At 38.6% G+C, this 144179-nt stretch overlaps 2 protein-coding genes across 2 annotated transcripts; one reads left to right on the forward strand and one right to left on the reverse strand.

Annotated features, from left to right (window-relative positions):
• Positions 1–13959: 13959 nt before the first annotated feature.
• On the reverse strand, positions 13960–19823 carry LOC147629794 (uncharacterized). Its single transcript, XM_086810993.1, has 4 exons — positions 19429–19823; positions 16741–16906; positions 16099–16349; positions 13960–14170 (listed from the first exon to the last, which is right to left on the reverse strand). The coding sequence occupies exons 1-4, from the start codon at positions 19821–19823 to the stop codon at positions 13960–13962; spliced, it is 1023 nt and encodes a 340-aa protein (XP_086667119.1).
• A 12856-nt stretch (positions 19824–32679) lies between these two features.
• LOC147629795 (MADS-box protein SOC1-like) lies at positions 32680–103791 on the forward strand. Its single transcript, XM_086811320.1, has 8 exons — positions 32680–33304; positions 54578–54659; positions 102008–102069; positions 102238–102337; positions 102702–102743; positions 102846–102887; positions 103054–103244; positions 103394–103791. The coding sequence occupies exons 1-7, from the start codon at positions 32874–32876 to the stop codon at positions 103222–103224; spliced, it is 930 nt and encodes a 309-aa protein (XP_086667446.1). The 5' UTR covers positions 32680–32873; the 3' UTR covers positions 103225–103244; positions 103394–103791.
• The last annotated feature ends 40388 nt before the right edge of the window (positions 103792–144179 follow it).

Raw genomic sequence — 144179 nt, forward strand, 5'->3', positions numbered from 1 at the left:
GTACATATATTTTAAAAAACAAAAATTGGTTTTATCTTTGATTGTGTTCGAAGCTTGCTTCACACTTTAAAGATAGTCTTAGGAATAGGATTTATCTTTTATTCTGTTCGAAGCTTTCTTCAAACGTAGAAGATAAAAGTTTAGGTTTAGGATGTATCTTTTATTGTGTTGAGCTTGCTTCACACTTAAAAGATAATGTGAAATATAAGTAGCAGGTTTTATCCTTTACAGTGTTTAAAGCTTGCTTCACACTTTAAAGAGATTTTTAGAGTTTACAATTTATCTTTTTTTGTGTTCAAAGCTTGCTTCACACTCTAAAGATAAATATCGATAAGTACGTTTTATTCTATTCTTTGCATGATGAAGTGAGATGCTTCAATATTGTATGCCCATAAACACAAGAGTCATTAATTAGGAGCATGGGAATTATTATCACGAGGGGCCCACGGTAACCTAGAGTAGCCCATGTCTTATCATCACCCTCTTTGGAGGTACCTCCAGTTTTAGTGACGGTGAGAATACGGAAAGACTTTGGGCCTATGGGTAGACCAGCACGTCGTCTCAAGTGCATTGTTAACCCTTCCTCCGAGCACTATTACATTCATGGACATGTATATGTGTTGCGACCTCTTTCAATTTGTTCAATTAGGGTATTGCTCATATCTAATATTATTTTGCACATGTTTTCTATATCAATCAGCTAAAATGGTGTGTGGTCCTCTAGAATGGGATTATGTTGATGAGGTAAGATAAGGAAAAACATCATCTCATATGTGGTGTAAAAGTTGTGGTCATGCATTTCATGGTAGCGCTACTAGAATCAAAGAACATTTGTTTGGCATTGGTAATAATGTTGAACATTGCATAGTACCTCTTGTTGACTTACATGCTAAACTACATAAGTATGTAGCAAAGCTTAAGGTCAAAGGGGATGTAAATACAAAAAGGAAATTAGGCTTTACAGTACCACCAATGGAAACGGTCGAAGAAGATAATACACATGTCTACAAGTGAATATATGCCATCTTGTGTCTGATGCATGAATCAATGCTACTCAATCCAATACTTGTCCATCCATAAGTACTCCGTATATGCATCATGTCCATCTACCAGTACTTCGTCTACATACATGACACAAGGTTCTAGCAAGAAGAGTCGTAAAGAGTAGACACCTTTGCAGGCAGCATTTGATAAGCAAGGGATGCTTAAATTACATTTGAAATGGACACAAGCATTTTTTGCATGTGGGATTTCATTCAATGTAATCCGAAATCCTATCTTTCAAGATGCATTGATGAGTACAACAAAGTCGTTTAATTGCCTGATTACAATAAAATACGGACAAAGTATCTTGACAAGATCAAACATATGATTGACTTGAATTGAAATGTACAATGTTTTATTTTGTGCCTACATTTGGTTGTATAATTCCAACTGATGGGTGGACTAGATGTCAAAAGAAGCCCTTGATTAATATTGTTTGCATATGTCCTAGAGGTTCTATGTTTCTAGAGGCTATAGACACCTCGTTTTGGGAGAAGACCTCTTTTTGTACATACAAAAAATCTATGATCGGGCAAATGCAAGAGTGGGTGGGCCGAAAAATGTAAAAACAATAGTCACAAACAATGCATCAAATTACAGGAGTGTAGGCGAGGCCATATCAGTAAAGTATCCTGAGATAATATAGGTTCGATGTGCTGCTCATACTATAAACTTGTTAAAGGATATTGGAAAACTGCCATTCATTCAACCCACTTTATTAGATGCAAACCATGAGGTGAATTTTATCAAAGTGCACCAATTTTCACCTACTTTGTTTCATTCAAAGTCACCTAATAAGGGGCTACAAATCTTTTGTTCCACTAGATTTGCTACAACAACATATTATGTATTGCAAAGGTTGTTAGTGGTTTGCCTAGCATTGAATGAGACAGTGTGGTAGATAGGAGGTGGGATCTTTCGATAGCCAAGAATTCAAAACACGCTGATGCTGCAACTAGGTGCCAAAATTTAATATGTGCTCTCTAACATTTTGGCGACATGTTGATAAAATTGTCAACATTACTAAGCCTCTTGTAGAACTTCTCAAGATTGTGGATACTAAGAAGTTTGTCTCATTGGTAAAGCGTACGGCTTAATGTCTGAAGCTATACAGCATATAAAAGAATTTAACCAATTCACTGTTAGGGAGAAGGCACAAATGGCAGCCCATGCTAATGAAAGATGGCTTCAATTGCATACACCTTTGCACATGGGGCTGCTTTTGCCTTGGAGCCTTGCTTTCAAACTTATTCTCAGTTAGCGAACAATGAAGTGAGTGGTAATTTTAAAACAGTATGTGGTCATCTGTTTGCCGGGTGATGATGGGAAAGAAGCCTTCCACCAACGTGTGAAGTTTGCTAATAGAATTTGTAGCTTTGGGGATCTGTGGCACTTGGATGCAAATAAGAAATTGAGTGCTCCAATGTGGTGGAAAGAGTATGGCAGTGAAATATTCGAGCTGCAGCATGTAGCCACACGTGTGTTTTTAGTTGCAGCTTTGTTAGGAAGTTGTGGAAAGAAATTGGTCAGCATTCGATTTCATTCATACCAAACAACGAAATCAATTAAAGGCATCGCGCACAGCCAACTTAGTATACGTATTTTTTATATAAGAATGTTACATATGCCTTAGAATATAGCTACTCGCTGCACAATCTTGTATGCCATTACCTTTGACTACTAAAGCAGTTGCAGAAGAGAGATGTAGTGAGATGAGGATGAATGGGAAGAAGTACGATCAGATGCCACTAAATCCATTATACGACCTGGCCATCTCTAACAAGTGGTAGTAGCAACCAACAAGGGTGATAACAAAAAGACAACCCTATTAAGTATGTCATCGCTTCTTATAGAGCAAAAGTCGCCATCTAGATAAGGTTCTTTTTTTTTAATTATTTTTTAAAAATTGAGAAAAAAAGAAAAGAAAAGAGTTAAAAACATAAAATAAAAAAACAAAAGAGGATATGAAAAAAAAGGGGACACTAAAAGCTTTCAAAGTGGTGCAACTTTTGATAGTTAAACTTTTGAGAAAGTTTTAGGAAAGCTTAATTATTGAAATGCTTTTTGCCTGTTCACCTGGGCATTCGCTTTTATGTTTTTAATGTAAACAAGATCTAGACACTGGCCCTCGAAAATTATCTCGTGTATGTATATATACATACATACATACATACATACATACATACATACAAGGAAGCTTAATTATTGAAATGCTTTTTGCATGTTCACCTGGGCATTCGCTTTTATGTTTTTAATGTAAATGAGATATACACACTGGCTAAGACCCTTGTAAATTATCTTGTGTATGTATACATACATACATACATATATACATACATACATACATACATACATACATATATACATACATACACACATATATATACTTATATGTATATATATACATACATATATATATATATACATATGTATATATATATATATAGAGAGAGAAGTCCTTTTCTATATATATATATATATATATATATATACATATATATATACTTATATATATATACATACATACATACATATATATATATATATATATATATATATATATATATATATATGTATATATATATATAGAGAGAGAGAGAAGTCCTTTTCTATCCTTAGGGCTCATGAAAAATTATAAGATCTTACAAGATTTTGTTTTTGTAGATTTGGCAATTGGAATCTTTTTTATCACAACAAGAAACCTTGGGATCAAATAACACATGAGTAATAATCATCTTAAAAGTTTTGGTCACATAGTTAGCCAAGACATGATGGTGGCACCCATAATACAAAACCCACTTTCACGACGATGGCTTAGAAAGACCAAGTATTCTCTAATGGAAAATTGGAGAAGAGTATGGATCTTTTAATACTTTGGATTTCTATTATGATGTTTCTCTTCACATGGAAGTTTGTTCAATACAAGAACAAGGCAGCCTATGTAGTGATGGGGGATTGTTTATGCTTTGCAAAAGGAGCTGCAGAAACCTTAAATCTCAACATGGCTCTCATTCTCTTACCAGTGTGTAGAAACACAACAACTTGGTTACAAAACACGAGGCTAAAGGCAATCATTCCATTTGATGAACAACCTAAATTTTCACAAGACAAGTAAGTTTAATTTATTGTATAATTTAATGCATTTTTATCAACATACATTTACCCATTATATGCTAACCCTTCGTATAGCTTTAGTTAATAGAGGTTTTTGAAATTGACTATGATCATTTGAAATATTGAACTTGCATTCAATTTCAAAAAAAGGGATTTATTTAGATGGCATAATGTTTCTCCAAATATTTCCCTTAACTTGTTTGAAATTTTGTGCAGTAGGTGATTGCCCTAGGAATAATGGGAGGTGTACTCATACATGCTAGTGTCCATCTTACTTGTGACTTTCCAAGGGTATCCCATGTTACTTATGAGAAGTATAGGTTGATCCAACATGATTTCAAAGATATTGAAAGACCAAACCATGGATACCTTTTGTCTGACATAGAAGGGATAACAGGGATCATAATGGTTGTGCTGATGGTGATTGCATTCACTCTAGAAACCCATTGGTTTTGACAAAGCCTAGTAAAGCTTCCTAAGCCTTTTGATAGAGTGGCAAGGTTCAATGCATTTTGGTACCCACATCACTTTTTCACCATCGTGTACGCATGTCTCTTCATTCATGGAATTTGCACCTTTCTAACCCATGAATGGTATGAGAAGACGATAAATATACTGATGGGCTCATATATTAAAGGGTAGATGCACATTTCATTATAAATATTTATTTTCTAATAACCTCTTTCATTTTCTAATAACCTCTTTCATTTTTAAAATTTTCTCCCCACATTATCATGAATTGAAATGAATAAATTTGAGATCTATCAATTTGAAAATAGAAGTGGCCTAATTCTCATATGGGTTTCATGTGCATGATTTAGACATGGATGTATATGTCTATTCTGATCCTCATGTATATTGGAGAGCAAGGTTTATGTTTTATGCAATTTTGCTACAAGGGTGTAAGAATAATAAAGGTAAATGCAGTGATGATTGAATTAACATTACATTTACATAAATAAAATATATGCATAACTTTATTCCAAGCTGTTGTAAATAAATAATTGATTATCTAGATGAAAACATTAACCAATTTTCTTTTATTATTCCTTGTAGGTGGCCATGTATCCTAAAAATGTTCTAACATTGCAGATGGAGAAGCCTCAAACATTTAAGTACAAGAGTGGCCAATACTTATTTCTCAATTGTTCCAATGTGTCCCCCTTTGAGTGGTAGGGGATTGGAAAAAACTCTTTATATATTGCAAGTGATTTATATGGCCATGTAAGCATGAAAAATAATAGTAACTATACTAATGCTATAATAGTATTATTACGCTATTCTTATGCACAAGTTTGCAATTACACTAATTAACTAATAAAATTTAACCATAGCTTTGGATTCACTCATAACTCATAATTGTACTGATTTTATTTTATCCCCTATTTATGCATTAAAAAAACATCTTTCAGGCCCCCTTTTTCAATCACCTCTATAGCAATCGATGACTATATGAGCGTACACATACGTATCCTAGGCGATTGGACCTAAGAGCTTAAGAGAGTATGTTCAAAAGTACTAGTTCCCAATGGATTACCATGCATTGTTTTTAGGCTTTCAATGTTTGGGCAATATTCACCCAAATTTAGAGACAATTCTTGTAAGCCTTAAATAATCAACATTGTGTTTTTTTAATAATAATTAAATTAGGCAATTGCAAAGCTCATGTAAGGGAAACTAAAACTTTTAGCACACACCTACTTGCATAAGCCAAAAGCCACTGGCAACCCATGATGGCATGTACTTGGGCCACCACTTGGGGTCTATCACCATAGGATGGAACACAACACCCACTAGAGATATCCATAAGAGCCGAATAGTGAAACAACATAGCTCAAACAAACCTGTCACATTGAAGGTTTCAAAATTTTCTTTTTTGTGCCTTTGTAAAAGGTATAACATAGGGACATTCTAATTTTTTCTTAAGATTTTTTTTGTCATTGACAATTTCTTTTGTGTACATGTAGAACTTCATTATTAAAACATCAATACACATTGTATATTCTCCCACTAGTCTATGCATTTGGAATGATCTTACTTTATTACATGATAAAGTATTGAATATCCTAAACTAGTCTAAACTATATCCCCACCCCCAACCCCCCTTATTACATGATAAAGTATTAAGTATCCTATTCTTATAAGCCTTAAATAATCTACTTTTATGTTCTTATTTATTATTAAATTAGACAACCATAGTAGTCAACAAAGCCACAATTAGTGCACATCTCCACACAAGGTTTAACACAATTTTGAGCACATGAGGTTGAACAAATATAGGTTTGGTTAAGGTATGATATTCATGGGTATAAATGGTGCTGTATCTCAACAGATGCTCTAGGTCTTAGATTGGTCTAATTTAAGGGTGTAGAATCCCTAAAGGTCCCAAACATTTTTCTTGGAATAGATGGAGCATAAGCTAGGTTTCTCCAAAAGTCTAAGGGCTCATCCTTTGACTCACAAGTGTGCGGATGCCCCAAAAAGCACTTGAATGTTAGTAAGTCCTCAAATCATGGCTTGAAAGACAAATGCTTCCACACGTGAGTAATCATCTGTCACATTTTAGGGGTTAGAAGTAAGAGGATCAAGTCTATCCACTCTCCCATGGGTCAGCGATGATTGGAAACCTCCCCATTGACACACCGATTGAGATCCTCTCTCTTTCTCAGGCATTAGAATGAATTGTTGGTGTCTCCTTCGTGAGGAGTTTTGGGTGATAAATGTTTCTGAACATGTCAGTGACACCATAAAACCATCTTGATTTTTTTAGTGAAGCTTCTAACCTTGAGGTTAAAAGGCTCAACCACATTTTTTGGATCAATTGCCATCAGCACATATTATAATTCATACACGATTGAATTTATTATCTATTTAAGGATGCCAATAAACCATCAACCACCATCAGTGGAAATATAGGTCTTGTGGGATGTCTTTAAGCATGTGGAAGGGTGGGTGAATGTCACCAAGGTCACCATTTTACCACTCAAGAAAGGGATTGATGTCATTGGAACTTGGGGGTTCTCTAGGCCCTGGCTAGTCATGTAAAGCTCCTATGTAGGTCTACCAATGGTGGATGGTCTAATAAATGCTCACTTTATGGATGACATGCTATCTAGGAAGCAAGGGAGATATCGGTAAAAAAATTGTTCAATTTTAGATCCGTTTTGGAAGTAGGAGCTCAAGAGGCAGCCTCTCGCTCTATCACTATCCTTGTACAAAGACCAACACCTTTCCGGAATGCAAATCACATATGACTGGGATTGTCCCTAACAAGTAAAATCTAGTGTTAACATAGAGGGTCCAGAGTGAATCATATCAAGCTAAGGAGTCAAGCAGTTAGCTTTGTCAATTTCAAGTCACACAACTGTTAGTTTCCTTTGATCTCTCAGTCAAGGTGTGGGGTCTAGATTTACCCCAAAAAAAATCAATTCTCTCTTCACCCCTTCAATTAAAAATCACTATTTTTCAAGTGTATTCCTAATATTTTTATGACTTTTCTTTTATTTGTTTTATTTGTGTGCACATGTGGCTAGTGTGAGTTGTGATCCAACCATGTTGTATTTTGTGTGTACTAGATTATAGGTGTTAGTAACCTCTACTACTACTGATTATCTCTAGTTATATAGAGTTTTAAATTAAGGCTCTAGAGATTAGTTGGCCTCTGGTTTGTTGATGGTATAGGATGCACAATGAAGGTCAGGGGGATGGGTTTCTATGACTCTTGAGCTTGTAGGTGTGAGGTGAGGTGAGAGAGGTGGGTCTTAAGTGTGAAATAAGGGGGTTAAAGCATGAATGTTAATTAGAATTTATTATGCAAGGGCTAAATTGAGATGTGAAATTAAATATGTTATAAGGATAGGGTCATGGCATGGAGAAGTCTAAAGCAAGTGGAAGAGTGTAAAGTGGAGGTTCTAATGAAAACTCACAACGCAACATAAAGAATTTGTTATGTAAGGGTTAAATTAAGGGGTAAAATTAAGTAGTTTATAAGGATAGGGTCATGGCATGGAGAAGTCTAGAGCAAGTAGAAGGGTGTAAAGTGGAGGTTCTAATAATGAAAACTCACAAGGCAACCAAAAGAATTTATTATGTAAGGGTTGAATAAAGGGGTAAAATTAAGTAGGTTATAAGGATAGGGTCATGGCATGGAGAAGTCTAAAGCAAGTGGAAGGAAGGTTCTAATGAAAACTCACAAGGCAACCAAAAGAATATGGCAATGAAGACATAATGGCTGCGTATGAGATAAGCCAGCTTGTTAGCAAATCATATAATGGAGTGGGCATGAAATGATCAAAAAGTTAGGATCACTTGGGTCATTTGGTGTGAAGATGATTGGATTGTGAGGTGGATTGCCTAGATCATGGCAATACCAGATATGTGAATCATGAGGCGGGACGTGAGGTGAGATTGCAAGGTGATCAAAGAGGTGATATCGTGAGGTGATTAGATACTATGAGATTGTGAGTCTAGAGACTTTGAGATTGTGAGGTGGACTCACATGGATCATAAGGTGGGATTGCCTCACAATCATCTAGATTGTGAGGTGGTATTGTTAGGTAGGATTGTGAGGTGGGATCATCAGGTAGAGTCATGAGGTGGGGTTGTGAGGTGGGAGGTGTGGGTCATAAGGTAATCAAAGAGGTGAGATCGTGAGGTGGAGTCATGAGTTGGGGTCGTGATGTGAGAGAGGCATGATATTATAAGATGATAATCTAGATTATGAGGTGGGATCATGAGGTGAGTTGTTGTGAAGTGAGTAAAGAGAATGCAAGTGAGAGGGAGGCAGCTTGAGTTCCTTGCAAGTGAGAGGGAGGCTTGAGTTCCTTGCAAGTCAACACACACATGTAAGAGAGAGGATAAAAGAGAGAGAGATGGATGTCTAATTTTTATTCTATCTTCTTCTCTTCTCGACAATCATTAACATAAAGAGATAAGAGTACATACTATAAGAGGGAAAGTACTCTCCTACTATAACATACAATGGTTAGTCCATAATGTGAACCCGACTAGATGAGCTTATGCCATAACTTTAGTACTCCAAAGCGATTGTCACATAACCTATCATCCACCATTCCTCGGGTAACATATCAACCATAATCTCTTCAACTGTTCCAGTAGCATACGTGTAGATGTTATCCCCTAGTTTAGGCAAGTTGTTAATGTCTACATGCATTACTAGTAGTTGATCTTGATATCTTAACGCTCCCCCTCGAGCTCAATTCCATACATTACACTCCAAGTAAACTCCTAAACCTATGGAGATTCTCTGTGCCAAGTGCCTTCGTGAAGATGTTCACGGTGGCTGATCCTCTATATTTACATATACCAAATCTACATCACCTGCTGCTAGAACCTTCTCCTTCACAAAGTGATAATTCACCTCAATGTGCTTCATTCTAGCATGGTATACTGGATTACTGGCTAGATGTATGCTACTCATGTTGTCACAATAAACGATAATGGTCCTATCCATGGGCTTATCCATATCACTAAAGTAGCTTTTGAAACTAAGCTCCCATAGCAACATCCCTATACTCTACCTTTATACTCGATAAGACAACTATTGATGTGGCTGTTTATTACTGCTCTGACTCACACAAGCGCACTCCTAAAAGAAAACTTAATGCTGCTAGTAGATAACATCTGTATACCCATGTATTTGTATCTATATGCCATCATTGTAGAAAATTACATAATCAACTATGAACTTCATGTACTTGATAATATACCTAGCTACATCTAAGTATGGCTTCATGGGAGCATTTATAAACTAACTCACAAGTCCAACAACATAGCTCAAATCTGGCCTAGTAATTGTCATGTAGACAAAGCTATACCTACTATGTGCCTCTATATAATGGGGTCCTGCAAAATCTCACCCGTGTATACAAAAAGCTTTGTATTCTAATCCAATGGCATTGAAATAGGCTTATAGCATGTTATGCCATAGTTAGACAACATGTCTAATCCTTGTCGGATGACCAATTGTGAATCTCCTTTAACCTCTACCTCTCTAAGTCCATCTTTTATGCAATCTTCTAATCCCCAAATTAATACATTGTATTCAGTCACATTATTTGATATAGTCTTTGGAAATTCCCTACCCTTGGCCCATACCTCTTTTCCTTCCAGATCAAATAAAACTATCCCCTCAGCCCCACATTGCCTGGAAGGGCTAAAGGCTCCATCAAAATGTATAGTGAAAGTAGTTGGTGGTGTCTCCAAATCTTCATATACTTCTTCCTTTGTACCTATTCCTTCTTCCTCTTCCTTCTTTGTAAGCAAATATGCAAGAGAGGCCCTAGTGGTGTTTTCTGTAATAAAAGTGAAAGAGAATTCTTGAAGCTCACAAATCCACTTTACAAACTTCCCTCATGTAGGATTGGGTTTGCGGACTAAGAATTGTAAAGAAGGTTGAGATGTGAGGAAGAAAAAAGGGAGAGGTAACAAGTATGACCTAAACTTCTTTACTGCAAAAACAAGAGACAAACCACCTTTCTCCATTTCACCATACCTCTCCTCGGCAGCATCACTGAGTTGTCAGCTTGCATAATACACTGGTTGCATATGCCCTTGCTCTCCCTTTTGCAAGAGTATAGCACCCACTGAATGTGATGAGACACTTGGGTTCACATAAAAGTCCTCCCTCCACCTAGGAGGCTGCACAATTGGACTTTGACTCATGCATTCCTTGAGCAAACAAGAAGATTGAATTTGATCGGGCCCCCATTGGAAAGAAACATTCTTCTTTGTCAATAGATTTATAGGATACATCTTCTCAGAGAACATGTCAAACAAAGCATTATATACTTGACCTTATACATGCACTTGCATCGAATTACCTTCTTCTCCTTAGGCAAAGGCACTAACTTCCATTTTGCATTTGCATCAAATTACCTTCTTCTCCTTAGGCAAAGGCACTAACTTCCATTTTGCATTTGCATCGAATGCTTCCATCTCCTCATTTATAGCATCTTTCTATTTTTTATTTCCAAGTACCTACTCAAAACAAGCGGGCTCCAACTCCTATATTTCTTTCAACATGTAAGCATAATGATGGCTATATGTCCATCATATCATAACCTATCAATAGGGTATCTAACCCTCATAGACCTGCGTATACCTGGATCACTGCCAAGTGTCCTCAAAACAACCCTGGTTCTCCTTGCACCAAGAGCAACCACTAATAAAATGCTAATCTTCTCATCAAGACTCTGCTCATATAGCCACTAGATTCACCATTCACATATGAGTAACTAGTGATAGATCAAGCACAAAAGGTTGATCTATCTTTTTCTTTCCTTTGCACAATACATGTGTACCTATATATGTCCTCAACTTACTTGACCATGGACTAACACTAGATCCACTGTTAGTAGGTCCACTAAGTACCTCTGATTATTGCTCTACATGTGAAGTAGCATCATTATTTCTTATATCTACATCCTTTGTTTCCTTTATTGGTGCATATACTAGCTACTCGTCTCATCAAATAAAACATCTCTGCTTACTCACATCTCACAAGTGGTAGGGTTATAACATCTATATCCTTTCTTCTTTAAAGCATAGCCCATGAAGATGCATTTCTCCAACTTTGGATCCAGCTTTGTTCTCACTCCATCAGGAACATGTACATATGTAATACTAGCTACTCGTCTCATCAAATAAAACATCTCTGCTTACTCACATCTCACAAGTGGTAGGGTTATAACATCTATATCCTTTCTTCTCTAAAGCATAGCCCATGAAGATGCATTTCTCTAACTTTGGATCCAGCTTTGTTCTCACTCCATCAGGAACATGTACATATGTAATCTCGGGGGGTGCACCTCAAAATATGTAAGTCTACCATGTGCGATCATTAGGTGGGGTTTTTTTAATCCAAAATATTGGGTAAATTTACAGAAATACAATTACAAGTGGGGTATTTTAATTGTACTTTGGAAAAAAAATCGTAAGTTTATAAAGAAAAAGGGGTAGTTTTATTAGCTCAAAATTCACAGATAAGGGGATTTTTAAATACCGCTTGAACGCACGTCGTAGGAGGGGCTTCCATATAGTGGACCCCCCGAGTATGTAATATACCCAAACACTTTCAAGTGAGACACATTTAGTTTTATGCATGTAAACTTATGTTTAGGCATCATACCATGAATAGCTGCACTGGGCTTCAAAAAATAATCTGGCATATGCTTTTCAAACATCAAGGCTTTTAGAAGATGGTTCACCCATGGCCATACCCACACTCATTAAAGCAAATTTATTTTGTGCATAAGGAACCTTGACATAAGTCATGGGATATTAGATGTATTTGACACATTTATTGTATTTGGAACATATATATTTAGAGCATTAGGAGTCATTGGATATGTCTAAGGTCATTTTGAGTGAGTAAATAGTGACAGAATCTACTAGAGGAACTCATGGAGATCAAGTGGGCATGTGGAGAAGATTCTCTAGGATAGAATGTAGGAGAGAATAGTTGACCACCCATGTGATGTAGTGCCATCACTGCTTATGTACTTAAGCTTGTAATCTTGGCCTATTTAAGAGGCTTCTCTCATTGATGGAAATTGACGAGTTTATGCTATTATCTTGCTCTTTATCAACCATGTGATTAAGTGCATTATTATCTCTAATCTATCCTTTACTTACTAATCATGTACTAATTATATTGCTCAATTATTCACGATACACCTTGAGTGCCTCTAATCTCTCCACAACACCATATAAATATTACATGGTATCAGAGCCTTCCATTGTTGTTTTATCCCTTGAATAATAGTTGTCACCTAGTCTACTACCATTCCTGTTTATTGTTATTAAGTAGAGTCTGCCACCTAGTCTACTGCCACTCCTGTTTATTGCTATTACGTAGAATGTGCCACCTAGTCTATGGCCGCTCCTATCTATTGATATTGCATAGAGTCTGCCACCTAGTTGTCTGGGAAATATCTAGACGAGCAAGGCAAAGAGGAAAAAACCTGACAACCCCTTAGATATCCAACAAAGAATAGAGCTACACTCCCCCAACACCCCAAAGGAGAAGGCACTAGTAGATAGGAGAGTGTGCTTTGGATCTTTCTGACAAATACGGCATTGCAATGATGGAGTGTTGATGATGTATGCACACACAAATGTTAAACAAGCTTTGTGCTAAATGACAAAAGAGCAGAATGGCACCACGACACAACCAAGCGAAGCAAAATGTAGTGTGAAATATGCTTTGTTTATTGAATTTCACGTGCACGGTGCTTGATTTACAAGACGAATTATGTAGCTCTTTATGATGAGAAAAAGAGAGAGAAGAAATCTTATCTAGCAACTTCTTGCTTGATGTTGACGAAGCTTTTGCGCTTGCCGCGATGATGCCCTCCACGAGAAACAATGCCCTCACAGCCCTCAAGGATTGAATTTTACAGTGCTTTCAATTTTTGAATACAAACAACTCACGAAGCTTGCTAACACGTGACTATGTGAGTGTGTGAGTGCGAAGCTATGCTATTGTTTGCCGCCGAGAATTGCACCCATTTATTTGTTACAAAAATCTTCTCTTCTTCCGCTTCCTTCTTCACATGCAAGGAAAAGAGATAATGTGATTATGCTTTTTCTTTTTCTTTTTTTCTTTTTTTTAACCACTTTTTGCCCTTAGCCAAGTGAAAGTGGCGATCAGCTTCTTTTTAATGATACTCTTTTTTTCAAGAAAAGCTTAGAAAAATGTATAATATGATGGTTATTTTCCTGTGTTGAAGCCGTTTCCCAGCGATGCAGTTCGTTTCCCTGTGGTGAAACCGGGATGAATCACTTCTCCTTCACAATCTCGCTTCTGGACGCCAGGATGAGCACGTCTCTTTCTCTTTTTACGTGTGTTGAAGGAGCGTGCGAGTTCGCCTCCTTCTCTTTCACGATCTCTGCACGACGGGTTGCAGTGGCGACTTCGTCTCCTTCACCTTCACAATTTCGGTGCGACAGCTGGCAGCGGCGGTTAGCAAAGCTTTGTATCACCTCTTTTCTTGCTCACAACACAAAGGCCGGCAACCAAAAATGGCTACGCTCCCTCTCTCTTCAAGCGATCGCGTGGGCTAGCGCTTGGTGATGCTTCGCTTCAGACTTGCATGGCGGCACTTAGTTTCCAATGCTGCTCGTCAATTTTTCCAACAAGCTAAGGTTTAAAGCCTTTAAAAAAACACATAATATCGAGTAACTCATCTATGTTCATCTCCATGATTTCTTCAATATAGGTTCACATCATCTTGCAGCATGTGGGTGGATCTATGTGGTCGAACGCGTTCTGGTTGAGTATCAAGTGTAGAATCAATATCTATTCTGATATCTCTACCAGCAATCAAGGATGCAATATGTTTGTATGGATTGTCTTCTCCTCTGGATGAATGCTAGAACTCGCCATATGAATGTAGGCTAGTTTGAATATATGCTTGTGTGCCAAAACCAAGTAAGGGTACGAGGTGAAGGAAGGACGGAAAAAAATGCAAGCCACGCATATGCTCATGCATCAAAACATAGTGGAAGGGCGAAAAAAAATACAACAGTGGCGTCCTGCGGGGGAATCTCTGGTTAGACTAGTGCCTTCTCCATTGGGCTATAGGATCATGAGCAAATGGATAGGATCTATAGTGAGAAAGGTAACATCTGACAAGTGAATCAATCGATGGGTCATGGATAGAATGAGAGAAGCAAAAGTGGAAGGATGAGATGACTTGAAAACTCTTAGAGGACTACCCAACTCCTCAACTCCCAAACACTTAAGGTCTTGCACTATTTCCCAAGGATCAATGTCAAAGGAAGGGGTGTCTACCAAGGCACGATCGAAATTTTGGGTAAAGGAACCAGAAAGGGCCATCAAAGCTAAGGAATCTGCAACACGATTTTCATGACGAGGCAAAAAGTTCAAGGAAGAAGAGGTGAAATGGGTGAAGAGGTCATGGGCTAAAAGACTATAGTAGTGCATCAAAGGCTAGAGGGTGCGGGCTTGGCCATGAAACTGGTGGACCACGAGTTGTGAATCTCCATAGATATGAACATGAGATGCTCCCAAAAGAAGTAGTGCTCTCAAACCAATCAAAAGTGCTTGATATTCAGCAATGTTGTTGCTCAAATGATCTCCCAAAAGAACTCCCAAAAGAATAGCATTCCCTTCAGGTGGATATATGACAATGCCGCAACTACCAAGTTTGTCCTTGCCCCTACATGCTCCATCAAAGTATAGACTCCAAAAAGATGTGGAAGATTCAACATCATTTGCAACTCATAACGGAAAAGTCAATGCAATCACATCCAATAGGGCTTAATTTTATCAAAATTGGTTTTGGTAGAGAACCATGTCCCATCCATTTCTGCAAGCTGGACTTTATTGCGAGGATAAACCTCAACAATGCGATAAGGACCCGACCAACCATAAATGGCTCAACTTCCCAAGGAAAAGCTCATGATGTGCATCATAGAGAAGAACCAATTGCCCTTTCTATCACATTGCTTGGTTTGACATTTCTTAGCAACCTCTTGATATAGATAGGCTCTCAATCTCCACTCATCTAGATGCTCCAAAGTGCCCAATCTCTCTTGCAAACTCTCCTCCAAAGGTGGTGTGTGCTCATGCAAAAACCTCAAACTCACCAACTCATGCTCAATAGGTAACACACATTCTTGCCCATAAACTAAAGAGAAAGGAGTGAACCCCGTGGCTTCCTTGAAAGTAGTGTTATAGGCCCAAACAGCTGCTGGCAACTTCTCATCCCAATCCCTTTTATTATGAGTGTCCACAATTTTTCTAAGGATAGTGACCAAAGTTTTGTTTGTGCTCTCAACTTGCCATTAGTAGAAGGTTTGTAGGGGGTGGTTTTATCATGATGGATATTGAAATAAGAAGTGAGTTCCTCAATGACATCATTAAGAAAATGGGTCCCCCTATTAGAAACTAACTCAGCAGGTGCCCCAAAACGACAAATGATATGCTCAGTAAAAAATGTAGCAGTAGTGCGTGCATCATCTTTCCTCACAGCTCTAGCCTCACTCCACTTAGTTAAGTAATCCGTAGCAACAATGATATAAGATTTCCCATGCTTGGAAGTAGGTGTAATAGGGCCCACATAGTCAATCCCCCACTTCTCGAAAGGAAGGGCAGCTAGAATAGGATTATTAGGGTGTAAACGATTCTCAAGGCGGGTGGCTCTCTGGCAAACATCACATCTTTTACACCACTCAAATGAATCTTTAAAAATAGATGGCCACCAATACCCAGCCCTCAAAATTTTCAATGCAGTGAGTTTCCCAGCGAAATGACCTCCACATGCACTATTATGACACTCTTTCAAAATGTGTGGAATTTCCTCTCGTGCAACACATCGGCGATAAATGCCCTCAAACCCCTTGTGGTACAAAGACCTATCAATGATAGGGAATTTTTGAGCATGCGTAACTAATCTCTTCTTCGCGGGCTCATGTCTCAGAAGGAAACTCAAGTGTGGACAAATAATGAGCAATTTGGTCATACCACTCATGTGCATACTCAATGTGAAACAACTCAGGTGCAGGTGCAATAGGCTCATCTTTGCATGGGATTACATCAGCTAAGCAATCCACTAACTTTTGCAATGCAGGAGGTTTAGATTTAAGCTCATAGTCAAAGGCCTGTAACTCAACAATCCATCGTATAATATGCTCAGGGGGCTCTAACTTATTCAATAAAAGGTGCAATGAATCTTTCGAGACATAGATGATGGTGTGCTGGGTAGCCATATATGTGCGAAACTTCCTAGCACTCTGAGCAATAGCTAGACAAGCTCTCTCAACCCATGTGTAGCGCGTTTCAGGATCTTTAAGCTTGCGGCTATAATATGCAATGGGGTGCATTTTTTAATCATAAAGTTGTGCAATGCAAGCGGATATTACCAAATGAGAACAAGAAGAAAATAAATGATAAGGCTTGGAAGCATCAGGTGGTTAGAGGATAGGGGTGGTAGTGAATGCATTTTTAAGAGAAGAGACAGAATTTCGTTGAGGTTCCCCCCAAATGAACTTTTACTCAACTCACAAAAGTGTATTCAGTGGTAAAATAAGATGTGCCATATCTTTAATGAAGCGGCTATAGTGTTTAGCGGCTTCAAGAAAACCACTTAGACGCACGGTAGTCGATGGCGAAAATGCAAGGATAGCCTCGACTTTTTGGGGATCCATAGAAATGCCATGCTTGCTAATGAGGTGACCCAACAAAATGCCATAAGTGACCCCAAACACACATTCAAAGCTATTGATTTTTCACGGCATTTGTGAAAGACGTACCTAAGGGCTGCAACAAGTTTATCATGCATGGTCCCAATCCCCAAATCATCCATGAAGATCTTTAAGAAATCAGTCAAATCATCATGAAAGGGCTCATGCTTATAGCGCTCATATGAAGCACCCGCATTGCAAAGCCCAAACGGCATGACATGATATGCATATATGCCAAATATAGTGGTAAAAGTGGTTTTGAGCTTATCGTGTTATCGACAAGAAAAATCAAACCAGCTTCTAAAAACTTTTTAATTTTCGCCCTCTCTATAATGCTCAGGCAATCTGCACTGACGTTGGCGCACAGGTGTAGTGTCGGGTTTAAGAGGAATGTGGTGCACAACAAGCTCGGGTGGAAAACCTCTCAACTCGGTGTAATCCCATGCAAAGATGTAAAGATGTCGTGATACTCCCGACATAAAGCAATAATCTCCTCCCTCAACGGTGGATATAAAGAAGTTCCCAAAAGCACACCTTTCTCATCCCCTTTTATAGGAACTCTCACCACAGTATCCTCCTCTTTGGCCAAAGGTGGAGTCTCCTCATCATCATCAAGGATAATCTCAACAGAATCAGGGTAAATACAATAGGAACTCGGTGTACATGAAGAAGTAGAACTCCGGTCATCATCCCCATCACTCTCAACATCAGTACTCACAATAGAAGACGGGTAAGCAGGAAGAACCGCTCAGGAAGATCCTCTACCAAGAAGCAACCGCCCTCTAGGGATGTCAATAACACAATCAGTCTTCCATACCCAAGGTCGCCCTAAAAGAAGCTGGTATTGGCCAAGTCCTGGACTAAGCCGCAAAACATAACAATCAATCTCCATCATATGCCCAGCGACAGTGACTGGCAAACCCTGGATGAAACCCTTAGCTCTCACTGGTCGATGATCACCCATACACAAACTAGCAGCAGGAACTCCATTGAAAGATAACCCCAGCTTGGAAAAGGTAGAATAACTCAAAACATTGACGCTTGATCCTCCATCAACAATAGCATGTGGAATCACTAGCTGGTGGATCATGCACTCCACTCGAGGACACTCACCCTCAGCAAGAAGGGAATCCACTTTCTGAACAACATGAAGATTAGGACGTACTCCCTAGGAAGAATTCCCTAGGAGGAACTCAAAGCTCTGCAGTACCTCCTCAAAAGGGCTCGGCTCTAGAAGGAGAAGTGAGAAGGTATTGTGGAAGGGACGGTGAGCTCTACTCGATTAAGAGCAGAAACAAGGTCAAAAGAAAGAATGGGGGAAATAACTTACTTGGAGTAGGGCGTGGACGAGTGTGGTGAGGTCGAGGTAAAGGGTCGACAATAGGAACAGCGACATGGGTGGGTGGGTGTGTAGCAACAATAGGTTCGGGGTCTCCCTCCTCATCAACAACCTTCCCTTTCCCCTTGCGGGTGATGGCTCACACGAGTGATGAATCTAACTCAATCATATTAATCGAAGGGTTCTTAGTGGTGGTAGGTGGTGCTCTAGACAAAGCAACTGCTGGAGAACTAGGAGACCCCCTCTGAAGAAGTGTCCAACTAGGGCCGGGGGGTTTCTCAGCACCAATACGATGATTAATGGGGCCGGGGGGTGGCAAAGTGGTGCTCCTATTCATCAAATGGTGCATCTTAATGTAACACATATCCTCTGTGTGCCCCCTACCCAAACATTTCTCATAAGTGCAAACAACAGTGGGGCAATCTTTGGAAAGATGGCCGGATACATGACAAGCTCGACATACTATGTTGGTGGGATTAGGCTCAGGGCGACGTGCAGACAACAAGTTTTGTTGGCGCTTTAGAAAATTCACATCAAGAGTCACATCCTTCACATTTTCATTAAGTTGGTTCATGTAATTTGTCATCATGTTTTTCAAATCCCCAATACTAGACGCGGTGCTTTCATACCCATCCCTCCCTTTGTGATGTGGTGGTGGTGGAGTGATAGAAGTAGAATCAGGGTAAGTCACATACGGTGATGGAGCATGAGGGGCAGGAACATGATTTTGTGAAGAGGTTAGGAGAGCCACGATGCTAGAAGAAGGTGGAGGTGCTAAAGGTAAAAGAGGTGGTGAGGTCACTTGAAGGTGAGGTGGTACAACGGGTGGAAATTGGAATGGTTGAGTTGGTTGAAGTTGAGGCACATACGATGAGGCTGGCCAAGGTTGTTGTGGGGAGGGCAAAATGGGAGTATGTGGTGCTAGCCATGGATAATATGAGGGAGATGGAGTCGTGGCTTGTTGTGGCTCGTAAACACATCGATAAGAGCTCTCCACATTAATGGCAAAAGTGATGGCCGTATTCAAGTCATTTGGGACTTGAGATCTAACCAAAATTTGGATGCTAGGGTGTATGCCTCGTAGAAACGAGTCCATGATGGTGAGCGGGTCGATGTTAAAAACAAGAGTGTAATGATCAACAAAGTTCCTAAACCTCATGGCCGCTTGTTTCACGGTTTCATGCAGGTGATTTTGTATGAATGAGCGTAATTGCTCAAAAAATGTGAAGAAGTTTGGAGGTTTGCGAAATTCAGCCAAGAATTTTTGCTCAAAATCGGCAAAGTTTGGGATGGAGTTTGGTTGTTGCTTGGCAAACCAATTTTAGGCCTCACCTTTGAGTGTAGTGCTAAAGTAATTCATCACATGCCCTTCCTCGAAGATGTGTGAGGTCAAACAAGCAATTTTGAAATTGTTTAGATGAGCGGTGGGATCCTCCAACGGCGTCCCATAGAATGTGGGAAATGGGATGAGGGGTGCATCGGAACGGGCCAAATTTGGTGGCAAAACCAAAGGTGATTGAATGGCGAATGGAGGAGGAAGTGGTGGTTCAGCCATAATTGGAATTGGTATAGAAATTACGATTCCAGGTGAACTCCCCCCCGATGATGGAGAAGGAGGTGAACTTTGTAATAATGGAAAAGTGCTAGTGGGGCTAGAGTGAAGTAGGTGTTGCTTGGCTTTCTCCCTTTTATGGTATCTCTTAGCTTAGTCACTCTCTCTCAAGCTATCTTGCCAATCTTTGGCACTTTGCATAAGTCCCCTTTCCAAATAGGTTCGTGTCGCGGAACCAAGACCAAGTCAAGGTCCCATCGGGCGTGCCACTGTCTGGGAAATATCTGGACGAGCAAGGCAAAGAGGACAAAACCCGACAACCCCCCCAGATATCCAACAAAGAATGGAGCTACACTCCCCCAACACCCCAAAGGACTAGTAGATAGGAATGTGTGCTTTGGATCTTTCTGACAAATACAGCATTGCAAACAATGATGGAGTGTTGATGATGTATGCACACACAAATGTTAAACAAGCTTTGTGCTAAATGACAAAAGAGCGGAACGGCACCACGACACAACCAAGCGAAGCAAAATGTAGTGTGAAATATGCTTTGTTTATTGAATTTCACGTGCAGCACGGTGCTTGATTTACAAGACGAATTATGTAGCTCTTTATGATGAGAAAAAGAGAGAGAAGAAATCTTATTTAGCAACTTCTTGCTTGATGTTGACGAAGCTTTTGCGCTTGCCGCGGACGATGATACCCTCCACGAGAAACAATGCCCTCACGGCCCTCAAGGATTGAATTTTACAATGCTTTCAATTTTTGAATACAAACAACTCACGAGGCTTGCTAACCCGTGACTATGTGAGTGTGTGAGTGCGAAGCTATGCTATTGTTTGCCACCGAGAATCGCACCCATTTCTTTGTTACAAAAATCTTCTCTTCTTTCGCTTCCTTCTTCACATGCAAGGAAAAGAGACAATGTGATTATGCTTTTTCTTTTTTCTCTCTCTCTCTTTTTACCCCTTTTTCCCCTTAGCCAAGTGAAAGTGGCGATCAGCTTCTTTTTGATGATACTCTTTTTTTAAAGAAAAGCTTAGAAAAATGTATAATATGATGGTTATTTCCCTGTGTTGAAGCCGTTTCCCAGCGATGCAGATTGTTTCCCTGCGATGAAACCGGGATGAATCACTTCTCCTTTACAATCTCTCTTCTGGACGCCAGGATGAGTACGTCTCTTTCTCTTTTTACGTGTGTTGAAGGAGCGTGCGAGTTAGCCTCCTTCTCTTTCACGATCTCTGTGCGACGGGTTGCAGTGGCGACTTTGTCTCCTTCACCTTCACAGTTTCGGTGCGACAGCTGGCAGCGACGGTTAGCAAAGCTTTGTATCACCTCTTTTCTTGATCACAACACAAAGGCCGGCAACCGAAAATGGCTGCGCTCCCTCTCTCTTCAAGCGATCGCGTGGGCTGGCGCTTGGCGATGCTTCGCTTCAGGCTTGCATGGCGGCGCTTCGTTTCCAACACTGCTCATCAATTTTTCCAACAAGCTAAGGTTTAAAGCCTTTAAAAACACATAATATCGATTAACTCATCTATGTTCATCTCCATGATTTCTTCAATGTAGGTACACATCATCTTGCAGCATGTGGGTGGATCTATGTGGTCGAACCCATTACGGTTGAGTATCAAGTGTAGAATCAATATCTATTCTGATATCTCTACCAGTAATCAAGGATGCAATACATTTGTATGGAAATTCTCCCCACTATCAAACATGCTATTGACAAATCCTTCGCTTGTGGTGGGAAACTTGATGTTTGCATTGTGTGCACGGGCACATTGTCTTCTCCTCCGAGTGAATGCTAGAACTCGCCATATGAATGTAGGCTAGTTTGAATATATGCTTGTGTGCCAAAACCAAGTGAGGGTACGAGGTGAAGGTAGGGCAAAAAAATGCAAGCCACGCATATGCTCATGCATCAAAACATAGTGGAAGGGCAAGAAAAAATGCAACACTAGTCTCTGAGATCAAGCACATCAGTATCAACATTAACTTTAGTTAATGTCGAATAGCCTCAATGGGCTATGTTGGCTTCATGCAGACCTAAGCAATTAAAATCAGAATGCGGAATCATCTGACGAAATCTGAACACGAAATCAATAAAATTCAAATACGGAGTTAGCTTTCAGAGAATAAGCTACCTGCTAGTATTGGAGTCAGCCCTGCTAATGTTGTCACACCTGCAGTAATGCTTTGCTTTTGCCTCACCACCGTCTTTGCCCTAACGCTTTTGAAGGCTGTAATGCTATGCTACTGTTGTTGCTTCTATAAAAATTAAGTGTTTTAAGACACTACCCCTGTGCTTGAAAGCCAAGCGGTAAGACCACTGGCCTTCATCATCATGACAACACTTCAAAGGGATAAATTCAATGGCACAAGATTTCACACATAGTAGCTTAAGATAAAATTCACTTTAATGAAAAAGGGCTTATGGTCAATTGCAAATGGTAAAGAAAAGAATCCTTTCACTAGAGAACGAGAGGGAGCATGGTTGCTAAAGGACAAAAAAGCCATGGCTATTATAGCTTTAGAAATCAACGATAGCTATATACATCATATAGTTGATGCCAAGGATTCTACTGATGCATCGAATACTTAATAAAATATTTGGGACCAAAACGTACGAACTCTAAGATATGGTTAAAAATTAAATATTTCGAGTTAAGAATGAAGCATGTAGATATTTTTCCTACACACCTCAACAAAATGAAAATTTTGATGGCACAATTAGCGACCGACGACAGTTGAAGCTCCCGTGGAAGAAGAAGATGCTATTGCACTACTTCTCAAGAGCATGCCCAATGAGGAATATGGTCACCTTGTTTAAACCTTGAAAAATCTTCCAAAATCTACCTTGGAAGCCATTAGAGTTGCCTTATTTGAAGAATTCAAGAAAAAGTAAGAGAACCATAATCTTGAAGAAGTAGAGTACCCATCACAACAACGGCGCGGTGGAAAAAACACTAGTTGCACTCATTGTGGTAAAACCGGTCATGTAATGAAAGATTGCAGGCACAAAAATAAGCCCAAGCTGTAATGCAAATATTGTGGAAAACTAGGACACTTAGAAGATAGGTGACTTATCAAAGCCAAAGCTAATGAAGCCAACATTGTCTTTGGGTTGAAGGCTCACCTTAGAGTGTCTCCAAGATGGAGGTAAATTTTGTTGATGTAGAATGGGCCCTTTAAGGCTTGGCCACTTTGCTCTTATTTATTTATTAGCCATGATTGACCAATGGGGGGGGTTGGTGGAAGATGGTTCACCAATGGCTATACCCACACTCATCAAAGAAATTTTATTTAGTGCATTAGGAAGCTTGACATTAATGATGAGATATTGGTTGTATTTGACACATTTATTGTATTTGAAACATTTGATATGTTTAAGTTCATTTTGGGTGAGTAAACATGAAAGAATCTACTTGAGGATCTCATGGAACTCAAGTGGGCATGTGGAGGAGATACTTTAGGATAGAATGTAGGAGAGAATAGTTGACCAACCATGTGGCGTAGTCACATCATTTCTTATGTACTTATGCTTGTAATCTTGGCCTATTTAAGAGGCTTCTCTCATGAATGGAAACTGACGAGTTTATGCTATTATCTTTCTCTTTATCAACCATGTCATTGAGTTCATCATTACCACTAATCTCTCCTTTGCTTAATTACTAATCATGTTGCTTATAATTATTACGATCCACCTTAAGTACCTCTAATCTCTCCACAACACCATGTAAATATTACAAAGGCATGTGTCACTATTGCAATGTGCCTATTTTTCCTTTTTGCAACACCATTATGTTACGAAGTGTATGTGCATGTGAACTGACTCTTGATTCCTAGATTTCCCAAGAAATCACCGAACTCATTGGAGAAATACCCCCCCCCACCATGTGATCTCAGGTACTTTATTTATATGCCTTTTTCCTTTCAGATAGAGAAGGCTTTAAACCTCTAAAAGTGAGCAAACACCTTACTTTTTTCTTCATGAGAAATAAATCCACACTTTCCTAGTGTGATCAATGAGTGTAACGTAATACGTGTAACCTACAATGGTTGTAGTCTTGGTCGATCCCTCATAGCTTCGAATGTATAACATCCAATGAGAAATAAATCCACACTTTCCGAGTGTGATCAAGCAGAGAAGGATTTAAACCTCTAAAAGTGAGCAAAAACCTTACTTTTTTTCTTTATTGAGAAATAAATCCACACTTTCCTAGTGTGATCAATGAATGTAACATAATACATGTAACCTACAATGGTTGTAGTCTTGGTCAATCCTCCATATCTCCGAATGATTAACATTCAATGGGCTTACATTAATATGATTTTCACGCAAGAAAGCATGTTTGGCATGCTTACCAAGCTGGCATGTGTATACTATCAACCTTAAACTCTAGCAAACCTGTAACATCCAATGGGCTTACATTGACATGATTTTCATGCGAGAAAGTATGTTTGGCATGCTTACCAAGATGGCATGTGTATACCATCAACCTTAAACTTTGGCAAACCTGTAACAATCTTTTGGACCTATATAGACTTTAGTCACTATATATTCGCATGACCGATGTGCTTATTCCTTATGTTAATATCTATAAACAACACCTGTCATGTATGCAAACGTGGCTTCCTTCACTGCAAACGTGGATTCCTTCACTTAGGTATGTTTACATCCAAAGTAAATATCCTACCAATTATTATGTTACCCTTTGTAACCAAGGGGCACTGATTTTTGAAGTCTTCCAAAAAACATCCTTGTGAGGATTAAACCTTACTTGCAAACCCTACTCAACTATCTATGGAATAAAAACCAAGTTCTTTGTAATATTTGAAAAATGTACATTCACCAAGCACTTTAGTTTTTCACCTACATAGACAATAACACCTTACCAACATGCATAATGGGATGTGCAATATCATCACTTGTTTCTACATAACCTAGTTTTTTCATTTTTTACATGTCTCTAAACCACTCACCATGAATGGTCATGTGGTTAGAGACACCAGAACCCACATAGTAAACATCTGTAGATCCTAACACATCTCCTATTATGGAGCTATGCATATGTTGCATCAAAACAATTGCTTGCTTTTATTAGCACCACCCTGTTTATTTAATAATGAATAGTTGCCTTACTTTAGCTTTTCACTTTTAATATTATAAGTAATTGCTCACTTCTATTATCACCACCCTGTTTACTTGATAATGTATAGTTTACTTGCTCTAACTTTTCACTTTTAATATCATTCTTATTTTTATAGTAGTCCTTTGCCATGTGCCCTAGTTTGCCACAATAATAACACTCTATGCTGTTTGTACTACTATAATCTTTTTGCCATACACCTCGCCCCCTCTAGCTCCCCCTACCTCTAGAGTGGCCTCTTTTAGCGGTTTATATATTTGAATCCTATTGTTGTTGCTGCCCAAGATTTTTGTTTCATGAATGGCCTCCACCTTTGCCTCTAGATGATGATATCCCTCTGCCTTCACCCATATCTAAGTAGAAGGCCTGGTCATTTGAAGTTCTAGAGGATGAACCTCTTCTAATATTTATCTCATAGATGAGAAGAACAACGAATTCCTAAAAATTAGGAAAGTTCTCTTAAACTCCAATGGAGGTATGAAATTGGATATACTCCAATGGAGATATGAAATTGGATATACTGTTTGTCAAGACTATTCAAGGTCACAGACACCATATCATTATCATCTACTGGTTATCTAGTAGAAGCAAGGGCATCTATAAGCCCTTTAACCTTCATTAAGAATCATTTATACTCAGCTTTTGTGTGGTCATATTATACATCTCTTCTATTTTAGAAACATCTTCCAAGCTTGGGTGTTTGTGCTACACATCTGCATCAAGGTGTTCTAATCCTCGTTAGGCATTTTGACATCATGTATATGCATAATCATAGAATTTGTGCATCTTGTATATGCATAATCATAGAATTTATGCATCTTGTATATGTCCCAAACCTTCTTAGGCATTTGTGCATCTTGTATGTGTGCGCACAATCATAGAATGTGTCACACTGACATATAACTAATTCAACACCTTTCTGGCTTTTCCATGCCATGCTTTATATGCTTGCACTATTGAGGGGTAAAATTTTCTTCAACAATCTCTGGCTCCTTTTCACCACATGTGATGAACTCCTAATATCCTTTTCCCAAAAGGAACCCATTCATCTTGAACTTCAATGCTTGGAAGTTATTCTTGTCTAGCTTCTTACTCGTAATTTATGATAAACTATCAGACATATTTACTTGTAGAAACTTACTCAATAGTTCTTGCAAAAAAGCTTCTTCATCAGCAAATCTATAACTTTTACAACAATGTTATAAACCTATTATAAGGCTACTGTATATGATCCAATCATATACACATACATTTGCCAACACTTTCAACACTTAGATTCCATACACAAACTGTCAAACTGAAATTTTGCAACTTTTCATAAAATAGAAACTGGGCATATATAATCGAAATTGGCACTTCACAAAGTGCTTGCGGAAAACTTGTTAAGCCAAAACGAAGCCCAAAACATGCCCAAATCACACCGAAAGGAGGATGTCTCAATATAAGATAATGAATTCCTTGTCTTCTTGTAGCTCTCACACATGAGGCAAAAGTTAGACCCAAAAAGAGCCCTCTAAGAATAGCCATGTCATCACTTTACTAGAAGAAAGAGGGCCATGGTAAAACCTTATGAATCTTACATCAAAACCCCCACATGTGATATAGTGTTGGTTCTTGAAAAGTAGATTCTAAATCTACCACCTCCAACAAATTGCCTTAATCGTCGGAATCTACCTTTAAGTGGGAGTAAGGCATAGCTTGAGCATATGACAAATTGCCTTAATCATTGGAATCTACCTTTAAGTGGGTAAGGCATAACTTGAGCATATTAACTCTAAATTTGTCAAAGGTGGTAGATTTAGAATCTACTTTTTAAGGGCTTTCCAATAGTATGTCACATGTGGGGTTCTAACATAAGATGTATAAGGTTCATCATGGCCCCCTGTTTCCTAGCAAAATGATGATGACATGGATCTTCATAATAAAGGACCAGTTTTTAATCCATATTTTTCTTGATGGCTACCAAAGGTGTTTCTCCAAAATCGAAGAGAGAAAGAGATGAAAATACCCTTGCCCATGTACTATTGCCTTACTAACCTTGTTCTTATCTCTTACTTACCTCCTTAGCTCTCACACAAGCTGGAGCTCTAATACCATAAAGAGAATAACGCGGGGCAGAGGAAGAGCTTGAGTTCTTGCTAACATACACACACACAAGAGAGAGACCAAGACACAAGACAGAGAGATGGATGGCTGAATTTTCTTCTATCTTCTTCTCTTCTCTATAATCATTAACGCAAAGAGATAAGAGTACATACTATAAAAAATATTACTCACTTACTATCACACTAGTATGAACCTAACTATTTAAACTGGCGCTATAACTATGCCATAACTCTAGTACTCCACCATAGTGGCTATCATATGCTTGGTGGCATATCAACGATAATCTCACCAACCATGCTAGTGGCATAAGTGCGGATGCTATCACCCAAAAAGATCAATGTCTGTAGCATTAGTTAAGCTTGATATCTCAACAATGAGTCATGAAGTGGATCGTGAGGTGGGAATCATCTAGATCATAAGATGGGAGAAAGCGTGAATGGATCAAAGAGGTGGAGTTACCTGGGTTGTCTAGATCACGAGATGGGTCATGATGAAGAAGTGATTTCTTGAGCCGACCAGGTCATAAAAAGCGATCATCACGTGGTCCAACTAGGTTGGGTCTACTATGAGTAGATGGACCAGGAGATGGTTTTGAGGTGAGGCCGTGAAGACGTAGGACGACATGGTGTATGGTGTAGCCTTGGGATGAAAGACTCAGGCCAAGTCGAGAGGTGGATTGGAGATCAATCAAGTGATAAAGCTATGAGCTATATTGTATAGATAAGGTTCCATATATAGCAACTCGAACAGGTTAAAACAAGAGGCTTTATCTCAAGAGGCACCATTGTTGGAAGACACTGCTTGGTTTTGAACTCACATTGAATGTATGCCATGACTAGTGTTTGCAAGATATAGAGAGAATCAATGCAATTAAACCCTTAGTCGACTACTCTACATGCAAGCTACAAAGGAAGATTATCACTAATAATAGTTATTGATTAAGGAAATGAATCCTAACTTAACTTTAATTGAAGCTATCCGCTAACATCCTCCCTATGACCAATCATTCCTTTCTTTCTCTGTAAAGTTTGATTCAAAGATTACTCTCTCTCTTCCTCAATTTGATGCCAAGGTTTACTCCCTATCTTTCTTAGTTGAAAACCACCATCCCTCTCGGAATCAAAATCCACTAACTCTCTATCTCTCTTCCTCCTTCCTCCTTTCCTTATCCCTTTTTTGTGTGTTTTTAAATGGTTTAATGCACTACCTAATGTAGCAAATTTCCTAAGTCTGATGTAGAACCTAATGCACTACTACCTTAATAAAACTTAAAAAATAATGATTAAAATCCTATTAACACTCAAATCACTACTACCTTGATAAAACTTAAAAACTATTGATTAAAATCCTAGTAACACTCACACACAACAGTTAATGTATAAAATCTCTAGTGACATCATACACACACTAAATACGACAAGAAAAACCATTTCAACAACAACAAATTTAATAAAAAATCCTTTCTAATCCTCCTTTCAACCAAATTAAACCCTGCACTCCAGATCTTTCATCGAATGCAATAATATAAGTAAATCTTAACACCAAGTCTTTCACTGAATGGTAACAAGAAAAACAAGAGTTACACAAGAGTCTAATCAAATGCTAAAGGCAAAGAAACTGCACTCCCTGGAAGAGGCACCAATACAAAGCCCAAATACACCACACTCACTAGCACGCGAGACTAACCAAGTGAAATATACTTATCATTCTCTTGTTCGTGGTGTGGGAAACCCACCATCTTTGGAGAAGAGGCAACCACATTGATGCTAGCTAGTACTTGAGAAGAACCACCTCTTGCAATCATCGCAAGAGTTTTCTATGATGGTAAAGCTTAGGAGAATCAAGAGAGAAGAGACCATGCTAGCCTCTCAAGACACCAATCCTCTCATACATATCCACTCATATATGCAAGGCAAGAAGGCCATTGGATTTCACACTCTCAAACACAAGTAATATCATGCACAAAAAGAGGTAAGAGGGTAAGAGAACTTGGGCATAGCAAGAAAGTTAGATCACACTCTCATTCAACACTCAAGGGATTCTCCCTTTCTTATTATATTAGAGAAATTGACTTATATACAAGAGAGTTGTAAGCTCGGTCATCCACAACTAATAACTTACTCGGCACCTAACTTATTGCCCAGCCATATGTAGCCTAATCTAAGCATGTATTAGGTGGATGTCGGCTCTTTTACTTGTCGGTCATCCCTTAAATATATCATTAAGTATAATCACATGGGAGTTACAATGATTGGAAAGAGTTACTTGGCTTGGTCATCCCTTAAATACATCATTAAGTATAATCATGTGGGAGTTACAATGATTAGAAAGAGTTATTAATTTCCACAACACATCATTAAGGGAGGAAAAATATCTTTTAGGTGATTCCCATTATGTATACAACCATTAGTGACTCTCAAGTATTTTTGCTTACTCTTAGCTCATTGTAGATGGCTCATCTCCACTAATGGCCAATGCACCTATCCATTTTGATGGTGTAGACTGGTTCTTAATGCATGTAGGTGGTGCTCATTAACCTTGGGTTAATAAAGACACAAGGCTAAGGGGTTTTTTCCCATTTGGGGGAATAGGGTATAGGTAGAGGGTGGGATTAGCTCTATGTGTGTGTGGAGGCGTGAGGACCTTCTCTCTCTACACAGGTGATTTTCCTTTTGTAAATCCATGTAGGTGATGATCTAGGTGCCATTTTATTATAAATCATGATCCAAGAAACGTGATTGTGCAATTGCACTTCCCTAATGATTTAACATCTTCAATTGTGGATCTCACCTCTATGATCGTGGTTTGCCTGACCCCACCAATCTCACATCTTTGATCATTGATGATTCAACATCCTTAGTCAATTTTGGATCGTGGATTGGACTCTTGGATCATCAGTTCTTGGATCATTGGTGATTTAACATCCGTAAGTGTTGATTCTTTGATCATTGATGATTCAACATCCTTAGTCAATTTTGGATCATGGATTGGACTCCTGGATGATCCCACTTTTTAGACAAGTCAATATCCTTAATTTTTTTATCATGATGATGTATGGTATATGGACTTGGGAGCCTCTAACCACATGACCTATTATGGTGAGTGGTTTAGAGATGTGAAGAAATTGGAAAAACCAGCTTATGTAGAGACATGGGATGACATAGTTCATCTCATTGCTCATATTGGGAATGTGCCATTGTCTATACAGGATGGCAAGATGAAGTACTTGTCTAATGTACTTCACGTGTCCAACTCCACAAAGAACCTAGTTTTTGTTAGGGGAAGATGATTGTTTGAGAAGGGTTTGTAGTAGATATGCTTTAACCTTGATGGCTACTTTGTAGAGGACTTCAACTTTAAGGACTGGGTCCATGTATTAGCAACCTTGTACACTCTTCCAAAAAATCTTGGAATAAGATTTATACGACTGAGTAGTAATATGTAAATCGCCTCCATGTACATGCTTAGTGCAGCATCCCTTTTGGGAGCTAATGACAACTTTGAGTAGCTAGTAACTCATCTGGTGAAATAGTTCCCAACATACATAGGCAAGAAAATAGAGGATCCAAACAACGATGTTAAGAAGTTTGAGCATGCATGGATAGTCAACAGGGTCGGTGATCTGAGGCTAGATGAGCTAAAGAGAGACTAGTTTCACTGATGTACAGTTTATAGCCACCCTTTTGTGTATACATTGGTGATGTACCGATGTTCACACAATTTGATGAGGGGTTGAGGGATGAATTCCTAAAGAGAGGTTCTCGAAGGTCAAGACTTCAGGCCAGTTAACAGAAATTAGGACATAACTAAAGCAAGAAGACATGGATGTCAAGGCCTATGAAACCAAATTCAAATCCCTCGGGAATAGGTTGGATGAAGCCAATATGCCCTTTAAAGCATTGTCAATGGGGTAATGGCTCATAAAAGGGATGAATTCGAAGCTTAGACAGTAGTCAGTAGCCATTGTGAATGTGGAAGACCTAGGGTTTGATGAGTTGGCAGAGGTGCATCGAGCAGGTAAGATGGCAAAGCGCCTTATGGTATGTCAGAGACGGGTGAGACTATATAACCCGTTAGAGTGGTTAATAAAGGTAGACTAAGGTTTACACTAAAGTAAAACTTTTGTGTAATACATTGGTGAATAGGCATACATACAACACAAAGTTAGATTGTTTAATAATTGAATAAACCACATGGTGACATACTATGCAATGTGTTTCTTTCCTCTGTTCGAGGGAAAGCAACAAAAAGGAAAAGCTCTTTTTTTAAGAGGGAAAGAGCATGAATTTTTTTAACAAGTGTGCATGGTGTTCACTCTCTGCAACCTTGATTTGACAAATATTATATGTGGTGTGGGAGTCATTATCTAGAGGAAGGGGAAAGAAAAAAGAAAAAAGAAAATGAATGCAACTATGATATATTCAGGCACTATGACATATTCATTTATTAGTGCCCTCAAGCGGGCACTATGACATATTCATTTATTAGTGCCCTCAAGCGGGCCCTAATAAATGAATATCTCAAGGTTAAAACTAAGGTTTTAACCTTAGCAACCAAGCAGCCAGCTGCAGTTGTAATAACTGCTCACCTTCGTGCCTCCTCGCCCAAGCCATGTATCTCGCCTCTCCCTTACTAGTGCTTCAAGCGGCCTCCTACCCTACGTGCGCCCTCGAGAGAGAGAGATCCACACTTGTCCTTCCTACATGTGAGCAAGAGAAAAACTCTCTAGCGCTTCAAGCGACCTCCTATCCTACACACGACTCTGACAGATAGAGAGACCCACCCTTGTCCTTGCTACATGTGAGCACGAGGAAAAATCTCGAATCTAAGGCACTGGAAAACTCTCGAATCCTTGATGGGGCGCTTTTATTTTTTATTTTTAAACTTCCTAATTAAAGCTTAGTTTTATAATCACCTTAGACCTTAGACCTTAGACCTTAACTCTCTTACTAGTTAATTAATAGCAAGGAAGAATTTGGGACCCATATTAGGGTTTCTTTCGCCTTAAAAAAAGATCTTGATGTAAATTGGATTTTGCACTAATATATACATAATTATTGGTAAAAAAAATTTAGCTAGTGGTGCTTTGTGCTTAAGTTACAACTTGGTGCTTGATGCAAAGTATAGAGAAGAGTAGTTTCAGAGCCGAAACCGGGCGCAAGACCCGAGCGGTTTTCGGACAAAGACGGGACAACGCCATCACGTGGTGCATGTATTTTTCCTTCCAGAGGCATTAACTTTACTAATTTCGTGTTCATTAGCGAGAGCTACAGCAGCTTGCGGTGCCCCTTTTCTCTATTCTCACCAGACGGTGAAGCATTTTTCTTACTCCATGCTACCCTCGGAGACCTTGCTCTCTCTAAAGCCACGCCTAAAGAAAGAGCTGCAGCCTGCGCGTTTCCATCTTTCCTCTTCGAAAGAACGGCCCATTTTGGTGAAGACGCCGGGACGGACAGACCCTGAGATAATGGTGGAGGTCGAGGACGTAAATGATACGGCCCCGCCTGAGGACGCCGAACAGGACGCCGATGCATGCCTGCTGCAGCGCCATGACCACCGCAACAAGAAGGTCGCATCCCCCGTTTCCCGCGGCAAGATCCAGATCAGAAGAATCGAGAACACCACCAGCCGGCAGGTCACCTTCTCCAAGCGCAGAAACGGCCTATTGAAAAAAGCCTACGAGCTCTCAGTCCTTTGCGACGCCGAGATCGCCCTCATCATCTTCTCCACCACGGGCAGGCTCTTCGAGTTCGCGAGCTCCAGGTACCCCTCCGATTCCACTTCCATTTTCTGCTTGCTGCCCTCGCCGTTGCTCTAGTCAGCAAATAATCCGCTGATAATATGAAAGGCAGCGTTGGAAATTATATTGTTTCAATCTCTGCTCTTCTTGAAATGATTCGTGTTTATATGTGTGTGTGTGAGAGAGAGATAGATCAGGTCTCTGCTCGGAGTCACCTGTATTAACAACCTTGCACACCTCCTCCACGGACCACCACTGCCATCGCCACAGAGAGAGAGAGAGAGAGAGGGGTATTAACGTCGGTCGTATACGACCAACGGTGGGACTTGAACTCGGGTGGATCATGCACACCTCCTCCACGGACCACCACTGCCATCGCCACAGAGAGAGAGAGAGAGGGGTATCGGTCGTATACGACCAACGGTGGGACTTGAACTCGGGTGGATCATGCACACCTCCTCCACGGACCACCACTGCCATCGCCACAGAGAGAGAGAGAGAGAGAGAGAGAGAGAGAGGGGTATTAACGTCGGTCGTATATGACCAACGGTGGGACTTGAACTCGGGTGGATCATGGCCTTTATAAGGACCCTCGCACTAGCCAATTTGCCCTCGTACTAGCCAATCAGGTCTCTGCTCGTAGTTAGCTGTATTAACGACCTTGCACACCTCCTCCTCCACGGACCACCACTGCCATCGCCTTACACATCCTCCCACACGGAGCTTCACACGTTGTACACTCTCTAATCCTTACACATGACACCCAACGCAAAACCTTTTTTGAGACCTATAGGATAGATCAGCTTTGCTCGGACTTTGCCAACATTAATTTCTCCCTTTCATGCCTATTAAGACTTGACAAGTATTATAGGATAGATCAACCTTTTCTTATACCTATAGGATAGATCAGCTTTGCTCGGACTTTGCCAACATTAATGTCTCCCTTTCATGCTTGTGAAGACTAGGGTTCACAATGACTCAAATTCTTCTCTATGTTGCACATAGCTTGAGAATGCATTTTTATTAGGATAGTTTATATCACATTGCAAATGAATTTATCCTTAGTGTAGACTTAGTTTTTCTCAAGATTGCTTGTCTCTCTCTCTCGTATTCCCTAACATATTGGTCTATCCTTGGCATGGAACTTGATGTTTTGGTGGTTTTGTCAAATGTGTCATGTAACATTTCCAGCACAAAGTCCTTGTAATATTTTGTTATTGAGGGTTTTTTTAATGATAAAACTTAATTTACGTAAGTTGTAGCCTTAGGTTTTATTTTTATCAGCACATTAGCTTCAGTAATTGCTTGGACTCAACGGTAATAGCAACCGTTTCTAATAGGTAATTCTTGTGCATATAACTCTCCTTTGAGAGCGTAACAAGCATTCTTTTATTTTACTTCTTGTGTGTGAAATTTGTGTTCACTCTCTTGTGTGTTATTCAAGTTGAAACTAGTTTTCATATATTATCCATTTATATTATAGAACTAGGTAGTCTTGTTTTTACCCACCCCTCTGTGTTAGCTCTACTTGTTGATCCAAATCTCAATATGACTTCCATTCAAGGTGTAAGAAATCCCAATCCTAAACCTAATCCCCAAGTTCTTGTGCATGTGGTAAATCCCACCTCGTCATGTCCTTACCAAGGGGACAAACTTGTTGGTTTCAATTATTTGCTCTATCAGGTCCGTATGGAGTTGTCGTGGTGCTAGCGTTCATAATTCTAGCCGATTGTTGATGGCTTTGAGCTTGCACCACCTCCACAACAGATCCACATGGTCTTATTAGTTGGAAAATGTGGGACGTTACATTTTGCATGAAGATATCAAGTGTGCAATTGATGCGTATCCTTACTTCCTCCAAAGGTGTTTTATAATTTTTAGTATTACCTATGAGCACAATGATGTGGTATCTCAAGTCACTATAGTCAATTGTTTGGCTGACTCCAACTTACCAGAGAGTCAATTGGCAAACTCTCCTAGTTAAAAACTATCTCGAGATTAGTTATTATTGAATTACTTGGAGCCATGCTTTTGTTAGTTGCTTTGCCAAGTTCTTGGTGATCATCCGTGGTCAATCTTCGATTGCAATCACTAATTGAAAAATCTTGCAAGTAGATGTGCTTCGTATATCTTTCAATTCTAAATAGAAGCCAATCGCTATGGCCGTCAATTTGAGGAACTACAAGTTCCCACATAACCCAATCTATCGAGTTCAAGAATCGTTCTTTATAAAATCATTTTTCCTTGGGAGTTCTAGGCCTTTCACCTCCCTTTAATGGAAACATCATGTTCCAAATCACATTTTTTTTTCTTAATCTTAGGTGAATATAGCAGTTCCAACACCCAACTTTCATGGAGGGTGTTCAAATATGTTTCAAACTATTTTTCACAAGCATTGGCTCACCCTCCATAGCCGTGGATGACATGTGGTGTTTTGACATACATGCCACACACCGCATGAATCATCATATCTCTTGGCTTATCAAATACACTACTTTAAAGGAGTCGTTTGCAGTATAACTCGGTGAGTATATCATGCCAAAGGATTTTGGGACATATTAGTACTTGATAGAAAAGCCACAATAATCACTAGGGTCTATTATGTTCCAACTCTTACTAAAAAACTTCTCTTTATTAGTGAAGTGAGTGCCAATGGTACAAGTGTGGAAACTATCAGTATTATATAATAAAAGCTTGATTCAAAACTGGTTGCAAGCTTTATGTTTGGTGCTCTTCACAAGCCTATTTTTACTCTCTTTGAGCAATCTATGCACCAACCCAAGCATTGATAGTGAAAACTCTTACCATTAGTTATATTGATACCCTCATATATCACTATCGGCTTGGGCATGTCAATCATCATGTCTTGAAGGAGATGTAGGCCGATCACACGGTCATCCAGTTTAATTGTGTGAGGGTTAAAAAATTTCACGTTTCCACGTCTTCATCCAAATTCACTCATCTCTTACAATTCGAAAACTTTGATTTATGTGGGTTCATGAGCATATTATATCTCACTTAGTTAAGGTATTTCATTACCTTTGTTGATGATTGTATCCATCAGTATACTCTTGTGTCTTTTCTTTGACGAATCTGTTGTTTTGGATTACTTCAAAGTCTATAAGACATGCATAGAGAGCCTTTGTTTAATGCTCCGTGCATTATAAGTTTGAGGACTTGTAAGACTAGTACTTTGATTCTCCACCCAATCATATACTAAATGGATCCTAAACTCATGGTTATATAAGCCTAAGTGGTACATGACCTGCTAACTTTAGTCCCTTGACCTTTCGTTGGCTAAAAATTACCTTTTCATTAACCAATAACTCTTCAACTATCCTTAGAAGGGGCGTTTTCTTTTATGGACTTCCATCGTCCACCATTTACTTCATTTTTTACTTTAACTTTTATGCCTATTAACCATTGCTTTGGTATTTACTATTTGAAATCCTCTGAATGTTATTTATATGCAAACCTTTTACATATAAATAATCTTTTCTAGTCTTTACCTTTTAATGTTTCCTATGAGTCTCATAACATTTCTTCCCCCTTGAAAGAAAAGTTTTTGTTTTCGAAAACAAACTTAGGAAACCTTTTCTTCAGTGTAGTTACTCTTTATCAAGTTGATCCTTCTTTTGGTCTATATTTTTTCTTTACTAAACATTCTTTAAACATAGAATGTCTAGTTCTCTTTTCTCGATATTTAGGAATATTTTCAAGCTCATGTGGAAGAATAGGTGGTTCTATAAAATCCACTATTGCTTCTTTTTCGATGATGTTGTTATTGTTTTTCATCTTGCATTTTAGTCTGTGAACATGAAACATAGGATGTATCCTAGAACCTTCAGGTAAAGCTACCTTATAAGTTACACTTCTAATTTTTTTAAGTATTGTATAAGGATCACAATACCTTGGACTTAAGTATTGTATAAGGATCACAATACCTTGGACTTAATTTTGAAACTTTTTCACTTTTTAAAGTTCTTGACTTTTGAAAAACTTTTACATAAACTAAATCACCTTCAAATCCTTAAAATTAATTGGCTTTCTTTTACCTTTCTAATAACTAATAGAATACTCTTGTGCTCTTTTAACATTGCTTTTTGTAATGTTTAGCATGTCTTGCATGTCTTTGAGAAAGTCTTTTACACTCTGTAATTTTTCTTTGTAACCCAATTGCTATGGGTGTTGTAGGTTAAAATCCGTACATTAGCATGAATGGACTAAAATTGATAGCAGAATGTTTAGCACTATTATAAGTAAGTTTTAATAATGGAGGATACTCATTCCAATTGTTTTACTTGTGATTAACATATACTCGAAGCATATCTTCTAGAACTTGGTTAACTCTTTTTGTATGGCTATCGTTTTGTGGATGGTCAAATGTACTTATACTAAGTTTGGTGTCTAATTGTTTGAATACTTCTTTGTAAAAATGGCTTGTAAACTTTGTATCTTAGTCACTTACTATATCTCTTGGTAATCCATACAATATATATAGATGATGGACAAATATTCTAACCAACTTTGATGTTTGTACTTATTTTTTAGTTGGTATAAATTGTACCAACCTGGTTAACCTATCCACTATTATCCACATTGAATTATGTCCTCTACTTGTTTGGAATAGTCTTATTATGAAATCCATAGAAATACTTTTTTACTTATCTCAGGTATTTATAGTGATTGTAATATTTCACCTACTTTTAGGCGCTTAGCTTTATTGACTTGGTACTTAGGGAATTTTATAACATAATTTTGGATGTCTTTCTTTAAACTTGTCTAATAAAAGTGTCTTTTAATAAGAAGTGCATAGGTATTAGAAATTCTCGAGTGTCCCACACTCGGATTGTTATGACATTTAAGAAAACTATCTCATGAATATTTTCTTATTTAGGTACACAAATGTGACCTTTTTATAACAAGTACACATTATCGATGGAAAATTTTTTCCAATGATCTTTTTCACTTATTGACCCTTATTTAAGTTATTCCTTTGAACCACTATCTTTCTTAAGTGACATCCTTATATCACTATTAGTAGTTGCATTTTTTTAACTCTCTATTTGAGAGTTATCTTTTTTAATCAAGTAATTTCAAACTACTTTATAGCTAGGATCATTAGCACATTTTTTTTAAAAGTGCGTCAGCAATTCACTTTCTAGTTGAGTAAAACTGAACTCATTTATTTTGGGTGCTTGACTTAGAGCATCTGCCACGATATTAAAATTTTATTTTTTATATTTGATTTGAAAATCAAATTCTTGCAGGATTTCCTTCCATCTAGTCTTCGTATCTCTTAATTCTTTTTGAGTATTTAACTATTTAAGACTTTCATGGTCAGATGATACTTCAAAATTGGTACCACATAAATAATGACGTCACTTTTTAAAAGCATGTACAATTGTAAAAAGTTCTTTTTCATAAGTTGAATAGTTACTTTGATCTTTGTGTAGCTTTTTACTTTAAAATGCAACTAGCTTTCGTTTCTACAATAATATTGCTCCTACAATAAAATTACTAGTATTTGTTTCTAATATAAATGATAAATTTGGATTCACTATTTGTAAAAAAGGAGCAGTAGCTATTGTTACTTTTGATTTTTCAAAACTAGTTTGTTGATCATGAGTCTAACTAGATTGTTTTCCTTTTCCTTTAAGCTAATTTATCATTGGAACAACTATTTTAGTATAATTTCTTATAAACTTTTGATAGAACCTTATAAGTCTTAAAAAGGTTTGTACTCATCTATATTAGATGAGGCCTTTCATCTCAATATAGCTTCAGCTTTATTAGGATCTATACAAATCTCTTCCTTAGATACTATGTGTCCAAAATATTACATTTCTTTTCTTAACAAATCACATTTAAAATTTTTAGCAAATAATTTATTTTTTTAACAGGTAAAGGGTTTTTAAAATATTCCTTGAACGCACTTGATACATAGGGTTTCTTGGTAGTGTATCCCCGAGTCCTAAATAAGGATGAAGTATAGGGTTCGTCATGGTCATAAAAGTAGCGGGAGTATTAGTAAGACTAAAAGACATAACTAAAAACTCAGTGCCTAAAAAATGTTCTTAATGTTGTTTTGGCATATCTTTAATTCTAATTCTTACTTGATGATATCCAGACCTTAAATCTATCTTACTAAAATAGTTAGCATCTTTGAGTTGATCAAACAACTCATCTATCATGGGAATATAAATTTTATTTTTTATTGTGATTTCATTCAATCCACGATTATCTATGCACAAGTACATAGATCCATCTTTTTTCTTCATCAATAATATATCGGTGAAGCCTAGGGAGACTTACTTGGTCTGATAAAGACTTGTTTTAAATATTCAACCAATTGTTTTTCAACTTTGTCTTTATATCAAATCTACTCTATGAGGTGGCTTACTAATTGGCTTTGAATCCTTTAAGATTTTTACGGGATGATTTATTTCTCTATTTGGAGCTAAACCTTTTAGCAATGCTTTCAAAAAACATCTTTAATTTTTTTAAAATAAATTGTTCAAATAAGAATCAATCACTTCACAAACGCTTGAATCAAACTTTTCACAATGGTTTTTAAATTGAGGCATTGCATAACACAAAAATATTTGTTCCATTTCATTATCTTGATGAAGCTTTTGGAGCTTAAAACACATTTGCAAGTAAAATAGGTAGTTGATCTAGACTACCTAGAAAGATTCTCTTCTAAATATTGAAAATATATATCTTTTTTGAGTATTAAACAAAAATTTATAATTTGATTCTCATAGAAGATTTTTTTTGAATTTGAAATAATTTAAAGTAAATCAAAGCGCTACTTTTAAAATATATTAAAGCACTATTTTTAAAAATATATCAATTTTTTTACTTGAATTATCTTTAAAATAATCATGTTTATACAATGCTTTATTTTTTGATTATTACATAAATATCAACTTATAAAGAAACAAAAGTTTGTAAGATTTAAAATACTTAAACATACAAGGCAAGATAGAAAAGAATTTATCAAGCGATATAATTAGTAAATTTTAAGTTAATGAAATTGTAAAGCTTGTGTAATGTTACATTTTTTTATACGGTAAAGCTTAATCTTTTGAGAAATAATGTCAAGAAAATTATAACATTTGTGTAAGGTTGCAATCATTAGGATTTTTCATTAATGATATATCAAAATCTATAATTGAATAAACAAATTACAACGCATCATCATTTAAAGATAATAAATAGTATTCTAAGAGTTTTCAATAACAACAATTTCAAATCACAAGTAAACTGAAACCAATTAAATTGAAAAAAAGAATGTAATGCTAAAAAGATTACTAAAAAACATGTTAAGTCTATTTGACATTAAAAGTGTCGTTCGCTAAGGTGAAATCTAGCATGACTTAAAGCTATTAAAATCATAATATAACATCCTATTATTGGTGCATATGCACTTTGTTCAATTACAAAGTATCATTTCTCAAATGTAAAGTTCTATCAATCCTCTTAGCTGTGGAGAAGCACTTTATTTTAGTACCAAAAACTTAACTAGGGATCAAGTATTTGTTTTGGGGTTATGCATCTTTCTCTCCTATCATTACTATTTTGATCTTCCTCCACTATTGCTTCTTCGGGTTTGAAAGCATTAAGATATTGCCTTTGTCCTCCATCTGAGCTAAGGAAAGAGGATGCACGATATCACCTTGTAAATGCCTGATTTTTGACATGATATCAGAGTGGGATATAGTAGCTTCTTGGGATAGCTCTTGTCTTGGTATAGGTGGTGTATCTCTCTTAGTGTAGGCGGCGCAGCTCTTGACAACTCTCGGTGTAGCTCTCAGCTTGGTGTAGGTGATGGCAACTTTGCTTGGTATAGGCAACGTAGATAGTGTAGGCGAGATGTAGTAGCAGATGATAGCTCTTGACTTTGTGTAGGAGGTGTAGCTAGTGTAGGTGGCATAGGCAACGACAACAGATGTCATAGACCCAACTGGACGGTAGTTCACAGTAACTACGATGGTGTAGTTGCCATCGACGGGACAGCAACTATGATGGTGTAGGTATAGATCTAGGCATTGACAATGGAAACTAAGATGGTGTAGGCGTAGACCCGAGCATCGATGATGTCAACAAAAGGAAATGGCAGCACGACGGTGGAGCTAAGGTGCAAGATGGTGGCGGTCTTTATTTTTGAAAAAAGCACGTAGTATTTTTGGAAGATGGGAATATGTGTTTGTCTTTTTTGGAGAGAAGTGAACTTTTGTAGCAATTTGGATGTTCAATATCCAAATGGCTAATAATTTGTGAACTTCTGTAGCACTTTTGATGTTCAACATTTAAATTTCCACAAAACTCAACTTAGAGTGAGACAATTGTCTTATCTTTTTTCTCTCACTTTCGTGAATGTGCAACACACACACATTCTCTACTCTCTACTCACACACGCTGATTTTTAGTAAAGTTGGTTAGTAAAGTTGGTGATGGCATCCCCTGTCAAATCTCCATAGGATCTCCTTCTAGAACGCTCATGGTACAACACTCGAAACCTACAAACAAACAAACAAACGTGAAAGGGGTGCAGACCTGACTCACCTCCCAACCTTGACAGTCGTGGGCAAGCCCACAAGACTTGGCTATCCCCACCGAGCCACGAGCTGAGCTAACTAGATGGACATACTGACCAATCTCTACCTTGTGACGTCCCATACCGCCACAAAGCTACCCTCGTGGGCCTTGAGATTGCTGTCGGCCTCGGCTGCATGAAGCAAGTGCACGTCTGCACTAGATCCAGGCTCCTGACCATAGAGCTCTGACAAAGACTCGTGAGACTCTATATCACTAATGACTAACCTTGGCCACCCCTTTATAGGTTCTTGGTCGATCATCGGGCGTCCACACTTGGGTGCTCGCCCGTCCATACTTGGGTGCCCGTCCATTAGTCTATCCCTAACTCAGCTCGCCAATCAGCCTACCTAGCTCCAACAAGCTTCCCCAAACCTCGAAGCTAGTCTTGTGTGCGTGTAGCACACGGTAGATACACATTGTGCACATGACATACTCCCCTTCCTCTAAGAGCTCACTCCTGAGCTTACTAAAAAGCCAGGGTAATCTCTCCGAAGAGTAGTCAATGTCTCCCATGTAGCGTCCTCCTCATTAGCACGTTCCTTCCACTTGATCTTGTATTTTGTGATTAGCGTATTACGCAATCTTTTTTCACGAAATGCAAGAATCTTTTCAAGTTCGTGTGGAACAAATGTCATGTCCTCGACATCTATGATTTCTTGAGGAGTAACTAAATGGTCTGTTTCACCCACTACTTCCTTAAGTCTAATGACATGAAATACAGGATGAACTTTCACATGAGAAGGCAAATCCAATTCATATGCAACTGAACCAATCCGTCATGTACTACAAAATGGTCCATAGTATCTAGGGGATAATTTCAGAGATCGACCTATCCGTAAAGTCTCGGAATCTTTCGAAACTCGCAAATACATCATCGTTTCAGAGAACTCTCTGGGTGAACGATGTCTATTAGAATAAAATCTGTCTCGGTCTTGAGCACTTCTAATAGATTCCTTCGTAACTTGTAACATTTCTTGTCTATCTTGCAAAAAATTATGTGCTGCATCATGTTGAAGTCCTGAGAATCCCACTGTAACAGGTGATCTAGGTTGAAAACCATACATGAGCATGAAAGGACTAAAACTTGTACTTGTATGCTTAGTACTGTCATATGCAAATTCTAACATAGGAAGATAATCCTCCCATGAACTCTGTCTTTTGGATACATATGCTCGAAGCATATCCTCCAAAATCTGATTCACTCTTTCAGTCTGGCCATCAGATTGAGGATGATCTGAGGAACTCAAATTCAAAGTTGTTTCTAACTTCTCAAAAACAAGTTTCCAAATTCATTTGTTTCCTGCTTCATTAATTTTAACTATATGTGTTCTCGCGTATTGCAATAGAAGAATTATTTCACCATCTTCTGCTTCTTCTTTTTGGAAGAAGACGGGTTACCATTGTCCTTACCCTTATTACCTTTCTTTGTGGTAGTAGAGAAAGTGAAATCACCACCATCTCTACTCTTCTCCCTTGTCAATAATCATGGTATTCGACTCTTCAAACACTTATTTCTATTTTGGGTTTGAGGTTTGTCAAGAGATTTGGAAGTAATCTTTCATTTCTCAACAACAGTACGTAGGAGAAATTATGAAGGCTTTTGGTATGGTTGAGTGTAAGTCATGCCAAATGGCTTCATCCATGGAGATCAAGGTAAGCTTTCTATGAAAGATCCTTCTCCACTTGTGGATATGAAAGTTTTTAGGAAGTTGATGGAAATGTTGATCTTTTAATGTGGCATAGGGTCTTACATCATCTCTAGAGTTGGTATCTTTAACAGATTCTCAAATCAGTCTTAAGAGAACCACTTCGAAGGGAGGGATGTGGGTATTAAAATTCATCAAAAGTTGGATTGGGTGGTATGGCATCACTTACGTGCATCGAGAAATACTGTGACTAAACTTTGTAACTCAGATTTGGAAGGTGTTTTTGATAACAAAAATCTATTTTTTGGTTACTTTTTCTTATTAGGTTTGGAATTATATCCAAGATCAGCAAGAAAAAATCGACATTGACACTTTCTTCTACTACACAAAGATTAAATATAAGGCATTATGTTTTGCTTCAATGTGATGCAGTTTTGTTGAGAAGGATTTAAGGAGACATGGGTGCCCCTCAAAAGGGAGGGATAGTGTTGTGCAATAATCAAAGTTGCATGAAAATTTCTAAGGACCCAATGCTTTATGTTGAAACCATGAATCACATTGAGATACAATATCATTATATACATGATCTTATCATGCATAGAGAGGTGAAGCTTGTACTATCCAAGTATAAAGAATAGAGAAAATATTTACAAAAAGGCTATTGGGAGAGATTTGCATCAATTCAATATTGGAACAAATAGGGAGTTCACTAACATGTGGACATTGAGGAGGAAAATTGCTTAATACTCCACCCTTGTGTGGTTTGTTGTAGCACAACAGGTGGTGACATACATACTCTATTTTCTAAGTCCCACTACATGATGAGAAGTACTGCTATGTTGGTAAACACTTAGACAATTGGTATTTCCTAGTTGAAATATTCAATAGTGGCGAGATAGTTAGGAGATGACTTACATAGAATTAGAACTCTACCAAGTAGCATGCATGCTTGTGGAGGGCTATGTAACCATATTTATCAGTGTTGGAAACCAAAAAACTAAGATCATAATGTCCTCATGTTGCGAGGATCATTTTAGAGTCTAAATAGCTTTAAATGTTCCGTGGGAGCTGTGCTAAAGCCCTATATGACTTAGTAGTAATTTAATATGGTCTTAATCAGATCATATGGTTGGTTGGTAACTTTGGATGATATCATGGGTTGGCCAGCATGATCAATGTATCTCCATGTCAACCTTGGGTACTATTTTTAGATGAGTTTGGCATGCTTGTTCATCATTGAGTTCATTGTGTTCGAGCTCTGGTTCAAGTGCTCTTATAAGCAAAGCATCGTCTCATATCTAGAGTCTGTCTAGATCACCATCAAAGCTCCTTACTCCAAGCACACGATTGGGCAAACAGTCATGCTTTGTTCATCATCAAGTTCATTGTGCTTAAGCTCTTGTTCAAGCGCACTTGTAAGCAAGGCATCCACGTCGATCTAGAGTCTATCTAGATTGCCATCAAATCTCATTACTCGGAGCACACGGGTGGGCAGATAGTCACCATCAGTTTGTAATTAAAGTATTATTGTTCAGTCTCCACTTCTTTCTATAAATAAGTGCTTTATATTCAAAAGTTCTTGCTTTTGTTATTGTGCTTTTAAGCACACACATCAAGAAGCAAAGATCAAGTAGAAAATTGTTGAATATGTAACACAAAGGAAGAATGTGTCCATTCATTATGAGATAATGTATTACAAATGGCTCTTATTACACTTGGATGTGAAAAACTCCCAACTTAACTAAATGAGTTTGGGTGTGGCTAGACTTCTTATAAATATTATAACTTTTATAGTGCCTCATTGCATCTTCACTCTCACAATCCGACACAACCCGCTATTAGAAGGATTACCATAATACATGAGCATCAAACTTTCTTTGCTTTGCAATCAATCTTAAATATTAGATCATGTTCTTAATTCAAGCGGGAACTTTTCAAAGTGACATCATAAAGACCTTAGAAATATATGTAAGTATGAGGACTCTAATGTCATAATGAAGATTTGATGGTTCTGTGTAAGGTGTAGTAGTAAGGATACGTCACTATGTAGAAGATTATCTACTCCCATGAATTTCAAGTATGATGAAATGTGATACTACAACTTTTCTCTAAATCATGTAAAATAAAAAACACATGCAGAGTTATTTTTGTACGTCAAACGACACTGTATCAGACGGAATATTGTATGGTATCATATGCGGATTTTTTCAAAAAGAAATTTATTCATAAATTTATTTTTTGGGTTAACAGTCTTGTTTTTGCTTGCCTATGGCTATTTGAGCTTCATCTATACTATGATGATTCTCTCCTTTTTAAATACTGCATATCTCAATATTGGAAATACCTAAGTTTATAAGTAGTTTTTAATAATAACGCGTTTTATCGTACGATAATTTTTTTAAATATCATACTGTATTTTTCCTTACGGTATCATGTCATATGAATCGTATGCTGTCGTACTTGATAATTATGAACACTGTATGTAGTCTCTTTAATTTCCTCGTATCTCTTATATCTTTAAATCTTTTCCTAAAAGGATATCTCATGCATCCTAGGAGATCCTATAGAATGCGAAATCAAGTCCTTAGTGTTAGGTTCCCACAAGTTTGCTTTGAAACACTATCTCTTAAGTAGGTTGAAAGAAACATCTCCATTTTAGCCTACTCTAGATGGCTGGATGCATGATGAAGACCATGATGCTGAAGAGAGACTCGTCCCAACATATGCATATGATTTGAATCCATCCATTGTCTCTTTTTCATATATGTAATACAATGATTGGAAGATATGAGGAAAAATGTGTGGCCAATGGTAATAGTGAGGTCACACTCACAAAAGGCATGTAATGCATCCAAATGTTTTTGATTCTATTTTCTATGTCTAAAATGAGCACTACTAATACTATATCGTTTGCAAATAGCACAATGAGAGCCTCTATCTACCAAAGGAGTGTATGGATCTTTGAGTTTGTCAACGAAGTTATATATCTCACTAATATAGAGGCTAAAAAGTTTCAAAATACGATGAAATACTTGCTCCTTAATATAAGTGAGCTAATCTACTCTAAAAGATCTTTTTATTGGTCTAACATGATATCATCACTAATAAAAGAGAGGTCTTTTTTAGTACTGTAATGTGGCCTAAGTGAGACTTGTACAGGGCCATCAATATCCATATAATCACTGATAAAAGACCCATATTATCATTTCTTGAGAAGGCACAGTAGCAATCACACAATGACAATATACTCACAACTTTGGTTATCTTATCTCCTTATCAATAATAGTAATTAATATGTAGATATGATCCATCATGGAGTACACCAAGCAAAATGCAACATGCTCTTTATTCTTGTGTCCATGTACTTATTAAGGGGTGAAAGCATGACAAGGTGGACTGAAAATCTGTGTCCTGGACACTACTTTACAAATGGTGGTGAAACACTTTTATGCAAGGTTAGAGAATAAAAACATGGTTGTTTAATCTTGTTTCCCATTTATTATATCTTAAAGGCACTAGATAAATTGCTAAATATATCTTATGTTGATATTAAATCCAGTAATATTGTTTGTCTTCAAGCGTGGTAGCAACTAACGCAACTAGTAGAAAGTGTACCACCTTATCATGCTTTCACCCTGAGGATCTCATCTTTGATTCAAACATATACTCTTAGATCTTGGCCAAAGTGTGACAAATCATGATCAACTTATAGTTTTCTCCAATGGGTCCTCGATCCTATAGACATGGGTGATGATGCTATTAGACTAGAAATACGGTAAGCCATGGCAAAGGTCCATGTTACATATGTTGGTAGATAACGGGGCAAGAGACTCATATACATCATGAATACTATTATCAATGCGTTAACTCTCTTCTAATGTTCACTTCTGTTATGGAGCTAGCAACCTTCAAGATGGTGAAGCATGTGTATGATAGAGGACAAGTTTGTGTGGATAGTCACAAGAGATTTGGTTGAAAACATGGTAAATCTTTTACACATAATAGTGCAAGATCATTAGTTTATATGTGGATTATAATAATTCATGCTAGTGGAAGCATGATCAATACAATACAAAGCACATAATTGTAGAAAGAAGTGGAGAATAAATGATATTATTACTACTTGCAAAATTTGATTACAAATTGAATGTCCATCCATCCATATGCTTTGAGTAAGGTGTTTTGTTGGCAAGGTAATCTAAATAGACTCTGGATGGAGGATGTCTTGCTTACAATAAATTTGATAATGAACTAAGGCTACCAAATTAGTCTATATATAGTACCTGGGATGCTATGGGAACGGACTTGCCATACAACCAACCGACGACTTGGACTAAAATAACCAACCAACCAATCATATTATCCTATTGGGACTATATTCGACTACAAATTAATCCCATAGAGACTTAATGTAGCTTCCACGAATGTTTGAGATAGTCTAGATCCTTAAACAAGTCTCGTAACCTAAGAACAATGTGTTCTCAATTTGTTCGTGGGAGCACTCACTAATGTGGTCAGATAGCTTGCAAAAGCGTGCATCCTAATTAGTAGAGTGGTAAGTCTACGTCAGTTGTCTCCTAACCATTGGTGACATTTGGCCACCATCAAGGCCACCATCAAGTGTCTTAACTGGGAAACTATTGGGTGCTCACCTCACAACAGTTACTCCTTATAAAGGAGGCCTTCCAAAATAGAGCACATCCAACCGTCACCTATAGAAAAAACACAAGGATGGAGGATTGATGAAATGATTTTCTAATATGAATGGCATATCATGCATATTTGATATGGATACTAAAATACATTGTGTAAAATCAATTTGCTTATTGGACAAAAAATGCCATTTACTTATAATGAAAAGATAATGGAAAGTTTGTTCAATTGGCAAAAAATATCATTTACCTATGATGGAAAATTTGTTCTTCATTCGTTGTGATTTACCTCGTTGCTTGTGTTTATGAGAGGTGAGGACAAGTAACCACACTCATTATTGTACTAGATGCAACATGGATCCATGAGAAGGCAATTTGGTGGTTAGAAATTTGTGTAGGGAAAGGAGGCATGAGTGAAGTGTCTAATATGGAGGTAACTAGTTCTAATGTGTTCGAGGCTTCGATTTGAGCAAGACTTTAAGTTACATATAATAGACTTAAATTGACATAAAACAGATCATCCATATGTCCTCCTTAATCACATTATCTTCATTTTCATAATCCTAATTGTAAAAATTATAAACTTCTAGAAGTAATTAAAAAGCTCAAACCTCTTGAAAACCCTCAAGAAACTCACTGATCACACTCCCACATATACTTGCATAATCATATATTCCCTCTGCAAAGGTTATACATTAGATGATAATATCCCAAAAAAAACTTAAAATTTTACTAATCACACTTTCAATAAAAATTAAGCTTCATATCAAAATTATGCACATATGTTAAAGACTTACAAAATTATCTTCTTTGATCCATGCCTTGAAAATTATGATTAGTCAACAAGTTGCACCATCTTTAGAACATGTTGAAGTTAGGATATGTCTCCCCAACACCAAGGTTGGATAGTGCTTGGGAGATTATTACTAATACTACATCTTGGAAAAATTGGAAGGTGTGATGAACTAAGGCCATTGAGGGTAATTTGGTTTATGGATCATTGTGCATTTTCAAGGTTTGAGGTGATATCATTCACACCCTCATGGTGGCCGCTTGCGTCAGATTCAAGGATGTTTGAGGGATGTGGAGAGAAAGCACAATCAATTTATGAGAGTGGGATTATAGCATCTTTTTCACTCCCACTAATACGGGAGCTTGTTGGTAGCAGAAGGTATTGGATTGGTTGAGATACCCCCCTTGTTTGTTTTGAAATCTCTCCCTTGTATATTTTCTAATACTTAATAGAAGTATCGTTTTTGGAAATTTTTTTTGACTTTAGAGACGTAAAAGATGAGGCTCACATAATTTGCATAAAGAAGACATGTTTAGGAGGTGATATCTTTGAAATTTTAGATCTAATCAACACATTCTCTAGCTCCAAATAAAGCCCTCTAAAAAATTTAAGAAGATACTGTTCCCACCCATGGTTTTAATGCCTTTATTTTCACTTTCATATTTAACTTTTTTACAATTGTGGTACAAAACTGTAGGTGTTAAATAAGCTTAAAAAGGCATGAATATCAAATGTGGAGGATGAATCAAGGAAATGGCATGATCACTTTAGAAAAGTTACAGAGCTATAAAAACACAAACTCTCTCATATATAATTTTAGAAACAAACACTAAAACTCTCACATATAGTTAAAAAAACTTCTACACTACATGCTCAACATTAGTTAGTAAAAAAGTAAAAGTCATAATGGGAGAAATATCCAAAAACATTCTTATTCAACAATCGTCCAAAGTGACTTTTTGGACCTCTAATTATATTCCAAATACATATGACATGTTTTATTTTGATAAAGATATATGCACAAAATGGAGCACCACAATGAGAGTATCAAGGGTGGGTGAGGTATCAAGCTAGGATATGTAGTGTTCATCTTGGTACGCATTATCCTAGTCATCTTGAAAGTTTTGACCTCCATATAATGGGTGATGTGATTACCTCAACGTATTGGGTGGGATAAATGCTTGAGTTGGAAATAACAAGATAGGTGTATCAAAAACAGAGGATGTGGCGTGGTGAAGTAAAAAATGTGTGGGACTAAAGTGGGGAATTACATGAAGTTATCTACTAAATTCTAGTCTTTTACTTGGGGGGTTCACTATATGTAAACCCTCTGTATCAGTTGCGTTCAAGGCCTACTTTAAAAATACTTTCTCTAAATTTTTCATGAATAAAATACATCCTTTTTTTTTCAACATGTGAATACCTCCTTTTAAATGGTACCCTTTTGTATGTAAAAATGTGTAAAAAGTAAATTTTAAAAATCCCTTCTATTGAATCATGAGTGACCCCTCCGAGGTCTTTTACATGTAGAAAAGGGTTCAAGGCACCTCAACAAGGAAATATTGTAGCCATACAATTTTATTTGACAAGACTATGTATTATTCCAAGGTCTACACATTATATACCAAAAGAGGTCCTAGTTCAATCTCTTTCTTGTCCATTGGGTCCATCCCACTTAGCATGATGGATTTTGTAAATTAATAGAGCAATACCTACTTGCTCCGTGTTTGAGTGTTAAATTATCCTAGGAGGATGCCTCATACTCTATAAAACTGTGATAAAAAGATAATGATCCATGTATGAGGAGGCATTTGGAAAAAAAAATTAGTCTGAGATGGAGGTAGAGATAGATATAAAGATATAGATAAAGGTGTTAACTTCTTTAAATGACCCAAAGGATAGAGATAGAGATAAAGGGGTTAATATCTTCAAATTACCCAAAGGGAATAATCTTTCTATGATGAATACTAAACCAAGGAAAATAAAAAGCATATAATACTACTTATATAAGCTAAAGTATCCACGTAATGCTACATGAAAGTAAGATATGGTCATTCAAGGATACCATCCTCTTTCAAAATAGAGCACAAAGCATCTCTTCTCTGTGACAAAATTTGACCATATTTTCAAAGGGTATCTTGAATTTGTAGCTATTGGGTGAAGGGATGAGGCTAAAAGATGACAAAGTTTGGATGTAAAAAGAAAATTATGTTTCCTCACCATTGGTATCACCATGTTTACGTAAGACTAGAGGAGCATGCATTTATGTAGGCTATCATGGACTTGGTTCTTGTCAGTCTATGCCCCAAAGAAATCTATGTGATAGAGGTCAAGGAGGTGCCACATTGGCTCTATCTCTTGGAGTGTTACCTCATCTCATGAGAGAGAGAGAGAGAGAGAGAGAGAGAGAGAGAGAGAGAGAGAGAGAGAGAGTTGTATTTATATTTACAAAAAACCCAAATGGTCTTTGATACCAAAAGCATTAAAATGTGTCCATGAAGTGACAAAATCATGAAAAAAAATATTATATAAAACCCAACTATAGTTGAAAGAAAAACAAACCCTATAAGTGCCAGTAATACAAAGCTACATAATGATTCAATGTGAGGGTATCAAAGTGGATACTCTAACATCTATGACTATATAGAATCTCTATATCCACTTCATGTTGAGGGACACTCTATGACTATATAGACTCTCCATATTCACTTCATGTGAAGGGACACTCTTGTATCTATGAGGATCTTTTGGATATAAAGATCTTGGATGAAGTATCTCTTTAGACTAGTGGATCTCAAACATGTAGCTCACTGCACCTCAATCACCCTCAATCACTTTGTCTAGGGAGACTCAAAACACGTGGCACATGTGTAGTGAGTGTGCATTTCCTATTGCATTGAGTAGGGGCATCAGACTCAGTGCTATCTCGTGGTTATTTGGTAAGGTTCTCCATCCTAGGTTACATAAAGGAAACTATAAAGTTTTTGACAATTTTATATCTATCTCATTGTTACTGCTAGTAACATACTCCATCTTAGGTTAGATAAAACAAACTATGAAGTTTTTGGCATTTTCCTATCTCTCTCTCTACATAGGCAACGCATCTCCATGGGCCGAAATCCCTCACAAAAGGTAGTGCTTCTTTATCTTAACCTCTAGTGAACAAAAAGTACATATTGTGTTCTTTTTGGTAACTCTCTTTGCTTGTTACCTAATCTCAACTCTTTACCCTTGGGTAGTATATGATGATATTTTGACCTTCCACGTCTTGCAATCTTAATCTTGATGGCATGAAAACTTTACCTCTGATGATAGAGAGGCTTATTAATGAATCCATTCTTTAGAAGCCTGAAAATAAGGTCCCAATATTATTACATTTTTGTATGAAGTTAAAATGGATGTAGCGAGTTGACATGGATCTTGGGTTTGAAGACAATTGCTTGGTTAAAGTTGTTAATGCTATTTTGACCTTCCACGTCTTGCAATCTTAATCTTGATGGAATGAAAACTTTACCTCTGATGATAGAGAGGCTTATTAATGAATCCATCCTTTAGAAGCCTGAAAATAAGGTCCCAATATTATTACATTTTTGTATGAAGTTAAAATGGATGTAGTGAGTTGACATGGATCTTGGGTTTGAAGACAATTGCTTGGTTAAAGCGGTTAATGCTATGGTGGTTGATAGGTAATCAATGCATAGCCAAATTTTAGTGGAAGGGGCTAGTAAATTATGCAACCTTGGTGTACCAAACTCCAACCTATTTCATCTGAACTCCATATGAGAGGAACAATTGTGTAACCTTGGCATACCAAACCTTACCCTAATCTATCTTGGCTAGTTTTATAGATGACTCCAATCATATAACCTTTGCATACCAATCCCTAACCTATTTTATCTTTGCTAAATTTCTAGATGACTCCAAAGCCAACAAATGTTAAATACCCTTAATAGATACACTTGATTTATTCAATTGAAATAATAATACATTTCTAATATTCTTTTTCTTTATTCTTTGTAAGTTTTCTAGAGACTAAAATAATCAAAATAAAAGAGTCTAGGCCTTGTTTTACTTTAAATATTTAATGAGAGGTAATTTAACATTAATAAAGGACATAAAAACAACTAATTGATCATTTTATTTTCTTTGTTAATGCACAGAGAGTTTCAAAAACTTTGCAATAGATCCAAGTTGATTGGGGGCTGTAAGGAGTTGATGTACACCTTTTCACTTGCTTGAAATCCCACAAGTTTTCCTCCTTGATTTTAGAGTCCAAGGTAGCATAAATTTGGAATAGCTACTAATAACAAATGACAAGTTTCCAAGAATTAAGTACGAATCACTGTACCTAGTACTCACACTAAAGAGAATAAATATGATGAAAATGATAACATAAAGCTCCCAAAAGTAGGCGTGAAACATATGAGAGGAAGGACAAGTATTTATAATTGGTTAGGAGTCCAAGGCATGCACAAACTAGCTACCAAGTGTTTGGTTGTTCCACAATTCAGTTTCTACTTAACTAATGACATAAAATTTAGTTTATCTAGTTCTCCACTCCACTCAACTCAAGCATGGTCTTAGTTTTGATAGTATTCCATCTATCTCATCTTTTTAATAATTTAGTTTTGACCATTAGTCCCATATCGATCCCAAGGTATGCTAATAAAATTCACAAGACCTCAATTAGTGCTTGTAATTTCTTCCAAAGTGTTATATCCATTTAATGTTTTGTTGACAATTGTAATATTGTACATAGATTCACATGGCTAGGTTTCACATCAGATTATTAATTCTTAATCATATCTAGATCCTCTAGTTCATAATTCTTATTCAAAGTTTTTTGCATGGCATCCATATTTCTAAGGTCAAGGTTTGTGTATTTATCCATTCATGAATATACATGCACATGTGTACATGTACACCATGTGCACTTTTTTCACACATTAACTTGTGAGAAGTAATCTCTAAAATTAACATGCACGTGTACATGTACACCATGTGCACTTTTTTCACACATGAACTTGTGAGGATTAATCTCTAATTTTTTTAATAACTTTTGTGTATATTTAGTACAATTCAATTCATTATTTATCAGCTAATCAAAGTTAAACTATTAAGTCCAAATATGCATGTGTATCTATATGTGCACTTATGCACATAGGGGTGTATAGATGTGCATGCGTGTACAGCTCAGAAAACAATTTTACAAAGTTTATTATTGTTATTTCATGCAAGAGTATATTAATAAAGTTTATGCATGTGGCTTAATTAAAGGTTTCTATACTAGTTTTGAACTTTAAATGGCTAAGCTCTCGATTTCTCTATTGGTTTTGATTTTAGAATGGAAAATTCTCCAAGAGCTAATCTTCAATTTGAAAATATATTTTTTTCTTTTCTATATTTTTCCATGTGATAAATTTTCACAAAATATCTCTTGATTCCATGTAGCACCAACTAATGGAAAAAAAGTTTGATCTGTGTTAACCGTTGATCAAAATGTGTCACAAGATCCACGAGAGAGAGAGAGAGAGAGAGAGAGAGAGAGAGAGAGAGAGAGAGAGAGGTTTACCATTTAATTTTTTCTCTCCATGTTATTAGCATGAAAAAGGTACTTGAAAGATATGAGAGATATTCAAGATCAATGCAAAGCGCTGTTGCTAATGGAGCACGTGATGTCGAGGTATAATTGATGAAATATTTTGTAACAGTTATTGTATTTATTTATTTATGTTTTTCATGTGGTCTTATTAAGAATAAATCTAAAATTTTAATAACTGTTTGATTTAACTAGAGTGAAAAGGAAGATACTGCATAGCTTGATCTACATGATGATCACTAGGCTAGACATGAAATGCATAGTTGGGTTGGAGAGTAATTTTATGCAGGGTCCTTGGAAACCACATTTGGATAATTGTTTGTTTTAACTAGAGTGAAAAGGAAGATACTGCATAGCTTGATCTACATGATGATCACTAGGCTAGACATGAAATGCATAGTTGGGTTGGAGAGTCATTTTATGCAGGGTCCTTGGAAACCACATTTGGATAGTGTGAGCACACGCTATGTTACGTGAGGTCCACATTGGATTATGATCTCTTCTATGAGGTGGGTACATAGTTGTAGGTGTATGGGTTAGGTTGGTAGTATCTTAGATATAAGATCTACTAGCAGGTTTATGTTTTCCTTTGGGAGTAGTGCTATTACATGAAACATGAAGAAGTAGGTAAACAGATACCTTGTTAAGTACAGAGGTAGAGTATAGGAGTAATGAGATAGTAGCATGTGAGATGGCTTGGTTACATAAGCTACTTAGAGATTTGGGACTACATGTAGACAGATACGTTGTCATCTATTGCGAAAACCTTAGTAGCATATAGTTGGCAAGGAACCCAATGTTTCATGTGCGGATCAAACACATAGTGGTCCATTATCACTTCATCAAAGAAAAGGTCTTGATAGGAGATATTGATCTCATATATTTTAGTATATAGAGGGTTGATAGTAGACATTTTCACAAAGGCCTGGGGAGCAGAGAAGTTTCATAGATTTTGCATTACGCTTGAAGTCCTAGAGATGGATTTAAACTTGAGAGGGAGCATTGAGATGTCAAGCTCAACATGAGCCGACACTCATGATGTACGTGGGTGATCGTTCCATGTTTATAGTACTTGTGAAACTAATATGATGGATCTTCACCAGTAATATGATGGATCTTCACTAGTGATTCTAGAGTTACACTATACGTATCTAGTCTAACTGAGTTATGGCACACTTATCTTGCCAGCTCACCTACTTAGCATGTTTACATTATGGACTGCTTCTATATATTATTGTAGTACTTATGTTTTTTTCCACTTATCTCTTGTAGATCTCTTTGGAGAGCAATAAGGAGAAGAATATTTCAGCTTTTTTTTTCTATCTGTGTGTGTTATCCATTGTTGTGAGAGTGTTTGAGTGTTCTTGTAAGAGCTCAAGATCCCTCTCCTCTCTCAATATTTTCAATGGAGTGTGTGCATCTATTGATACATGGATGTCATAAGGGTGAATGTATGTTGTGGCTCCTTGAGAGGCCACAAAAACATGTAATTAGGTTCTCTCATATGAGAGCAATGTAGTGATATTATCTACTCTGTGATTATTCTCTTCATTTTTTACAATTCGCGTTTATATTTTGATATCTAGTTAGTTTTTAATAATGGATCTCATTAGCTTTGATTCTCCATAGCCTACCCTAGATCCATGATTTTTCCATATTGGGTATCTACATCTATAATCCATGCAAATGCTTTATTAATATGTCCATTGCATGTATTTAGAGAATTATGATACTATCATGTGTGTAGGTTTCTTCACCATAACTGATAGCTTAATTGCTTAACCAAGAAGAACTTTAGCTTTACCATCAGCACCAATTTATACCCATGTGGCTATTGTCCATGGAAATCTAAATGTGCAAAACTATCCAAGGGATATGGATGGGCTACCTAATACACATTTACAAATAACCTCCACCTAACCTATTCAAGAGATATGGATGGGCTACCTGATACACATATCACCACCAATAACCTCTACCTAGCCTAATGCCGATCAAACATGGTTTGATCAAGATTTTAATATAGGAACCATTGGAAGAAAGCATCCTCATGAAACAATATTAAACAATGAATGCTATGAAGAGCCATATAATATTATTGCACATGACTTCTACTTTAATAAAGAGGCTATGTTAGTACTAGTGTTTTAAATCACTGTCGAGTAGAAAGGATGAGATATGAATTTGACTATTAGGAGATCTCTATTGCATTGCGTACATTTTTGAGGACCCCACCAAATAGTGGAATAGCCACTTACTAATAGTAGTTATGCTAGCTCAACCATAAGTTTTTATGTTCTTGCCTATGCATCTTCCAAGTGTGGAGTGGATCATTTGATTAAAGATTGTTCTTGATTATGCATCTTCCAAGAGTGTGGAGTAGATCATTTGATTGAATATTATTCTTGATTATGCATATTCCAATTGTGGAGTGGACCATTTTATTAAAGATTATTTGTACAAATCAAGCAAAGAGCTGTCAATTTCTACCAATCTTGCCACAAGTCTTTTTATGATCAATGTATGGCGTAGAAGTATTGTGATCCCATTTGGTAGTTTAACTCGTATCATATTAAATAAAAGGTAGATATTTTTCTTGATTTTTTCCTATAAACCAGGCTGAAGGACTTAGGGTTAAGAAAGTGGAAAAAGGTAAAACTATGGTCTAAGGATGGTCCAAATAAAGGAATCATAAAAACAAGGTCAACATGATCTTGTTTGAAGGATGATTTATTATTCTAGGTAATTATAGTAGATCCTAACAAAAAGGAAGATCATTAAGCTGTGATAAAGTTGTAACTTCTTAAGAAGTTTTTGGATACTCAAACGTTGAGAAAATTCATGTTTAAAACTTCTAAAGCCTTAGTTAAAAAGTGTTGAAAGAAATACAAGAGAAGACTAAGGACTAACAATGACACTATATCCACATGATGAAAATGTGAGGAGAAGGGAATTGAATGTTTTTGAGCTAGTCCTTAACAAAAGGGAGGAGGTTAGATTCGACTACGAGACCTAGGGAGGAGGAGGTTAGATTCGACAACGAGACCTAGGGGCTGATCTCACAGAACAAATGCTTACAAATGAAGATGAATTCCATTTCCTAAGATCCTATTTTTCATAGGATTACATAGAAAATCCTAACATGGAATACGAAACACTAAGAGGCCGTGGGATGTAACCACTCTTATATCATTTCTATTATCACTAAAAAAATTTCCAGGTGTGGGAAGATATTAAGGAATGGATCGATGGTAGTCCATACAACTAAGAACAAAGATAGAGACTTCCTTTAACTTATTACTGTGAAGAGCTTCTCTAACCAAGAGAGAATGGGAGTATTTCTTGATTTACCTATGTTTTGATGAATCAATTAGATTGTTACTACTATAAAAGATAATTTCATTGCATATCAAGTAATTGTGATAAGAGTGAGCATTATCTCACTAAACAATTTTGGGAAAAAGGAGAAAAACTTGCACAAACATAAAATTTTGTAAAATTGGCAGATAAAACATCTCTCACACCCATGAGAGTTTGGTAAGATCTAGAGATAAAAGTATTTATATTCTGCTATAGTCATATATTTATGATGAACTTCTTATGCCAACAATTGGATGTATCTAATGCTATTTTGGGTAGAGTCCCGGTAGACCCTTTGCTAACAAGACAAGTTAGTGCATGACTTGGAATCAGATAACATTTATTTGAAAAGATAGCTATCTATAATAGTAGATCTACAAGCATGAAAACAAATTTCAATGGATATATTTCGAATTAATTTTAACATGAGAGATCAGACGACTTGACAATAACTGTTTGGACGAATGTCTGTACTAGAATTGAATCAAGAAGAGGATAAGGTGTATGTATCTATTCCTCCTTTATACTTGACTAAAAATTAGATGTATGTGTTTTACTAGGTCCTCTGATCTCAGTGTTTACACGAGGTTTTGGAATCTTCATTAATGATTATAAAAGTGTGCTATCAAGTTTAACTAGTTTTGATAATGAGTGTGATAGTCGAAAGGTATGTGTCTTAGGAAATGGTTAAAGTAAAAGAATTATCATGCTAGGTACAATGATACTCTATAGAAAAAGTTGATCACTTACAATGGGTACATCGAAGCCACTAAAGTACATGAGAAGTTCTTTGATAAATGGGGTTAAAAAATTGAACAAGGCAGTTTCTAGTGGTGAGTAGCAAAACCCAACCAAGCTAGAAAGGAGAAAGAGAAATAAATCCTTGGTTGAAGTAGAAAATAAAGCCAAGGGAATCATGGCTCAAAAGGAAGAAGATGAGGAAGAGCTAGATATAAGTCTAGTTCTGGAGTATTTCAAGTCATATACTATTGTGATAAGAGGGTTGGGGTTTGTCTAAGAACATAACACTCCAAATAGGGATAAGAGGTGTGTCTTTTGGTGGATATGATGAGATCAAGAATTTTGTGAAGATCCCAAACCAATCTTTACTGCAAATACTTGACCACTTAACCCTTGATGGTGAAAAAGAGTTTATTGATCTTGTGAAGAAATTCAAGGATTGCTTTGGCTGAAAATACAAGGAAATGAAGGAAGTTTTACCAAAAGCGATGCAACATACCATTCTTATCATCATAGTTATCATGTACAAGAATAGGATATGATACGATACAATACTAAATGATACCTGACCATTTTTTGGTGTACGGTACGGTAAGTGTACAATTAAAAAAACACTTATAAATTTGAGCAGGTTAGAGAAGTTGTCACAAGTGAAAATTTCATTAAACAATGAACATAAGTACAAGCATAGTTGTTTCTTGTATATCGGTACAAACCTATTCATACGGTACAATTTTGTATGATACTGTACGGTACAAATTAATTGTTGGAAATTTTTGATCCTTCCAAATTGAAAATGTGTATGTTAAAAAAATCATATTTTATTGTACGGTATCTCAAAATGTCATATTATACCGAATATTTTTGTACGGTACGGTATCGTATTTTTGTACCATGGCAACTATGAGTACAAGAACATGTTTGTTATAGCTTGGATCAAAAAACTCGGTGCGTAGCATGCATTGGACATAGTACAAAAAAGGACACAAAACAAGATGTCGACCTAGAAGTAGGCTCTAAAGGCTAAGGCTAGAGCCTAGTAGTAGTAAGGAGCAAGGGAGGCTAGAATAAGCTTACACTATCAATATCACTACTAGAGTGAGTACTCGTTGAGAGAATCATGCAAAAAAGAAGACTCTGCCTTTGAGGTTGAGCGGTATACTCAATGTTGTCCTTTCTAAAGAGGTTTTCCTCATCATCAAACTTGGGCTCTCTAAGCCCAAGTGACATGCCAATGGGTGCATCCTCATTTGAAATGACATGAGCTCTATTGGAATCGCATCTCATGTAGATTTGCACTGAATTTGAGTGGTCTATGTCACTAAACATTGAGCTTGAACTATGGTGAATAGTCACTCCACGGTCACAGGGGGTTGTTTTGGCGAGCATTTTTGAGCAAGCACTTTTCGGGAATCGGGCAAATGGATTCCAAAAAGATACCCTCCTCCCTAAAGAGAGAGGGGTGAAGCAAGTTCGAGTGAGCAACATGACATAACTATTTGAGAGGAAGAGGGTGATAGTGAGACAGAGGGAGTGAACACAGAAAAACATGTTAACAACATGTCCTCTACAATTGAGGTTGCTGGTTCAAACCAAAAATAAAACCAAGTTAATTCATGTACAAGTTTCAATTACAGAAATGTGAAACGCCCCTCCATGAAGAGAGGGGCGAAGCAAGTTGGAGACAGCAACATGAAATAATTACTTCACATAAAAACATGTCAACATCAAATCATCTACATTGAGGTTATTGGTTCAAACTGAAAATAAAACCAAGTTCATTCATGTATACCTTCCAAATACAAAAATGTGAAAACCATCATCGTTACTACTATGGGCCTCGCTTGTTCTTCGGGTGTAGGCACGAAGTAAGCAAACGATGTTCGTATCCTTCCGTACTCCCTCTAGTAAGACATGCTCAGACAATTCATCGATAAAACCATGGACTCGCCAAGTTGCAATTAAGTCCACTTTGTCCTTAACTTGAGAAATAGCATCATCATTTCTAGGAAGTGGAAAGGATATGAGAACTTTCCTTGCTTGTGCACCATCTATGGTCTTTTGCTTGACCTCCACATTGGTGGTCTCTCTCTGGATATGCACAGCAATAACTTCAATGCTAACATTTGATGAGGCCATCACAAAAAAAAGGAGGGTTTAGGGTGATGTAGTCTACTAACAAGACTTGGTGGCAATGGTGTATAACAAAGTGCTTTGGAGCTTACCTCTATATTTATAGGAGTGGGAGATGTGCACTCTTCCTTTTTCAACATTCAAAATAAAAAACTATATTTGTCTTTTTTAATGTTACTAATAAAGGTGCCACTTGGTAGGAGCTTCTATTCCACATATTTAGCCAATAAATATTGAGATATCAAGCTTAACTAGTGCTATATGGACATTGATGACCAGTCTTGGTGTGTGATAGCTTTTGTACCTATGTCACTTGCATGGTTGGTGAGATGATCTAGAGTATAGAAGACCATAGTGGTGGGTTTTTGGTCCCTTGTAGTCTCTGGTTTCGAGGTGGCACTTGGTAGGAGCTTCTCTTCCACATATTTGACTAGGAAATGTTGAGATATCAAGCTTAACCAGTGCTACGAACATTGATGCTCCGCTTTGGTGTCACTGGCATGGTTCATGCGATTATGGCTGATATGTCTCTTCTAGAGGAGGACGATTATGGCTGATATGTCTCTTCTAGAGGAGGACGATAGGTTGTGAAAACCATATTTGGATTACTAGAGTATAGCAATAGCTCATATAGTCGGGCTTATACACTATAGATCAACCATTATGTTATAGTAGGAGAGTACTTTCCATTATAATATGTACTGTTCTGACACCGTGGTTAAGATTTACAATATAAATATCCAAGCATCGAAAGATGCATTTAAAGTAGGGACTCCATAATGTGAATAGAGAATAACTGAGTATAAATGATTAGATGAAGGTTAAAGGGCTAGAAAATGTTCTTGATGAAGGGTAAAGGGATAGAAAATGTTCTTAATGAAGGTTAAAGGGCTAGCAAATGTGCTTGCTTTTAGTGGATCACCAATAGATGATGATGATATAGTTTCAATGACCTTGAATGGTTTTGGTAAGAAATATGACTAGTTTCAAACCTTCGTTGAAGGTCAAGAAAACTTTCTTGATTTTCAAGAACTACTTACTCTTCTTATTAGCGAGGAGGTGAATATTGGGAGAGATTCATCCTCTAGAAGTTTAAATGAGAAGAACTTCTACTTAGATATAGGTACAGGCAAATGAATATTATTATTTAGAGATTGAGGTAGAGATAAAAATCATTGGTAGCAACAATAATAGGAATCAAATATATAGAGGGGCTAAAGAGATCACTCTAGAGCTTATGGGAGAGCTAGAGAGGTCAAGGTGATTGGAAAATAATTTAAAATTTAAATATCATAAAGTGTTAAATATTATTGTAGTAAACTAGGGCAATACCAAAGGACTACTATAAAGAGTACAATGATATCAAAAGTGGAAAGTGAAAATAAGATAACAATGCAACAACAGCAAGCAAATAGGGTGATGATCAAGTGAGATGATGTTTGTGATGCACTATATGCTTAGTTCCATAATAGAAGATGTATCAAGATTTATAAATGTTTGATATATGGATTTTGGTGCTTATAATCACATGAATGCTCATGGTGAATGCTTTAGAGATATACAAAAAAATGAAAAAATCAAGTTATATCGAAACAAGTGATGATACTATGCATCCCTTTACACATGTTGGTAAAGTATCATTGTCCATATAAGATGGAAGAATGAAGTACTTGGTATAAGTACTTCATGTTCCGAACATTCCTCGTGAAGAGCTTGGTTTCTATTGGATAGATGGTTATGTAAGGTTTGTAAGTGAGGTTCAATTCTCAACGATGCTTTGTTGAAAACTCTAAAAATCGATGTTGCTTGGTTGTAAAGACTAATAGAAATAGCATGCTATTTACTTTGAGTGTTAACATACATGATGTGAAGGTAGCCATGTTTGCACATGGGATAGGTATCATTGTAAATATTAATATATGACATAAGCACATTGGTTATGTGAATATACAATGACTGAAGTCTATGAAGGATCAAAATATTCTTAGACGTTTGCTAAAGTTTAAGATTGATGGTAATAATGTATAAAGTATATGAAGCATGCCAATTTGGTAAGCAAGCTAAACATACGTTTTTGCATGAAAAGCATGTCAGTTCAAGATCATTGGATATTATACATTCGGATATATGGGGACCGACTAAGACTTTACCGGTTACATGTATTATGTTACATTCATTGATGAGATCATACTAGGAAAGTGTGGATTTATTACATGAAGGAGAAAAGTGAGATATTTACTCACTTTCAGAGGTTTAAAGACTTGGACGAGAAGGAAAAAAGTATGTAAAAAAAAGGCTTAAGATCAAATATTAAGAAGACCATTTTTCTAATAAGTACCTTGATTTCTTGAGAAATTAGGGAATCAAGAGAGTTTACATGCAGGTACACTCCGTAATAGAATGTTGTCGGAAAAATAGGCACATTGAAGAAATGACACATGCCTTGATATCTTAAAAGAATATACCATGTTATTTGAGACAAAAGTAGCAACAAGTACTGTTATATTTATACGACCCACATTATAAAAGCTATTCATGGTATGATGCTCCAAGCATAAAATTAATTGTGTCTCACTTGAAACGGTTTGGGTGTATTGCATATGTACATGTTCTCGATGAAGTGAGAATAACGGTTGATACCTTCATTGGTTATGTTTTGGAGCAAAAAGATTATAGAAATTATAATCCTACCACTTGTACGATTCGAGTAACCAGAGATATTGTCTTTGATAAGATGATTAAGCGGTATGCACCAGTGAAGATAACAAAAGATGTAGATGTAAGAAGTAATGATGTTATTCTACATGTAGAGTAACAATCATAGGTGATTAGTGAACCTCAAGAGTCCTTTAACAATAGAGCTAATGTTAGTCCATGGTCAGGTAGGTTGAGAGGCATGTGAAAGACATATGTAGATACATATGTATCACGCGAACAGAAAGAAACATTAGATCAACCTTTTGTGCCAGATCTGTTAGGTCACTCATATATGGATGGTTACTCTAGTGACTTTGAGTAGAGAGCCTTGATGAGAAGCTTAGCATTTTATTAATGGTTACACTTGGTGCAACGAGAACCAGGACTATTTTGAGGCTATTTTTAGGACATCTTACAGTGTTCTAGGTGTATATAGAGCTACGAGGGTTAGATACCTTGTGTTGAAAGATTAAGATATGAGAGACATACAACCCATCACTATGCTTACATGGTTAAATCAGTGTAGGAGTTAGAACCTACTTTTTTGAGCAAGAACTTGGAAATAAAAAATGGTAAGATGCCATGCATGAGGAGATGGTAGAATTAGGTGCAAATGCAATATGGGAGTTTGTGCCTTTACTTAAGAATTGGATGTAAGTGGGTGTATAAGGTCTAGTATAACTCGGATGGATCATTGAGCAGGTATAAGACAATTGGATATAAGTGGGTGTATGTAAGGCAATTAGATGTAAGTGGATGTATAAGGTCCAACATAACTCAGATTGATCCGTGAGCAGGTATAAGGCAAGATTGGTTTTGTGAAGGGTTATACAAAAATCTATGGAATTGACTATGATGAGAATGGTAATCATGAGATCTATCATTGCTATGGTTGTAATAGCAAAGGGTTGTTGTTTATATCAGATGGATGCAAAGAATTATTTCTTGCATGGTGATTTTCAAGAAGAAGTATACTTGATGCAGCCACCAGATTAGGAGAGTGATACACACTTAAATTTTGTGTGCAGGTTACATAAAGCCTTGTATGTCTTAAAGCAGGCACTCCATAGCTTTTTTAAATATGATCAAGGAGTATCTTATTACCATTAAATTTTTAGATATTGTAGAGTTTTACTTTATGTGAAGAAGAAAGACACAGAGATCATGCTATTATTAGTCATGTATATGAATGACTTAACTATCATTGCTAATGGTGATGTTGACATACATGATGTTAGAATGCTTTTGAAGTAGAAGTTTGAGATAAAAGATTTGGGTGAGCTGGGATATTTCTTGGGTATACAGGTGGTGAGATCACATCATGGTATTTTGTTGTTATAGAGGCAATATGTCTTAGACATATTATCCAAGAAGTCCAAGTGAGGTATGACATGTTATAAACCTATTTTAATGCCATTGGAGCAAAACATAAAGATATAGGTGGGCTTTTTGAGGCCCCCCTATGTAGAGGTGCACAATGTAATAGCTTGATCTACATGACCATTACTAGGTCATCTTATGCAGGTTCTCACACTTAGATGTGGCTAGACAGATTCTCACATATATAAAGTCCACGGTTGATTATTGACTTTCTATAAGGTTGTTGGCGCATAGATACAACTACCTAGGTATTTGGAGTGTTATTATCACCACACATAAGATCTCTGCTAGTGGCTTTGTGTTTTCTTTTGGGAGTGCTTCTATTAGATGGATCGATAAGAAACAAGATGGATCAGTAAGAAACAGTCGACTACCCAATTCCAACGTAATTCCTTATAAAGGCGCATGCTATACGGATTTAACCATGATAATAGAAGCATTTTATTCCACTTTGATGAGCCTTAACCTAGTAAGTATACAAGGAGGCCTCATTCACACAATTCTCCTTAATGCCATGACAAGGCTCCAAACTAGATGAGGGTAGTAGCTAAGGGAATAACCAAGGATGCTAATAAGCAGAAAGCCCACAGTTCAACCTCAAAGAGCAGCTAGAGTTAGAGATGTAATCCCCAAAGACTTCAATAGCCCCTAAAAGGCTAATGAATCAGAACTAGAAGTCTAAAAGAAGACGATCTCAAAGATCTTAGAATCTATATGTTTTCTTATTTCATGCTACCCTATGTGCTTAGGGCTTGTTGAATTCTTGTTTGCCCTCAATGGTTTCTTAGGGACCATCTTTTGAGTTTCTATTGGAGCCTTTATTGAGACCATCATCTACCATGTCTACCTTGTTTGCATGGCTTTTTATGTGAGGAGCTCATTAATAATAATAACCCTTCTCGCCTCCTTTGCAATTCTGGAAAATATTCTTTGTAAGCTATTCCATATAATAAAAGGGCAAGCCATGCAACACCCAAAAAAACCAAGGTTTTGCCTTTCTTAGGTAGAGCAAGAGTGAATTTCCTGTGCATGAGAGAGAGAGATTCAAATCGCAAAATCCTGCTGCTTTGGTTGCTTGATCGTACATGAGGTCTTTTCAAACTTATGAGCCTAGCAACCATTCATGTGGCATAAAGTCCTTGCCACATCACAAAAACTTGACCACATCACTCTATGTAAATTGGGTCAGGTTTACTTTCTTGGTCAGGTTTACCCAAGGGGCGTTTGATGGCCTACATTACCTAGACATCCATGCTTCTTTTCTCCACTATTGACCTCTTTAGTTCATTTAATCTACTGTGTAATATAGTGACGAGGGAAGTTAGGCCTTCTCTCAACCTCTTAAAAACGTTAAAAAAAAGGAGTGAGAAATTCAAAGATGTCAATGCTACACGTATTGAGAAGGAACGTTGTGTTGGTCTCTTTTAGAATACAATTCAAAGATTTTGATGCCTTTCACTTTGAAAAAAAAAGCAAAAACTTCCTCAGCAACCATAATTGAATTTGTAAATAGGGAGGAGTCGTTCAGGTGAGGAGCTTTTGAGAGACTTTATTGGAAGAACTTAAATAATTTAAAAGAGTATAAATTAGGTGTTTTAATGTTAGTAGCTATTATAACATAATTTTTATTTGTTAAAGTTAAAATTTAAAGCTTAATATATTTAACTTTAAGTTGATAAGTTATTTGAATAAAATTGTACCTACTAAGTGTATCAAAGAATCATAAATATATGCATAAGAAGTGGATCAAGAAGATCTTGAAATTATCTTTTATGCACTTAGTGTAAGGCAAGGCTAGACATAAAAATCTCAATGCATTATATATTTATATGAATTGAGGAGAAATTAATAAGTAATTAACTGTATCGTGATAAGGTAGCTTTTGGCACTGCGTTATGAGTTGCTTGTGTGTGATGACTACTCAATTAATGAAGGTTTCTTTCTCTACTTCTCTAAGTAGGGCAAATGCTTATGTTGTATACTCTTTTGCTTATTACATTATTCTTTTCTAATATCATGACCATATTAAAAATGAAACGATAATCATTTTATCATGGTTGACTCTTGCTTGTGAAAATGGAGTATTCTTTAGGTACTTTATGAAATTCTAAAGTGAAATATGTAGGTGACATGCATCATGGGCAGTGGACAAAATGTGTGCCTATACATTCTCCAAACAAAGAATTTTCTAACTCAACTAATTTCTTTGACTCTATTTGATGCTTACTTCAGTAGAGTTGATTTTATTTCTCAATGCTAATTTTTTATCTATTGCACTTTACTCATAAAGCTAAAGTGAATTTGGCATTCTCCAATACATGGGATAGAGGCATTGTGGATCGTTGGGTGGGGTGGTAGAATATGGGCCAGCCTTATGCCTGCCATGGTCCCTTATCCAGAAACTTACTTGGACAAGTCACAACTATATTCCAGTGGTGGGTGGTGAGGCTCAATGTAAGTTTCAGAAAGAATAATGCTTATGTGTCTATTACATGAAGAGATTGTGTTGATATTATATGTAACGTACGTGGACAATGTACGTGGACATTGGGAAAAAATGTGGGTTGTGTAGAAGCTTGTTCAAGTGAAAACTCAAACACTCTTCTTGCTTCCACACTTATTTGTCTACTTTCCCAACTCTTACACATGTTTGAGATAGGAAATTGGTAGTGGATATATAACGAGTTTGGCTGATAAGGTGTGTATGCCTAAGGTTGGGTTGTCCCTAATAATGAAAGAATTTAGGATACTGAGTTTGGCAGGGATATTGGTAAACCATAGCCTGAGACATGGTAGAATGGATTAGGGTGGTGCTTGAGGCACTTAGCAAATAGTTGGCTATTTAGCCCACTTTCTTGAAGCATGGCAATGCAGATAGAAAGAAGGGATGCATTATAGAGCGTATGTGATGTGGGGACACTATAAGGAAAAGCGACCGTAGGCACGTTTATAGACGCATTTTGACGTGGTTTAAAATGTTACAAGCACGTTTATAAACGTGTCTAAAATCACATCTACCGATAGGCATTTATAAGCGCGTCTATAGTCGCGTCTATATATGTGTCTAGATCATTATAGACGCGCTTATAGATTCACCTATAGATATGATATAGACGCGCTTTGAAATTAAATTTTTTTTCCAGAGAGCTGCCTATGCAGATGTACAACTGCATTTTCTACACATGCAACTGTATTTGTTGCATAGGCAGCTCTCTGGTGGGCTGTGGGTGGTGGACCTGATAGTAAAGGGGTGCTTGCTGCATAGGCGGCCAACTACTCGAGGGGGATGGGTCCTGGGAGTATAGCCAAAGATGCCCTCTATCTCCCTAGCAAACCATCTAAGACTCCATGAGAGCCTCAATCTCTCGATCTGTGTGTGGGACAAGAGGACGAGGATCCATGCCACATTTATACAAACAAAGAGAATATTAAAAAAATATTATGCAAGCCTTATACAAGCTAAAGAAGTCTTATGCAAGCATTATGTTTAAAGTACTATGCATAAGCTTACAACACTACATTATGTTTAAAACACTATGCGTTATATAAGCCATTACGCAAGCCTTGCATAAAGCATTATGCATTAGGCCTTATGCATAAAGCTATGCATGAGGCCTTAAGCATAAAGCTTATGCATAAGGCTTATGTATAAAGCACTATGCATGAGGCCTTAAGCATAAAACTATGCATGAGACCTTATGCATAAAGCACTATACATAACGCCTTAAGCATGAGGCCTAAAGCATAAAGCTATGCAAGAGGCCTTATGTATAAAGAACTATGCATAAGGCCTTAAACATGAGGCCTTAAGCATAAAACTATGCATGAGGCCTTATGCATAAAACTATGCAAGAGGCCTTATGTATAAAGAACTATGCATAAGGCCTTAAACATGAGGCCTTAAGCATAAAACTATGCATGAGGCCTTATGTATAAAGAACTATGCATAAGGCCTTAAACATGAGGCCTTAAGCATAAAACTATGCAAGAGGCCTTATGTATAAAGAACTATGCATAAGGCCTTAAACATGAGGCCTTAAGCATAAAACTATGCATGAGGCCTTATGCATAAAGCTTATGCATAAGGCTTATGCATAAAGCTATGCATGAGGCCTTATGCATAAAGCATGCATGAGGCCTTGCCTATGCATAAAGCTATGCATGAGGCCCATGAGAACTTATGCATGAGGCTTATGCATAAATCATGAGGCTTATGCATAAAGCATTATGCGCAAACCTACAAAACAAATCCCCAGTACCTAGGGTGCAATAATAATAGAGGAAAGAGAGAAAATATATGAAAGCACTTATCTCTTTTTTGTGATGTTGAAAGAGAGGATTAGAGGATCTATAAAACCAACAAAAGGGTGATGAAAATATTAGTAATGCATACATACAAAAGCTTATACAAGCTATGCCGTTATGCAAGTCCCTTGTGCAATCCCTAAGCCTTATGCAAGCTATGCTAAAGCTTATGCATAAAGCATGCATGAGGCCTTATGCATAAAGCTTTAAGCATAATGCTTTATGCAGCATGAGGCCTTATGCATAAAGCTATGCATGAGGCCTTATGCATAAAGCATGCAAGAGCATTATGCATAAAGCATGCATAATGATTATGCATAAAGCTTATGTGCAAACCTACAAAACAAATCCCCAGTACCCAAGGGTGTAATAATGAGGAAAGAGAGAAAAGTATTTACCTCTTTTTCGTAATGTTAAAAGAGAGGATTAGAGGACCTACAAAACTAACCAAAGGGTGAGAAAAGGATTAGTAATGCATACATACAGAAACTTATGCAAGCTATGCCGCTATGCAAGCCTTATGCAAACTACGTCGTTATGCAAGCTATGCTAAGGCTTATGAATAAAGCATGCATGAGGCCTTATGCATAAAGCTTTAAGCATATTGCTTTATGCATGAGGTTTTATGCATAATAAAGATTTAAGCATAATGCTTTATGTATGAGGCCTTATGCATAAAGCACTATGCATAAGGCTTATGCATAAAGCACTATGCATGAGGCCTTAAGGATAAAACTATGCATCAGGTCTTATGTACAAAGCATGCATGAGGTCTTATGCATAAAGCCTATGCATGAGGCCTTATGCATAAAGCATTATGCATAAAGATTATGCATAAAACTTACAAAACAAATCTCCAGCACCCAAGGGAGTAATAATAATAGAGGAAAGATAGAAAAGCACTTACTTCTTTTTCTTGATGTTGAAAGAGGATTATAGGGCTTACAAAACCAACAAAAGGGTAAGGGAAGGATTAGTAATGCATACATACAAAAGCTTATGCAAGCTATGCCGCTATGCAAGTCTTATGCAAGCTATGCCGCTATGCAAGCCATATGTAAGCTATGCTAAAGCTTATGCATAAATCATGCATGAGGCCTTATGCATAAAGCTTATGCATAAAGCTTATACATAAAGCATGCATGAGGCCTTATGCATAAAGCCTATGCAGCATAAAGCTTATGTATAAAGCATGCATGAGGCCTTATGCATAAAGCTATGCATGAGGCTTATGCATAAAGCATTATGCGCAAACCTACAAAACAAATCCCCAACACACCCACGGGTGGAATAATAATAGAGGAAAGATAGAAAAGCATTTACTTCTTTTTCTTGATGTTGAAAGAGAGGATTAGAGAACCTACAAAACCAACAAAAGGGTGAGAAAAGGATTAGTAATGCATATATACAAAAGCTTATGCAAGCTATGCCACTATGTAAGCTTTATGCAAACTATGCCACTATGCAAGTTTTATGTAAGCTATGCTAAAGCTTATGCATAAAGCATGCATGAGGCCTTATGCATAAAGCTTTAAGCATAAAGCTATGCATAAGACTTATACATAAGGCATTATGCATAAGCTTTATACATAAAGCATACATGAGGCCTTATCCATAAAGCTACGAATAAAGCTATGCATAAAGTCTATGCATAAAGCTATGCATGAGGCTTATGCATAAAGCACTATGCAAGCCATGCAAGCCTAAACTAAACCGTACCCCGGCACTATGCATTAAGTATGCATGCATAGAGCTTAATGCATGCATAGATTAAGCTTTATGCATGCATAAAGCTCTATGTGTAGAGCTTAATGCATGGATAGAGCTTAATCTATGCATAGATCTCTATGCATTATGAATGCATGCATAGAGCTTAATCTATGCATTAAGCTCTACGAACATTAAGCTCTCCGAATAGAGCTTAATGCATAGACTAAGCTCTATGATTAGAGCTCTATTCATAGATTAAGTTCTATGCATAGAGGACCTACAAATCAAAACCCCTCTTTTTGGTAGATAAAAATGGAAGAAAGAGAGGATAAAAAGATAGGAAAGAAAGAAAATATAAGAAAGCACTTATCTCTTTTTGGTGATGTTGAAAGAGAAGATTAGAAGACCTACAAAACCAACAAAAGGATGAGGAAAGGATTAGTAATGCATACATACAAAAGTCCTAAGAATCTAATGCATACATTCAAAATCGAAAAGATTAAGTTCTATGCATGCATTAAGCTTTATGTATAAAGCTTAATGCATGCATAGAGCTTAATCTATGCATTAAGCTATACGAATAGAGCTTAATGCATAAATTAAGCTCTATGATTTGAGCTCTATTTATAGATTAAGCTTTATGATTAGAGCTCTATTCATAGATTAAGCTCTATGCATAGAGGACCTACAAAACAAAACCCCTCTTTTTGGTAGATAAAAATAGAGGACAGAGAGGATAAAAAAATAGGAAAGAGAGGAAGCACTTACCTCTTTTTGGTGATGTTGAAAGAGAAGATTAGAAGACCTACAACAAAACCAACAAAAGGGTGTGGAAAGGATTAGTAATGCATACATACAAAAGCCCTAAGAACCTAATGCATACATACAAAATCAAAAAGAGAGGAAAGAGAGAAAAGCATTTACCTCTTTTTGTTGAAGTTGAAAGAGAGGATTATAAGACCTACAAAATAAAACAAAATTTTGAGAAGAAAAGAATTAGTAATACAAAACCCTAAAAGTGTGAATAGCATGGATACACAAGGAGGTTTAAGCCTTATGCATAAGGAGGTTTAAGTATAAGCCTTTTATGCATAAGCTTATGCATAAGGAGGTTTAAGTATAAGCCTTTTATGCATAAGCTTATGCATAAGAAAGAGAGAGAGAGAGAGAGAGAGAGAGAGAGAGAGAAGAGAATATCATTCAAGAATTTTAAACATAAGAAGCTTATGCATGAGATAGAGAGAAAGAGAATACCAATCAAAAACTCTAATTCTAAATATACCATTCAAAAACCATGAATATATGAAGAGGTGGGAGAGACAAGTGGGATAGAGATTACCTTGTGGAGGAATCGTCTTGGGAGGAGACTTGGGAGTAGACTTGAGAGTAGACTTTGTGAAGAGAGGACAAAGGGTGAGGTGCAATCATCATGACGAAGAGATATAGCACAGGGAGTAGAGAGGAAGCGAAAATAGTTGTGGCGGCAATGCAGGCGAGATTATTCAAAATTTTTTTAACAGAGCGCGTCTATACTCGCGTCTATAGGTGCATCTATATGCGCGTCTATAAGCGTGTGTATATCAGTATAGACACGCCTACACGAGTATAGATGCGCATATAGCCAGGTAAATAGTTGCGTAAACCTTGCCAAGTCCTAAATTCACCTATGGTCCCTCTCTCACTTCCATCTCTCTCTAGCTTGCGCGTCTATGTTCTCATTCTCTTGTAGTGGGATAAAATTTCAGAATGCTAGACACTATCAATCTTGAGCATGCAACAATGCTTTGATCTTTTTTAATGTGCATCTCGCTTGAGTAGCATAGATATAGACTAGTTTTGTGCCTTGTTGGAGGGAGATGTAGTATTGAAGCATCGTCTTGTGGAGAAATTTGTTTGGGTACATGAATTTTGAAGCCTTGATGGATACATAGACCATGATTGGGATGACCAATGTATTGGGAAAGATGGAGGATTCTATGGTAGAATCTTCACAAAGTCTGAGCATGCTAGTTAGAGATGGAAAGCTAGTACCACCTATGAGTATGCAAATGCTGAGTTGTGATTCATTCATGGATAGAGGGCTAGACCATGCAAGAGTGCAACTTAATAATGAAGACGAAAAAAGAAAATTGAATCAAAAGAAAGCATCTAAAGTGTTGGCATAAATCATGGATGATGCATATGAAAAAGCGATCCTTGTCGAAATCCCTTGATTCGGTGTGTTTAACAAATGGCAGGGTTGCATCGATGGAGGTCGCTCTGTTTCAAAACAACTTATGGTCATGGATTGGGAATTAATATTGCGTGGTAATCAGTTGGCACATAAGGTATGAGGGGGGACGAGTGACCTAACCAGGTCCGTGTCTCGCAAGATCAAACGTTTTGGCTAGCCTTGAAGTCCACAAGCCCGGCCATGCTGCTACCTCTGTGGGAGGAGGTCACATAAGACTTGCATGCTGTAGGGTTAGATCCAATAAGAAACTCGGCTTCAAAACAAATTATGGTCATGGATTGGAAATTGTTTACTATGGCAATTGTCATCCATTGAAGGTGTGAGGGGCGGGTGGCTTAACGAGGTCCGTGTCTCCCAAGGTAAAAATTTGTTTGACTAGCCTTGGAGTCCACTTAGCCTAGCCATGCCGCTAGATGATCTTCTCCGTGAAACTCAAGCTCAAGGCAAGTGGGTTCCATCGGTGTTTCTATTCTAGTTCCATCATGAAGATTGGTTTCATGCATGTTGCATGTATAAATATCAGCACGCTAGGGGTTTACTCTTTTGGTATTTATCGAGTGTGGTTGCCTTGCGGCATGCCCTCACCTTTTTGTTGTCAGCCGTTCGTTTCTCCCTCTTTTTGTGGATTTTGAAGAGTGTTTCTTGGGTGAGTGGTCCATAGTAGCGTTTAAGCTTGTTATCATCCTTACATCTTAATCCCAACTAGGGTTTGCATCTTTATTGTGCCTTGAGGAGAAATATATTTCACTCAATAGGGACCTTGGCCTTTGTAGTTAAGTTTTCATTTGGTATTCTTGACTCTATACATTAGCACCATGCCTTCTACCTCCATATACTTATTCTTGAGTTGGCTATGTCAAACCATTACTTGTACCATAGTTTTCCAACCATCAATCCGTCACGTAAGTGGATCACACTCTTTACTCACTAAGTTACTTTAAGGCAACTAGCTTCTTCGTGAGAGGGCTTCTCTTGAGGCTATGTTTGGCCACAATTCAAAGGCTTAGAACCAAGTATTCCATTGGCATGACTACGTCAAGTCTGAATATAAGTTGAAAATGTGTGTTGTTGACAACTACCTTGTATGCCATCCATTAGGCTCATAGAGTATATTGTAACTTATTCTACTCAGATCGTTTCTTGGATGCTTCAACCATCTTGGTGAGAAAAACTCACAAGGTATTATTTGCACTCGCATGTGGGTAGTATGGGATCAACTTTCAGTACTCTTTGAGCAAGAACTTTACTCGAACTTTAACACTTTATTAATAATATGTGCACCACAATCACTCACTACTCTAGTGGATAACCAAAATAGGTAATCACATTCTCATAGAGGAACTTAGTAGTAGCTCCCGCGGTTGCGTTGGCCTCGGACCATTTTGTGAAATGGTAAGTGTGGTGATGGTGATAAAGCATACATGGCTTTTGTTAGCAAGTGGTGGACTAATGAGACCAACAAAATCTAAACCCCATTCCTCAAATGACTATCTCAAAACTATTAGGCTCCAAGGCATTCAAGCTTTTCCCATGGATTATGATGAACCTTCCACATTTATCATAGTTCTTGATAAACTCACATAGGTCTCCAAAGAGTGAAGGTCACTGAAGTCTAGCCTAGAAAACCTTATGGGCAATCGTGTCTCCAACAGTGTATCCTCCACCAATTCTAGAGTGGGATTATTCAAGAACAATGATAAAGTCATCATCATTGATGAATTTCCTGATCATGTCATCTTGATCCTTACTGTAGAACATTCTTGCTATCAATTGATAGGGGTTTGCCTTCCTAACAAGGCATTTGGCTCAATCCTTTTTGAGGGGATGGTCAATGGCAAATCCATTGGCTAAGAAGTGGGTAATATCTTGACTCCATTTTGGTACATGGTCAATGTGCAATAGTAGAGCATTGAGAAGAAGATCATCTTTCACTCCTAGAGGGGGGTTCTCCATTTGGAATTTTGGAAAGATAGTTGGAATAGATTAGTGAAATCAAAATCCAAAAGATAAGCAACCATCTAGTGAGTGTCTTGTGGTGCAAGGATTATTCATTAAATAGAGTAATGCTTAATGATCGACAAAGACCACAACTTTGGTAGCCAACAGGTAATGCTTGTACTTATTCATGGCATATACCATGGCTAATAACTGCTCTCTTTGAGTGGTTGTTTAGTTGTGCTCACGTCATTGAGCTATGATAGCTAGAAAAGGTCACACGGAAGTCCATGTGTTCTCCCTGGTGGACTATCCTAATACGCAGTTGGAGGACTATCCAATAGCAAATGCCGAAGCATCTATACACACATGAAAAATTGGATCCCAGTTGGGGGATGGGTGTGCTTACTAATGTCTTCTTTATTCTCATATGTCCATTGTCGTTCATCTATCCATAAGAAGATAATTAATTGCTTATAAAAAGGTCTGGCACACATATGGCATACAAGAAGATGAATCTTTTGTAATACTCTATGCATCCAATAGCAAATGCTGAAGCACCTATATACACATGAGAAATTGCATATCCTAGTTGGGATATGGGTGTGCTTACTAATGCTTTCTTTAGTTTTCATGTGTCCATTGACAATCGTCTATCTATACAAAGATAATCAATAGCTTATACAAAGGTTTGGCATATATATGGCATACAAGAAGATGAATCTTTTGTAATACTCCACGTGTCCCATGAATGTTTACACCCCCTTTGTACTTGATAGATGGCGGCAATTCTAACATCAAGCGGATCTTGTTTTCATTACTAGAGATGCCATTTTTTGAGACAATGTATCTAAGGATGACATCGTGTTTAACCTAGAATTGACATTTGAATATGTTTGATGAGATGCAATAGAGTTTGTACCTTTTGAAGACTAGTCCACGATGAGCAAGATGCTCTTTTCACTTGGAGTGAATGCATAGGCTTTCAATGAATATATGAAGGATCTTCTGAAGGATATTCTTAAAGGCTCAACATATCAAGTGTTGAAAGCAAGCAAGGGTATCGTACAAAACAAATGGCATGACGTGATACATGTAGGTTTTCCATTTCGTAGTAGTAAATATAAACCTTTGCTTTGGGAGAATGTTTCTGGCGTATGGTTTGTGTAGGCCATGTATGGTGGTAAAAATTTTGAGATTAACACACACTCTTAGCTTCCCGTTCTTTCTAGGAATGATCACTATTAGCAACACCCACTTGGTGTGCTTGATCTCGTACACAATTGCCATGTCAATGAACTTGTCTAGATCTCCTTTTATCATTTGAATAATGCACTTGGGATTCATATGGTAGGCTTTTTGTATGGATGTTTTTACATCTTCACGCACAGAGGAATGGTATGTTTCACCACTTTTGGAGGATTTCCCTTTATGTTAGTGTATTCCAAGGTGAACACATCTTGAAGTTATTTAAGAAAGGTAATCATCTCTCCATTCTTAGGGGTGAGGTCCTTGGCAATGAATATGGGTTTTGAATATTGACCTAGGGTAATAAGATTTATTTCCTTAACCTTGATGGGGTTGTGATATGAGGCATGTGGATCTCCACCTGGCTTCTTGAACCTTGTCATATGTATCAATCTATCTCCGATATTGTAAGACTTAAAGTACTTCGGCACTTGTCTCAAATATTCCTTCTTAAGGCTCGCCAAGCTCTTCCAGTTTTGCTTCCTTTCTTTCCTTGGAATTAATCTTATCAAACTTGCGTCTGGCAGCTCCGCGAGCTCTTTGAGTTTTGCTTCCTTCCGTGCCTTGGCCTTAATCTTATTGAACTTACGTCTAGTAGCTCCACAAGTCTTGGCTTGCTCGGAGCTTGTAGGCTCCTCATCACTTGTATAAACCACTATCTTGGACTGAATGTTGACCTTCTTTAGGGTACACTACAAGGCAAAGCGACCATAGACGCGTTTATAGACGTGTTTTGACAACGTGATTTAAAATGTTACAGACGTGTTTATAAACGCGTCTAAAATTACGTCTATCGATAGGTGTCTATATGCGCATCTATAAACGCGTCTATATTAGCATAGACGTGATTATAGATATACTTATAGCCTCCATTATAGACGCGCTCTGATTTTTTTTTTCATAGAGCTGCTTTTGCAAATGTACAGCTGTATTTTCTACACATGTAGCTGCATTTTCTACACAGGCAGCTCTCTGATTTAAGATTTTGCTTACTTGTACATAGACGAATCAAGATCAGCAAAGATATCAACATAAAAACTTAAATTAAAGATAGATATATGCACAAACAGATTTGTGAACACACTTCGAGTATTGATTAAAGAAGATGAGAAACTACATTTTATATCCAAAAATTTATCCATACATGATCGTAGTTACATAAGGCTTGAATAAAAACATAGATATATAAAGAAGATGAAAAAATTCATCTTATATCCAAGAAATTGTCCATACATGATGGTAGCCACATGAGGCTTGAAAAAGTTGCAAAAACCAAAACTATACATGAAGAAAAACTAGCGGGCGACTACTTGAAGGAGTCATCACTCTCCGAGTCATCTTGTCCTCCTTCTTGTCCACCTTGTGCCTACACAAAGTGAAGATAAAAAAAGAAAGTATTATAAAGGTCGAAACATGTTTTGTAAATAAAAATAAAAAGTATTACCTGCATTGATGTTCTCCTTGCTCGATTGTATTGTTCGTGAGAGATGATCCCTTCATCGTGAAGGTAATCCCATGTATCTCCTCTAGTATGACGACAATAGTAGCCAGTCTCTGGTGGGGTAGGATCTCTACCCACAATGTCACGCTACATCACAAGACAAACATTATAACACAACTCAAATAGAGAGAATACAAAGAAAAGACATGAAGTTGCACTATACATACAAACTCGACCTCCCATGATGCACGACCTCCAGATCTGAAGTGCAACAATCTATATCGCTCCATTTGTATTCGCCGTGCTTCTCTTTGTTATTGGTTCACTACACCTTCTAAGAGCTCCTTCTTGGCTTTCTTCCACTCGCTCTTATGAGCAGTAGATGGCTTATCGTGTCAATTTTTACCGGCATCTATTTGGGCTTTCTCCTCCTTTGCATGTCTCTTTTTACTCGAGACCTCTTATTCTTAAGTATGTCTTTGATTTTGTGTCGCTCCCATCTACTGTTAAACCTTTGGTTGTGAGGATTAGGATACTTCTTGTGGACAGCTTTAATTCAATCATCCGCATAGCTCTCCCTTTGCTGCTTAAAATGTATAAAGCAATCTTTATAGTGAGAAAAAACTACTTGGCACAAGTAGTTTACTATCTCCTTCCTATGAGAGTCATCAACTATGCCACCCACATGTGTGATATCATAATATGATATATCACCATGATGTGGTGATATATCATCACCATGATGGTGACTCTGAAGAACTATCCCCACCCCCCAAAGCACTGCCCTAGGCATCCTCTATCTCCTCTATCTCCTCTACCTCCACTCTCAGTGCTAGTGCGGCGTGACCTTATGCATAAAGCTTTAAGCATAATGTTTTATGCATGAGGCCTTATGCATAAAAAAGCTTTAAGCATAAGGCCTTATGCATAAAGCATTATGCATAAGGCTTATGCATAAAGAGCAATGCATAAGGCCTTAAGCATGAGGCCTTAAGCATAAAACTATGCATGAGGCCTTATGCATAAAGCATGCATGAGGCCTTATGCATAAAGCATGCATGAGGCTTTAGACATAAAGCCTATGCATAAAGCTATGCATGAGGCCTTATGCATAAAGCTATGCATGAGGCCTTATGCATAAAGCTATGCATGAGGCCTTAATGCATAAAGCTTATGCATAAAGCATACATGAGCATTATGCATAAAGATTATGCGCAAACCTACAAAATAAATCCCCAGCATCCCAAGCGTGCAATAATAATAGAGGAAAGAGAGGAAAGATAGAAAAGCACTTACGTCTTTTTCGTGATGTTGAAAGAGGATTAGAAGACCTACAAAACTAACACAAGGGTGAGAAAAAATCTAGTAATGCATACATACAAAAGCTTATGCAAGCTATGCTAAAGCTTATGTAAGCTATGCCGCTATGTAAGCCGTATGCAAACTACGTCGGTATATAAGCCTTATGCAAGCTATGCTAAAGCTTATGCATAAAGAATGCATGAGGCCTTATGCAGAAAGCTTTAAGCATAATGCTTTATGTATGAGGCCTTATGCATAATAAATCTTTAAGCATGAGGCATTATGCATAAGGCTTACGCATAAAGCACTATGCATAAGGCCTTAAGTATAAAACTATGCATGAGACCTTATACATAAAGCCTATGCATAAACCTGTATACATGAGGCCTTATGCATAAAGCTATGCATGAGGACTTATGCATGAGGGCTTATGCATAAGGTTATGCATGAGGCTTATGCATAAAACATGCATGGGCATTATGCATAAAGCTTATGCGCAAACCTACAAAACAAATTTCCACCACCCAAGGGTGCAATAATAATAGAGGAAAAAGAGGAAAGATAAAAAAGCACTTACCTCCTCTATTTCGTGATGTTGAAAGAGAGGATTAGAGGACTTACAAAACCAACAAAAGGGTGAGGAAAGGATTATTAATGAATACATACAAAAGCTTATGCAAGCTTATGCTGCTATGTAAGCCTTATGCAAACTATGCCACTATGCAAGCCTTATGCAAGCTATGCTAAAGCTTATGCATAAAGCATGCATGAAGCCTTATACATAAAGTTTTAAGTATAAAGCTATGCATGATGTCTTATACATAAAGCTTTAAGCATAAAACTATGCATGAGGCCTTCATACATTATACATAAGGCTTGCTTTATGCATAAGGCTTATGTATAAAGCATGCATGAGGCCTTATGCATAAAGCCTATGCATAAAGCTATGCATGAGGCCTTATGCATAAAGCACTATGCAAACCACACTAGCTTAAATTAAACCGTACCTTGGCACTATGCATTAAACATGCATGCATAGAGCTTAATGGGTGCATAGATTAAGCTCTATGCATAGAGCTTAATGCATGCATAGAAGTCTATGCATAGAGCTTAATCTATGCATAGATCTCTATGCATTATGAATGCATGCATAGAGCTTAATACATGCATTAAGCTCTACGAATAGAGTTTAATGCATAGATTAAGCTCTATGATTAGAGCTCTATTCATAGATTAAGCTCTATGATTAGAGCTCTATTCATAGATTAAGCTCTATGCATAGAGGACCTACAAAATAAAACTCTTCTTTTTGGTAGATAAAAATAGAGGAAAGAGAGGATAAAAAGCAAGGAAAGAGAGGAAAGATAGGAAAGCACTTATCTCTTTTTGGTGATGTTGAAAGGAGAAGATTAGAAGACTTACAAAACTAACAAAAGAGTGAGAAACGGATTAGTAATGCATACATACAAAAGCCCTAAGAACCTAATGCATACATACAAAATAGAAAAGATTAAGCTCTATGCATGCATTAAGCTTTATGCATAGAGCTTAATGCATGCATAGAGCTCTATCTATGCATACATACAAAATAGAAAAGATTAAGCTTTATGCATAGAGCTTAATGCATGCATAGAGCTCTATCTATGCATAGATCTCTATGCATTATGAATGCATGCATAGAATAGAGCTTAATGCATAGATTAAGCTCTATGATTAGAGCTCTATTCATAGATTAAGCTCTATTATTAGAGCTCTATTCATAGATTAAGCTCTATGCATAGAGGACCTACAAAACAAAACCCCTCTTTCTGATGGAAAAAAATAGAGGAAAGAGAGGATAAAAAGATAGGAAAGAACTTACCTCTTTTTGGTGATGTTAAAAGAGAAGATTAGAAGACCTACAAAACCAACAAAAGGGTGAGGAAAGGATTAGTAATGCATACAATACAAACTCCCTAAGAACCTAATGCATACATACAAAATCTAAGAGAGGAAAGAGAGAAAAGCATTTATCTCTTTTTGGTGAAGTTGAAAGAGAGGATTATAAGATCTACAAAAACAAAACAAAATGTTGAGAAAAGAATTAGTAATATAAAACCCTAAAAGTGTGAATAGCATGGATACACAAAAGGAGGTTTATATACTCGCATCTATATGTACGTCTATAAGCATGTCTATATTAGTACAATCGTGCTTATAGACGCGAGTATAGACGCGCATATAGCCATGCATATAGTTGTCAGAATATGCAGCGAAAATGATAACCAAACTTGGGTAGACAAGAGCAAGTAGACTACAGAAAATAAAGAGCACAAGAAACAGAGAGAGAGAGGTGTGTAAACTCTTCTCTATACACAAGATCCCAAGAAAACTGAATGAGGAAGTGGTGGGGGCAAGGGGCCTATTTATATGCCCCTGGGAGAGCAGTCGGCCAGCACAAAAGATGCCCACGACTGTGTGAATGCAGTTGGCCAACAGAAAAGATGCCCACGCCTGTGTGAATGCAGTCGGCTAGCAGTCCAGAAGCCTACGCATCATCTGTGTGCAGTGGGCCAGCCACAGGACTGCTATTGGGACAGTCGGATAGCCCTGGAGTGCTCCTGCCAACCTGTGGCATCCCTCCCCACCACTAGAAAAAATGGAAAAAAATAGGAAAAAATACAGGGAGTGAGGAAAAATGATAAAACACCTTATACAGGGCGGGCACACCCACAACAGAGGCCCTGGTATATAAATATAGATAGGAGATGACTTCTAACACCCCCTCTTAGCTCTTGGCTATGAAACCAACCCAAGGGAGCTGGAGTGCCGCCTGAGCGTAGCCTGAGGTAGAGACTTCGTGAAGAGGTCCGCCGCATTGTCCTCCGTCGAACAATAAAGTAGCAAGATGTCACCAACCAAGATCTTCTCACGTACAAAGTGATACTGTATCTCTATATGCTTGGTCCGGGCATGGAAAACCGGGTTTCGAGCAATAGCTATACAACTCTGGTTATCGCACTGGATGACTCTGGGTTCCCTCTGTGGAAACCCAATCTCGCCTAGCAGCCTCCGTAGCCATACAACCTCACAAGCAGCACCACAAGCAGCGCGATATTCTGCCTCTGTCAAAGAAAGGGCAATAGTTGGCTGTCTCTTGCTGCTCCAAGAAATTGCTCCTGAGCCGAGGGTAAAACTGTATCCTGAAGTAGATCTCCTCGTGTCTAGATCTCCTCCCCAATCTGAGTCACTCCAACCTTGGAGCCTGACTCCATTCCCTCCTGTGTAAAAGAGTCCCAGATCCTTCGTACTCTGCAGATACCGCAAGATCCGCAATCTTGCGTCCCAATGAGACTTCAATGGCGTCTGCATAAAAGAGCTCAACAGCCCCACGGAGAAGCTCAAGTCCAATCTGGTATTCATTGGCGAGGTAATAGGCTTGTAGTTCTCCATCCCAAAGGCCTCAAGCAACTCATGAACATACCGCTGCTGAGAGACGAAAAACCCCCTCTGGGTCTGCCAGATCTCCAATCCCAAGAAGAAGTGGAGTAAGCTTAAATCGGTCATCTCAAACTCCTTTGACAAGGCAGCCTTCGTCACTCTAATGTGCTCCACATGACCGCCGGTGAGAATGAGATCATCCACATAAAGGATGATAAGCGTGACCATGCCGCGTTCCCGAAAGAGATACAGGTTCGGATCTGCAACCGATCTCTGAAATCCAATCCGAATAAAGAAGGAATCAATCTTCTGACTCCAAGCCCTCAGAGCCTGCTTAAGACCATACAAGGCCTTACGTAACCTGTAAACCATCCCTTCCGATCCTGGACCAATAAAGCCTTGAGGCTGCTCAATGTACACCTCCTCCTGCAAGTCACCATATTTAAGGAACGTAGATTTTACATCCATTTGATACACGGGCCACCTCTGAGAAGAAGCAAGGGCAAGAACGGTCCGAATCGTGGACATCCGCACTGTCGGTGAAAAGGTATCCTCGTAGTCGATGCCTGGCCGCTGAGCATAACCTTTAGCTACAAGCCTGGCTTTGTGTTTGTCCACCGACCCATCACACGCATATTTGGTCTTAAAGACCAATGACTGACTGCTTCGATGGCCTCGGTTAGTACCAAACTCCCAAGTGTGGTTCTTCTCGATGGCATCAAGTTCCACCTACATGGCTTTCCTCCAAGTATCCTGTGAAAGGGATTCCTTTACGGAAGTGGGCTCTTTATCCCGCATGATACGAGACATCAAAGCATAGTTCACCTGAAGAAGCTCCGCTGTGTTGCTTTTATCTCGGACTCGATGTGATCTTCGAGGGCCGTCCTCTGTGGTCCACTCAGAGGGTAGCTCCGTGACACCTGACTCCCGAAGGGTGTCTAACAACCACCTAGGTACTCGAACAGATTGTGGAGCCTCCTGTGGTCGTGGGGGCTCTACTCCAGCTGCGGGCTCAACCTCCTGTGATGACTCAGGTGGATCAACTGGAATGATAGTTTGGGAATCATCATCAGACTCCTCTGGATCTCCAAGAAGTGGCGGCTCCTCGACAGTGGATGCTGGAACATGCTCGTCAAAGACCACATCCCGGCTGACAACAATCTCGTTCCTATCTGGATCATACAACTTGTATCCCTTGGAAAGAGAGTTATACCCCACAAATACTAGCTTGCGGGACTTGGAGTCAAGCTTCCCCCTCTGCTTCTTTGGAATATGTACATATGCGTCACTCCCAAAGACCCGAAAGTGCGAGACATCAGGTTTCCTGCCAAAGTATGCCTCAAATGGAGTCATGTGGGGTATTGAAGTCGTCGAAGATCGGTTAATGGTATGGACAGCCGTTTCCACAGCCTCACCCCAAAGTGGACGAGGAAGATCACGATGCTCTAGCATGGTCCTCTCGCCATCTCCACCACAGTCCTGTTCTTGCGTTCAACAACTCCATTCTCCGAAGGTGATCCAGTATTGGCCAGTTCCCTTTTGATGCCATGATCTGCACAAAATCTGAGAAATACAGTCAAGGAGAATTCACCTCCTTTATCAGCCCTAAGAGTCTTAACCTGAAATCCAGACTCTTTCTCCACCATCACGTGCCAATCCTTGAACCATGCAAAAGCTTGGTCCTTCTGGGAAAGAAAGTAGACCCACGTGAATCTGGTACAATCATCAACAAGCAGCATAAAGCAGAGAGATCCTCCCAAAGATGGTATCTGTTGAGGTTCACACAAGTCAGTGTGAATCAACTCCAATGGTTTTGAAGCCCGCCTGGAAGCCTGCTTCGTAAAGGATTCCCTGTGCTGCTTACCACGTATGCAAGAATTGCAACGCCCTTGCCTACTACCAACATCTGGCAAGCCAACCACCATCTGGTCTCGGAAAGCTCACCTCAATGCATCCACATTTAAGTGGCCAAAACGAAAGTGCCACAAATCTCCGACCTGAGAACCTGTTAATGAGGAGAGTGCAGAGAGCTTGTAGATACCATTCTCCACACCGCCTTCCCAAACAACCTGGCCAGTCTCACGGTCCCTTAGAGCAACTGAATGCTCCTCAAATTCCACCCGAAAGCTAGTCTTGCATACCTCATGCACTGACAGAAGATGAAAACCCAGAGCAGGGACATAAAGAATACGTGAAGCATGCTTGCCCCCCTTGCCGTCGGGAATAATCTCCATCCGACTCTCACTATGTATCGAAATAGTAGAGTTATCGCTAATAAAGATGTGACCTGACTGCCGTTTCAGATCGAGAAAGAAGTCACGGGATGGAGTCATGTGCTTGGAAGCACCACTGTTGAGAATCCATTTCCGGGTATCCTTCGCGGTGAAGCCAACTGCCTCCTCGCTCGAAGATGATGAAGCATCGGAGTCCACCATCTCTAAGTGCACAAAAGCTGGAGTCTTTGCAGTTGAGGATGAGGAATCAGCACTCTTCCCTGTCCGCTTAGGGCACTTCCTCCAGTAGTGGCCTTTCTCGCCACAATCATTTACAAGATCTTTCGGCCTTCAGCTTCTCTCGTTCTGAATCAGGCTTCTTCTCAGAAGACTTCTCCGGTGAAGCCTTCCCTTTGCCCTTGTTGTTATTCCGGCCTTTCAACCGTTGGCCAGTTAAGGCCTCCGAACCTCCGCTGTTAGGAGGGTTCGTAAAACGTTCCTCCTGGTCCAAGACCATTGGCACAAGCTCCTCCCAAGTAATGGTGCTGAGCCTCCACTTGTAATCAACGAGGAATAGAAAGTAGAATACTAACCAGGCAAGTGGGACAACAAAGTGATGGCCACGTGTTCAGATGATATCTCTTTCCCAGCTTTGTAGGACTTCCTGCTGAAGGGCCTGCAGCTTGTTAATGTGTTCCCGCATCGTCAAGGACTTTGCAGGGTTCATAACCCGCATCTGCACTTCCAAGGAGATCCGTTTCATGGGTGATACCCTGTTATACAAAGAAGCCAAGTGCTCCCATATGCCTCTCGCCAGCGTCATGTGCTTCACATGATTGATCACTTGTGGTGTGCGATTGAGGAAAATAAACGACCGAACCCTGGCGTTGACACGATCCCACATGTGTGCCTGTGCCTCTCGATCCTTCCTCGTCGACAGTAACTCCCCTTCCTCAGCTTCCGGCCGTGGAACCCCGATGATTATAAAATCAACAAGGTCATATGACTCTAGCACCGACTCCATCATGACCTTGCAGATGCCGTAATTGGACCCGTCCAACTGACGATCCACTGCTGGGAACGTGGGGAGAGTCGGAATCTTCACATGCTTCTCAGCCATCTCTAGTAAATCTCCAATCGCGGAGAGTAACCTGAAAGGGTGTGTGGGTGGGAAAAAAAAATCTGTAAACCTGCAAGTGGCTGTCCAGCACCTTAGCCCGCCTTCCTCTTGCACCTTCTCTTCCCGTACAGCCCAAAACAGTCCACCAATAAGTAGCCTAACGCTCCCCCTCTTGCTCATAAAAACTCCCAAGATCTATCTCGAGCCTAGGGCTCTGATACCATGTCAGAATATGCAGCGGAAATGATAACCAAACTTGGGTAGACAAGAGCAAGTAGATTGCAGAAAATAAACAGCACAAGAAACACAGAGAGATAGGTGTGTAAACTCTTCTCTATACACAAGATCTTGAGAAAACTGAATGAGGAAGTGCTGGGGGCAAGGGGCCTATTTATATGCCCCTCGGAGAGCAGTCGGCCAGCACAAAAGATGCCCACGATTGTGTGAATGCAGTCGGCCAGTAGAAAAGATGCCCACGCCTGTGTGAATGCAGTCGGCCAACAGTCCGGCCAACAGTCCAGAAGCCTACGCATCATCTGTGTGCAGTCGGCCAGCCACCACCACAGGACTGCTGTTGGGACAGTCGGCTAGCCCTCGAGTGCTCCTGCCAACCTCTTGCATCCCTCTCCACCACTAGAAAAAATGGGAAAAATACGAGGAGTGAGGAAAAATGATAAAACACCTTATACCGGGCGGGCACACCCACAACAGAGGCCCTGGTGTATAAATATAGATAGGAGATGACTTCTAACAATAGCCGTGTACATAGCTGCGTAAACCTTGTCAGGTCGCAAATTTGTCCATGGCCCTTCTTTCACTTCCATCTCTCTCTAGTTTGCGCGGCTATGTTGCACGGCTATGTTGCGCGGCTATGTTGCACGGCTATGTTCTCATTCTCTTGTAGTGGTAGCTTTTCCACGTGGGGTGTAGGTTTTATGTGAGTCCATGGTCTTCAAGATAGTGAAGCTGGTGTGAAGATTCATCCTTGTGGAGAGAAGATAATTCTTAGGCTTTCTATATGATTTTCTCTTTCTTGGTGAGTGATTGTGGGTAGTACAAAAGTTGGTCCTTTTACAAAGGATTTCTTGGTAGATAAATCACTAGCTATTTTAGGCTCAAAATTGTTGTTGGCTCCCAAGAGGGATCTTGCACTAAGTACAAATAAGGAGGTGATTTTTGTCCCATCAAGTCCTATAAACCTTGCTCTAAGATTTTGTAAAAGAGTGTCCATGGTTACCAAGACTGGATCCAATCCTTACAATCGCTAGGATTTGGGAGAGGTTTGTAGTCCTCGTTCTTATCTTCACTATTAATGTTTGACCAAAGCAATTCAAATAGTTAATGTCAGATTCATTTGCCAGAATGTCTCGACCCATGGAATGAGTTCTTCCTATCTTTAAGTTTACCTTTAAGATCTAGTTGCCTTTGGATACATAGATGTGATTGGTTCCCAATCATGAACCAACTTTGCTTCATTCCGAGAATCATTCTATATGACCATCATCCTAGAAAATCCATCACCACAAATGTGTAGTGGAAGCTTAGTCTATGGTCTTCATATTTGCATCTTGTAAGATGCCTATAAGTTTGGTTATGTTTTTATTGGTAAGATTCACCTACTAGGCTTATTCCTAGAAGTGGGTGCACTACCCCAAGACTCCCAAAGAAATTCTTGGTCATTATGTTGACACTAGTACCATCATCCACTGTAAGTCCCTTATACATGACATGTAACACTACATTCATTTCATCGCTTGAAATAGTATCCTAGCTTGCACATAGGCGATTTTGGTAGGTGTACTTGAAGAGACACAAAGATACTCTATCAATCTTCTTAACAATACACATTCAACTGTCACAGTAAATGCTATTCTGTGTTCAGCTTCACGAGATGACGCTGCCATAGTACGTTGTTTTTTTCTTAACCAAGATAAATTACCAAGAAAGAAGAAGTTTGTAGATGTGGATTGTCATGTGTCATAATCTCTTACCTGATTGGGAAGGTTGATAGTTTTAAATCACCCCCCTTAGCATAGAATAATTCAAGGTCTTGAGTATCGGGTAAGTATCTATATATACGTTTAACTGCGTGGCAATTCTCAGTGCTTGGGCAATGCATGAACTTTGAAAGTTTTGACACACCATGTGTCCATGAGTTGCATAAATAGATTAGGTATCCAACAATTTGATCATAAGTGGTTATGTTAAATGGTTTATTGGCTACCTATAAACTAAGTTTTACACCAAGTTTCAAATCAACATGATTATTGAGCTAGATTAGGTTTTATGTTTGATTGCTTCTTAGTTCATCATTTGGGTTTGCATATCAGCAAATCATTAGAGTAGAGAGAAGTAGTGATCTTTTGGCCTAATATTTCTTCATCACTAGCGAGACCTTCATCAAGAGAAGCATATCCTAAACAGCATAGAAGAGAGAGAGAGAGAATGAAACAAAAGCTCATTCACAAGATGTAGGTTCCAACGAAACTCCATAGTTTAAACCGTAATAAAATCTACAAAACATCATTTTATTTGGTACAACAACATAACTTTTCTACTAACAACATCAATGACAGCTCCAATAGAGCATAAACGACAAGCTCTAACAATATATTATTTTGGTACCTGGTGTAGATATACATGCCCTAGTTGTTTAGTGTTCACAAAGATTCCTCCATTCACTATTGTTTGTCTTGTGCTGAGGAGGAGCAAAGTTTGGCATCAGCTCCTTATCTCCAACAGCTATTGCACAAGCTCTACATGACAAAGATGGCTTATTGAGATTGAAGATAAGGGTGTCAAGATTCTTATCTTTAGTGTGGTGTGAATTGCCTTCTACAAGGGCATGTTTCTATGAAAATTGTATCTAAGCATTATAAAGCGTAGATTTGATAAAAGGAATTTCCATTCTTGCGCATCACATATAAGGAGCAAAATGTGCGCATCTTTTAAACCATCCAATGTGAAGAACTTAAATGTCAAGAAGAACATCAAGAAGAGAAGCCACTAAACCACATTACTATGGATATGCTAAGGATTGTGGGTTATCAAATTTTTATGCCATAAAATGAACATGTATGGAGATGAGGTTTGTAGAACGTCATGTGTCGTTGAATTTTTGAAAAATCTCACTTTGTAAAAGCACTAGACACTTCCCTTGAGTAAAATCTCAAAAGATAAGACCATGCTTACATCATAGCCATATCAATGAAGATAGACAAGTTTGAGAGGCATAACTTTCAAATATGGAAAACAAAGATTAAATTTACCTCGATGAAAAAGGGTTTGTGAAACATAGCTGATGGGAAAAGCAAAACCTAGATCAAGGCAAAGGATTCATCAAATAAAGCTTGGGAAGAGCTAGATGTTTTATTTGAATATCAAGCTAAAAATTCTAAAATACATCTTCTCATGAAGTTATTTTAGTTGAAAATAAATCCAGGAGATTCACTCCCAACTTATTTGAACTACATGCACAACATATTGACACAACTTACACAAATCAAAAAGACAATTAAGAAAGAGGTTGTCATTGCAATTCTCTGAAAAAGTCTACTTAAAAATAAAAAATTACGGTGGAGGAAGAGGGAGATGATTTAGAGAGTCTAGAGAGGAAAGAGGCTTGAGCCTTGAAGGAGAGCTCAAGGGAGAGGATAGACTTGAGCAATGAGCACTTGTGAGTGAAAAAAAGATAAAAAAACAGCCCAAAAAAATGGTGAGAAAAAAGAAGGGGAAAAAACGGTCGAGACCGTACCTCCACCGTACTGTAAATATCGACCGTACCGAACCGTACCTACCTCTTGGGCGGTGTGTGAACCGGGTGCCACTATGAGCTTATCAATGATGTCATCTGACTTAAAATTTCAAGCCTCTCTCTAAATGGCCCATTCTAATAAAGAAGTGTGTGGCATTACCCTATTATTTTGCCTCTACATTGTGCTTGATTAGTGTTTCATTAACTCTAATCTCTCTAACTCACTAATCATGCTCTAATGATGGTGAGTGTCTCATTTGATCCATCTCGAGCCTCATCTAATCCTTTATTCTAAACCAACATATAGGTATCAACTAAAGCTAGCTCCTTATACACTTCTTTGGAACCCTTAGAAGGGGCAGAGCAATATCTTTCTCATTCTCATACTCCACTGCAAGAGTAGCATGATTTGAGCTCAAGTTGGATCCTCAATCATGAAAGAAAAATAAATTTCTTGAAGCTCCATCGACCTCTTAGAAGACGATCCTCAATCATAAAAGAAAAGTAAAATTTTTGAAGCTCCATCAATCTCTTAGAAGGTGTATCCCGTCATGAAAGTAAAATGCTTAGGAAGAAGGCAAGAAAAACATTTCCTTACATTCGTTGGGAGCATGACAAAACGTTAATCCCTTCTCATCCTTTTGCATAAGGATGGATAAAGCATTGGCACCTACACTCAGTGGAACAAGTAATTCCACCTCCTAATCTACTAGTGGTTGCAAGATAGGAGCGTCTATGGTAGCTTTCTTTGTTTCCAAAAAGAACTTATCTTCCCACCCAAAAGAAATTGTCTGATGAGTGATGAGTAAGTTGATGGAGAGGATATAAAAGTTGGAAAAGGTTCCACCAAGAACTGCTGTCTAGAGTTGAGTAACTCCTTGTTTGCTGCATAGAGAGCCATGGCGACAAAATCTATCTGTGACACACACACACACACAAAAGCCACTAATCAACCCAGAATGCTTTTTTGGAACCCAGTCATGTGCAAGCTTCGTGCTATCCTGATGCAAGAAAACTAAAATTGAGAAAATGCTTAAACCATGAACAATAAAACGGCCATGAGAAGTAGTACTAACGCCGACTTCCTTCTTCCACGTACCAAAGACCCTCAAACCCTTCTGCAATGATCGTAGCGACTACACTTATGCTCAGGAAGCTCCTGCACAGGAATCAAGGTCGCAAAAGACATAACTGTACAAGAAAAACCAGAGAGCTATAATTACTAGATTTCCAAGGTTGAGTGTTCCGCTACTCTTGTTAACTTGTGGGTAGCAGAGATACCGGCCACACACGTGCCCGTGCATGCAAACGCACGCGTGCGTGCATACATATATATGTATATATATATACATATATATGTATGTATATATATATATATGTATGTATATATATATATATATATATATATGTATATATACTCAACCTGCGAGTTGTGGTATGTAAAAGACATTAGTTGAGGTATGTAAAAGATATTAAGAAACTAAACACAAGAATGGGCCCTAATACAGAAATACAAAGCAGGGATTTCATTAATGTCTTCACAATTTCGTGATCACGTTAACAAAACCTAGTGTTAACATATTAAAACTTATGATCACATTGTATATTCACATGACCTGAGAAATGACCTGCCGGAACCCACTAGTCCAGTAACACCTCCGGGCTTCTATCTTTCCCGGCGGGCAGCAACTCGAGAGCTCTACAAGTACTTTGAGGAGAGATATCACGCCCCCAAAACAAGGACTATCTTCCCAAAAGTTGTACGATGGGTGTCGGGCAGTGTTTATATACAGAATAATACCCCGCCGGTGTTCCTTCTTTTTTCCGGTGGGCCCGCCGGGCTTCTATCTTTCCTGCCGGGCCCGCCGGGCTTCTATCTTTCCCGGCGGGCCCTCGTTGCTTAGTTATGCTTAATTTTTGCTTGTCAGCCAAAGTCTACCCAATAACATTGGGTAAGATCTAGAGATCCCCTCCATCTTTAACACAATAAATGCTACTGGGAAATCACATCCTACAATCCGGATATCTCTACTTCGGATTAGACCAAGAGGTTTCACTCTTCGTTGGGGTCAACCATTCTATTTTGAAATAAGACTAGCCCCAGCTCTCAATCCTTAGTTCCCAATTCCCTATGGGGTAGCATCCGAAATAATGTTCACTCCCGACCCGTCATCAAGGACCACCCCCTTAATGGTGCGCCGGGAAAGATAGAAGCCCGGCGGGCCCGCCGGAAAAAAGAAGGAACACCGGCGGGGTATTATTCTGTATATAAACACTGCCCGACACCCATCGTACAACTTTTGGGAAGATAGTCCTTGTTTTGGGGGCGTGATATCTCTCCTCAAAGTACTTGTAGAGCTCTCGAGTTGCTAGAAGTGTCCTCTTGGGAAGAACGTCCTTATTTTAGGGGCTGTCGTCTTTCCTTGTAGGCACTCCTAAGGCTATTGGGCCACTCGTCCTTAGTTCTTTGAACTGGGGACAGGGTGTGGTTCGTAGCTAATACTTGCGGAGATTTAGGGACAAATTTGGAGTCATTCAGCCTTGCATTTGAGCCACGTACGTAATCTACCTACCTCATTCTGCTTTATGAATGATTTGATGGAGCCAAGAGTCTTGCTTAGGGGCTTGTATTGGTTCTTGATACTTGATATAGTTTAGAGTAGACAAGGGTCTATTGTCCTATACTAGAGTATTGGGCAAGCATAGATCTTTGATTTTTTTTGTGAGTGTTAGAGAAGGTCTATTGTCCTATACTAGAGTATTGGGCAAGCATAGATCTTTGATTGTGTAAAGTATCCTTAATTGGGTACAAAAGGCATCCTTCATTGGGGGTGCAATGTGCATGATAGTCTCGAAGTAGTTTTGTAGTAAGACCTTGCAAGATTGTTTGAAGTAGTTTTATGTTATGTGATGATCTTTTGTATTTGTCAAGATAGTTTCGAAGTACTTTGTCTGCAGATGTATGTTTTGTCATACGTGAGTGATTTGTTGTTTTTTCATTTGTGTATTCATTGTTATATGCTTGGTTGAATAGGTTATTTGTTGAGATGGAGGACAATGTTGGATCCAGTGATACCTCCAATAGAGTCCATAGCAGAAAAAAAAGGCACCTGGGATAGAGTGGCAATATGCAATTAACGTTGGTGATCGATTCATAGATTGGGAGTGTAAGCTATGCCATGTAATAAAATCAGGTGGGGCGCCTCGACTAAGAGAACACTTTTTAGGCGGACCGAAGAAAAAGTCATGTACCCACCCCTCTGCACCTATAGTGGCCAAACGCATAAGAGAAGAAATTCAAAAGAAAGATTCAAGAAAACATGACACTCCTACCGTTAATGTATCAAGGCAGCAAGAACACTGTTGTTCTAATCATCAAACTCCCGCTACATCGCCTACTTGTACCCCGAACGGCAATGTGCAACCAGAAAGTAATCTACCCAGTGCATCTTCTTGCAAGTGAAACTTTGACGTAGGAAATATACCCATGCGTAAAACTTCATTGCAAGAAAGCCTACGTCAAGGTCGACTCGATGATGCACAACTCGTCCTTGCTGAAGCGATTTACTTTTCTGGGAGTGCTATGATGATGGGGTGGACAGTGAGCATTGGAAGAGAGCATGGAAGAAAATTGGTGAGTTTGGACCAGGGTTTTCACCGCCTACGTACCATGCTATGCGAAATGATCTATTAGAGAAATGTTATGCGCAGGTAAAAGAACGTGTACAAAGAATAATTCTTAGCAATGTAGAGCTTTCTGGATGTAGTATAGTAAGTGATGGATGGTCTAATGTGCAAAGAAAACCATTAATTAATGTAATGGTTATTTCACCTAGAGGTGAGACTTTCATCCGTGCCGTGGATTCAGCTGGTTCAATCAAAACTGGGGCTTACATTGCTCAAGTCATTAGCTCTGTGATAGAGGAAGTGGGTGCCAAAAATGTAGTCCAAGTCGTTATGGACAATGCAAAAAATTGTAAAAATGCATCCAGAATCCTACAGCGACAATATCCACATATTTTTTCGGTAGGCTGTAATACTCATAGTTTGAATCTTGTATTAAAAGATTGGTATAAATCTGATGATACCAAATGGTTTGCCTCAATCGTCGACACTGCTCGCCAGCTTGTGAAATTCATGCTCAAGAGACAGAGAGTTTTAGATATGTTTCGACCTCGCATGTCAGTTATGTTAAAGCTTGCAGCGGAGACTAGGTTTTGCACTCACTTTTACACTTTTGAGTCTCTTCTTAGAAATAAAGATGCAGTTTGTGAAACATTTACATGCATGGCATTTCATGACTGGGAGAACACTCAACTTGAAAAAGTGAAAGAGAAAATCAAAGTCTTGAAGGGAGCACTTACGAGAAGAAGTTGGTGGAACAGTGTGATGGATGCATACCATGTAATGATGCATGTTATGTATGCTGTACGAAGTCTTGATCAAAGAGCGCCTAATCTCGGAAAAGCATGGATGCAATGGTGGACTGTCCAGCGGAGTTTGGAGTGTCCTGAGAAATTAGAGCATTCAGTGGTGGAAAAGCAATGGCGTGTACCATTCTCCAGTAGACAAAGAAAAGTTCTGTTGAAGTACTTTCATGCTAGATGGATTGGAGCGCATTCACCACTGCACAGTGCTGTGCAGCTTACATGTTAGATCCTGAATATTGGAATATGGATTTGATGTCCAACGTTGAGGTGGTGCAAGATTTTTATAAAGTGGTAAACACTTTCTATAATAATGATGATGATCGTGTACAGTGCATAAAGGAGATGACCTCATTTCGGTTGAAAGAGGGTTTATTTTCCAACTCCCTTGTTCAACAAATGGCTAAAGAGCAACCTGCATGGAAGTGGTGGATGATGAATGGTGGTGAGCATTATGCTTTATTGCGCAACCTTGCGATGAAGGTTCTAAGTCAGTGCTCTTCAAACTCAGGCTCAGAAAGAAACTGGAGCATGTATAAATATATTCATAGTACTATTCGCAATCGACTTCTTGCAGATCGAGCAGATAAACTTGTTTACATGTACTGCAATGAAAAGATTTTGCGAGACATCGAAAGCGAAGAGTATGAAGAAGATATGCCCAGATGGATGTACAATTGTGAAGATGTAGTAGACGAGAACTTTGATGTTGGACGTACGTTGTGCACCACCCTTGAGATAGAAGACAATTTAGACATTGACTTAGATGAGCTTAATTTAGCAGACGAGAGAGTAAACGGTGAGAATTTTGGAGCAAGATACTGACATAGAGAAAGAAAAGTACTTGTACAAATGATCATATTTGGAGAAATTATCAATACAAAAGTAGAATTTGTTTTTCTTAGCTCTCATCTTGAAATAAATTGCGAATTGCACTAGGAGTTGCATCTAAAGGTCCTGGTGGTTTATATTCGCTAGCCATGCCGAAAACTGTATAAATACCTTGATTTATTGGGACACTGCACAATGCACATGTGGAAGTATTTTGCATTTGTCTCACTAAATATATTAAGTGGTAATAGTGTCCACATGGTAGTATATACTGGCCGCTCCACCCATCGAATACTTTGTAACATACAGGACATTGGGGGGTGGAGGAACTTGTAGCCTTAGCAGAAACTCCCACAAGATCAGGATGTATCAAAAAATGAGAGATGTGGTTTCCTTGGCGCACAGGAGCAATACGTGAGGAGATGCTCTGCACATCTTGGCTGATCTTTGTTAACTGCTCTTGAATCCCTCTATTGGCCGAGGGAGGAGTTGACGCTTGAGTTAATTGGTCAGCTTCTTTCTCCTTCTCTGCTAGCTGTGCCCCTAAGCTTTCTTTGACCTGGTTTAACTCCAGTCCAGCGCCCTCCACCATGAGAGCAAGTTCTTCTCTTGTGAATGTCAGTGTCTCTTCACGTATGTCGTGGGTGTTGACAGTGGCCTCTCTGGAGGCGAAGTCCACTGGAGTTTCTAGGATAAAGTGAGCATATAGCATTTTAGCAAAATAGAGTGGAGCGTCGGCGTTATGGAGAGGACGATCGTACACCTCCAAGAAAATGCGCTCGGCATTAGTTTTGATATCATTGTGAGTGCAACGAGAAATCTTCCATCTTCCCTTCTTAATCTCGCCATCTGGACATGGCCATATTTCCTTTATCATCTCTGTGGTTACGCGTTTGTTTATGTCTTTCCATTGGGCATAAGTTGGATTTGTCCATTTCGATAACCTGCATGCTGTTCTTGTAGCTTCGCGGGCTGTCAGGCCATGTGCAAGGGCCTTCATTCGCTCGTACGCCTTCTTGGCTAACTTCTGATGCTCGTTCGCTTGCGCCTGCTCCATATCTGCATGAACGTAAATGACTTTAGGATTTTAATGAACTGTAAAGATCAACGTAAGATAAATTGACCATTACTCTCAAAATCTTGAAGTCAAATACCACGAGAGGAGATATGTATTGCAAAGACTCGATGAGAAATATCCACTTGACTCCAAAAACACTTCAAACAATGCTCGCACATCAAATTTTGAAGAGAAAACATAAACTTAAACACCACAAGAGGAGAGAGATGTTGCAAAGACTCAATGAAGAGAGAAACAAAATTTTGAAACATTGGACACATCAAATTTTGAAGAGAGAAACAAAATGCCATTCCTGAAACTTAATCTCTTGATACTGTATCATTACAAAGTTGGGGTGAATGCCACCGATAGCTCTACAAGAGGACGTTGTGCCCTCGTAGGGTCAGTATTTAGTGATCTAAAAAATTCAACTACTTGCAAAATTGATTTTCGCTCATCGCGATTAGGCAGAAACATCCAATTTTTGACTCTATGAATAATAGTATCCATGGTAACTTTGTCATGGGAACTATTATTCATCCACAACTCTTGCACTTTCTGCCAAAAGTCATATAAAGTTTGTAATAAATATCCCAAGGCAAAAACATCAGATGCAGGAGTGTATGCATCTGCCAAAAATGGATCATAAAGCTTTGGGGCTATCCACGGCCGTTTATTTCGCTCTCTGTCTGCGTGGGAGATTGCCTGTGCCACCTTCTCGGGGTTCTTGTCTGCTTCAAAAACAAAATTGAGAGACACCCGTTTTTTGGGCGCTCTCAGTAGCAACCCCCAATCGATAATACCTATGCGTGGCTTTAGCTCTTTTGTATAATCCAACACTACATTGAAAGGATGTAGGTCGGTATGTACAATACCTGCCATATGTGCTGCCGCTAAACCTTCCACCAGGGCATGCATAATATGTGGCATGTTTATTACTACCTCTTTTATTTTTGAAAGTTCTAGATGACCTAAAGGGATATTATCAGGCGGGGGTTGTCTCCATCCTCGATCCAAACGAAAAATGGCTCTGGTGAACTCACTGAATCTGAAGGGAACCTTCAGAAGAGTATCACCAAGAGCGCCGCCATTATAGTACGGGAAAATTGTGATCCATGGAGCCTCTTTTGTAAAGGCAATGCATCGGACAATCGATGGATGTAGCACTTGCATACCTTGCTCTGCCTGGAAGCTCTCGAACTTCGTGCTGCCTTCTCCTTTGTAGTGCTTTCCGCAAAAAGTGATGTGCTCCGGTAAAAATGATATACCTTTAATTGCATACTCTTTTACTGTTCCAAACACACCGGAGCCTATTATTCGTCCTTTGTGAAGAGCTTCGTGCGGGATGCCAATAAGATGTGTGCACATAGAATTGTAGATGGTACGATTAATGACACCTGTATCACTTGCATCTGCCTGACTGGACGTTGCAGCGACGTCCTGGGCAATGCGCACTCTTTTGGGGAGGGACTCTGCATCCAACGCCTTCATGCGCTTGCTCTTGGCTCTTTGCTCGCTCCATACAACGTCCCATAACTGTAGACGTTGCATATTGGCTTCAGGCGGGGCAGCATCTCTAAGATCACTGCATGCTACACGCATGCTCCCCAAAATGGTTCGTGTTATGTGCTGATGGTTGAAATCTGCTATCTTCTGTCTATCTAGCAGCTCAGCGTTGCCTCCGCTTCAAAGCCGACGCTGTGCATTTTCCCATATTTGGTCTATGAGATCTCGCATGAGTATCTCAGACTCATTGATCTTTTTGACGACATCATCAGTACATTGTGATACTGTGATGACCGCTTCAACGCGAATTGCTCGCAGAACAATTTTGCGCTCTTCGGGAGAAAGCATGTTGATCGTCTTCGTAAATCTAGCAAATAACACTAAACACAAAAAAACAGAATATCAAACATTATTGAAATAAACATCAAGCAGACGTGAGAGAACAACAACAAGTATATCAATATCGTCAATGTTCATACAAAAACAGAATATCAAATAATTTTAATGAACTCAACATCATCCAATACATCATCAAACGTGAGAAAACAGCAATAAGTGTATCATTACTTATCAATGATCAAACAAAAACAGAATATATCAAACAACATTACTGAACTCAACATCATGCAATACATTATCGAACGTGAGACAACCGCAACAAGCGCATTATTACTTACGAAGTGTATACATTATCGAATGAGAGAGAGAGAGAGAGGGGGAGGAAGAGAGAGAGGTGTGACAGATAGAGAGAGGAAACATTAAATGACATTTTTTATAGTTTTGTGAGTTCCTAAAGAGAGAAAAATAATGTTTTGTAATCCTAAAGCACTCCTCATCTACATACCTATCGTGATAGAGAGAGATGTGGTGTATCATGAGAGAGAGAGAGAAAGAGTTGTGAAGTGTATCATTGCGAGAGAGAGAGAGAGAATTGTGAAGTGTATCATGAGAGAGAGAGAGAGAGAGGAGAGGAAGAGAGAGTTGTGACAGAGAGAGAGAAGAAACATTAAATGACATTTTTAATGTTTTTGTGAGTTCCTAAAGAGTATATTTTAAGAGAAATAAAAAAAATCATTATCTACACATCTATCGTGTTGTGAAGTGAATCATGAGAGAGATAGAGAAAGAGTTGTGAAGTGTATCATGAGAGAGAGGGGGGTAAGAAGAGAGAGATTCATATTTTTCGAGTTACGAATCACGATATTATAAAATAAAACGTTTAGACAATATGATGTAAACTTTGATCCATGAAATACTAATGCCGCGTTAGCAACCAAGTATCGCATGGATCAAACACAATAAAAACAATACAAGTCAAATCAAACAAATTTACGACATTTATTCGACCGCGTTAACGATCATATGCCGAAATACGCAAGCAAATTTACGACACTTTTTTGACCGCGTTAACGATCAAATGTCGTAATATGCAAAAAACATTTTATGCACTAGCGGACGACACTAACTTGCCGTGTTAACGACAAAATGCCGCCCGATTCTATGGGAATACCAATAGGATATGAACATACATTGGCCGCATTACCGACCATATGTCCGCATTTGACAAAGGGAAGGGAAGGGAAGGTGACATCGCCATAACATTACTATGCTTGCCGCGTTATCGACTAGTACCGCTACGGCGTGTCATACTTACCATAGGACACAGACTAGCCGCGTTACCGACTAAGTGCCCCAGGGTAAGCACCATTCCGAAGAATGGCCTTACACACACACCAGTCGTGTGGCGGGCCACCCAAATCCTGCCGCGCATTGCGACAATGGGCGGCTGCCCGCACGAACTCACCCACACACACATCCCTCGTGTGGCAGACCACCCACATCCTGCCGCGCATTGCGACAGTGGGCGGTTGCCCACACGAACACACCCACATACACACACACACACACAAGTTTTCATTACCTGTGTATGCTGTCAGCAATGAAATCCCAAAGGGCCCCCCGGGCCCATATATATAGAAAATTGTACCCCGCCGGGCTATATGACGACCCCGCAGGGACCCGTCGGGCTTTGATTTATCTCGGCGGGCCTGCCGGGTATAGCAAAAGCCCGACGGGATTTTTTCCGGTTACCAGGTCGCTTGCCACCGGCTTTTTTGAGAACATGTTAACATGTGAACATGTTAATAACATGTTCACACATGTTATTAACAAAAAAAATTTTGTGATCACGTGAATATAAAATCAGAGATACAAAGGGTCAAGAATACAAAGAGTCAATTGGAATACCAAGGGCCAATCGAACGGGATTTTTCCTCTTATTTTTTACAAATCCAGGATTTTTTTTCCTCTCCTCTCCTTGTACCTTGGTTATCCATGGTTAATATGTAATAGATATACATATATAATTTCTATAGTAAATCATAATCTCTTTCCAAAGAATTTATTTAGCGAGCTGGAAAACATCTGGTAGTACAATCACGGTAGCTAGAGCCGAAGCAGATAGGGAGGTGAGCAAATAAAAATGTAAGGAAAGTTAAAAATAGTCACCTCAAATATTTTATTGCAATTTGTGTCTTTACAAGCCTTATTGCTTTATTGATTATAGTAGAGTAATTAGAGACACATTTAGATGAAATATCATGGATATTTTTTATTTGAGACTATGAGTCGATGAATGATCTATCAACGTTACAAAGATTTTGTAATAGAGAGGAATCTCTAGGTGTCTGTAGGTTCAGACAAGGTGAAGAGGTGTCTAATCTTGTGGTCCATAGGTATAGTATTTGTTAAGAGATTCATAAATGATACTCATACTCGTTCTATAAAAATGACAAGCTTACTAGTTATTCTAATCACAAGAGTTTGGCACTATTAGAGTTTGAATAAACAAATGTTGAGTCCATTTAATTACTCTCATAGAGTATGGGACTTTGACTACCAGAATTAACCACACAAGTTTTGAACTCGTGTGTTTATCCATGCCTAGAGGCCAAGAACAACATCCCTAATGTGTGTCTCCTCTCATTGCTACTCTTTTTTCTGGTGGTTGAACCACATTGTTGCTACCTGTAGTGCTTTTCTTGAGGCTCTTGTCTATGAGATGTGTTTCTCTTCTTCCACCTTGCTCCCTTTCTATTCTTCCACCTTGCTCTGCATGGTGTTGGCTCTAGTGGTGTTGGAGATAATTCATCAATAAGTTTCTCATGGGGTTGCCTTGGAGTTAATGGTAAGAAAGATGGGTTCTGAAACATGTTAGCCATGATAGGCTTGCTGAAAATAGGGCATCCATACTAAGATATAGTATGTCATGGACATCATATTCAGTATTGTGATGGGAATTTTTTTGTTGGAGTTTGTGATGCACGTTCGATCGAAAACATGTGTGACAAACTTGTTAAATCGGAAACATGTGCTCGTGCCGAGTGCCCACATCCACTTTGCTCTTTTTTGTTTGAAATCATCATATCGGCATTTGATTGGGTATGAGTTTTTTTTTGGATCTCGACGGACTCTAGTCGGGCAATATTTTTTCCCAGTTTCTACATGGGATGTCGTCAGTCATAGTTCTTTGTAATAAATATGTGGAGTATTTTTGTGAAGGCTATATAACACTTATAGTTCTTTGAAGCCTATATAATGCTTGTAAAGAGTTATATAGTCTTGTTAGTGGCTATAACTCAGAGTTTTTGTTAGAACATAGTCATGTTGGTACTCAATAACCACATTACTTTTGATATTCACAAGAATCCACCATTCTATCAAGTTTTCATCTTGCAAATGCTTTCTTTTTAGAAGCAAGAGCATGGATAAATAAAGACAAGACATTGTAAAGTTTCATCCATGTGTGATGCCCTTTGGTCTATCCTGCCCTTAATTTCAACATGAAAAAACCATGTAAGATTCAATATATAATAATATTAGTTGGCAAATATTTGATTACTGATAAACTCAATGGTATGTATGTTGAGGGTCTTTTGGCTAATAAGAATATATCTGAAGCTCTTTTGGCCAAGCATAAAGGTTGTAGCACTTTCTCCTATGCGAATGCATGTGTATGTGTGTGTGTGTGTAAGAGAGAGAAGGGGACAACCCAATGTTCTGAAAATACATTTTATGGAGCCAGATTTAAAACCTTCTCATTGTAATTTAAAGAGAAAATTGACCATTTTGAGAAGGCATTTCTCCATATATTTTGTAGAATTTAACTAAAACTTGAAAATTTTGAAGAAGATTCTTTTTCTTCTCCTACAAATACGAAGTTGAGCAAGCTCTACACAAATTGAAACAAGTTCTAGGCTAAGTAGAACCGATTTTTTCCTCAACCCTTGGACAAAGGATTATCTTTTCCAAATACATTGCAACAGCCTCCACCCAGAACCTTTCCCGATAACTCCCAATAATGTGGATATTTATGGGGATACATAGGCTAGGCCCACACAAATAAGCCTAAGAAACCCATGTTACCTCGTATTGCACAGCTGGTATCGTAATTGCACAAGGGCAGATGGTTGAGTGTGGTTGAATTATTTCTCAAATACTAGCATTATAAGTTTAAATTTGTACTTGACTACGAGCTATGCTGCTTGTCAACTCTATATCAGCAAACATTTAAGGTTTGTTATCTTTAATTTTAAAGTTCTGAGTGTTCTTGTGTGTAGTATTGGAAACACGAGGCTGCCCGAACGAAGGACCAGCTAAGCTTCATGGAACAAAGACACAGGTGTGCAGACCCATGTGAACACCCTTAATTGGATTAAATATGTGGTGCCTTGGAATTACACAGCGCAGTACTTTTAGTGTAAATGGGTGATTGAATAAAAAAATCAGAAAATGTATTTGGTTTTTTTTTTGTTTTTTTTTGGGTTTTTTTGGGTGGCTGAATATGCAGGATTATGTCTGGCGAGAATCTGGGCAACTTGCAAATAAAAGATCTACAAAAGTTGGAAAGACAACTTCAAGTTGGGATAAGCAGAGTGAGGGCAAAGAAGGTGAGCCATTGAGTCCTTTAAAAGTGTAAAAAAAGCAGTAGATCATCAGTATACAAATACTAAAATCACCACAATTTTTGTTTTCGAGGTGAGGTAAGAGATGAGCAAGCTCGTTCAGAGACTCAAACAAAGAAACGCTTTTGTCATTAGTTTTGTAACCTCTAATCTAGATACTCATTAGGAAGACCCATGAGCTAGGAAAAATCACCACAATCAGTCATTTGATTAATCACCATATTTATTTCTTCATTGTGTGCTTTATATGTTTGTTCATTCTACACTTATATATTATATGCGTATATATATTTTCTATGTGCTTTTGCCTTTAACATATTAGTGATACTTTTTCTGCAATCATGGACAGACACAATTGCTCATGGAACAAATTCAAGATCTCCGTGCGAAGGTGCAGTTTTTAGTAGGTTCGACTGCGTTGTTTTTAGCAAGTTTGGTGTTTCTTATGTCTTCCTGTTGCTCTCAAATTTTCACTGCTTGTGTTGATCTCTAGGAGCAACTCCTTTTACAACAAAACGAGACCTTGAAGTCCAAGGTAAGGCAAGGTTGACAGTCCTCTAAAAACCCAAGCTGCCTGTGCAAAAATGCAGCAGACAGTAGTAATCTAAGAAACGCAGTTCACAACGTACCAAATATATAGTGCATAGTGCATGTGGGTGGTTTTACAATCCTGACTGCTTTGTTGCTTGGTTTGATACAAGCTTGCTGAGGCGTCTGCCATGCAAGCATCAAGTGTAACTACAGCGATGAGCTCTCAGGACATTCAGGACTCCTCGAGTGTGAAGGCCGTCTCGTTTCCGCAGAATGAGTCGACAAGCATGAGCACTGCTGCTCATGAGACCACCCTTCAGCTGGGTTTTTTTTCCGGATAGAATCATCATCTCCTCTCAGGGTAAGGTTCGCTTCCATCAATTATTCTGTTTAAGAGCACACTGTTAGCTTTAGAACGCACAGGTGTGTGTGTGTGTGTGTGAGAGAGAGAGAGAGAGAGAGAGAGAGAGAGAGAACCACTTCTGTAGATTTGAACAATTCTGTTGGCAGGAGCCTGCTGCCTTTCTTCTCCACGCTCGACTTGCTCATCAGCTCCTTCATTGGATAGACTGCCAGGAAAACTATTTCATGGACTTGCTGATCAGCTCCTTCATTGGATAGACTGACAGGAAAACTCTTTCATACTTGCCACTAGCTATAAGCATTTCACACAACAGCACTAAGCTGTGGAATTATGCGCACACCCGTGGCTTACCACTTTGCAAGGGCATATAATTAAGCTCGTCAAATTTGGCAGCATTACAGATATTGAAAATATGTTGTCATATAACAGAGCTGATCGGGGCAAGGTAAAGTCTCGGTTGCAATGAAAGGAGCACATCATAATGTTAGTAAGCCAACAATGCTGAAGGCCTTTTTTAAATGGAAAATGGCACTAGATTCCAGAATGCAGTTGTTTGATAGACACAGGCAATCAATCTTTTCTTCTGTAAGGCTTTATTTGTCTGGGTTCTTAATTAAACACTTCTTTGCATAAAAAGGGGGATTAGGATCAATGGTTACGTTTTGCTCCATGTTCTTATAGCACCAGATGTAAAGAATCATTGGGCTAAAAACCATATTTTCAGTTTACTTATCTTTTTAAAGCCATTTTTCCAAGAGTTGTTGGAGATCGAGTATCTCAAGCTTTCCCTGCAGCAAGAATTGGGAGATTCAGAAGGTGTACCACAAAGATTAGCTCATTGGAAGCACCGGATGTAATTACGGATGATGCATGGTCTATACGTTCCACTCCAATCAGTATTAGAGAAGAAGAGAAGCTTTTAATAATAAAGTGAAGAAATAGTAGAGGGTTCTTTGGTTTTTGAGGTATGATAACATGTTGGATAATTGCCCTATGATGTCAATCTTATGGTGAGGTGGAAAGGCCCTTTAACAATGGTGCATGCTTTACCACAATGGTGTATACATGCTAGAACACTTGGATGGTACCTCATTTAGGCATGTTGTTAATGGGTAGAGGCTTAAAAGCTTATTCAACCCGACCTCACTAAGAATGAAAAGCTTTAGGGGGGGTGGGGGGCCAAATGAGGGCTTTCTTTTCAAAACTTGAAATGCCTTTCTCAATGTAAATAGTTTTGATTTCCAAGGTCTGTGGATACACAAAGTTTATAGGGTGTTGCAAGGAAGGACAAACATCTGAATGTCTGTAAAACAGCCACCAATAATGTTGAAGGTTTTTTTTTTTCAAATGGAAAATGGACAAAGTCAATGGATGCTAGAATGCATAATGCAGTTGTTTTGATAGCCACAAGGGGTTTTGGGAATCAATCTTTTCTTTGATTTGTTGGATTTCTTTTTTATACGCTTCTTTGCACAAAAAGGGAAGTTTACATTGTTTGAGGTTGATTTGGAAGATGTAATCTGGGTTTTGGGATTCATTTTTTTTTCATGTGTTGTTTTGTGTGCATTGGAGTATACCTTTTAAAGGAGTTCTAGTCATAGTGCACATGTAGTGCTTTGGGAGGATTTCTCATGTGTGAGCTGGTGTTTATGAACTCTTTCCACTTTTCAAGCTTGGGGTTATCGGTGGGAAAGTATCTGAGGAATTTCATGTTGATAATAAAGACGTTGAGCGAAGGTTTTGTTGGGGTAATCTTCCTGAAGGGGAGAGAGGGAGCTCTATGTACATACGGCAATATAGTTATGGATATGTAGATTGAAGGGGGACTTGTTTACAAATGTAATCATAACTAGTTTTTTCCTTATTTTATAAATTTAAGTATAACCCTTAAAAGTTTAAGGTTGGAAATATGTGAGGTTTTGAGGAGGGTTATGTTACAAGGTTTTATCACATAAAGGTAAGGGTGTTTTTCTCAATTAAGGTGACCATATAACAAAAATAAAATTAATCGGCCACCACAACCTTGTGCTTACCATACCATAGGCCATCATTATCTCCACTAGGCCTAGAATTTGAAGGTATCCCTATTTTTTCTTTTGAAGGGCTTTTGTTTAACTTGATTTTTTTAATGAAGAGATTGGAAGGGTATATAAGTAAATTTTCCAAAACCCTTCCCTTCCTTTGAAGGGTAATTGTGTTTTCACCCTTCTTGTGAAGGTTTTGACCCCCTTGGAAGGGTATTGCAACTTTCAAATTTTAGCCCTCCACCATATTCTTCACCATCATGTTGTCGATCGCCCACCAAGCTAGCTACTTCTTATCATTGACACCCTCATCATCAAGATGCACCTTGATTACCTAATTCACAAAGTCACTATTCGCCATACTCTAATCCACTTGGACGATAGTTGTATCTACCCGCCACCACTCCATGCCTTATTCTCTCTTACCTACTCTTCTATGCCAATCGATCATCCCTTCTACAACTTTTGAGACTTTGCATGCCCATATTCTAGTGCCTCTACAACTCCATCATGTTATCCAATTTATATTTGCCATATACTGTCGCCTCCCATTGTCCAATCACTAGTGCCTTTGCCATCCCAACCATCACCATCTACATCACATCATACATCGACAATTACCGTGTTCTTATAAACTTTTCCTTGACACTCATAAAAGATTGTTATAACATCGATGACTATAGTTTTTTTTTGGAAGGCCTCAACTCCCATCTTGCAACCTATTGAGGTAGCTAATGAGATAAAAGCGAGAGCCTATAGGCACGTTTAGCCTCATTATGAGCCTTCAATGGGTAACAATGACATTAAAATATCTTTGTAAAATAGTAGATATAGCAAGTACAAGCTGTTAAACATGGTGCACAAGGGTGAATAGGTTAGGGGGAAAATAGATTGCAAAGATTGAGAAAGAGGTTGTTAGGGAACAAGTTATAGGATCTCGGATTTTGCAGAGTGAACCGGGATAAGAAATAAGACACCAATAAAATGGTATTAGTATAGATGGGTTGGCGATTTTTTTAATATATGAACCTAAAACTTTATCTTATATGGTAATGGTATTATGTAGTGTACTTTTGGTGAATTTGTCTCTAGAACTCACTAAAAACTGGAAATATTTTGGTAATTTTTCCTAAACACGTTTTTCATGAAATAGCTTGATAAAATCAAAGACCTGTCTAAAATAGCCCCTAATTTTTTCCTTGGAGTGGACTAAATGTTCTAGCAAGCAAATGGAGGGAGGGTTATTTAAATATGATGTGAAAAGCAAAAGGGCAGTTTGGAAGGCTTCAAGGAAAGACAAGAATTATTGCAGAACCCATGGAAGATCCATTAAAGGTGATCTAGAAAGTTATAACCTTTACAACACTAGTAGCAGTCAATCCAAGTAGACCAAAGATGGTGCACCTTACACCAGATGGTAAGTCTCATGATATATTTATTAGTTATGCAAAAGGGCAGTTTGGAAGGCTTCAAGGAAAGACAAGGATTATTGCAGAACCCATGGAAGATCCATCAAAGGTGATCTAGAAAGTTATAACCTTTACAACACTAGTAGCAGTCAATCCAAGTAGACCAAAGATGGTGCACCTTACACCAAATGGTAAGTCTCATGATATATTTATTAGTTATGATGATATAACCATCATCGTATATACCTATTATTATACAGTAGTTCCTTTGTGTATGCACTTGAGGAAATCCCTTCACACATCTTCTTAGAGTATTTTTCTTTTATGATTCAAGTACGAGCTTATATTCAATATAAGCTGAAGATCATTGTATATATACTTGAGTTCATGCATGTTTGAGTTCAGAAATGAGAGTGAGGAAAGCAAGAATGAGGGTAGTTTTTGATGTAAAAAGATCAAATTGTACAATGAAAAGATGATATAGTATAGAAATTTAATTGATTCCTATACTTACTCTAAATATGTACGTATCACCAATGAAGTGATCTCACCTTATACGTAATGTGAACAAATGTGTGGAATATCTAGTCCATGTAGACTCTACCAAAATTCGGCACTTAGAAGAAGGTGGGAGAGAGGCCAAGTGAGGTGCTTACTTCAAGATGCCAAAAAAGATTACGTGTACTTAATCAAGATTATGAGCATAATTAGTGAGACTAATGGATGTACTCTTATTTAATGTAATGGGTGGAATATTGGTAATGTAATTGGTCTCTTTATTAAGTATATTATTTTCCATCAAAGTGTTAAGTAGTGAAGTTTTACAATGGGGTAGAGTATTTCTTTTGTGATTATTTACTTGGTGTGTTTACAGTTGATTAGTCCTAATCAAGAATGAGGATAGTTTTTGATTTAAAGAAGATCAAAGTATATAATGCAAAAATAAAATAGTACAAAACTTTAAATAACTCCTATGCTCACTCTAGACCTATAAATACCTATAGTAAAGTGATTTGATTACATATCTAATATGAACAAAAGTGTGGAAAGTCGAGCCCATGTAGAGGACGAAAGTAGGTGCATAGAACAAGGCAAGAAAGAGGCCAAGTGGATGATTACTTCAAGGGAGATAGTTCTCAAAGCTAAGAAAGATTAGGTGCAGCTTATGGGACACAATAATGGAGGCCCTCCTATTTAGTATAATGGATGGAAGATTGTCAACTCGGGGGGTTCACTATATGTAAACTCTCTATATCACGTGCATTCAAGGCCTATTTAAAAAACCCCTTATCTGTAAATTTTTCATGAATAAAACACACCCTTTTTCTATTTAATATGTAAATACCCCCTTTAAATGATACCCTTTTGTATGTAAAAAATGTGTAAACAAGGGACTTAAAAAATCCCTTTTGTTGAACCCATGTGTTATGCTTACATATTTATGAGTGATGCCACATCTCTCTCTCTCTCTCTCCCTCTCCCTCCTCCCCCCGCGAGGTGATTAGCCTCTTGATTAAGTATACTATTATCCATTAAGGAATTAAATAGAAAAATTTTACAATGGACTAGAGTATTTATTTTGTTTCTTATTTTCTTGGTGTGTTTAGAGTTGATTAGTGATAATTATCTTGCTTGACAATGATTAGATTTATGATGTCTGAACCTCCTTATATCTAAATTTTAATATTTTTAGTATATGCATGTTGGTATCATTTTTCGTATATGTATTTAACATCTATGATCCAATTGGTCTAATGATTTTTAGTTATACTTACTATGAATACATTAAAGTTATTTACACTTTAGGCAAGTTTTTGGCCAACCATGTATATCTAGTTATAAGGAGGTAGATATTCAAATTGGGTTTTGTTGATTAGCGTTGAGTCCCTTGATTCACACTAGGCATGCTTGAGAAATTATTAAGATATATTTTTCTAATCCACATATATATGTATATGTATGTAAAGATACATGTGCATATACAAATATTTACATGTAGTTATACAATTTATTATCCATAGTATGACTTCAGATGTAAACTATATAAACATCTTTGTGCTTAGTCATTATTATATAGCCTAAAATGAGATCTTATGATTCCTTTTAAAACAGAAGCATCTCAATAGCAAGAATTGACATTTCTTTAGATAAATCTCCAACGTATTGGAAAGAATTATAGGATCCTTACTTCTGTCTAAACTCAGATCTTGGCTCAATAGAAAGAATTGACATTTCTTGATATTGAGATGCAACTTGTTGAAATGAATCATATAATCCTTGACATTTCTTGCTATTGAGCTTCAACTTGTTGAAAATTATCATAGGATTCTTACTTCCATAAGTTTAAATACCATTACGTCCCTTATCTTTAGCCTTGTCCCATGTGGGGGACTCTTCTACAAATCCCTTGGAAGGTATTCACAAGAAATTTACTTCCATAAGTCTTATTATTACTATCATTAACCCCCTTATCTTTAGCCTTGTCCACGGTGAAGTAATATTCTATTGATCTATTAGTAGCAAGATGCTCTTTTTCTTTCCCCTTTTATAGTTTCCCTAAGCTCCACTAGTTGATGATTCACCCAAATCCTTTCCCTTGTCTTCCCTATGAGATTCCTTGGTACCCTTAGGGTCCACACATCACTCGCCTTGTATAGCCTTATCTTTAAGTGTACTAGCATTAACCCCCTTATCTTTAGCCTTGGACTCTTCTACTGATCTATTAGGAGTAATCTCTTCTTTTTCTTTCCTCTTTCAGAGTTGCCCCAAGCCACTAGTTGTTGATGATTCACCCAATTCCATTCCTTGGTATCCTTAGGGTCCAGACCACTCTCCTTGTACAACCTTATCTTTAGGTGCTACTATCATTAACCCCTTATCTTTAGCCTTGACCAAGGTGATGGACTCTTTTACCGATCTATTAGGAATAAGCTCCTTTTTTTGTTGAGTTTCCCCCACCGATTGATGATTCACCCAACTCGTTTCCCTTCTCTTATCCATTAGGCTCCTAAGTGGTGTTTCCATCAGGCTCCTTGTTTCCCTTCTCTTATCCAACTTGTTTTCCTTCTCTTATACATTAGGCTCCTTGGTGTTGTCCCCATTCTCCTTGTTTTCTTTAAAACCCTTGTTTTATTCCTTAGTACCCTTAGGGTCATCCCTAATGGCTCTCCTTGTTTGCTTTACAACCCTCCTTGTTTGCTTTATAACCCTCCTTGTTTGCTTTATAACCCTCCTTGTCCTCTTTGCCAATTACCTAATTCCCCACATTGTGCAAGTATGCAAACTCCATCCATATTGGGCAAGCATGCACCTAGCCTTTATTTAAATCAAATATGGGATCCCAAAGAATCAAAAGGACAAAGTTTGTAAGAGAAACAATGTAGTGCACAACAACACAAAGCAACTATAGACGTGCTTGATAGACGCGCAAAATAGCGGGCGCGTCTATAAGCGTTACTTGAATAGAGAAATTACGGGCGCGTCTATAGCCGTGTCTAATAGCGCGTGTATTGACGCATCTATTAGGGCATCTACACTGAGAATCTAACATTGCGTCTAACAGTGTGTTTATTTACGCGTATATTAGCGCGTCTATTTACGCGTGTATTAGGGCGTCTATTAGTGCATCTACAATGAGAATTAGACGCGTATTTAGATGCAAAACAGAGAGTACAAAAACGCGAGTTTTTGGTATAGGCTAGTAAATGTACATCACTGCTTTCCAAAAATTACCCATGATTACCAAAGCACATAATTTTAACAAAAACATCAATGATAATTTTAACAAAAACATCAATGCTTTTTTGCAAACCCACATATACAAAAAATAAGTGAGGTGAGGAGAATGAGACAATATGTAAAATAGTTTAGCCAATATCAATGATGGGCTACGGTTCAATCTCATCCTCAATGAGATCAACCCTTGCCAAACTATCTACTTCAAAATCCAAACAAGTGTTTAGATCTACAAATACATTCAACCCACTACTACTTGTGCTACTCATGTGCTCATCGAAATCAGCATCACCAATGGTAGGCTCGTCCTCATGGGTAATGGCCTTAATATCTGTATCTCCTCTCTCATGATCATCCTCCTCTCTTGTATCATGGTCATCATCACCTCCATGGCCATGATCATCCTCCATACGCTCCATATTCGTAAATGTACTATACATCACTTTGGAACGTGGCATAATAGGTATGACATGCCACCATCTGTTATTATCCACCATTGGTTGATAGACAACCTAATTCAAACACAAATACAATCATGCTATTTTCCTTGCATCGAAGATATAAAATATTTATAAGTGAGTACTTTTATATGTGTGTACAGTACCTGTTCACATTGTTGCGGTAGTACTAGTGTGTCCTTCTTACTTTGCCAAAACTTTGTGGAGTCAATAGTTACAAAGCCACTTGCAAGGCGTTTGATTGTTGCATTAGGGCCTCTTTCCACCACATCCTTAAACCACTTTACATCCAAAACATACACAAAGAAGCGTCGAAAGTCAAGCTTAATAATATCTTGGATTATGCCACAATAATCATCCATGGCTCCATTGTCTCCCTCAAACCTAGCAATGACGCCGCAATCTTGTGTGTTTCTCTTATCATCAATCCATTGTGTTCGAAAATGCTTGCCCTGACACCATATAGCATTGAACATAGTGCACTACACTAAGACAAAATCAATTAAATAAGCAATCTAAATTATTGAAAGCTCCTAACTTATGCATAACATTCTATATACTGACCTTGCTCATGCATCCCCTAGCATACTCCCATTCTTCCATTGTGATATGCATCCCCTTGTCTTTCTCTGCTTTCTCCATTTCGTCAAGTAGCCAATCCACATGAATATCCTTTGGAAGTGCTCTTAGATACCGAGGGTATGGCACACGAGATCCGTGGTGTGTACGAAAGAGGGCCCTTTCTTCTTGTCTTCTTGCCTTTGCATCCTCGTATCTTGTCACCCATCTTTTCATCACATCACTATTAAGCACGCAATAGAGGTTGATATTATTAAGCAACTCTGTGTCTATTACTTTGTTGCGTCCTTTCCCTTGAGGCACAATAGAGGTCATCCTTAGGTCTTCATCATCTCTCCATAGTCGTGGTGGGAGAGAGCTATCCACATCAACAAGAAACTCAGAAATATATACAAGTGACTCTTGTATCAACCAACCCTCGGCCATGCTACCTTTGGGTCTTGCATTTTGTCTCACGAAACCCTTCAAGGTCTTCATGAAGCGCTCGAGGAAGAACAACCATCGTGCATGTATAGTACCGCATATAGCAATCTCATCCACCAAATGCACTATGAGATGTAGTTGGCTTGTGAGAATAGAACGTGGAAATGTCTCCTCCACTAAACAAACCACCTCCACTGACATAACTTGAGCATTCTCAAGCGTGGTGGGATCTATTTCCTTTGAGCTCACATACTTGGAAATGAAAAAGTACACCATATTAGCAATATGAACACCTTGCATGGAGCATTGATACGCATCACATTTTGTATCATGTAAAGTACCTCACAAGCTCGCCTATCTTGTAAATACAATCTTTCACCTCCTTCGATGCACTACGAGAAATGCTAGTAGGTAGTATGAACTAAACACACGAGAAATGGTTGATTAGTTGCTTCTAATTCACTCACAAATTTGAAAGGAAAAAGATGTTATGCACATAAAATACTTACTTGGAGCATCTTGTGCCAATCATGAGATTTCAAGCCATATAATTGCTCTACACCTCTTTTCTTGCTCTTTGTAAAGGCCCCCTTCAAACACCTCATGCATCCGGTAGGAGTACGAATTGTAGTAATAGCACGCTTCACCGCCGCGACCATCTCTAGCTTTGATAACCTCCACGGTGCACGAGGTAAAAAAACACACCCATTTGGTCTCTCTTGTGGCCAAGCTTCACGCATCCTCCCTGTGGTACATAGATTCTCCCTTATGCCTACGGAATCTCGTGTCCCATTCAAATGTTCCCAAATGGTAGATGCCACATTCTTGAAGATATGCATGGGATCAAGCAGGTGATTGATCTTGAGGTGGGACCAATATGGTAAACGATAAAAGATGGAGTATCTAAACAAAAGCTGGTGTTAGCGGGCAATCTTTATTTCTTGCCAATATAGCACACAATAGTTACAAACCCTTACCGGCTCATGCCAATTGGTGGAGGAGTCGTGGAACCGTCCCAAATTCTCATCCAATCTCCCGCTGTGAGTGATTGTGGGAGGACTGCATTCCAAGGGGCAACATATCTAGGATGATCAGGTGGGAGAAATCGACGGTGATTCTCATAGATGACCTTATTCAATGCGTCTGCCCGTGAGGCAACAAGCGAAGGACCACAAACAGGGCATGCATGGTAACCCGATGTAGTGAGACCTGAACAATAGACGCAATTAAGAGTTGAAGGTGGGTTTAGGGTGCCACATCCTTTGCCTACTCATAATTAGAAGTGCAATGCTTACCTGAACACTCGCCATAGCATGGGAAGCCATGCATCGTCCACATTAAGATTGCTTTGCAGTTGAAGTCTCGTGAGACAAGGGAGGCCTACTCACATCATGCACCTCGATACCTCTCCAAAGTATCTCTAGCTCGTCAATCAAAGGCTCCAAATAAACATCAGGATTTTTGACTTTATGTTTCCCTAGAATTAGAAGGGATAATATGACATGTCCTTTCTTAATCGCCATAGAGGGTGGAAGATTATAATTCACCAATATCAATGGCCATACACTGTAAGAGGTGCTTTTGAGACCAAAAGGGTTCACACCACCGTCCATACCCAATCCAAGTCTCAAGCTCCTAGGTTCTTCCTTGAACCACCGTCCATACCCAATCCAAGTCTCAAGCTCCTAGGTTCTTCCTTGAAGCTTGGCCATGTGTCTTCAATATGCTTCCACGCAAGAGTGTCTATGGAAGTTCTCCACTTGCCATCGATCGATGGGAGGAATTCCATGACATGAGCTATGCAATGGATTTTCACTTGAACATATGTTGGATGCAAGGGATTATGGGAAAATGTCGCAGAACCTTACAAGGCATGTCCAAAGTTTTGAGATCTGCTCAATATCTTGCCTCTCCACAAGTAGGACATTCTCCTACATCCTTATGTAGTCCACGAAACAAAACGCAATCGTTGACGCATGCATGGATGCGCTTGTTATCTAATCCTTCAAGAGAGGTCACATGTTGCCTTGCCATATCTCTTGAGGTCGGTAATTTATCCTCCCTTGGAAGCATTTTACACAATAGCCTGCACGTGAAGACCAGAAATGAGGAGGAAAAGCATTCAAGTAATTGATCCACTAGCATAATTCACCATGTTTGCAAAATAGACTTTAAAGCTTACTTGAGTGATGCATTCAAATTTGCATTGCTCCACCCATAGATGGTTTGCAAGTTTAGTAACTCAAGGGAGGCACGTAGAACAGAGAATGTGCACCCCTCAAACAGTGGAGGCGATGCTCGTAAAAAGATCGTCCTGCTCCATGCTATCATCCCTCCCTTCGAATTGATGGACATATAAATCCTACACCATATCATCAAACACCTCCTCCTCCACGGCTTCATGAGGTAATGGCGGAGGGCTACTATCACCATCACTCCATGCATCCGTAACGATCCCTCCGGAAGATCCCACCTCATATCGCCGACGCTTTGCCTCCTCACTCACGACGACGAGCATAGGGCAACATATGCAGGTGTGGCACTGCATCCTGTATCAAATTAAAACGGGATCATAACTTAAACATATGAACACCCATAGGTATCTCAATCAACCTTAACTCTTTAACACTTACCATGTTTACGGTCGCATCCCATTCTCCATACTTTGAGATGTGATTGAGTGTAATCCTGCGTGCATGATACATGTTTCCTCGACATCGATCACACATACATTTGATTTTTTGCTCCAACCACATTTCGTGATGGTGGATACGGAGGGATTCATCCTCACTAGAGCTACTTGTTGAAGATGAAGACATCCTACAAATAAACAACCCAAAAAAATTGCTCTTGTATCAAATATTTAATCTAAAAACTCTGTGGCGCGTCTAAAATCGCGTTTGTTCTGTGTAGTACGCGTCTATAGTCGCGTCTAAACTGCTGTAAATGCATATTTACATACAGTTTTAAATGCGATAATAGACATGACATTAGACGCTCTTGTAGACGCGATTTTCATTTTCAAACCTACTTTTAGCGCGCTTGCTTTTCTTCACATACTTTTAACGGGCTTGCTTTGCTATTAACAGATCCACAGCCTAGCATCCACACTTATCTTAAGCACCCACACTTATCTCCATGCTTACACAATCATCTCCAAGCACACAAGAGAAGAGGGTGAACAAGGAAGAGAAGAAAGAGAAGCAAAGGGTGAACAAGGAAGAGAAGAAAGAGAAACAGCTTTGAAGAAGGACAAGAAGCTTCCATACCTCTATCCAAGGTAAGTCTCTTTAGGGTTGATCTTCTTTTTTGATGTTCTTTGAAAGTTGCTCTCGTTTGATTCGTCCTTTGCTCTCTTTGAAACGACTGTTTTTGTACAACAACTGTGTTTTTGTGTCGGGCACGTCGGGCGCAACGCATGTCCTTTTCGTCTTTTTGAATAGTATGTCTGTCAGAACGCGTCTATAGACGCATTTGAGAAAGCGTCTAAAAACGCGTCTAAAAGTGCGTCTATAGACGCGTCTACTCTGTGCTGGAAACAGGTAGCCGCGTCTATAGATGCGCTGTTAAACGCGCAGATAGACGCTGTTTTTTTTTGCTTCTTTTTTTTTCCCTCCTCTCTTTTTCTCTTTTTTTCTCCTCTCTTTTATCCCCACTTTTTCTACTCTCCTTTCTCCTCTCTTTTCCTCTCCTTTCTCCTCTCTTTTATCCCCACTTTTTCTCTCTTTTTCTCCTCTTTTTTCCTCTCTTTTTAATGAATGAAGAAAGGGATTGCATGAATGATGAAAAGGGATTGCATGAATGATGATAAGTGATTGCATGAATGATGGAAAGGGATTGCATGATTGAAGAAGGGGATTGCATTAATGATGGAAAGGGAAAGCATGATTGAAAAAATAGATTGCACTCTATATTTTCCTCTCTTTTTCCTTCTCTCTTTTATCCTCTCTTTGCTTCTCTTTTCGTCTCTCTTTTTCTCTCTTACGGGGGAAGGACATCATGGCCTTCATGCGCTCTGTAATTGCTAACAATTACAGAGATTGCTTTATTCACTACAAAGATCAACCAAAGAGGTTAGCTGATGAGACCCTTGCTGCTGTTCGCTCTAGGTATCCTAACCCCCCCAATGTTCAGTTCACAGATAAATGGGCCAAGTCAAAGATTGTTTCGATACTTAGCAATAAAAGATCTTCTCTTAAGAGGCATGCACTAGCGGAGCTTGCCAGGCTCCAGGGAGGTCAACCACCAAGGGGCCCGCCGCCCCACACCGCTCACAAGCGTGAGTGGAAGAAAGCAATGAAGTTAGCGAAGGAGGAACCCAGTCTAAAGCACGTGGAGGCACGAAGGATCCAAATGGAGCGATATGGAAGCGTGCATTTTGGAGCAGGGGGTGTTGAATCATGGGAGGCCCAGTTTGTAAGTATCGATCTCAAATTATATTGTTTATGTAGTTTATTAGGAGGTTGTTTCTTTGTACTAACCCCTCCGCAAATTGTGTCATCTTCCAGCTTGATATCGTGGGCAGGTACCCTACTCCTGTCGAGACAGCCTACCACCGCCACCATCGCAGAGGAGATACATGGAGGCACTTCTATAATGACGGGTTGATTACTGAGGAGCAGTATATCCGGGCTACTGGAGAGTCCCCCCAGGTATTTGAAAGTAATTAAATAATGTCAATATTATAAATAAAGATTTGATTTTTCATACATTGATATATGTTGTCCCTTGTTTACAGGACCCTGCACAAGAAGATGAGGGTGAAGACGAGGAAGAAGGAGGCGGAGAAGGGAGCACAGAAGGGAGCGAGGAGTAGTGCTAGCTACTCTTTTTTGTACTTAGCCACTGGCTTGGCTTCGTGCCTCTTGTATATACACTCCTCTTATTTTTGGTACTTGAAGCCACAGGACGTGGCTTAGCTTCGTGCTATATGTACATACAAGCACTTTTTGAGCTATCAATTAATGCCTTGTAACTAAACGTTTCGGAGTTGTACTGTTTTATTTGGAATTTTAATTAATGTCGGCTATAGACGTGCTTGCAAGAGTGCTAATTAAAATGCGATTGGCTTTAAGAATTGAATTACACAATGTGGAAATGGGATTCCTATAACTACATAGCATACACAACATACACAGTATTCTGTTAAAGCACACAAAATTTAAAAAATATTCTGTAGCGCGTCTATATATGCGTTTGTCTGTTCAAGATGCGTCTATTTGAGCGTCTATAAACGGGTCTAATCTGCGTCTGGTTTGCGTGTATAAACACGTCTATACATGCGTCTGTCTGTTTTTAAATTTCTCGCCGACTGTCTATTTGCGCGTCTATATGTGCGTCTATATGCGCATATATAGGCGCATATATTTGCTACCTTTTGAACGCGCCTTTAGACATGGGTCTATATACGCGCTAATAGACGTGGAAATAGACGTGCTCGTAAGTTTTTTTTTAGTTGAGTAAACGCGTCTGTGTGCGCGTTTGTAGGTGCTTTGTCTTGTTGTGGTGTTTGCCAATAGATTAGAAACCATCAAAGACTATGTTAGTAAGATTTTAAACAATAAACCTTTACCTAGATTAAACCTATGGTGTGAACGGCCTTTGTCTATTGCACATTCTTGTCAATCAAGAATCTAGTAGAAGAATATGCCGCATACCTATTGGGCTGAGGCTATTACTACAATAGTTTACATCATGAACAGGACTCCAACTGCAGCCATACATGATGTAACTCCAGAGGAGAGGTTTACTGGCAGAAAACCTGATTTGTCTCATCTGAAAGTCTTTGGATGCATTGCATATGTGCATGTGCCAGATGAGCTGAGAACTAAGCTGGATCCAAAAGCTGAAAAATGTGTGTTTATTGGGTATTCCCTTGAGCAAAAGGGATACAGGTGTTATAACCCTGCTACATGTGAGTTGAGGGTAAGCAGGGATGTTGTTTTTGATGAGATGAGCAGCTAGTATGCTAGTGAAAAAGAAGCTGTTGGGACTGATATGAGTGGAAATGTGGTTGCACAGAATGCAAGTTAGCAAGCACAGTCTTTGAGTGGACCAGGAGAGTCCTCATCTAGTGGTTTAGTTCATAGACCATGGAGTGGCAGGCTGCATCATAATACCAGTCCTGCAAATGTGGTTAGTACATCATATAAAGGCAAAGAGAAAGTGGTCGAGCCCCTTAGTATGCCTGACATTTCTGCATGGCATTCTCATGTTGATGGAGAGTCTAGTGGCTCAGAGATGAGCCTTGATGAGGATCTTGGAATACCAGCTATGAGAACATCTAGTGTAAAGAAGGCTATGGAAGCCATGAATGCAAAGTTGCAAAGATCTGGGAGAGTGAAGAATCCTTTGCAGAGGTTTACCTATGATGGTTATGTGGCACATCACTATGCATACATGGCAAAAGTTGTACAGGTTATAGAGCCCACATGCATTGATGAGGCTGTTGAAAATGTGTGTTGGGAGAAAGCTATGGATGAGGAGATGGATGCACTATATGGAAATAAGACGGGATTTAGTGTAATTTCCTGAAGGCAAGAAAGCCATTGGATGTAAGTGAGTGTACAAAGTAAAACATAACAGTGATGGAAGCATAAGCAGGTACAAGGCTAGATTGGTAGCCAAAGGATACGTGCAGAGACATATGGCATTGATTATGAGGAAACTTTCAGACCAGTTGCCAAGATGGCAACAGTGAGAGTTGTGATAGTAGTGGCTGCGTCAAAGCAATGGTCTTTACATCAAATGGATGTAAAGAATGCATTCTTGCATGGGGATTTGCAGGAAGAGGTGTATATGTTGCAGCCACGTGATTATGAGGATGTTAGTCACCTCGAGCATGTGTGCAGGTTGAAGAAAGCCTTGTATGGCTTAAAACAAGTACCAAGAGCATGGTCTGACAAGATTTTTGAATATCTTGTCACTATTGGCTTTCATGTAGCCAATGCAGATTTCTCGTTGTATGTGAGACACAGTGATAGAGGGGTTGTGCTTGTTGTCATCTATGTAGATGACCTGATCATTACGGGGGACCATGATGGAGAGATCTTTGATGTAAAGATCTTGCTTAGACAGAAGTTTGAGATGAAGGATCTGGGGGAGCTCAGATATTTCTTGGGCATTGAGGTGATTAGGTCACCACATGGTATTGGATAACTGCAAAGACAGTATGGCTTGGACATGTTGTCCAAGTATGGTACGACGATAGGCTATAAGCCTATCTCAGTGCCATTGGATCAGAATGGCAAGTTGAGTGCAGATTCAAGAAAGATTTTGGAGGATCCTACTATGTATAGGCGCATAGTAGGAAGCTTGATCTACATGACGATCACCCGGCCAGATTTGAGCTATGCTATTGGGTTGGTGAGTCAGCTTATGTAGGTTCCTCGGAAGCTACATTTGGATGCATTGAGAAACATACTGAGGTATGTGAGGTCTACTTTGCATTGTGGACTATTTTATGAAACTGGGACAGAGATATGTGTACATGGGTATACAGATGCTGATTGGGCTGGTAGTATCTCAGATAGAAAATCTACTAGTGGCTTCATGTTTTCTTTGGTGAGTGCTACTATGACTTGGAGTGCTACTATGACTTGCTCTATCTAGTACAGAGGCCGAGTACTGAGGTGCTGCTATGGCAGCATGTGAGGTAGCTTGGTTGAGAAAGCTTCTTGCAGATTTGGGTCTATTAGTAGATAGACAAGTTGTCATTTTCTGTGACAACATTAGTAGTATACAGTTGGTCACAAACCAAATTTTTCATGCTCACATGAAGTATATAGAGGTCCACTACCATTTTGTCAGAGAGAAGGTTTTGGCAGGAGACGTTAACCTTGTTTATGTCAGCACACAGGATCAGGTCGCTGACATCTTCACCAAAGCATTGGGTACAGAGAAGCTCCGCAGATTCAGGGCTTCGCTTGGTGTACATGAGATGGAGTTGAGCTCGAGGGGGAGTGTTGAGATATCGAGCTCATCTAGTGAGGCGGTGGACACTGATGACTTGCTTGGGGATAGGCCCCCCACTAACACCACTGGTATGGTTGGTGAGATCATGGGTGATATGCAGCCAATGGGATGACAGGCTGTGTGACAGCCATTCTAGAGACTGGCATAGTTAGCTCCAGATCATTTAGTTGGGTTCACACTATAGAGAACCCTAGTATGTATTTGGTTGAATATCTTTTCATATTGTGTGTACTCTTATCTTTGTATATGGTGTGTTGAGTGTTGAGTGAAGAAGAAGAAGATTTTCAGCCTCTCACCTTGTGTGTTCTCTTTTAGGGTTTTGTGAGTTTGTGTGTGCTTGCAAGAGCTCAAGCTCTCTTCTCCCCTCCATCTTTTCATCCTATACATCAGCATCCACCCATATCCTCAACTAGTACAACACACTCACCTAGGAGTCCTTACGCTCCTCGCATGGCATCCATAGAGAAAGTGTATCATGTGCACAACGGAGCTGTGCTCACGGATGACATAGTGAAGGAGATGAAAGGGCACATCCGCCAACTCTTAACAATTTAATTTGTGCATGAAGCACTAAAGAAGTGGGATTTCTTGGATCAAGATCAGAAAAACTTCATCATTGAGAAAATTAAGAGCGAGTACACTCCCGCAGTGATGTAGTGCCAAATCAATGGATCAACAATGTCATGGTTAAAACCATGGCATCACTGTGTGGATCCAAGGTGCAGAATGCTGTGATGGGAGGGAAGCCAAAACCTACTTGTCTTGATGGGGAGGAGTGGGGCAGATGATCCACGCCAAGTAGAGAGACACATTTGACAGGTACAACCAACAGAGGGCAACTGCACAGGCTTGGATGGAGAGTGTTATCTCTTCACACCTTAGTGGAGGCTACGAGTCCACCGTCCGGTTGCACCATTCTACCCAAAATACGAGGTCCCTATCCCCACCGCGCAACAAATTCAGGTGTGCAAGCAGCGGAAGTAGCACTTCTTGTGCTCGGGACAAGGTCCCACACTCGGGGCCTCGCCCACCACGGATATCCGGACAAGGGACTAATCCATCAGTTCTTCCAAAACCAACCCCGAAAGAACTTCTCTTGCTCAAAAAGCATGGGTGATTCCTCCAGGATAACTTTTCTCTAACGTAGTCAAAAGCCTTAACTAACTGAACTGATCTGACCAAACTCGTAAGTCCCATAGTCAGATTAGGGAAAAGATTGTACTTGGATCATAGAGACCAACGCTTTTTCCTCATTGAGAGGCACACCCGTTGATTCTTTTCCATCGAACAATTTTTATCCAGGATTTACTTCATCTATTGAACCAGATCAGAATTGAGTCTCAATTTAGGGATCCATCAGTCCAGCCTAACCCCATCCAGTCCCATGGGTAAGCCAACCGTCCAACCACTGTAATGATGGGATCCAATTAAGAATTTGGTTAGGTTGTCTCGGGTATCAGGGAAAAGAGTTCCCAAGCTTAAAACTAGTCACACCACTTACAAACCCAATATGAAATTGCCTTTTTCACAGATTCAACAGTATTTAAAACAATCATTTAATGAAACCATAGTGTCACTAATCATAATCCTCTAATTATCCAGTTGAATCCTTATTTCCAAACATACCTTCATCGGTGTACCTATGAAATCATTGGCAACCAGAACGCTCACCCCCTATCCACTCAGGGGCCTTTTCAAGTAACCGGCAAGTATTCACTTTAACAAAAATGGAGTCTTCGTTGAAGATCAGTAAGATCAACCAACATATCCATATCAAAGAGCTATGGACTCATCCGTTTTGAGGACCAGCAAGGTCAATCAACCAAATCCATGCCCAAATTCAGAAAGCAACTCTTACTCCTTGTTCCAATATCTTCCTCGCCGTACGTGTGGGTATCTTCGGTGACCCAAAGCCCGAGCACCGTATCAGCACCCTCTAGGATCCTTCGCAGGTAACCTAGCGCTTCACTCATAGGCCGCTTCTTTGGTCCCTCATCCACTGTATCGGAAGCTCATCATTTAAATCAAACCAAGGCTGGTCAAGACCTCAGCCGACCTTGCTACGCGAGACGTCCTCCGTTGACTCTCCGTCATCACAGCAAGTGCAAATTTAACAGATAGGTCTCCACGACCTCATTCACAAGACGGTCAAAATGCTTCCCCAGCATTCTTGACATAAAACAGTCATTTAAAATCATATTTCACATATAAATACAGTTCCAACAATATTTCCATCTTTTCTCATCACTCCACATCCTTTCACATTAGTCCCTATCTTTTCTCATTTTCCCACAATTTTTTTTCTTCATCGATCCTCCCTATCACATCACATCATTCCCACATCAAATCACATCTAGACGCATCATCCACATATCAATCCACATCTAATCGCATCATCCACACTTCAATCCACATCATCCATACATCCATCCACATCATCCACATCAATCCACATCATCCATACATCCATCCACATCAATCCACATTTTCCATACATCCATCCACATTATCCATACATCCATCCACATCCTCCATACATCCATCCACATCAATCCACACATCAATCCACATCATCCATACATCCATCCACATCAATCCACATTATCCACACATCAATCCACATCATCCATACATCCATTCACATGAATCCACATTATCCACACATCATCCATACATCCATCCACATTGTCCACATCAATCCACATCATCCATACATCCATCCACATTATCCACATATCTATCCACAACTTCCATACATCCATCCACATCATCCATACATCCATCCACATCAATCCACATTATCCACACAATCAATCCACATCATCCATACATCCATTCACATCAATCCACATTATCCACACATCAACCCACGTCATCCATACATCCATTCACGTCAATCCACATTACCCACACATCAATCCACATCATCCATACATCCATCCACATCCATCCACATTATCCACACATCAATCCACATCATCCATACATCCATTCACGTCCCTTATCATTCATTCACATCTCGATTCACATGCTATCACATTCATTCACATCGTATATCATTCATTCACATCCCGATTCACATGCTAGCATATTCATTCACATCCTATATCATTCATTCACATGCTAACACATTCATTCACATCCTATATCATTCATTCACATCTCGATTCACATGCTATCACATTCATCACATCCTATATCATTCATTCACATCCCGATTCACATGCTAACACATTCATTCACATCCCGATTCACATGCTAACACATTCATTCACATCCTATATCATTCATTTACATCCAGATTCACATGACATTACATCTCATCTATTCATTCACATTTATCTGATTCACATCACATCTCATCACATCTATTTACCTCTCATTCTCATCACATCTATTCTCATCACATCCATTCTCTATTCATTCTCATCTATCTCATTCATATCACATCTTATCACATTAATTTTAGAATGTAAGAGAATTCTTATTTTTGATATAAAGAATCTTTCTGCATCTATTTATGCATAAGAACAACTTCAATGGGAAATAACACTTTTATAAAAATCTGTTTATGCATCTATTCATGCATAAATTCAATTTTAAGAAGAACAACACTTTTGAAATAAAAATAAATCTTTTATGCATCTTTCTATGCATAAATTCAATTTTAATGAGAATAATTCTTTTGAAATAAAAATAAAATTTTTTATGCATCTTTTTATGCATAAAATCATAATTGATGAGAGTAACTCTTTTGAAATAAAATAAAATCATAATTGATGAGAGTAACTCTTTCTATGCATAAAATTATAATTGATGAGAGTAACTCTTTTGAAATAAAATTATATGCATCTTTCTATGCATCAAATCAAAATTGACAAGAATAACACTTTTGAAATAAAAATAAATTTCTTTATGCATCTTTCTATGCATAAAATCAAAATTGATGAGAATAACACTTTTGAAATAAAAATAAATTTCTTTATGCATCTTTCTATGCATAAAATCAAAATTGATGAGAATAACTCTTTTGAAATTAAAATAAATTTCTTTATGCATCTTTCTATGCATAAAATCAAAATTGATGAGAGTAACTCTTTTGAAATAAAAATAAATTTCTTTATACATCTTTCTATGCGTAAAATTTCAATTGATGAGAATAACTCTTTTGAAATAAAAATAAATTTCTTTATGCATCTTTCTATGCATAAAATCAAAATTGATGTGAATAATTTTTTTGAAATAAAAATAAATTTCTTTATGCATATTTCTATGCATAAAATCAAAATTGATGAGAATAACTCTTTTGAAATAAAAATAAATTTCTTTATGCATCTTTCTATGCATAAAATCAAAATTAATGAGAGTAACTATAAATTCTTTATGCATCTTTCTTTGCATAAAATCAAAATTTGATGAGAATAACACTTTTGGAATAAAATTAAATTCTTTATGCATCTTTCTATGCATAAAATCAAAATTAGATGAAAGTAAATTTTTTATAAAAACAAATATTTTATGCATCTATTTATGCCTAAATTCCATTTTAATGAAAGTAACACTTTTATAATAAAAAATTTCTTTTAGGCAAACACTATTAACCATTTACAAAGGGGGAGGCTTCATTTATAGGAAAAAGTGAGCCTCTAACCAAGCAAATTGATTCTAGAATTTTCCAGATCAGTTTGGTCAATTTTTGACCATTTTTAGGTCAGTTTAGCTTACTTTTTGAATCTAGTTGAAGTAGGAGAGAGGAGAGATGAAAATATCTCATTATTTGTTAGTTTAAAACTCAACCACACATGTGAAATAGGCGCCTCCTTTATGAGGGAAATTTCCCACACTAAGGTGTCAAAAATGCATCATTTCTTCTAAATATCTCTTCTTTTTTAACTAATAACCTTGTCCTTAGTCAACTCTTCATCTTATGTGAGCATTTACTCATTTTTGGGAGATTTTCTTGTATTCTTGCATTTATCTCCTCCCTACATTTGGATTAATCTAATTGGTCCATAGGAACCTTAATTCAAAAATTTCAGGAAATTTGGACGCTTAGGTTGAGGTTCTTTTTACCTGATCTCAATTTATTCCAATTGCACATTGGAAATTTCGTTTTGAATATCTGCTTCAGGGGAAACGATTTTAGACACGGAGGATTTTTATATCCAAAAATATCTCAATTTTGAATTACCTCCCTCTAGACATTTTCTCTCTCTCTCTCTCTCTAGGCCAAAACAGGGTAAAACAAGATCTTTCTTTTAATTCAGAGAGGGGAATAATTATAAGATCAGAAGGGGAGGTTCTTACACCTGCACACCTCAAAAGCCAGAGGGAGGAATCTTACATCCTACCCCACTTAAAAAACGTGAGATGTCCTCATCTCGCAAAATTAAAGGAGAGCTCTTTTCCTTAAGATCCAATTGATTATGGGGTTCCTTATAGTCAGGTGAACCCAACAGAATCCTGGGATAAAGATCCCTTACATAAAACTCATCATTAGATAATAATTCACTCAATTATTGAAATATACAAGTGAATAGGGTGTGTGCGGGAACAAGCCCTTGGCTAGAGGTTGTAAAAGAGAATGTGTAAATGTGAGAGAACCTGTGAAAAGGTGAGAAGAATCTATTGGGAGAGAATAAAGGGTAGCATGAGATGATTTAGGAAGTGTGGAGATATTCTGGGAGAGGTGGAGAGAATCAAGCAAAAGAGGTGGAGTGAATCAAGCAAAAGAGGTGGAGTGAAACAAGGAGAAATCAGTGGGATTAGATGCTTGGATGTAAACTCTATAAATTGAGGCATTGGTCTAATGAGAATTTGCTGGTTTTTTATTATCCATGCCTACATTAAGCTATTAGTTAATTACTCACTAATCATGTCTTAATTATCATCTAATCACTTTGTTAATGATGTTGATTACTCACTAATCATGTCTACATTAAGCTATTAGTTAATTACTCACTAATTATGTCTTAATTATCATCTAATCACTTTGTTAATGATGTTGATTCTAGCATTTGATCCACCATAGCTCATCACATTGCTCTAATTTTAACATGGTATCAGAGCCAAGCCTAGAATCCATCAAGTTTATGAGTCCATTATCTAGTTAATTAGGATTAGTAGATAATTAGAAAATAATCAAATTTTTAGTTATTTTCAAGAAGCTTTCTGTACCCCCAGCTAGTGGAGGAGCTCCATCTCCTTGTAGGCTCAACCATGCCCAAGCCCTTTTAGGGACTCATTCTAGATTCAAGGGCCTACACACAGCCCAAAGGAATTGACGAATTTCAAAGTAGAACGCCAGTGGCAATGTTATGATTTGTAGGCCCGTTTTTTTGGAGAAAATCAGTGATTTCTACTTCATCAAATCAAATGGGTCTAATTCCTCCTAGCCCCGGGGGTTTTCAAGCATGCTCTACAAGCTGGTGAAGTCAGAAATTGATTTGATCAAGTCTACAGTGAGATCCAAGCTCTTCATCAAATCTACGGTGACTTTGGTAAAATAGAGATTAAGCATTCAATGTTTGGTCAAATCTTGTGTTTCTTGGCTTAATCCTCTACTAGACTAATTGCTATTGATGGCCTTGAAAGGATTTGAGCTCATTTGAACTCTAAGGCCTCAGATATGGGCTCCCCGCATACTCTATTTTTTGCACACAAAATAGAGGATTAATTTGCTAATGAATGATTAATCAATGCTAATCACTATACTTTGGTAAAATTGAGGGTTCAAATTAACCATTAGGTATCTGATACAGATCCCTATAACTTCAGATTCCAATTCGGAGATGGTTTGATACTCCAACCATTCCGTACAAATTGGTTACCCTTGATTTAATGTAATTTCTGGTGATTTTATGCTGATAAATTTGTTGTAATCGTCTCTTAAACACCAGATTGAGTTGTAAAAGGGTAGACATTGCCCTTGAATCTTGAAATCGGATCAAGAGGTAGGACCCCCTTCACATCATCATGAGTACAGCACAAGAGATAGCCAAATTTAATGGGGAGTAGTTTTACACATGGCAGACAAAAACCATGTATCTGCTCATGAGGAAAAATTTGTGGGGGATAGTTGAGGGAAGAGATGAATGCCCAGAGGTGAGAGGGAAAAATGAGTGGAAGAGCAGGAATGAAAAAGCATTGGGACTTATTGCACTTAGTTTAAATGATGAAATCATTCATCACATCACAGGGATACAATGGGCAAAAGATGCATGGGATGAATTCAATAAATTATTTGGCACACAAGCTAAAAATTCAAAGAGAAATCTGTTAATGCAATTCTACAAATTGGATATGAAGGAAAGTGAACATTTAATCACACACTTGAACAGATATAAAAGCATTAAGCAACAACTAGCACCTATTGGCAAAAAGGTAGAAGATGATGAGGCACTAGCAGTGCTTTTGAAGAGTGTGGACAAAGGTGAATATGAAAACATTGTAGCAACACTAAAGAATGTACTTGAATTGAAGCTACATGAGATAGAAGGAGCTCTACTAGAGCAAGAGAGCAGAGGCAAAGAGAATAAATGGCTCGACTCAACAGCAGGAGAAGAAAAGGCATTCTTCACGTGAGCAGGATTATCTCGAGGACGAGGACGAGGAAGAGGCAGAGTAGGAGGAAGGACCTTCACTTTCCACAAGTGTGGAAAGCCAGGACACATGGCAAGAGACTGCTATAGCAAACCCAGTGGAGAAGGAACGACATCGACAAACTTTATGGAGGCTCCTAAGGAAGAGGAGTCGGATCATCTTTTCTGAGAGAGAGAGAGAGAGAGAGAGAGAGAGAGAGAGAGACCCCACAACCCAATGTAACCTGCCCCAACAGAGTAAAACCACCTCTGAGCCACCAATGATGTAGGCCACATGGTAGATGTATGTGTGAGCACTTTAGTCAAGGTCGCGGGCACTTGTAGTAGCCTTGGACACATAGAGAGAGAGTGTGTCAAGGACTATGAGTTTAGGGACTTGAGGCACTGGCCGCGGACTATCAAGTAAGAGGGAAACTTGGTATAGGGTCCAGGTGTGCTAGGGGTATTCACTTGAGGGGAGGTGTTGAAATATACAAGTGAATAGGGTGTGTGCGGGAACAAGCCCTTCGCTAGAGGCTGTAAAAGACAATGTGTAAATGTGAGAGAGCCTGTGAAAAGGTGAGAAGAATCTACTAGGAGAGAATAAAGGGTAGCATGAGAAGATTTAGGAAGTGTGGAGATATTCTGGGAGAGGTGGAGAGAATCAAGCAAAAGAGGTGGAGTGAATCAAGGAGAAATCAGTGGGATTAGATGCTTGGATGTAAACTCTATCAATTGAGGTATTGGCCTAATGAGAATTTGTTGGTTTTTGATTATCCATGCCTACATTATGCTATTAGTTAATTACTCTGATTATCTATGCCTACATTATGCTAATCACATCTTAATTATCATCTAATCACTTTGTTAATGATGTTGATTCTAGCATTTGATCCACCATAGCTCATCACAATTGCCGTAATTTTAACAATCGTAACATTCAATCCCTATCACAATAATGGTCCATTAGACCAAAATTTCTATCTGAACAGTCCTTCATGGAAATTTTCAATTATACAAATTTTTAATTTGACATCCCTTAACTTGATCCACTGGGTCAAGTGTTAACAGCAGCAATCTGCCACCACAATCCACTAATGTCATAGTGATTTGCTGAAGTCATTAATGTCATTCCAGCTACAAACATCATCACAGGGACTCGTCCCATTCATCCTCATTGTGGTTTTGCTTAGTTTATTACATTTCAACCAAAATTCAAGAATCTTAATTTTTCAATCAGAATCCAAATCAACTCATCAGTTCTCAACCAGAATTTAAAATCATATCAAGCACATTCGAATTCATGGTCTAGATAGTATTAATGCTTATAATTTCAAGTCTTAGATTTACTCGTATATACTGCCAATAAAGAGCTGCAATTATACCCTCGGTATATACGGGTAGTCACACGGTCCTTGGAACTATAAGGTAAATACCATCATGTCTAGGCCTCAAGCAAGTCAGGGATTCCATACAATTGTGGTACTTCCATTTGAAGACCCAATTACCAATTTATGAATTTCAGTTTGAATATCAAATTGTATGAATTTTATCACACAATTATAACCTTTTACTGCTTCTTCATAAATTTTTGGCATTTTTTGGCTTCTCGGTTGATCCTTATTAGCCAATTCGCTCTGGTACCAGCTTGAGGTCCCTATCCCCACCACGCAACGAATTTAGGGGTGCTAGCAGCGAAAGTAGCACTTGCGTGAGGCAGGGTCCCACAATATCAGGACAAGAGACTAATCCATCGGTTCTTCCAAAACCGAACCCGGAAAAACTTCCCTTGCCCGGAAAGCACGGGCGATTCCTGCAGGATAACTTTTCTCTAACGTAGTCAAAAGCCTTAACTAACTGAATTGATCTGACCAAACCCATAAGTCCCATAGTCAGATCAGGGAAAAGATTGTACTTGGATCATAGAGTCCAATGCTTTTTTCCTCATTGAGAGGCACAGCCGTTGATTCTTTTCCATAGAACAATTTTTGTCCGGGATTTACTTCATCTATCGAACCAGAACAGAATCGAGTCTCAATTTAGGGATCCATTAGTCCAGCCAGTCCCATGGGTTAGCCAACCGCCCAACCATTGTAGTGATGGGATCCAGTTAAGAATTTGGTTAGGTTGTCCCGGGTACCAGGGAAAAGAGTTCCTAGGCCCCCTAGCCGGATATTCATGCAAACTTAAAACTAGTCACACCACTTACACACCCAATATGAAATTACCTTTTTCACAGATTCAACAGTCTTTAAAACAATGAAACCATAGTGTCACTGATCATAATTCTCTAATTATCCAGTTGAATCCTTATTTCCAAACATTCCTTCATCGGTGTACCTATGGCATCATTGGCAACCAGAACGCTCACCCCTTGTCCACTCAGGGGCCTTTTTGATAGTTCCTAGCTCATAGTAACCGGCAAGTATTCACTTTAACAAAAATGGAGTCTTCGTTGAAGATCAGCAAGATCAACCAACATATCCATATAAAAGAGCCATGGACTCATCTGCCGTTGAGGACCAGCAAGGTCAATCAGCTAGATCCATGCCTGAATTCAGAAAACAACTCTTACTCCTTGTTCCAATATCTTTCCCGACGTACGTGTGGGTATCTTCGGTGACCCAGAGCCCGAGCACCGTATGGTCAGCACCCTCTAGGATCCTTCGCACGTCACCTAGCGCTTCACTCATAGGCCGCTTCCTTGGTCCCTCATCCACTGTACTGGAAGCTCACCATTTAAATCAAACTAAGGCTAGTCAAGACCTTGGCCAACCTTGCTACGCGATACGTCCTCCGTTGACTCTCCGTCCCAACAGTTATAACTTTAACAGATAGGTCTCCACGACCTCATTCACAAGACGGTCAAAATGCTTCCCCAGCATTCTTAATATAAAACATTGAAAAACAGATTTCATATATAAATACAGTTCCAACAATATTTCCATCTTTTCTCATCACTCCACATCCTTTCACATTAGTCCCCATCTTTTCTCATCTTCTTACAAATTTTTTTCTTCATCGATCCCTATCAAATCACATCATTCCCACATCAAATCACATCCAATCGCATCATCCACACATCAATCCACATCATCCATACATCCATCCACATCATCCACATCAATCCACATCAATCCACATTATCCACACATCCATCCACATCTTTCATACATCTATCCACATCAATCCACACGTCAATCCACATCATCCATACATCCATCCACATCAATCCACATTATCTACACATCAATCCACATCATCCATACATCCATCCACATCAATCCACATTATCCACACATCAATCCACATCATCCATACATTCATTCATGTCAATCCACATTATCCACACATCAACCCACATCATCCATACATCCATCCACCTCATCCACATCAATCCACATCATCCATACATCCATCCACATCAATCCACATTATCCACACGTCTCCATCCACATCAATCCACATTATCCACACATCAATCCACATCATCCATACATCCATTCACGTTAATTCCACATTATCCACACATACACCCCCCATCATGCATACATCCATTCACGTCAATCCACATTACCCACACATCAATCCACATCATCCATACATCCATCCACATCAATCCACATTATCCACACATCAATCCACATAATCCATACATCCATTCACGTCCCTTATCATTCATTCACATCCCGATTCACATGCTATCACATTCATTCACATCCTATATCATTCATTCAGATCGTGAGTCACATGCTAACACATTCATTTATATCTTATATCATTCATTCACATCCCGATTCACATGCTATCACATTCATTCACATCCTATATTATTCATTCACATATCGATTCACATGCTAACACATTCATTCACATCCTATATCATTCATTCACATCCCGATTCACATGCTAACACATTCATTCACATCCTATGTCATTCATTTACATCCAGATTCACATGACATGACATCTTATCTATTCATTCACATTTATTTGATTCACATCACATCTCATCACATCTATTTACCTCTCATTCTCATCACATCCATTCTCTAATCATTTTCATCTATCTAATTCATTCACATCTTAACACATCTATTTATAGAATGTAAGAGAATTCTTATTTTTGATATAAAGATTCTTTACGTATCTATTTATGCATAAGAACAACTTCAGTGGAAAATAACACTTTTATAAAAATCCGTTTATGCATCTATTTATGCATAAATTCAATTTTAAGGAGAACAACACTTTCAAAATAAATATAAATCTTTTATGCATCTTTCTATGCATTATAAATTCAATTTTAATGAGAATAACTCTTTTGAAATAAAAATAAATTTCTTTATGCATTTTTCTACACGTAAAATCAATATTAATGAGAATAACTCTTTTGAAATAAAAATAAATTTTTTAATGCATCTTTCTATGCATAAAATCAAAATTGATGAGAGTAACTCTTTTGAAATAAAAATAAATTCTTTATGCATCTTTCTATGCATAAAATCAAAATTTGATGAGAAAAACACTTTTGGAATGAAAATAAATTCTTTATGCACCTTTCTATGCATAAAGTCAAAATTTGATGAAAGTAACGCTTTTATAGTAAAAAATTTCTTTTATGCATCTATTTATGCATAGATTCAATTTTAATGAAAGTAACACTTTTATAATAAAAAAATTCTTTTATGGAAACACTATTAACCATTTACAAAGAGGGAGGCTTCATTTATAGGAAAAAATGAGCCTCTAACCAAGCAAACTGACTCTAGAATTTTCCAGATCGGTTTGGTCAATTTTTGACCATTTTTGGGTTAGTTTAGCTTACTTTTTGGATCTAGTTGAAGCAAGAGAGAGGAGAGATGAAAATATCTCATTATTTGTGAGTTTAAAACTCAACCACATATGTGAAATAAGCGCCTCCTTCATGAGGGAAATTCCCCACACTGAGGTGTCAAAAATGCATCATTTCTTCTAAATATCTCTTCTTTTTGTTAAAGTATGCAAGCTCAATACGATCTCTTCTCACAAAGGTTGATTAAGCAAAGTCAAGGTTGATACCTTGATGTGGTGATATGTTGTAATGTACATGCCTAAGGTCATAGAATTGACTTTGGATGTACCTTTGATAGCACACATCACGTGTGCATGGTTGGTGAAAGAGACTCCTTCAATCAAGGAGAAAAATTCTGGATGCTAACTTTGCTGTATGCAGGATTGAAGTATTAATTTCTCTCAATCCTATCGTTAACTTTTGGAGCAGTTAAGAGATGAATTTTTTCTCTGTTTATGTACAACAACCTCACTGTTGGGATTTTCCAGATCAGATCTCTGGAATGATATATTTAGCCTGCAACTTAGCTATCTACCTACCTGTAGAATTCTGGACTACACCTACCTACCTACTTGGTGACCTCAATAACTAAAGAAGATTGATCCTCCAGCTCATGGAGCGTGAAGAATAGTTGTTCCCCATATTATGGAGCATCTACCTACCAAAGGATTGGTCGTGGTTGACTCACAAGTGTGAGATACATCAGTTCTTCTACAGTTGTAGTTTGCAGTCCTGGACATAGTTGGAGAGTGAGACACATACATATTGTGTAGTGCTGAGAGTGTAGTGTGGTGCTAATTGTAGCCAACACTCTTGCTATTGTACACATTGACATATCAGAGCTTATTGAGCCTCTTGGTATTAGTTCTGGATTTGGGGATTACTCCATTGAATAAAAGTGTAGTATTGTTTTTTCTATATTGAAACTGTCTTGTTGATTGAGAACGTGTCTCATTTCCTCTCCATATCCAATTCTTTTCATGGTATTAGAGCAAGAATCTTAGAGTCTTTCCTTACGTGATCTTGGTGTGAGTAAAAATCCCCATTCACGTAAGGCAAGCATCTTAGAGTTTTGCCTTACGTTGTACCCTCACTTACCAAGAACCTACTCTCAGTTGTTGGAGCTATGATAAAAAAAGGATTCAAAGTGGAGTTTGAAGGCCAGCAATGTCTTATTAAATATGCAAAAGATCACTACAAGGTAGTAGCTGGTAAAAAGGAATGGACGGATGCTATGGATAAGGAGATGAATGTCTTACATAAGAATGACACTTGGGATTTGTGTTAACTCCCACCCAACAAACAAGCAATTGGTTGTAAATGGATCTACAAGTTGAAATTTAATAAGGAAGGTCATATTGATAGGCATAAAGCAAGGTTCGTTGCTAAAGGTTTTGCTCAAGAATATGGTATTGATTATGAAGAGACATATGCTCCTGTAGCCAAGATGAGCTCCATTAGGTTGTTGCTCTCTTTGGTTGCTCTTCACAAATGGAAATTGTGGCAAATGGATGTCAACAATGCCTTTCTCAATGGGCAGCTTGAGGAAGAAGTCTATATGAAGCAACCGGAGGGATATGTTGCTGCAGGTCAAGAGCATTTGGTATGCAAAAAGAGCTTGTATGGACAGAAGCAAGCTCCATGAGATTGGTATGGAAGAACAGATAACCACCTCAAATCTCAAGGATTTTCCAAGAGTAATGCTGACCATACTCTCTACCACGAGATTAAAGGGAATGATATTATTGTTTTACTTTATGTGGATGATTTGATTTTAACAGGAAGCAATGATGCTTTGGTGGTGGATGTGAAGTCCAAACTCTCTCATGAGTTTGAAATAAAAGACCTTGGATACTTGCATTATATTCTTGGTCTTGAAATCAATCAAATGAAGTCAGGTGACATATTCATTTCACAACAAAAACATCTTCAATCCATCCTTGAAAGATATGGTATGACTAACTCCAAAGCTATTTCTACACCCATGGAATCATCCCTCAAGCTTATGAAGGATGAAAATGGTGTTCTTTGTGATGCTACAGTGTATAGACAGCTCATTGGTTCTCTCATTTACTTGACTATCACACGACTTGATATTTGTTTTGCTATAAATTCACTTTCTCAGTTTATGCAAAGCCCAAAAATGTCTCATTGGGTTGCATGCAAAAGAATTCTACGATACTTGAAAGGTACTCAACATTGGGGTATCTTATATGCAGGTGATAAGCTGAATTTACATGGTTTTACATGGTTTTACTCAACATTGGGGTATCTTATATGCAGGTGATAAGCTGAATTTACATGGTTTTAGTGACTTTGATTATGCTGCAGACTTGGTTTCTAGAAAGAGCATTAGTGGTAATGCTTTCTTTCTTGGAAATGGAGCAATTTCTTGGTGTTCCAAGAAACAAAGTAGTGTTAGTCTCTCATCTATAGAGGCTGAATACAAAGCTTTGACTAGCTCAGCTTGTGAAGCTATATGGTTAAAGAGATGCTTGCAACAAAAACTTGGTTTTTATGGATCTTGTGATCCCACTCCTATCTTTTGTGACAATACATCAGCTGAATCTTTGGCAAAGAATCCTATCTTGCTTCAACGCACTAAGCATATCGAGGTTCGAGAGAGCACTTTATCAGAGAGAAAGTGCATGATGGTGATATAGTGTTGCATCAGTGTCATACTAAGGAAAATGTTGCTGATATTTTTACTAAGGCTCTAGGCAAAGAGCTCTTCTTCAAACATCGAGCACGAGTTGGCATGATGGAGCTTCCCTTAAGGGAAGGAGTTTAAGAAGTAAGGGAAGGCTCATCATGGAAGGCTTCAATGTCTTTCTATCATTGATTCGCTATTTAGATTTCTTTTTCATTTCATTTGTTTGCGAGTTGTATTCCAAAATGTTCAGAGATAATGTTGAACTTGAGGGAAGGTGTTAAAGTATGCAAGCTCAATACGATCTCTTCTCACAAAGGTTGATTAAGCAAAGTCAAGGTTGATACCTTGATGTTTTTGTTGTAATGTATATGCCTAAGGTCATATAATTGAATTTGGATGTACCTTTGATAGCACACATCACGTGTGCATGGTTGGTGAAAGAGACTCCTTCAATCAAGGAGAAAAATTCTGGATGCTAACTTTGCTGTATGCAGGTTTGAAGTATTAATTTCTCTCAATCCCACCGTTAACTTTTGGAGTAGCTAAGAGATGAATTTCTCCTCTCTTTATGGACAACAACCTCACCATTGGGATCTTCCAGATCAGGTATCTGAAATGATATATACAACTTGCAATCTAGCTATCTACCTACCTGTAGAATTTTGGTCTGCACCTACCTACCTACTTGGCGACCTCAATAACTAAAGAAGATTGATCCTCTAGCTCATGGAGCGTGAAGAATAGTTGTTCCCCATATTATGGAGCATCTATCTACCAAAAGGATTGGTCGTGGTTCACTCACAAGTGTGAGATACATCAGTTCTTCTATAGTTGCAGTTTGCAATCCGTGGACATAGTTGGAGAGTGAGACACACACATACTGTGTAGTGCTGAGAGTGTAGTGTGGTGCTGATTGTAGCCAACACTCTTGCTATTGTACGCATTGACATATCAGAGCTTATTAAGCCTCTTGGTATTAGTTTTGGGTTTGGGGATTAGCCCATAATTTGTACGTAGTAGTCATTGCTACTCTACTCCATTGAATAAAAGTGCACTATTGTTTCTTCCATATTGGAATTGTCTTGTTGATTGAGAATGTGTCTCATTTCCTCTCCATCTCCAATTCTTTTCACTTTTTTAACTAATAACCGTGTCCTTAGTCAACTCTTCATCTTATGTGAGCATTTACTCATTTTTGGGGGATTTTCTTTTATTCTTCCATTTATCTCCTCCCTACATTTGGATTAATCTAATTGGTCCATATGAACCTTAATTCAAAAATTTCAAAAAATCTGGACCCTTAGGCTGAGGTCCTTTTTACCTGATTCCATTTTATTCCAATTGCACATTGAAAATTTCTTTTTGAATATCTGTTTCAGGGAAAACCATTTTAGACAGTAGGAGGATTTTTATATCCAAAAATATCTTAATTTTAAATTACCTCCCTCTAGATATTTTCTCTCTCTAGGCCAAAACAGGATCTTTCTTTTATTTCAGAGAGAGGAATAATTATAAGATCAAAAGGGGAGGCTTTTATACCCACACACCTCAAAAGCCGGAGGGAGGAATCTTACACACAAAAAAAATCTACATAGGACATCGGGTATAGGCGCTAGTATGTGCACCAGTATCTACAATGAAACTTTAATTTTACCGACCCGTATACTGGTACCTACCAGTATGCATATTGGTGCCTATGTACTGGGGTGGTATACCGGCATGCATACCATTGTTCATGGCATTTACCATGCCTTGTTTAGGTGTGCAAGTAAACCATCATTCCCTTGTAGTGTCCCCCATGTAGCCCCCAAAAAACTCACCAAATGGCAAAAATGGCTGGCCGCATATCCCAATGCCATCCTCGAGAAACAATGTCTTAAGGAGGCCCAAGAACTCATAGAGAAATACTTGGGTCAACTTGAGCCATCACCCATTTTGTGACCTTTGACCTAGTACTTGAGTGCATGCCTTTGACCTAGTACTTGAGTGCATGCCGCCCCCCATACCTACTCAATGTCCGGGTCAAGAATTGAACTTCCACATGGGTACGGCAGGAGTCTCCGCTTATGCTCAAGGCCGAGGAAGATCCATTTGCCAACATGACATCGACAAATAAAGATCTTGCCCCACCTATGCCTCCTTGCCCCACCTATGCCTCCTTGTCCTCCAATGCCTATTCTACAGGCAGCCAAACCCAAATCCCCGTTCACATCGAACAATTTGTTGTGAACAGTGACACATAGTCCATAGTCTGACAGAGACTCACGAGGTGCCCACAAAAAATTTGTTCAAGTATTTTACCCTCGTATGGCACCCAAATCTCAACCTCCACCCCCATCACTGATAATGACCACCTTGAACTTCCATATACCATTTGTGGTCCACCTTATAATCAAGGCATCGTACCTAAGTAATCTCCTCATCATTGCGGCCTTGTCGGCCTCTCAGCCTTCCTTTCTTCCCAAATCCAGATGCCCATTGGAACCTTGTTAAAAGGAAATCCAAATTTATTGAATGACCTTAGGGATTCAACGGAACAAAAACTACAAGCTTCTGTGGAGGAGAGGGCTAACTCAGACTCCTCGGATGAATCTGATCCCAATCATCCTGAGCTACTCCATCACCACAACCCACAACCTAAAGGCGCACCAACAATTTGAGTAAATGTGTTGGGCCATTACTTTGAAGGTGATGACACAAACGTAGCCCTGCTGCTCATTCCCTATAACAGACATGTGGTCAGAGGCGTCTTGGATGGGGGGGCTGGCATACACATCCTCACAAGGACATGCTGGGAAAACTAGGGCCAACCACACCTTGCTCCCACCACATTGCTCATAAAGCTTGCAGACGGGACATTTGCATGAACCTTGGGCCTAGCGCAGGACCTCAAGATTAGAGTCAATGATATGACCTTAAAACTTACATTTGTAGTCATGGACTTTCATCACGAGGACGGCTATTAGGGCATCATGGGCACACCCTTCATGTGACAAAACATGACTGATCCATGGGGACTGAGACACACATCATGTTTACCTCTGCAAAGGGACCCAAATGCTCAAAGGAAATTTACATACCTGGCACTCACATCCCATGGCCAGAGGTCCCTTTGCCTAAGACTCTGTGTGACCACCGCTAGGAGCGATGATCTCTTTGTTTACAATGCTTGTCATAGATCCCTTGATGATGGGTGTGGGCGTCATACATGATCATTTCTATCAATAGTGACAAACTCAACCACCACGATTGGTTGAAATCCTTGGCTACACTTGATACCATCCCAGATCACAAACTCGACACGTAATTTGTTCTTCCAACAACCGGCCAGTGCCTTTATGAACCCTACAAGGCCAGTGCCTCGCTTAACACCCTGAGTGTAAGCGTAGCTCACCAACACGAAATGACCACCCTTTGGGTCTGGTTAGATTTCCCATTTGGAAAAAATATGTAAAGAAAATGTGCCTTGTTGTCACACCGACAACTAGCCACAATGTTTTGCCGTGGGAAACATGGGTCTCCCTAGGCAAACCTTCTCTTAATAGTGCCCATGCCAAAATTTAACTGTGGGGACAACGTATACAAAGCCTTGGGTCTTTTACACAAACTGTACATATTGTCTCTATTGTAAGTTTTATGTGGTTCCCATAGGTGAGACAAAGAAGGAGCTTTCCTTGGAGGAAGCTTGGTCTAGGATGCTATAAGTACAATTAACTGTGTTGACAACACAAATACCCTCAAGCCTCCCTAGGGCAAGGGAACGATAATCCTCTAGGATAGGGAGGACATCGAATTTGATCCTATGCCTACACTTATTGTTTCCACAAAGGGCACTCTCTCACCCCCAACAATAACTGGTAAGTCTTCCACCACCCCTGAACTCCCACTAGAACTAAATCCACCAAGAATATGGATTGGACTCTTAAGTGAGTACATTGGTGGCAATCCCACATCTACCATATGGTCCACACCAATCTCATATTCTTGGAGGCATGGAAAACTCTTAGAAAATCTAAACTTACACAAGAAAACAGTTACATTCAAATGTCACATGAAATGCGTTTACTAAGTGTTGGGTATTTCATTCCTAAAATTTCTATAAGAAATAACCAGTTGGATTAGGGATTTCATATCATAGATTTAGGAGACTCCAAAGCCAGATTATCATTGGAAAAGAGTGGATTGATACCACTCACTGGCAAATTGATTAGCAGGAAGAAATGGCCACCATGGAAATCAATGGCAAAAAATCTACCATCCTCTTTATTAAAAGACTAAGGTCATGTAAAAGGGTAGGAGAAGGGTGTGTGTGTGAAGGGACTTAAGGTCCACTAGCTCACCTATTTAAAGGTGAAGCTAGGAGGCATTTTGTATTGAGCAAGGCCTAGTTGTATTCATAAACAACTAATAAGCAAGATATTTTTCTTGTATTTTGTGAGTCCCTCTCCTCCACACACTTGATCTAGCATGAGCACCACGAATTCTAACATGGTATCTAGAGATTTGGTTGAGTAGGTTCCCTTTGTGGTGTAGAATAGGTCATTTATCCTTATCTTTTCATGTGTGGAGCTCAACCCCCTGCTGTGGAGGACCTCTAGCCATTCGTGGAGGCAACATCTTGGGGAGACTTTAACTAGAGAAGTGAAGAGGAGGCGTGGGTGTTCAAGAACGTACACTCAATTGAAGGAAATGCTGCTTCGCCGCCACTGTGGCATTGCCGCCTAAGCACGTCGCCTTCTGTTTTCTTTGCGCAACTGCTGCCATACACGAATTCGACGTGTACAGGCGACTAGAGGGAACATTGCCTTAGGGCTTTTGAATCCCATACTATGAGGAGTCTTTAGTTCAAGTTTCACATCGAATGATCCATCGACGCGGCTGCTACAGTAGAAAAACCAGACAGCTCTCCTTCAAGCTCTTGAAGCTCACCATTAAAGCTTCAAATTTTTTCTTTTCTTGCTCTAATGCTTCCCTCTTTGCTCTAATCACCCAAGTGATATTGTGAGAGCTTGTTGGTGATCCTTCTCTTGATTTTGAAGCGGTGGCCAACCACATGAGGCATTCATAAGTCTCATTCATCGTCATCAAGCTTCCTCATCATCTTCAAGTTCACAAAGCTTTCAAAGTGTGCTTATGAGCACTAATAGTGTTGATTAACACTAATGAAGCTTCTAATCTAGTAAAGGGGAGTTATTGCAAAGTGTTTTTAAACACTAAGAGTGTTATTAAACACTAATGATGAATCTAATCACCAACACAAGTATCATTAGATACTAATCATGTGCTTTTAAGCACTAATAGTGTTGCTAAACACTAATAGTAATTTTAATCACTAAAGAAAGTGTTCCTTAACACTAATTAAGCTCTCTAAATTAGTATTCATGGTTGGGCACAAACCCTAAGTGCTAAACCATAAGCTTAACCATCTTAATCTCCTATTTATGCAATATCCTTGGCTTAATTAAGGGTTGTTGCACTCTCATAAGCCTTTCTCTTTCTAATTAAGCCTAAATATCATAAATTTTTGGTTTTTTCTTCTTCATAAATCAGCCCATTACTCTCTAATAACCTCCTTCAATACCCAATGTCAAAGGAAAACACCCAAATCAAGAAGTTCTCGGGAGAGGACTTCCACACTTGGCAAGTCCTTGTCAAGTACAAGATGATGTCCAAAGGTTTTTGGCCATTCATCTCTGGCACTAAGGTTATTGATCGAACTAAGGCTGAAGATATTAAAGATGATGAGAGGGCCCAAGCCATCATCATGCTTCATCTTGAATGAGGCTCTCATTCACCATGTGGACCAGCTTCCGACTGCAAAGGAGAAATGGGATAAGCTTGATAAGCTCTATGGAGCTCTTGGTAAGAATTCCAAGATCTCACTTAAAATTAAATTTTTCAACTTGGAACTCAAAGAGGGAGACGGCATTGGAGCCTTCATCTCTCACTTGAAGAGCCTTATGGCTCAACTTGCATCAGTGAATGCGAGAATGGATGAAGATGATGTAGTGGCTGTTTTGCTAAAAGCAGTCAAGAAGGTGTACCCCACCTTAGTCACCACCCTGAAGAACATACCTAATCCCACCCTCGAAGGAGTCATTCAATCTTGTCTTGATGAAGAAAAGAGGCCAAAGGGAGGAGCTGAATCTTCAAATGCAACCACTTCATCGAATATCGAACAAGCTTTGTCACATCAAGTGGTCAAAGTAAAATGTGTCCATTGCAAAAAGGTGGGTCATTTGGCAAAATAATGGTTGGATCAAATGTCCCAACAAAATGAAATGTAACAAGTGTAAACAAACGGGACATATCACTTCTAAATGTCCTAACAAAGAGATAGAGGCTAACTTTGTATCAACCTCTAACTCCTCTGAGCACGTGTTTTAAATCTCAATGGAACAACACCTATATTCCTAAACCTTGTACGCCTAATGTTATAAAGGCAACCTATGTCCAATACCACCTATTCCAATTCTTTCATAGTTGGTATTGAGGGAGGGTATTAAAAGACTAAGGTCATGTAAAAGGGTAGGAGAAGGGTGTGTGTGTGAAGGGACTTAAGGTCGACTAGCTCACCTATTTAAAGGTGAGCTAGGAGGCATTTTGTATTGAGCAAGGCCTAGTTGTATTCATAAACAACTTAATAAGCAAGATATTTTTCTTGTATTTTGTGAGTCCCTCTCCTCCACACGCTTGATCTAGCATGAGCACCACGAATTCTAACACTCTTATGTCCCCAAGAGCATATCATACACACACCCTCACCCAAGAGGGTGTGTCCTCTTATGTCCCCAAGAGTATATCATACACACACCCTCAACGTCCCTTCCGCCTCATGTCCCATCCTCATCCCAACAGTCTCCCATGTTCCCACACTCCATGCCTCCCCAAAGCCAGTCAAAAGGACACTGTTGACACCCTCCAACAATAACAATCAAGCCTCATCGTTGACATTCCCCCTCAACTCTACATCCTCAACCACCCACACTACAAGCACCCCGACCTCTTACCTTTATCATGATAATCAATGGTGGGTGCCCACAAATCATCTTGCCGCTCATCATGGGTTCTACGATGGCTATACAGAACTCTGGATCCCAAAACGGCCATCTCTGAAACCCAAGCATAAGAAGAAAACTAAGTCAACAAAACCAAGCATAAGAAGAAAACTAAGTCAACAAAACCAATCCCACACCAAAGCTTCAATGTTGCCTAGTCCTCCCTGACCACATGTTACGAGCACAAGGCTAATATGAGGGCAACACTTGCCTATGGCTCTCCAAGAGCTTTGCATGTGCTCATCCACCACCACAACTCCCCAAGAAACAGCAATAAAAGGCCCCACGGTTGTAGGTTATGCAACCCTAAGCATCCACAATTAAAATCCTGTCCTCAGCATCAACAACCTAATCATAGATCAAAGCCTCGTCAACCAAAAACCAAAAAGCCTTGTCAACCAGGGGCCTTCACCACTCGGCAATGATGGGTGCCCAAATGTCTCTTAGATGCCCAATGCTTCAATGATGGAAACTACATCATTTGGCTCCCATAGCATACCCCCAGTAGTTCACCCAAACCACACCAACAAAGCCAGTACTTGTCCAACCAACGAAGATGGTTTGGTGACAAATGAGCAAGCAATTCCTCTCTTTATCAACTAACTCTTATGGACTTGCCCACACCCAACCCATGGGCACTCAAAATCTCAATCTTCCCATTCGTTTCAATTAAAGGAGCCTCGTCCACGATGCTCCACCCCGCCCCTTGACTTTGTCTTACCAAACCAAGGGGCAGTGCTACAAATGTCAGAGCTTGTCTAAACACTCAAGGATAAACTCAAGGGTATACTCACAAATCTAGCCAAATGGGATAATCGGTACAAAACCCTCTTTATTAGCAGTGCTGACCAATAAACACATGTAAGTCCTCACCCACTTGAGGACCAAAGAAAAAGAAAAAGCAAAAAAAAGAGACTCTCTAGGTGATTAGGACCACGGGCACACCTGTTGCCCTCGCCCATGCACAACACCTTCAATTCTCACAGGGATCTATCCTACATGCACACACTGCACAAAGCTTTGTCATTGTTGACAACCATCCACATACATCTCTAGAAGGGGGGACCATGCTGGGCGCAAGCCTCGTCAATGGTATGACTCATTTCCTAGATCTTCTTAATCACCCCCGCTTCACCCAAATAACTTCTTTGACTCGCCACCTCTGTATACTTTCCATTAACTACCACTCCTATCAACGTAGGATCCCAGTTCCCTGAGCTACAATGCCACAAGATGACAAAACATAGAAAGAAAAAGAGAGAACATCGCACCCCGATAACTCAATACCCACGGGAACCAAGATACCCATCACGATGTCTTGGTAAAGATGCTAGAGCTTCAAGTAACATTGCCATCAAGATATTGCATCTTAGAGCGCAAGGAGTCTTCATGCGCATTTCCTCCTTGTCCCTCTAGGATTCCCCCGTCACCACTTGCGTACTAACACCATTCTTTTACTAACCCATCCTTAATACCACCACCTACCACTTGGATACTGGTCATTAAGTATTCCGTGCTAGTTTACTCATTCAAGTACTCTAAGTCCTCTAAAGAGGATGTCTTGCTGCAAAGGCGACAAAAAGAAAAAACACCAAAAAACATAAAGAGTATTGCTAGGCTCATACAAAGCCAACCCATAAGAGTCCATAACTGGATAATCGCCAGTACTCCGCTAACTTCTTTCCATCTTACTAATTCCCTCACCTTCTCTCATTTTTGGAGAGACAAGAGAACCAACCAAGTGCGATACTTCCCAGTGTGCCTCAATAACCTCTTACCAATCATGAGGACATGAGCGCATTTAGGAAGGGGAGTATGTTAACGACATATTGGTTAACACATTCATACGACAATTATGTCCGTAAAGTTATGTAATGGGATCTTGCACTATATTGTAAATCGCGTCATTTGAAGAGGCAAATGCCCTAAACACTCTCCCAAGTATTGATATTTGAAGAACAGACAAAAGGATCTTGGTCAGTTAGCCAAACCATAGAGAAAAGCCTTGTAACTATGTTTTGGGCACCTCTGGTACTCCTAGACGGTCTAGTGGGAAACGGCTTGGAACTATAAAAGCCAATTTTTCTTGTTTGTAACGGATTCATCCATTTGTGCACTAGAAATGGAGTGTTCAACTCTAATCTAGCATGTTTGGTGTGCTTAGGGTTAGGGTTTGGGAGTGCTAATGACTTGTTCTATCTTCCT

This window comes from Cibotium barometz, chromosome 17 (genome assembly GCF_041138505.1).
Source record: "Cibotium barometz isolate CiBa-2024 chromosome 17, ASM4113850v1, whole genome shotgun sequence".
In the NCBI taxonomy this organism is placed as follows: Eukaryota; Viridiplantae; Streptophyta; class Polypodiopsida; order Cyatheales; family Cibotiaceae; genus Cibotium; species Cibotium barometz.

Bases quoted from the DNA above. Each gene is read 5' to 3' on its own strand.
- LOC147629795 (XM_086811320.1), top strand. From the start codon at position 32,874: ATGCTACCCTCGGAGACCTTGCTCTCTCTAAAGCCACGCCTAAAGAAA. The intron at 33,305-54,577 runs GTACCCCTCCGA...CCATGTTATTAG, and splicing joins TTCGAGTTCGCGAGCTCCAG to CATGAAAAAGGTACTTGAAA. The intron at 102,888-103,053 runs GTAAGGCAAGGT...GTTTGATACAAG, and splicing joins ACGAGACCTTGAAGTCCAAG to CTTGCTGAGGCGTCTGCCAT.
- LOC147629794 (XM_086810993.1), bottom strand. From the start codon at position 19,823: ATGGACTCGTTTCTACGAGGCATACACCCTAGCATCCAAATTTTGGTT. The intron at 16,907-19,428 runs ATCACCGTATGT...ATATATGGCTAC, and splicing joins GTTCCTGCCCCTCATGCTCC to CCAGCACACCATCATCTATG. The intron at 14,171-16,098 runs GTTAGTTTCTAA...GTTGTGAGCAAG, and splicing joins CGTTTTGGGGCACCTGCTGA to AAAAGAGGTGATACAAAGCT.